The sequence below is a fragment of the Pseudorasbora parva genome, chromosome 6 (assembly GCF_024679245.1).
Source record: "Pseudorasbora parva isolate DD20220531a chromosome 6, ASM2467924v1, whole genome shotgun sequence".
NCBI lineage: Eukaryota > Metazoa > Chordata > Actinopteri > Cypriniformes > Gobionidae > Pseudorasbora > Pseudorasbora parva.
The window spans coordinates 17,082,400-17,226,578 of record NC_090177.1 but is presented as its reverse complement, the minus strand read 5'-3'; the positions used below and the strand labels follow the sequence as shown (position 1 = coordinate 17,226,578).

General features: G+C 36.7%; 7 protein-coding genes and 2 non-coding genes across 20 annotated transcripts in view; 4 read left to right on the top strand and 5 right to left on the bottom strand.

The window, feature by feature from the left end:
• Positions 1-19,198, bottom strand: part of phip (pleckstrin homology domain interacting protein) — a 58,787-nt gene extending 39,589 nt beyond the window's left edge. For all 3 annotated transcript variants that reach the window (XM_067445873.1, XM_067445875.1, XM_067445874.1), the window contains exons 1-11: positions 19,016-19,198; positions 18,846-18,904; positions 18,732-18,761; positions 18,521-18,580; positions 16,041-16,191; positions 15,122-15,220; positions 14,726-14,886; positions 5,842-6,063; positions 4,396-4,496; positions 3,992-4,062; positions 1,792-1,892 (exon numbers count right to left, since the gene is read on the bottom strand). In XM_067445873.1, the coding sequence (XP_067301974.1) occupies positions 1,792-1,892; positions 3,992-4,062; positions 4,396-4,496; positions 5,842-6,063; positions 14,726-14,886; positions 15,122-15,220; positions 16,041-16,191; positions 18,521-18,580; positions 18,732-18,761; positions 18,846-18,904; positions 19,016-19,055 (1,095 nt within the window). In that variant the 5' untranslated portion in view covers positions 19,056-19,198. The remainder of the gene's footprint in view (positions 1-1,791; positions 1,893-3,991; positions 4,063-4,395; positions 4,497-5,841; positions 6,064-14,725; positions 14,887-15,121; positions 15,221-16,040; positions 16,192-18,520; positions 18,581-18,731; positions 18,762-18,845; positions 18,905-19,015) is intronic.
• A 4,075-nt stretch (positions 19,199-23,273) lies between these two features.
• hmgn3 (high mobility group nucleosomal binding domain 3) lies at positions 23,274-33,012 on the bottom strand. Its single transcript, XM_067445872.1, has 6 exons — positions 32,854-33,012; positions 30,295-30,345; positions 30,087-30,116; positions 29,739-29,786; positions 29,348-29,455; positions 23,274-23,998 (listed from the first exon to the last, which is right to left on the bottom strand). Exons 1-6 carry the CDS (start codon positions 32,866-32,868, stop codon positions 23,957-23,959), a joined length of 294 nt encoding a protein of 97 aa, XP_067301973.1. The 5' UTR covers positions 32,869-33,012; the 3' UTR covers positions 23,274-23,956.
• Positions 33,013-33,745: 733 nt separating this feature from the next.
• lca5 (lebercilin LCA5) lies at positions 33,746-54,827 on the bottom strand. Its single transcript, XM_067445871.1, has 8 exons — positions 54,486-54,827; positions 52,385-52,732; positions 48,706-49,247; positions 48,196-48,333; positions 47,995-48,091; positions 47,561-47,694; positions 40,380-40,623; positions 33,746-37,113 (listed from the first exon to the last, which is right to left on the bottom strand). The coding sequence occupies exons 1-8, from the start codon at positions 54,514-54,516 to the stop codon at positions 36,329-36,331; spliced, it is 2,319 nt and encodes a 772-aa protein (XP_067301972.1). The 5' UTR covers positions 54,517-54,827; the 3' UTR covers positions 33,746-36,328.
• A 2,287-nt stretch (positions 54,828-57,114) lies between these two features.
• Positions 57,115-69,365, top strand: sh3bgrl2 (SH3 domain binding glutamate-rich protein like 2). Its single transcript, XM_067445870.1, has 4 exons — positions 57,115-57,342; positions 66,280-66,465; positions 67,590-67,661; positions 67,845-69,365. The coding sequence occupies exons 1-4, from the start codon at positions 57,298-57,300 to the stop codon at positions 67,857-67,859; spliced, it is 318 nt and encodes a 105-aa protein (XP_067301971.1). The 5' UTR covers positions 57,115-57,297; the 3' UTR covers positions 67,860-69,365.
• Positions 69,366-70,016: 651 nt separating this feature from the next.
• zgc:153284 (uncharacterized protein LOC751696 homolog) lies at positions 70,017-72,509 on the bottom strand. Its single transcript, XM_067445868.1, has 3 exons — positions 72,253-72,509; positions 71,679-71,846; positions 70,017-70,597 (listed from the first exon to the last, which is right to left on the bottom strand). Exons 1-3 carry the CDS (start codon positions 72,295-72,297, stop codon positions 70,535-70,537), a joined length of 276 nt encoding a protein of 91 aa, XP_067301969.1. The 5' UTR covers positions 72,298-72,509; the 3' UTR covers positions 70,017-70,534.
• Positions 72,510-72,954: 445 nt separating this feature from the next.
• Positions 72,955-75,953, top strand: rps12 (ribosomal protein S12). The gene is made up of 6 exons (XM_067445867.1): positions 72,955-73,033; positions 73,163-73,209; positions 74,103-74,219; positions 74,416-74,518; positions 75,367-75,468; positions 75,858-75,953. Exons 2-6 carry the CDS (start codon positions 73,196-73,198, stop codon positions 75,918-75,920), a joined length of 399 nt encoding a protein of 132 aa, XP_067301968.1. The 5' UTR covers positions 72,955-73,033; positions 73,163-73,195; the 3' UTR covers positions 75,921-75,953.
• LOC137080128 (small nucleolar RNA SNORD101) lies at positions 73,953-74,027 on the top strand. Its single transcript, XR_010906000.1, has one exon. It is a non-coding gene; the product is annotated as a small nucleolar RNA SNORD101 (small nucleolar RNA).
• LOC137080133 (small nucleolar RNA SNORD100) lies at positions 74,258-74,342 on the top strand. The gene has a single exon (XR_010906005.1). It is a non-coding gene; the product is annotated as a small nucleolar RNA SNORD100 (small nucleolar RNA).
• A 12,129-nt stretch (positions 75,954-88,082) lies between the features above and the next one.
• eya4 (EYA transcriptional coactivator and phosphatase 4) lies at positions 88,083-141,828 on the bottom strand. 10 transcript variants are annotated; one of them, XM_067445861.1, is made up of 21 exons: positions 137,744-141,828; positions 137,223-137,340; positions 123,433-123,504; positions 109,795-109,844; positions 108,104-108,213; positions 105,713-105,781; positions 105,410-105,487; positions 104,219-104,285; positions 103,894-104,036; positions 103,562-103,711; positions 100,507-100,580; positions 99,178-99,355; positions 98,295-98,431; positions 98,023-98,106; positions 94,885-94,974; positions 94,712-94,770; positions 94,358-94,518; positions 92,916-93,030; positions 92,701-92,822; positions 91,205-91,305; positions 88,083-88,875 (listed from the first exon to the last, which is right to left on the bottom strand). In XM_067445861.1, the coding sequence occupies exons 3-21, from the start codon at positions 123,463-123,465 to the stop codon at positions 88,795-88,797; spliced, it is 1,902 nt and encodes a 633-aa protein (XP_067301962.1). In that variant the 5' UTR covers positions 123,466-123,504; positions 137,223-137,340; positions 137,744-141,828; the 3' UTR covers positions 88,083-88,794. The 10 variants fall into 10 exon arrangements, with proteins under 10 accessions (XP_067301962.1, XP_067301956.1, XP_067301959.1 ...); XM_067445855.1 differs by having other exon boundaries at positions 99,178-99,358; positions 100,507-100,583; positions 105,698-105,781; positions 137,744-141,824; XM_067445858.1 differs by having other exon boundaries at positions 99,178-99,358; positions 103,562-103,705; positions 105,698-105,781; positions 137,744-141,823.
• Positions 141,829-144,179: the final 2,351 nt, after the last annotated feature.

Below are 144,179 nucleotides of genomic sequence, written 5' to 3'. Positions count from 1 at the left end.
CATAAAGGCCAGATTTGTGCAGTATACGACTAATTGTTGTCCTATGGACAGAGTCTCCCACCTCAGCTGTAGATCTCTGCAGTTCATCCAGAGTGATCATAGGCCTCTTGGCTGCATCTCTGATCAGTCTTCTCCTTGTATGAGCTGAAAGTTTAGAGGGACGGCCAGGTCTTGGTAGATTTGCAGTGGTCTGATACTCCTTCCATTTCAATATTATCGCTTGCACAGTGCTCCTTGGGATGTTTAAAGCTTGGGAAATCTTTTTGCATCCAAATCCGGCTTTAAACTTCTCCACAACAGTATCTTGGACCTGCTTGGTGTGTTCCTTGTTCTTCATGATGCTCTCTGCGCTTTAAACGGATCTCTGAGACCATCACAGTGCAGGTGCATTTATACGGAGACTTGATTACACACCGGTGGATTTTATTTATCATCATTAGTCCTTTAGGTAAACATTGGATCATTCAGACATCCTCACTGAACTTCTGAAAAGCGTTTGCTGCACTGAAAGTAAAGGGGCCGAATAATTTTGCACGCCCAATTTTTCAGTTTTTGATTTGTTAAAAAAAGTTTGAAATATCCAATACATTTCATTCGACTTTATGATTGTGTGCCACTTGTTGTTGATTCTTCACCAAAAATTACAGTTTTATGTACACACACCCATTTGGGGGTTGTAGAACTGTATTACATAACAGTTGTAACATGCTGAAATTAATTATCTTATATCAAATTTAAATATTATATTAGACCATTATGAAATATAATAGTATATAAGCAGTTTATTATGTGACCCTGAACGAAAAGAAAATTTGAAAATGAGAATTATTTTTAATTATCATCTCAAAGCTGAATGAATAAGCGTTACATTGATGTATGGTTTGTTAGGTGAATATTTTAACTATTTGAAAATATGAAATCTGAGGGTGTAAAAAATGTAAATATTACAAAAATCTGAAGTCCTTAGCCATGCATATTACTACTAATAATAATTTTGTATTTATATTTACGGTAGAAAATTTACAAAATATCATCATGGAACATGACCTTTACTTAATATCCTAATGATTTTTGGCATTAAAAAAAATCTATCACTTTGACCCATACAATGTATTGTTGGCTAGTGCCACAAATATACACGTGTGACTTGACAGGTTTGTGTGGTCCAGGGTCACATATACATATATTAGAATTATATAGTATATTACATTAGTATAATATTAATAATTTTGTGTTCACATTTTTGTCTCACTTGGTAGCAGAGACACTGAACAGTGTGCTAAAAAATGTCACAAACACAGATTCAAACTTGGGCCATTTGTAAATGGTAAATGGACTGCATTTATATAGCGCTTTTAACAGACACTATGGCCATCCAAAGCGCTTTACATTTTTTTGCCTCACATTCACCCATTCATACACCGACGGCGATGTCAGCCATGTAAGGCACCATCCAGCTCGTGGGGAGCAGCAGGGGTTAGGTATCTTGCTCATGGACACCTCGACACTTGGTCAGGTGGAACCAGGGATCGAACCACCAACCTTCCGGTTAATAGACAACCTACATGAACCACTGAGCCACTGCCGCCCCAAATTTGTGCACAAAATAATAATAATAATAATAATAATAATAATAATAAAAATAATAATAATAATAATAATAATAATAATAATAATAATAATAATAATTCAATATGCATGCTATACCATTAACTTTTTCAAAATCTAAATTACATTTTTGTTTATTAAGGTATAAATAGTCACAAAATGCAAATCAAACGCATTACATACAGTGTGAGACTCCAGCTCAGATATCTTCTCTGGTTGTCCACCTCCAAAGTAATAAACCCTAATGATGTGATCAGTGCTGCCTGTCGCAAGGAACATCCCACCTGAAATATCATCAAAAATCACTTAGCATTTCATAAATTACAATCAATAACACAGCATCAATGTGTATACAAATCATAACAAAAAACCCTCATTAACAAAAGCTTTGTCATCATTTTCATGCAGAGGGAATCTCATAAATATATGCAATAACCACAATATGGTGTTAATGAACAAGAACTCAGCCAGTTTTCAGACTGTGTAATACCAAAGAAATTTAGAGGAAAGAACTAGAATATGTGTATGCATGTCTCTCTTGGTGAATGCCAGTGGAGTGTTTCTTTTCTTCAGTAATGTGTGTTTGAAGAGCTCCTGCAGCGCTGAACACTCTCTTTTTAAAAAGTCTGTGATATCTGTCTGACAACAAGATATTTATAGCCTCACTTTGCAGAAAATGTTTAAGCCAAAACGATCCGCTGTCACTCCATAATCTGCTTATAAGCTTTCAGAACAATGAAAACATGGGAATAGTCACTTAATATTACATTTCTATGTAAGCACACACATTCATATAATCATAGGCATGAATCTTAAATATTATGGATGGCAAATGACAACAATTTGTAGTTGAATTACATGATTTGCAGGTGAAATAATCAAATTAACTGCAAATAATCATAAATATTTGGATAGAAAAGCCCACAAATTAAGGTAATAATGTCAAACAAAAGCACTGAAAAAAATCATCTTAGAAGATAATCTTGTTTGTTTTATTTCCATATTATTATTGAGCTTAATTCTATCACTTGCCAACTGTCCACAGCAATACATTTAATCAAATTTGTCAATCTGTCCAAAAAAAGATGTAGGGGCCATTCACACAGGAGTGTGCATTTCATTAACAGCCCTAATAAATATAGATTTTCTCAATTCATACACAAGTAGGGATGGGTATCGTTAAGGTTTTATCGGTATTACTACGCTCACCTGCACCCTGCTTATCGGTCCGGTACTTTAACGGTATTCTTCTAGTTATCAAATGTAAAACAACACTGCATAGTTTATAATAATTAGCCTAAATGAATGCTTATTAAAGCTGAAGTTATTCATTCAAGAGCTGTGAGTGATTTTCTCTTTGCATTTGGTTGTTTAATTCGCAGTAATTCGTCAGCATGTCTATTCACACTGCTGCCTCTTTAAGACAGATGTTCAGATCTATAGGCGACTGATAATAGGCAGATGCACTACATTTTGTCCCGACTACATCCATAATAACTACGTCCATTTTAGACACAAACTGTGTTGTGTTTACAGGCTCTCCAAGCCGGTCATTTTGACATAGATGTTTGTGTACATTTGATCGTTTAGACGCGAGTGTGAAACCGAAAGTGTAATTTGCTTGTCTCGTTGCGGGCTGTTTCAGAACGTGCGCGCCGACTTGGGAACAATCTCTTGTGCACATTTTTGTGCTTTTAATCGCTCTTTATTATTAAACACGTGCCACAATTTACCAACAGTAGCTAGACTGTATTTTACAACAATCACTGATCGTGCTGATTCTGTCATTACGTTTCAGTTTTATGGAGAAATGACAGCGTAGGCTACTGCTGCAAAGGGAATTAAGTTGCGCTAGACATACATATTATTATTATAATCTTTGGAAGCCAAAATCTAAAATAAAATCAGACTATCACAGATCTAAAGTGTAACCAGGCTATGTTTGAATGTTTAGTTCTGTCCTTGGCTGTCGTTTGCGCCGCTCTCTCGCGCTCTCTCTCTCTCTCTCTCACGTCACATTATTTTCAAAAGTACCGACAGCAGAACCGATAACGTCCGAGCTTATAGATACAATGGTCTTTCAAAATTCACCCCCGGGGCCCGTTTAATGCCCGTTTTCAGTACCCATCCCTATACACAAGTTTATTCTATTCTCTATCTTATACAAAAGATCACAACTGTATCATGTCATATGGTAAATCAGTTAAGCAAACAGGCAGATACCACAGATTAGTTCTCCCAAGTGTCCTATTTTGGAACACATCACATTTTACTGCAAGTTCAGTGTTGGGTTTCTGATGGGAGCGGCTGTGAATGGTAAAAGAAACCTAATAAAATGGGAGCAGGTAAAGGTGAGAAAAGAGCTTTGACACTTCTGGCCTACCTGCACTAAAAGAGGAACAGATCATCTGCACGCCTGGTCTGGGCCGCTCGATAAATTTGCTGGGTCGCTGCCTGCACACACACACACACAAAACACACAGAGGCATGATGAGTGCCAGAATATAGGCTCTTAGTGGTCTCTCATGATCATTATTAAAGGTGAAGGGTGTAATTTCTGTACCAAATAGATTTGCAAAAACAATGATTGAAAAATTAATAGTCTCAGCACATTAAGTTGGGCTACAATAAAGTTTTTAGCACAGAAAAATATGACATTCAGCTCTGTTCAAAAGAAAATGACATGTTTCTCATTTATATTAATTCAACTAAACAAAAAGAGCTTCAAAATAAAACACTCCAAATCTTCAAGCCCCACAGATGTGTGCAAGAATAAAGAAAACTCACCCAAATTTGAGTGTGCATGCATCCCACTGCCAGAAACAGATGGTTCCGTCAGCTCCAGTGGAGGACAGGAACCTCTTATTGCCACTGCACAGAGGAGAAAACTACACACACACACACACACGGTCTCTATGAGTGGCTGTTCAATTGTGCATAACTATACCATACACTGCGCATATATTTTATTCAGCATGGATGTATTCAATTCTATCTATTCTATCTATTAGTGATGTCACGGTGAGGAAATTTAACGCTGGTGATGGCGGGTTATCGCTATGAATGTGCACTCACATTTCACTTACACTACAGAGTTTGCGATCGAGTATAAGGCCTAAAACTCGCTGACATCATGGAGCCTCTATCTACATGCAGGTCATTGAAACCACTTTAACTTTACAAATTCACAATCATGAGTAGGCAACTATGTGTATAGGAAGCAGCAGTACAGACCGCGCATTTTAAAAGATGAGATATTTGTCAATGACGCATAGGATCTGTTGCGCATCTTGTCTTTGTCCTGTCAGTCATCTAATTTCTCCTTACTCTCGTTTCATCTGACTTCTGTATATGGAGCAGAGCAGATGCTTTCGATTTATACTTTGAGTGTCTGAAAGTGTACTTCAGTTATCTTTAGTCAGATGCATTTACATTGTGACTGTGGCACAAATGCAATCAACTATTTCTTTGTTTACAGAAGTGTGACCCAAAAGGCCCATATAATAAAGCCCCTTATGTCAGCATCTGGTCAATGTATCATGGGCTCTCCATGGGAGAGGTCCTATCAGGTCATCATCTGGTTACAGTGTCACTGGCTCTCAGTCTCCACGGCGTGTTATTGTATTGTTTGTGGCACATTTGTTACCAGACATAAGGTATGATCTCAAAGACATGTTTTAAGACTGTTTTTGAAGACAGGTTTTTAAGATTTGAAGGATGACATGCTAACATCGCTGCTGAAGAACTGCTAAATTACAACCTTCAATAAATTGCAGATTATGGGTCACTGAATACTAGCCTAATGGCTGCTGAAATGTATATGAATATTTCTTATTAATACTGCTTTTACTGATCAAATAAATGCACCCTTTGGGAGGCATAAGAAACTTCTTTCAAAAATATGTAAAAGTCTTACCGACCCAAAACTTTTGAACAGTAGTGTATATTTTTGGCTACTAGTTTCACAGTAATTTTGGCAGTAACAGTTCTGCAGTTTCCAGCCAAAGGGACTATGAATCACCATAATGACAATCACTGTCTGATAGAGTAATTTAGAGTATAACCCCAGAAAAGGACAGGAATTGATTACACAGTAAAAATCTAAATAGGCTATTTTATTGTAGAAGAAGAAAAAATGACAGGTACATCTTAAATATAATTCTTTAATGTGGCAAATTTCTCATGCATACCTCTGTGGGTCTGTTAAAACGTGAATTTAAATGTATTGCACACCTGTAGTGACGTGATGGAAGCAGCGTGGCCTTCCAGTACCGCCAGCGGGGCGCAGGTCTGCAGGCACCACACTCTGATCATTTTATCACAGCTCCCGGCTGCCAGCAGGGTGTTCTCATAATTCACAGCCATGTCTGAAATCTCTGCCGCATGACCTCTCAGTGTTGCCAGCAAACGCCCGTTATCCGTCGCCCAGATCTTCACCAAACAGTCGTCTGAACCCTGAGGAAACACACCACAAACGGTAACCCCTCTGGACCCTGTTAAACTCATACGTCAGAATGAGCTGCTTTTCAGAATGTGTCTTCTTTCCAAAGTTCTTATCACAAGGCATCTCTGTGCAGCCAAATAAAATCCACAAGAAATTAGTCAAGTGTTTTGCAAATTAATTAACTCATGCTGAGATTTCACCCAATTGTCTGAAGCTAAACAAATGCCTACAGGGTCTCTAAAGATGGACGTATCGAGTCAAATGCACTTAATACAATTAAATAGTCTCAGATTCAGATAACAAGCTTGGTCTGCACCAAGAGATAAGAGCGAGTAACAATAACCAAAAACAAAGTTGATGTCACCCTAAAGCAACCCATTGTTTTATGTATGTATCTAAAACCACTTTTGGAAACTTCCCTTGCTCATAAAGTCAACATAAAATCAAAATTACTATTACTAATTAATATATATTAATTGTACAGTGGAACATGTATTAAATTGCTATTCAAATGTAATTAAAGAAACTGATGCTTTTATTCTGAAAGACTACATTAGAAACGTCTTTTTTATATGTAGTAGTCGTATTAATGTTGTAATGTAATAGTAGTCCAGGGGCTGTGTGTTTTCCAGACATACCAAAAAGTACGCTGGTTTGCGCTTATATCGGCCGATCCTGCGGGCCATGTAATACAGAAATTAGGGCTGCACAATTGATCAAATTTCTAATCGCGATTACGATTATGGATTCTACGATTATGTAATCGTTCACAGATTTACTAAAAACGTTTTTTTAAATGTATTATTCTGCGTGCTTAGATATAGCATGTTACGTTGTGACAGCAGTATGCTGGCTGGTCGAATGCACGCAAAATAGCACAGAAGCCGTGCAATATGTTGTTTCGTTTAGCTTCTAAACACAAATGAAGATGTTCGTTATAAAACCTGCGATTTCTGTCCCTCCATTTAAGTCCATAAAATATTGACGCTTAATGTTAACATCAAGAAGGCCAGTGGCGGGACTGGGATTCCTCTCAAATTTTGGATAAAAAAGATCCAATAAATGTCATAAAAGCATTGTAAAAAAAAAAACTAATAGGTGAAATAACGAGTGTTTAATTCAGATCCAAGTCTTCTGAAGAGACACATTATTGGCTTTATCTGATGGCCAGATTTACCACAACTCGCATACTGTAGTAAACACGGACGTTGCGAGACACGTGAAAACAACATGAGAGTGAGTATCCAGAATTAAAAATGTTAGATGAGCTAAACATTTACAGTTTAGGAATAATCATTTTGACACGCTTTCTAGCGATTAGAACTGTGACGGATTGCATTGATCATCTAAAGCGCACGCGCTGCTGGAATGACACTCCTCAAAGTCTTTTTCTTCTTTTTCTTGTATTGTTTAATGGCGGTTAACAATCCAACTTATGGTGTATTAAATCCATAGACAGTAAAAGAAATGGACACAGCGACCCCATTGACGTCTACGGCGAAATAATGAAGTCAACCTAGGGGCACTCACTTCCTGATGGCTGAGCGAACTGCGCAGGCTCAGACTGAGCTTGACGACGTAGATGTGACGTGAGCCTCCTGTCTGACAGCTGTGAGTCTTCTAGTAGATGTGGAAAGCGAAAGCTGAATCACGTTGTTTAAATATTTTCTCCCGTTGCTTTTGGCTCACTATGGGCTTCTACCCATTCTTCCCCCTTGACTTTATCAGACTAGTCTCCAGGACATGTCTCCACGTCCCCCCGACTGTCTCATAGACAGTAAAAGATTGCCTGCGAGCGTCTCCTCAGGTCTATACGGTAATTTCTCAACTGTGCGACAGGGTTTCGACTGATTAACTAAGTGCCAATACAAAATCATGACATAGTAATGTACCTATAATGTAAATAATAAAGAAATAAAAAAAACAGCAATATACAGAACAGGAGCACAAAATAAATAGATTATATACAAGATATGCTTGTATATATCTTATATACTCATATAAGCACTTATAGCTTCAGTTATATACTACTAGTATATGAAACATGATTTGTACGACATTAAAGACTTTTTAAACACAATTTAAACAGCAAAAATCCAAACGCGATTTTGTAAAAATTTTAATCAGGCTCTGAACTGATTACCTATTAAAATTTCTTTCAGCCAATAGAATCACTCTAGGGGTCCTTGCGGACACAATTTCATAGACGGACAAGATTTGTCATGACACCGCCACCAACTCTCCTCAAAGTCAAAGTGCAAACATCATTTAAAGCGGCAGTGGCACTCCTTATAGTGAAAGCGCAAATATCATTTAAATCACCAGATCACATTTGGTTTTAGTAGTATGATTACGTAAAGCATTTTATATGGTTTCTTATATGTAAAGTGCATTAATAGCGGGAGAGGAGGGACCGGGAGAGAATGCTGCCTGCATTGAAAGCGTGACTAAGGCGTGAGGGGGAGTTTTCGGAGTTTCAGTGACATTACTACATTAAACCACTATATATAATGCTGAATATGATGCATAATGATGCAATGGGGAAATATTTATGGGTCCTAATAATAATTCAAAAATAATAATAATATTTTATTAATAATAATTAAAGAAAAGAAAGTTAAAAAAAATCTCTTTATTTTGTCTTAAAATATCAATAAGTTCATCGATAAGTTAAGTATAGTGATTTATATTGAATCGTGACAAGTGTATTGTTACACCCCTAGCATAAAGCTATTCAAAACATCATTCAATGTAAATTGTGATAATCGTATTTAATAATCACAATTACAATTTGAAGGGAATAATCGACAATTATGATTTTTGTCATAATCGTGCAGCCCTAACAGAAATAATATTCCAATCAATCGTGGGTGGATGAGAAATAAATCCTTGTGTTTGCTTTATAAAGACGTTTACTAGCCCTGTGGTCCAGAGAATCTTTGCAGTTGCCGCTTTCAAATAATCTCTCCCTCATATGAACTGACAGGGGCATAGATATGACACATAGACAGCGGAGCTGAAGTTCATTAAATATGCAAATCTTATCCAATCCTAGCTGTGGGCTTTTCCAAGTCTCCATTGCGGCACGCCCATCAAAACCCAGCGTTCAGAAGACAGCCTCAAAACCAGTGTGTAAAATAGCCTATTACTTATTAGTTATTATGTTTTTGAATGTAAAAACCACACAAACATCATTAGTTGACCTCAGACAACAGTATAAAAAAGAAAAAAACAAGTTCATGACACCTTTAAATAAATGCAGCCTTGGTGAGCATAAAAAGACTTATTTTAAAACCAATAAAAATCTTTCTGACCCAAAACGTTTGAATGGTAGTGTACATCACTCCAATGCTTCCTGCAGAAACATTATGAACATTATGTCTTCTTACGCACTATTCTTTACTAATAGTACATCTAGAGAGTCCAATGTGAGTTTATTTCAAGGTGAATCAAACATGCTTTGAACCTAAAAATGCAGCACTGTGGCATTGCATTTCCATGACAACAAGCAGAGGATCATAAAAAGCAAGTGCTACCTACAGCAGTCTTTCAAATCACAGCTTGATTGAAAAATGCTTTTTTTTTACTCAGATAATCAGCTTGCCACTTATCTCGTCATTTCATAAACTCAAATTTACCAACATTCAAATATCACTGTTGTTTCCAGAAACACTAGAATTAACTGCTGTAACACAACCGTTAATATGCAGGCCACACATGCACATCGAATTGAGCAGAGAAAAATGATCCCCAAGCCACACACAGAGACGAACATTCCCGAAATCTGTTAAACACAGACGGAATGCCAATGACACACTGCCTAATGGCTCAGGAATATGAAAAAGATGATTTTATTCATGGCTTGCAGCCAAATCCACAAAAGAAACACTTTTTTTCAAAATGCGTGCACAGACACACCCCCTTACGCCGGGAGAAAAAGACCTATAGAAGGAAAAAAGAAGAGGAAATACACAGAGATTGAAAGAGGAAAAGACAAAGAGAACAGGAGTAGGAGAGAGAGATTGAAGGAAACGGGTGGGAGAGGCAAAAAGAGGGGGAGTAAATCCTTGCTGTTCAGCCATTTTTGGAGCATTAAAACTTGCAGAGTAAAATGGAACCCAAGAGTGCACACTCAAAAACACACATCAGCGAAACACACAAGCACAATCCTACAGGCCGCTTAAAACCAGAGCACTAACAAACGTTAACAAAAGCTTACGCCACAAGCTGAGTGAGATGGGAATCAAAACACGTCCACACACACACACACACACACACACACACAGAACCTTTAACAAGTTTGTGGGCATGATGATGTCACAGAGCAACAGTATGCTTGCCCAGATGGAACATGACATGACCTTTGACCTCAACACTTATCCCAGAGTCAAAACATTATCTGTCTCTGTGAGCTCAAAAGGCTCACTGTCTAAAAATACCCTTTTAGTCACTAGGAAATTAAGACTGAGTTTCCAGTGAAGCACAACATTGGACAAAAGAAAAGAACTAAAATCCAACAAAAGGCCATAGAGCAGAGTACATGCACAGTTTTTTAAGGACATGCATGCACTGTTTAAAAGTTTAGGGTCAGTAAGATTTCTGTGTGTTTTTGAGAGAAGCCTTTATTCAGGCCGCATTTGTCTGTAATAAACAAAAGTTAAAAATAAATAAAAATGTTCTATTAAAGTAATAACTATTTATTGTTAATATTTTAAGCGTACGAAATGTTCACCAGTCATTGCTTCAGAAATCACTCTAAGGGTATGTTTACTTGACAGCGATGTACTAAAGATGCATAAATGTTGCATTTATCACGTACAGGCCACACCAAAAGTTCAGCAAAAACGAATAAAAACTGTACTATGCTGCCAGGCCAGCAGTTGGCAATGTCACTTAGTTAAAAAAAAACAACGATGTGCCTAAATAGACTGAACACATAACACATATGCGCATGACGTCACCATTCTCACAAATGTAGACAATAACACTATCATTTTCAAACACCTGAATCCAATTTTCAAAAGTTTGCATTTTTAGGGCCCCAAAATGAAAATGTTGTTGTGTAAAAAGCCCCATGATGATTTGGTGCTCAATAAATATTTATTATCAATGTTAAAAACTGTTTATGTTTATAATTTATTTTATTATAATAATTTATAATAGTACAACAACAACTATTTATTCTATGTAAATGTAGTCAATTAAGCAGTAAGAACATACAAATACTGACAAGTACAATGTTTAAACCACTTAGTGGTGAAGCATTTATGGCTTTAATTAGACTGTATGCCTCATTAAACTGTGCACATACAACTGTATGCCTACCCATTAAGGAATTTAAAGGGATGTTGCTAAACTTTTTAGGGTGCTGTTAAATTATCATAAAACAATTTAGGTCAAGAACTTCAACATTGCAAAATCCCCCAATGAACATGACATTCTCAGATGACCTATTGAATGGAGGGATCTGATCGCTGTTTGGTCCAGATGTCTGAGTGGGTTTGAGGTTCTGAAAGCAGCTGTGATTTTATGAGTTGAGCAGGGACTTGCCTTTAGGAGAGTTATATGTTCACACTGTATGTAGTTACAGTGCTTCAAAAGAAATGTTCTGTAGTTTATAATTGATAGGTTAAATTGTGTTTATTTTACAGGGCGAGATGTTGGATAAAAACATGAGTGAACACATGTAAATGTGGCTCGATATCGATTTATGGCCTTTTCTGATGTGTCTGAGTAAATCATCACGTCCAAAAAGTGTTTTCAATGTGTTTTGATTTAAAGGGGTATAAATATATCTTATTTATTTATTTTTATAAAATTTTAATGGAACATTTGTGTAAACCATGTAGTGCTGCAACGACGCGTCGACGTCATCGATGACGTCGACTACGGAAATACGTCGACGTTCGTGAAATGCGTCGACGCGTCGTGTCAGACGTTCATCTCGCGTAATGTTGGTTTCTGCTCCTGGTTCTATCACAAAAACCTAGACCGCGAATATCAAAAGTATGGGAATACTTTAAACAGAGGCCAAACAGTGTTTCCCACACATAGACTAATTTGTGGCGGACTGCCACATAATCAATAACGGCCGCCACATTCGTCATTCATTCATTTTTACGCTATTTAAAAGACGCACGCATATTCGTTTAGCTGCATTTCCTTAAGTTCTCTCTCCGTCCCTTTGCGCGTCTCTTATTCACTCACACACACACACGCGTTGCATTCGACCGTAAAACAAGTTTTATTGCATTTTGGCGCATTTAGTATGACATAGCTTTTAAAACCAGTGCAGTTGAATAACAGAGTTGCGACACGCCTTCATCACGCGGTCACGGCGCTCATATAATTCTAAACAAACCAGCGCGGTGTCAATCAATACAGACCAGTGTTTCCCAACCGGGATCGCGAGCAAAAGTTGCGGGGACGCACTTACACTTCGGTTCATCTCACATCTGATGACGCATCTTTAATATGGGTTGTAACTTGGAAATAATGCTGTATGTATGTTTCTGTCGATGGATACACGCGCTGACTCCTCAGGTATACACTACAACAACAGCGATAATAAAAGAAAAACGTGGGCAAAACGGTCTCTCTTTGTAAACTTTATAAAACGCATGCGAGTGCTGCTGTACGTCCGAATATGAGCAACCATTTTCACCGTCATCACCCCCGTGTAGCCAGGAGACTCGAATGAGAAGATCTGTGTTTGTACACTCGTCCCAAAGCGCGCAAACATTGAGTTATCTTTCAAATCCTGTGCTTAAACGGACAAACTCACAAAAAGTATGTCAAACTGTCATAGCCTACTCTATGCCTTAAGTGAACTTTATACAGAAAATACGACGACTATCCGTGGGTCTTAAAGGGGCAGTAGCATTCACTGCTGTCTGTTTAATGTCAAACAAAAGATAAAGACATCACTCACTGCGCCTGACTGAATAGCTTTTGTAAGTTTAATAAGGATTATTTTTTTATTTTAAACAGTTAAATGTGTGGTTATTTTACTTTTGATTACTTCATTCCATTTCTCTACCTAAAAACTAATGTTAGACCTACCTGAAAATCCTGAAAAGCATTGTTTATTTTGTTCTCATCTTTGCTCAATAGTATTTATTTGTGCTGCTGCTTCTATTTAAGTTATCTGTTCTTATTTTCTTTATTTTCATTTGACAGTAGTCCTTTTTCCCCTGAACATAGCAAATACCAAACTGTACTGAAACGTGAACCTAAAACTGTGATACAAAGCGAACTGAGAGCAGTCTGTACTGTTACACCTCTAGCGTAACTTATGCGAGGGGGTGCCACATATTTCAAAGGGTAAAAAAATAAATCGTTAGATTAGTCGACTAATCGAAAAAATAATCGTTAGATTAGTCGACAGAAAAAATAATCGTTAGTTGCAGCTCTAAAACCATGATGATTAGGTTCTCACTTGCATTATTTGAGGATGATCCAAAAAGTGTCGATGGAAGCAAAAATATCAATGTATGTCTGTACCAAGACTCGCATGATCAGTCACAATTTACTTTGATTAGTGACCTAAAAATAGTGAAGAATATTTCATGTTCATTTTACATCATAATGTATACATAATTTTTCTTACATTTTGAAATACTTTTTAATTGGCCTTTTATGTCTATATACGCTACCGTTCAAAATTTGTGTCAGTAAGATTTTTTTTAAGCAAGGATGCATTAATATGGTCAAAAGTGATAGTAAAGAAATTAATAAGGTTACAAAAGATTTTCTCTTTTGATCATTTTAATCAATCAAAGAACCCTGGGAAAAAAAATCATATTTTCCAAAAATACATAGATATTTCTGAATTTGTTTAAATATTATATATACTGAATATTAAATATGTTAAAAAGCAAAAGCATGGTCGTGGTTCTTATTACAAAGAGTGCAAACACAAATTTATAATATGGGCTATATGAAGTTTCCCTTCACCAAACACACTGTAAAGTAACCAAGATTCACGCACATTTTTATTTCTTTCCTAGTCATTTGTGATCACTGGATAAGGATTTTAAATATATATAGAGAGGTTATATATTTAATATAGACAGACTTCTAGTCAATTAGTTGAGCACAGCTTTTCCCCCCAGGTTTTCCAAGCCCTTGAGACCCTGATATAAAAACAACACTTCCAATTCAGTGTTTTCAAAAAAACTCAAAAGTTAGAAATCGTTTTCTGAATGTTTTAATTTTTTCCATTAATTTTCCAATTTCTTGAAATATTTTTTGATAAGCTGATATTGAAGTCAACTCTTAAATCCATCCAATTAACATTAACGGTAAATAGAACTCAACAATAAATCAATATAGCATCTTCTCCCTGTGGTCAAACCATTTGAATACATTCCCAGATACACACACAAGCACACACACATATACAGCCTGACAGCACAAGAACATAAACAAATTAAAATTCCATAACCTCATGTAATACACTCCAGAATACTGTACTCAAAAAGCAGCCAAGGGAGGGCACACAGCACGAATATTCATAAATATGTTTCAGAAACATACGGTGTTCAAAAAGCCTGCACAATTCAGTTCTACGATTCATTCATACATTTTAAAAAGAAAAAAAAACTCCTTCATTATATATCAAAAAAGGTAAGCACATTAAGAAAAAAATAGTCATAAAACCAGATGTCTTACTGTGAAGATGCGACGACCGGTGCGGTCGAAGGTGACACAGTACACAGATGACAGATGGCCCAAAATTCTCTTGTGCATCTTCATATGTTGGTAAACAGCTGTAGGGACCAGCTGACCCAACCGATATGAGCCATTCAGCCTCCGACTGTAAACCGTTTCCACTACAGCACACAAGGCACATCCAGTAAAACAACATGAGAGCATGATATATAATTTTTTATTTACAACAACAACAAAAATTAATGTGATTTTTTAAAACGCATATATAAGCTAAATGTACTTATTTCAACCATCAAATTAATACAAAACAGCTTTTATAAAGGTCTAAGGATTTGGATGAATGCTGTTTCTTCCACTGGAATACATGATCGTAGCAACCAATAAAAGGCAACTTACCAATATTGGGCGGGCTTCCATAGATGACTGGCGGCTCCGGTGGCCTGCCACAGTGCAGGGCTGCGAGGGCGGACCCCTTCCATACCACGTGCTTACAACCTGCCAAAAAACACGTTGGACTGTCATTAAATATAAAATGTAGAAGTGACTGAATCCCTAGGCACACATCCACAAACTGGTATTGCTGTAAAACTCAGAGATATAAACAAAACGCATTATACATGTTTGTGTTATTTCTTGAAAGGGCTCTAGAAATATTGTTGATAATGTTATAGAAAGTTTGGTAACACTTTACAATAAGGTTAATTTTTTAAACATTAGTTAATGCATTAAGTAACATGAACTAACCATGAGCAATACATTTGTTACTTTATTAGTTCATCTTTCTTAACATTAATTATTAAGTAGAGCAGTTCATTATTTGTTCATGTTAGTTCACAGTGCATTAACAAATTTTAACAAGATTTTAAATACAGTATTAGTAAATATTAAAAATTAACATTAACAAAGATGAATAAATGTTGTAGAAGCACAGTTCATGATTAGTTTATGTTAACTAATGTAGTTAACTAATGAACCTTAAAATGTTCCCGAAAGTTTTAATTGCCCTGTAACATATTTTATTTTGAAGGCAGCATTATGAAGGAAAATTCCACCATTATTTATCAATTAACATTTATTTCTTCTGCATACACATCGGATGCAATAGTGAGATGCCATTTGTAAAAAAAAAAATTTTTTTACCCATCTTCAACTTTTATATTAAAGAACAGTATCACTCAAAATACACATCTGATCTTACATTGCTTTACAGCAGGTAAAACATTTTTTTATTTTTTTAATAAATCAACTTGGCTGTTAACTGGTTAATTCATTTATTTTAAAAATGGATAATGAACATTCGAATAGAAACACTCACTCTTGTTTGTACGTAGCACTGACTGTCGTCCGGCTCCTAGCAGCGAGTTGACTCCAGGTACGCTGGCTGGCACTTCCCTCTCTAAAAGAGGGCTCACTCGCTCACACACCTGCAACAGGTGATCTGAAGAAATGTGCCTGTACAATTTGACCTATACACACAATCACAAACATGTATCAGGACAAATGGATCGGTTTAATACACCTATTACTGTTTCATATGATGTTCAATAACCTAAATTGTTGGGTTGCAATAGTGTATGCATAGAAACAAAAAGTAGAAAATAAAAAAGCACCAATATGCTTTTGTGTGAGCATAAATGTAATTTACAGTCTGAACATAAGTCAACATAAATACCCTTTTAAAATATAATTACAATTATTTAATTCAATTAATTTATAACACTTTCTACAACAACATTCCAGTTTAATCAAAGCATGCAATGTGTAATTAACTAAAATGATCAGCATCATCATGAAACAATTTCATATAATAAACGTGTAATATATATATATATATATATATATATATATATATATATATATATATATATATATACACACACACACACACACACACACACACACACACACACACACACACACACACACACACAGACATTTACCAGACATTTACAATGCAAACGCAATTTATATAATATCGCATGATTAAAACCTTTAGAGGATAATAGACGACACTTCGTTTCAAACCAATCCAGTTTTACTGCAGTGTTCTTCATCTTTCCATATTCTCCCAAGAGATGAATCTAATCTACAGTGTAAAATGTGCGTCCCCCTGCGCACCGCGTCAGTACGGGCATCTTTTATCAAGCCTGTTCAGCAGATCCAGCTTCCACTGCAGGCCAGTAATTAATGTGGCTTTAATTGCATTTAGCGTCACCCTATTGGTCGACACACACACACCATATCTGGCCACACATACATTCAAACACGCGCGCGCACACCGCTTAGCTAATGGTTTTATAAATAAGGCCAATCCGGGCATATGAATCAACAAACATTATCAAATTAAAATGATCAGTATCAAAATATAGCCTACAGTTTTGTTAATTAATTATTCCTAATTATTACGTTACATTTAAATTATATTGTATAAAAAAACGTAATTAAGAAAAATTCAATTATATTTCAATTAATTGAATAAATAATTTATTTAAAATACGTGTAGCATATTTATTTTAAAAACGTGAAATGTCACTTATAGTAATGCATTGTTGTTATTATCATCATTATTTAACTAATCGTATGAATAATGATAATTAATGCAGATTGCATTGCTCATTAACATATTGATCGAGGGACTCCAGACCTGACCACAAAAAAAAAAAAAAAAAAAAAAAAAGAATTGACAGCGCCAACATCAGGCGGTGATGTCTCTCGTGAGCGTTATTCCTACACACAATCTCCAGGCACGGGCTTTAACATCTTTACACACGCTCGTGAAATCATCCTCAAACGATCACACACACATACACACACACACATTCCCTCAATATAATACGGGGATCTAATGGCGTAGCGGCGCGCGAGATCATCCGCGAGACAATCGCGGATACAATATAACAGATTATCGCTACAATGTGTGTGAATTTCGCCGTGTACAAGAGACGACGGAGATACAACGGTAAAGGACGGTGATTAACACACTGTTGAGTCTATTAGTTACGCAACTGATATATATTGGGGGTGGCCATAACAGGGGCTGGATCAAAACACGCTAAGTTTTTTAAAATCAAGATATTTTGGTATCTCTCACTTCAAATGCGGAATCAAATCGTCTTCCCAATTGATATCCCGGCGTGGAATAGCGGGCTACTGAAAAATGTAAATAGTCCGATTAATAATTTATTTACCTCTCTAAATATCGTAATTAATAAATTAATCAATACGTACTCATTTCGATGTACCTCTCGTTTGTATTACCGACCTCAAGTTTCACAGCACTGTCTGTTTAAAAATAATTTCCTCCGAGAAAAAATATTGACAGGGCAACTTAAAAGTCCCATTACCCTCTTAAGATCCTCTAGGTCTCCGGCTCTGCTGTTTCCTGTTCCAAAAGCTTAGTTTAAGTGTAATAAAGTAAGGTAAAAGGAGTATTTTACCCTGACTATGGTTGTATTATGGAGCAGAGCGACTCCATCCCGCCCCGCTTTCAGTCTGTGCGCACTGGTCCCTCCTCCCTCCGCTCCCTTCCCCTTATAGCACCACATTCATGACGTCTCTTTATTTCTACATCAAATTTAACATCTATTTACACCTTGTGCACACACTGTGTCCAAACTCACATCCCTGGGGTCAGGCCAGGCTCTGGGTTCATCCGATGGCAGTTCTTTCTAACCCTAAGGTTGGTTTTCCCCCGTGTGCTCGGGTTAAGTTTTTTCCTGATTTAAAAATTGCGGGAAATTCAATTTCTTATTTTGCTCTCTAAAAAGTTTTCTCTCGGTTATAGGGATCCCTTACCAAATTTTCGTAACTCCCTGGGTGTTCTTTGCCAGTCCAGTCAATCCTTTTGGGTAAGAGCTGAAATGGGAAAATGGTGTTAAATAGGTTAGGGTAAATTCTAAGGGGTCATGTTTGTGTTTTTAAACCTTAAATGTGAAATCTGCGTTAAATTAGCAGCCTAAAGTACAGCGCATTGAGATGCGACGCGAGGAGGGCTCGCGCTGCTTACCTCCTTCTCCTGAACCTCCCGTATCAAGGTCTGAAAAAAGCACAAAAATAGCAAATTACCGTTCAATCTTCTCCAGAAATGTCGTTTACAGTCCTATTTAACAAAATCACCCACCTCTGCCGCGTCCTGACAAGGTCCAGCTTCTAAAAATCGGGCTATTAGGAAGTACAGTTCTGCGAGATGGGGGAGAATGAGCTACATTAGCTTTCAAGAAGGACGTGGTGGGAAAGGCATATGTATATAAAAATACTCCAGCGTCATCTTTCTCAATCCCTTTTACTCACCGGATTTCAACTGCGCGACGTGTTTACGCTCAGCAGCCATGTTTAGGGTTGTTTTGGGGGTGAAGGAGAAGGTGTGTGTGGCCGTTCTGGGAAGCGGGTATCGCTGGGCTGCCCTATAGTTGTCAGTGTTTGTTCACCAGGAAGAGCTGCGCCTCCATTCACCCAACACACACAGAAAGTAGATCCGGCACGTCGCTCGAGCCTTCCGCGTTCTCGCAAAATAGTCACATTTCAGGCACAACGTGCTATGCATCGACGCGGACAAAAATCCCGAGCTGTGGGGCGTTTGGGGTTTACAAGAAACGATGTTTCTAAAACATGTAGTTTAATGCGCCTTAAGGATGTTCGTTAATATTTTGGGTTTCAGTTTACGCTCCACACCCCCCACCTCCCTCTAAAAAGCACAACCCCTTTGCGCAGGAATACACGAGTAGAGTCGTACGCGCAGGACTGTGCTGTCAGGAGGCTGTGATGCTAACGCTGAAGGGGGAAAAGAAGGCAATGGTGGCTTGTTTTTATGCAAAAAACGTAACTATTTATTCGGGCTACGGTTTTTGTTTGTTAAATCCCGGTCCCTGAGCTTTAATGGCGCCTCTTGTTCCTCGGTCTGTCGACCTTGCAGGCAGCGAAGCTCGGATCTAACACCATGTTTCTTCCACAACAGCATATTGAAGCCTACTAACAAACACCCGCGTGTAAACACCGTATTTGTGTGGTTGCGATGTGAATAAAATAATTACATTTCAATCGTAAACCACACTTATTCCGAGGAACCCACCCCCTCTCTTGGTTGTGATTTGGATTGGGAAGTCCTCCATTTCTTTCCCAAAAGCGAGCGGGCAGTAAAATGGGGGAAGGGTAGTAAACAGGGAGAATGTAATGAATTAAACCTTGTGAGTTACAGGAATCCAGTGACTAATGGCAACCCCAGACAAAAAGGCCATCGGCGATTTTATTTATATGTCACACACCCTGTATTCTATTAAAGAAAAAAACATGAATATTGTGTGCCCATGCCTATTAAATATTATGTGGAAAAACATTTCCTGTCCATAACATAGTACTCGTTACATACAAGTATTGTACATATACTTTCATTTTTATCAGAATGGTAAGCTATTAGTAAGGAGTGGGGATGTTGATGAAGTCTCATCCTATGGCCTTAAATTAAACTGGTAACATTTTACAATAAGGTTTCGTTTGTTAACATAAGTTAATAAGTTAACTTATAATAGCATGAACTAACTGTGAGTAATACATTTGTTACTGTATTTTGTTCGCCTTTTTTAACGTTAATAAAATTGCAGCTGTTTAATGTTTGTTCGTTCACAGTGCATTAACAAATGTTAACAAGTACAACTTTTGCCCAACATTTTAATAAAGCATTAGTAGGCTACATGTTGAAAAAATTACCAAAGATTAATAAATTCTGTAGAAGTGCAGTTCATTATTAGTTCTTGTTAACTAATATAGTTAACAAATTAAACATTATTGTAAATTGTTAAACTGGTTTTGGAGGCAGTCATACAAAATAAAAATTGCCAAACCTATGACTAAGTTCTAACCTTCTGCAATGATATGTGCGGGAGTATACTGCTAGTTTACTTGTTGTTAGTTTACTTTATAGGCTGAACAATCTAAATACAAGATCCCTTAATTTGCTTATTTATTATAATCTATATATTTTATCCATAGTCTTATAAAGAAATATGCATGTGTTTTTGTGTTTCTGCGTATATTGACATTACTATTACAGGCCCAAAGATAAATGTAGGCTACTGCAGTATCTTGTTTTAAGGGGTGCATCAACCTGAGGCATCAAACAAGGGAAGTGTTTGAGGTTTGTCTTTTCTTTTTTCTCTGGGCTAAAAAGGTGACTTTGATACAATCTGTGACTTTTGTTTATAAGGATGAGGCAAATTGTTATGTGCCCTTGCTAGGAAAATCCCCAGTTCAACAGCAAGTCTTAACTGCATTTGGTGATGTAACACTTGCTAAACTACTGACACTAAGAGTAAACGTGGAGGAGAAAAGCAGTCAGATACTTGAGAACTACATGAATATAGCAGCTTTGACTTCGAGGTTACTTAAGCAAAACTGATGCAACTTATCCCACTTTTGAGAAACGGTGGTGATCTGGTGAAGTGGCTGAGTAGGCACAAAACTTCATAACTTGGTTCAGACAAAGGCAAAAACCCACTTTAAAAAAATACTCTTTTTGATTCAGAATACCAACAATAAAAATATTAAACCCCAGTTCAAAATATATTGGATTAAAGATAATAAATTGGAAGAACATTGTTATTTTGTGATGAGTGGAGTGCAGTTTTTCTTCTTGCCACTGGAGGTCAGGACTAACATTTCAGATGATGAGTTATGGGGCCAAACATGGGTCAAAGGTTATAAGGGTAATAAATACAGTTTTTCCCTTAGATTTAGATCTTTCTAGATTCATCTGAACCTTTCAGATTGTTATGCCATAATTTAAAAAGATTTCTAAAAGAGTAACCTCTAATAATAATCAATAAAAATAATAAAAAAATAATAATCAAAAAAAGGTTACAACTACTGATTTATTTGGAAAATAAATACATGTTTTGTCCAGTTTGATATAGAATTTGTGACAATTTGAACTCAAATGTTTGAGTTCTCATGGTATTTATTTAAGCTTATGCATGGATAATTATAATGTAATAATCATATTATAACAATACATTTTCTGTCTCATTTTATTTAGACCTTATTTGCACTAAAATTCAATGCTAAATAACTTTTAATATATATTTGTGTTATTATAATATATATATAGTTATACTTGCTTTCTAAAGACATCCTTATCATAAATAAGCAACACTAAATCTATAAAATGCCCAACATGGGGGGGGGGGATCTATCTGTTTGAGAGAAAGAAGCATTTTAATTTCGACATTTCAGAATTATGTTGCTTGTGTGTGACCGTTAAACCGTTTTATTACTATATGGAGCTTTTAATCTATTGGTTGGGCCTGCAGAAAGACAGCAGGCCAGACCAACGAGGGTTGTCAGTCCCTTCATTTCCTCTTCTCTGTTCCTGCCTCCCCACGGCATTGCTGACCTTTCATTTTCTGACATCAGCAGTTGTATTTAGTGTGTGTGTGTGTGTTTAGGGTCACATGTGTCTGTGTATAAAGAACTACACTGAAAGGCTTTTGTGCCTAAACACCCTGGACCCTCAAGAGTTTTCCACAAAGTTAACGCTTTATGGTACAGTGGTGTAATTCTTTTTATTCAGTAATCAGAAAACTACAAATTGGATTGTTGGAATTAAAAGTACAGTCTTTAAAGAAACAATAACATTCTGTTTTAAGTCACGAGACAAAAAATTCTTAAGTGCTTCTTTTACATCTGGATTTTTAAAGCATTGAGAAGCTACTCTGTTTTTGTTCACAGATGTTTATCAAACGTAATTTTGCAATATTTCTGCAGTTTTTTATAGTGGCATCATTTGTTACTGAAATTATTTTATTTGCAAATGTGCTTAGAAATTTAATTGTGTTTATGCATAACACAATCATGATTTATATTTCATGTAAAGATAAATAAATAAAGATTGATATTATATGGAAAAGCCAACTAAGGATTAGCTATGGCTTTATATTAAAGGATAAATAATGTTTCATTACATTCTAATTTTAAATGTATATATCAGTTTATGAAAGACACACTGGTACTAGTTTTAGACCATTTTGCATTGCTGTATTGTATTTAATTATATATTTAAAATATATGTATATTCTTCCCCCATAAGTTTAATTTGAGCTATTTCGTCAAATAAGAAAAAAAAAAAAAAAATTGCATTATTATTACAGTGCCATAGAGGGTTAAAATGTATACCAACACTAAAGGCCTGTTCACACACCAAGAGCGATAACTATAAAAAGTTCTAAATATAAAAGACTAGGAGAGTCGACATCACAACTATAACGATAACCTCTGTTATATTACGAAACAATATCACTGGAATCACTTTCAGAACGATTTTTTCCCAGTGGATTAATGATAAAATCATTGACAGAATCCATCAAACTTTAAAGAGCTCTAGCATTTAAAATGCTAACTGCAGTGCACGCTTAGAATAAACAGAATAATATTGACCATACCGTTTTAGTTCTCTGTGTTAACATGGCTTAAGGCTGCTTTAAACTTTTGTGAGAATAAAGACGACCTGGTACTTAAGCAGCATTAAAGAAACCACTAGTAACAAACACACCAGAGTCTATTGACCGTTTATTCATCTTTTATTTGAAAACATTTTACAGAGAGTATCTCAAACCAGTTTGTGGACTTTTACATTTGTCTGAGATTCAGTTCTTGTAGAGTTTTCCTAACCTTCTAGCACAAAGCACCACTTGTTTATTGCTATGGATATCTGCCACCGTTAAGGGTCGTGTTTAATTCAGCAATTTTAAAAGAACACACTTAAATCTTAAAATGCTACAAAGGAGATTAAAAAAAGGCGAAGGGTTACAACTCAAATCTCTCGTCCCCAATTGCTTCCTCTCTCTCTTTTTTTAAGATATTCAACCAATTAAATAACAAGACTCAAAGACAATACACACCTATACCTTAGTAACCAAATACATGGAGCTAAGGCTATGCACTCTGGTGGCAAAAGATGAACCGGTTGCTTTTACAGCATAGGATGTGACATGTTCCAAGTGGCTGCATTTGGCAGGCGAGCTGCTGGTGAAATATTCAAGAATAATTGTTGCTTTTCCTTGAAATGAATCTATCCTTCTGCCGGATGAAAGAGAAGGAGACAGGTACGGTGCTTCAGTGGGGAGTGTGAGTTGACTTTTAGCTAAGGAAATCTAGTACGGTAAGTCTAAAAAAAGTTTGCATTTTACAAAATACTCAATAGGAATAAAAAATGTTTTTTGTTATTCCAGAAAACAACTTCAATCACTCTTTCGCCTCAGCCTCGGTATCAGCCGTCTCAGTTTCCTACACAGAGAAAGAAAAAAAAAGCACAAAAGGAATATGTATAAGACTAATGTAGAGGACAAGATATGATTTATTTAGCTTTTCTAAATCGTTAGATTTTGTTATGGAAGCCAGACAGACACATCCAAAACCACTCGGTTAGTACAAGCCCACATACAAATGATAACCACGATTTACCTCAAATTGGAAATCATGATGACTTGTTAAGCTTAAAGGGTTAGTTCACTCAAAAATGATTCCATAATTTATTCACCCTCAAGCCAGCCGAGGTGTATATGATTTTTCAGAGTTTTATTTTTAAAAAATATCCTTCTCTTCCAAGCTTTATAATGGGAGCGAATACCTAAGTATTAGTAGTACCTGTACATGAGATTTTAAAGCCCAAAAAGTGCACCCATCCATCATCAAAGTAATACATACGGCTCCAGAGGGTTAATAAAGGCCTTCTGAGGTGAAGCAACGTGTTTTTGGAAGAAAAATATCCATATTTATAACTTTATAAACTGTAATCACTAGCTTCCGGTACACTGTAAAAAAAGAAAAAAGTTGTATAACAACAACAACAAAAATCTTAGTACCAATTTCCCCTAGCTTTTTTTGTTTTGTTAACTCAGCTTTTGTAAATGACAGTTATACAAACTGAAAATAAGTTGTCTGTGACATCAAATGTTTTTAGTTGTGTCAACTTGACATTATTTGTTTTCTAGAGATATCCAACAATTCTGTAGCAAATCTTTTGTAGTTGAGCCATTTCAAAAAATGTTGTCCATTGGAAACAGAAGTTCTTAAGAATTAACAGGTTTAGATGTTGGTTTTTAAATCAAAAATCATTTGGTCACCACCATTTTTGTGATGAGCATTTCCTTTGGTTGGGCAGTTCGCCTCATTGTGAGTTTGTGGCCTTTGTAACAGTGTTTAGCAAAAAAAAAAAACATAATTTTTGCTAAGAAAGACACCAAGATGATAAAGTTTTCAGCCTCATAAACTCTAATAAATCAATAACATTATTTCTGACCAATATTTTACCAGCAAAACTTAGTTGAAGCAGATCTATTAAAATGAATGTCTTTAAAATTCTGAATGACTGATCTACTGCATAAAACTTTTGTTGGTAAATAAAACATACCATTAATAAATAATCACTTTGATGATGAATAAAGTAGTAAACTACTCCCCTTTTTAATGCTGTTATCTAGATCAACCCAATTATTGGTTATAGCATTCTTTCCAACAAATTACATGTTTTGTTAAACACTATTACAAACTCACACAATACACTAAGAGCCAAAATGGTGACCAAACATTTTCAATAAAAACATCTAAACCTGTTTATTCTTAATAAGAACTTCTGTTTCCAATAGACACAAAATGTTGAAATGACTCAACAACAAAATATTTGTTACAGAATAGTTGCATCTCTCCAGAAAACAAATAATGTCAAGTTGACACTAAACAACTTATTTACAAAAGTTGAGTCACAACAAGAAAAGCTTGGGGAAATTAGTACTAAGATTTTTTTTTTTTTTGTACGAGATTTTTAAAGTGTGGATTTTTGCTGAAACAACAAAAGAACTCTTCTCAACTTTTAGCACAAATTAAATGTTTTTTTACAGTGTGGGAATTTTTCCTGAACCAACACAAAAAAATAAAAATAATCAGTCATTTACATTTTTACAAGATGTGCTTTTTACAGTGTAAAAATGCATGTTCATGAGATAAAGCTTAGGTGAGAGTAGACCTAAGAGTAGACGCCTCTCGCTGTTCAAACAAACTCAAGCTCCTCCAAGGTTTATTAAAAAACTAAATTCTAATTTTAGACTTTTGAATTAATTTTAATTAGTAAACAGTGTTTTTGTTTTTTTTGCCCTATCCTCTGTGCCTCCGCATTCACCATGTGTCGGGTCAGAGGTCACTCTTCGGCCAGAACTAGACTTGTGCATGGCTGTTACCAGAAGATAGATTATAAAGTTTGAATCGCTTTGCTTCAGAAAGTCTTTATTAACCCCTTGGATCTGTATGGATTACTTTTATGATTGATGGATGTACTTTTTTTGGGTTTCAAAAATCTACGTTACTAATTACTCCCATTATAAAGCTTGGAATAACCAAGATATGTAATATAACTCCAATTGTGTTTGGCTGAAAGAAAGTCATATACACCTAGGATGGCTTGAGGCTGAATAAATGTAGATCATTTTTGTACAAAAAAGATGGCAGAGCGCATTTATATCCTTTGAATTAATTAAATTCAAGGAAAGTGTGTATTTAAAAAAATGCTCTCTTCTATCCCAACCTAACGTAGATAGACTGATCAATGATGTTTATCTGACTTAAGAATATTCGGGAAACCTGTTTGAAAACTGATTATTTTTGCACATGGGTGCAAAAATGTTTTTGTACTGTTTACTAAAGATAGTGACTCTGAAATAACACTTCAAAATCTTTTAGATGCAATTCATAATAATCAAAATTGTCATATGCACTGAGCATTCTGCTAACCTTAGTTACCAATCATTCACTATGTAATTAAAACAATTTTAATTTTTTGTATAGTCTAACAAAAAGAGACAGCCGAACAGATCTCGACTGTACAGTGATGAGCAAAAGACAAACACACACTGCACTCTTCAAACTCTCGTACCCTTTACTCTAACACTCTCGCTCTGCCCTCGGATGGACAGGAAGGAGGGGGCAGAACTTCTCCATGATGACACACTGACAGATGAGCGTGAGACACAGATCTGTGTGTGTGTGTGTGTGTGTGTGTGTGGGCACATGCAGGTGTTTGAGAAGCCATGGGAAGGGATACAGGAAAAGATCATTAGATATTGGCCAGCATAATGTAATCCATGTTAGTACAGAGCGCTGGACCATAATGTTTTTTTTTTTTTTTAGATTGTCTTAATTATTTTGTCACGATGATTAGAAAAGCAAGTTGGATAAAAAGGAAAAATTATATTAAGATCAGAGGGAGATAGACTAATCTTGACTATCCAACAAAATCGGCCATTATCTAAAGGAGTTGGAATTAAGATTACATTAAGATTATATATAAAAATAACAAAGAATATTATCTTTAAGTTGTATTGTTTTTTACAGCAATATTATACCCATTGTCACCATTAGTCCTTCTAAACTTTACATAAACGCCACCAATTCACAGCCAGTCATTTTAGTACAAACTGTCCAGAATTCACCACAACATGCTTGTAACTAGGTCATTCTTTCCCACCTCACATGTCTGCTCTTTCATTCTTGTTCACACAGCAAATGTTCTAAAAAAAACATTTTCATGTCCTGGAGGATAATTTGAGTAATCTCAGAGCATTTAGAGGAAAGGGAGACAGTTCTATTGACAAAATGGATGCAAAATATACCCTTTACACGTCCTGAGATCGGTTTAGCAACTTGCTGTGCATTATAGAGTACTAAAATGACCAATGCTGGACTTAAATAATAATGAGAATTAATTTGTTACATTTATATAGCGCTTTTCAAGGCACTCAAAGCGCTTTACATATAGAAGAGAGGAATCTCCTCAACCAGCACCAATGTGCAGCACCACCTGGATGATGCGACGGCAGCCATATTGCGCCAGAACGCCCACCACACACCAGCTGATGCTGAAAATTCAGCTTTACATCACAGGAATAAATCACGCTTTGCAATATAATAGAAAAAATATTTTAAATTGTAATATTTCACAATATTGTTTGATCAAATAAATGCAGCCTTGGTGAGCATAAGAGACTTTCAAAAACTTTAAAAAAATCTTACCAACCACAAACTTTTAAACGTTAAGTATATATATTAGGGCTGTCAACCGATTAAAATATTTAATCGCGATTAATCGCATATTGTCATAAGTTAACTTGTGAATAATCGCAATTTAATCACACATTTTTAACAGTTCTAAATGTACCTCAAATTAGTATTAAAAACATCAAAATGTTTTTAATACTCTAATCAACATGGGTATAGACAAATATGCAAATGTACGTTTATTATAAACCATACTCAGAGCATGAAGACTACACATGTATCAAAAGTCAGATGTTTTTTTAAAGTTTATGTCTCTTAAGCCTAAGCTTAAAATTTCAGAATAAGCTGTGATTTCTCTCATTTTAAGAATACAAATAAAGGGAGTTTCTACCCTGGCAGTTTAATTCAGAACAGGGCACAGTTTGTATGAAAAATTGGTAATGTGAAAGCTGTCATGTGGACCTGGGAGCGCATCAGAACCACAAAATACCCAGAGGAGGTCCATATTCCACGAGCAGGAATATAGTATGGCCCCTTTAAGAGATCCACGTTCCCTATTGAACTGCAGGTACTTTAGGTGTGTGCCGAACTGTGCTGCAATTCACATGGACAGTGTAAAGAACACGGATTCAGGAACGCTCTTGTTCAGAAAAGTAACCTACGTATTCGTTTTAGCCGATTGTAATGCATTTAGTTCAATAAAACGCATGTACTGTAAGTGGTGATGATGTTAATGATTTACCTGAGCGAGAGTGAGCTTCAGTGCTCAGGCTGCAGAGAATGTGCTCAGTGAAAAAACGCACTTTTCTTTCGACCTGGAGTCTAATAAAAGTTAAGCAGAAAATATGGTGGCTTACGTAGGCTATAACTGCACTTGTTTCAGAGTAATGTTATTGAGTAATGTTACCCTTTTCCCTATTAATGTTTGGTGCTGCATCCTTTACGTCTATGGCTGATCTCAATTTCTCCAACTACGGGCTACGCCACGGATCAAACTGAAAATGCGCACTGTGTTAATCGCGCAATAATAAAAGTAGTGCCGATAAAATTAATTTGCGTTAAGGCGTTATTAACAGGTTAAATGATGACACGCGTTAACGCGTTATTAACTGATAATTATGACAGCCCTAATATATATAGGTTTTCAGGGGTAAAGTATTATTATGATCATACTTAATTTCTGCAATTAGCCACTTCTCATTTTTGCCTCTATTAAAGTTATAGTTCACCCAAAATTAAAAATTCTGTCATCATTTACTCAGCCTCAAGTTGTTCCAAAGCTGTATGAGTTTCTTTCTTCTGCTATATTTGTAACCAAGCAGAGAGAGCAACCATTGACTACCATAGTATTTTTTCCCCACTATGGTAGTCAATGGTTGCTCTCTCTGCTTGGTTACAAACATTCTTCCAAATATCTTTTTAGTGTATAGCAGAAGAAAGAAACTCATACAGGTTTGCAACAACATGAGGGTGATTAAATGATGACAGAATTTTCATTTTTGGGTGAAGTATCCCTTTTAGATGACGTAGATAAGTACTAAAAAAATGCTAGGCAATGATACTAGCAACCAAAAAAAGTTAACGCACCTCCTCCGGCTTGGTCTCTCCATTCGCAGTAAGCGCAGATTCTTTCTCCTCTTTCTTTCCTTTGGCTCCGCCCTTCTTCTCCTTTACTGCTTTGTCATTGGATGGCTTCTGTGCATAGAACACAAATGTAACAATGAGATAAAATAATTCTGTACTAAACCAATTTAATTGCTCCAAAACAAACCGGCCAGCACCAGCTCTTTCTGCTGCAAAACTGCTACTAAAATCGGCTTTAAAAAAAGTAAATACTGTCCATACAATACACAAACTCCACCAAATGTGCAAAATGCTTTACTATATGGAGGAAAGAAATTACCTAAAATGCAAAGCACATGCAAAAACATTCTAAAAATGTCACAAAGATAGATCATAAGAAAGAGATCGCTGTTACCTTGGCAGCTGGTTTTTTGGCCTTTGGTTCAGGTTTAGGAGCTGGTTTCTGAGGGTTTAAAGAAGACAACAGGATGAAGCAAAAGCCACAATGAGTCATAAATTATTTTCTGACACAATAATTTAAGAACAATTTCAATTACACTATACATCTAAACTATATAAGTTAGAATACATAGACTAACTCTATCAATGGGTTTGTAGTTCAGTATACCCAGAGGGCATATGATAACAGCACTATACGTTTATGTCAAACCTGTTCCTAAGACTGGTTTCTAACGCTCACTAACCCTTCTAAAGAATATGCAAATGACATCAGGACATATGGAAAGAGGGCAGAGACACTTACTGAGGAAAGACGCTCTGACCTCCGAGTGGGCTATAAGAAGGAAAAAGTGGGAGGAAAGTTACTCAAAAGTGCTATAGCTAAACCATGTAAATAAACATTTAAATTATTTTACTGGTGTTATTAGGACTGTCAATCAAAAAAAAAGTACATAACATGATTTTTACAACTGTGCTGTTGTACATTTCAATAAAAAATGAATTTGAATTACCTCATGCTTAGTAACTTTGGTGGAGTCTTTGGCCTCCGCTCCCTCAGGTGACTGCACAGACACAACAAACATGCAACATTTGTACATACGAACATTTCTTCACACAAACCCATTTTTCTATTTTATATGTGACAGTGCCAGATTGAATGCAATTGAAAAAATACTTCTAACACAAAGTACTTTAAGGACATGCCACCCTTTAGGTTATCATTTACTGATAAAGTGACACTTGCAAAGATCAGCTAATTCATCTCAGTTCACACACAATGCTCATTATAAGTAGCTTTGACTTGTCAGACTTCATTATAATCAGATACACTGTGTTGGCCATAGGCCTATGGTTAGTGCTGAGTAGATTACTTACAAATTGTAGTCAGTTACTGATTTCAAATTGCATGACAAAATTATAGTTAGTAACGTAATCTAGATTAATCATTTTAGGTAATGTATTCTACCTACTCTTTGATCACTTTTATGATTACTTTTGACCTAACTCGTTTAACACATTGATTTGAATAGGATAATACTGTACCATAAGGAAATATACTTCCATTCTTTATCCACATGACATCAGGGTTTAAATAAAAACAATCAAAACAATGCATTTCACTTAAAAATATATTTTTTAATTGTTTACCTGCAATGAATTTTGAATAATTTACTGCCATTGAGAGAATAACATGTAATCATGCAAGCAATAGAAAAGTAACTGTAGTCTGATTACGACTATTTTAAAATGTAATATAATCTAATTACAAGTACCTAATTTTTCTAATCTGAATAGTTACTGCCCATCATAAATGATATGCTAATTTAGCTCTGGTAGTTTGACTTCTTGTATAATTTTTCTATTGGCACAATGTAATATGCCACATTTACACACTCTAATAATCTAAATGCCAATTTAAATCTGTGTAAAATGCATTTTATAGTATACTCAATGTATGCAAATGTGAAACCCTGAAAATTATTTTGAATAAAAAATAATAATAATTTTATGTCTAGCACTTTCCACAAATTGATATTTTATTTAATTCTTTAAAAATAGATACACACCTTTAATTTGGTATTGTTGTGAGATATGATATAACCCTTATTTAACAAAATAGCTTGAATTTCAAGGCCTAGAGCTTCTCTAAATCCAATAATTACAACCATACAACAATGACAAAACCTGTTGATATGCAATTCATTGTAGTAAAATGTTTTTATGAGCGTATTATAACGACCGTTACATTCTATTTATTTATGTTCCACATTTTAGCTGCAAAACTGCTACACACAATCTTGCAAAAACTGACTAAAATATTTATAGCATGGCAGAAAAATTAGTTGCATTTGTCAAGTTCAGTCATTAATCAATCAGTGTAAATTACCAAAATTAATTTAAAATAATAATAAGTTTATCAACAACTAAAAACCAATATTCAGTCCCAAACTAGATAACCAATAATAAGGGGCAAATTAATAATTGTAATACATTTTGACTTAATTTTTTTTAACTAATACTATAAAAATAGCAGGTACCTCATTTCACTGGTACGGAGCATTTGTTGAAAAAACGTAATTTATTATTTATTAATTTATTGTATTATTCCTTTTTTTCTTTGACAAGTTTTGTACCCTATTCTTGGAAAGTGTCCATTGTTTGTTTAGCCTCACTAATTGAGAAAACCCCTAGTCTAGAGAAACTCACGCTTCAGCGCCTCTATCATCATGAACACACCTGGTGGATAGAGCAGGATGTTAATTTGAATGATTTTTTGAATTTCTGCTCACCACAAACTTGAAAAAAAGAAAAAGGCTTAAACCCCCACATTGTTCGGCAATAGTCGACGCCCCCCACTGATGTTGGATAGTGGAGCTCGGCGGACTTTGTTTCATTATCGATAAAGCATCATTTGAAACGCAAACGTGCTGTTATATTAGTACTGTTTTTCATAAGTCGTTTTCCCCTAAGAAATCCACAGTTTAGCAGTGTTTTGCAATGTCTACCGTAACATATACGCGAGAAAGAGTTGATTGTGACTGACAGAGCGCTTTGTTACATACGGGTCTGCCGCTCCGCAATGGGGGTGGAGGAAGAGGCTAGCCTGTCGGTTCAAACATGGCTATACAAAAATAATGGGAACCTCTATCGATCGACGAAAGTGAGCTAATAAAAAAAGAACATCTTAAAATGGAGGTTAGCGAGTATGAGACGCGCTCGGTTTTGAGTCTAACCGAGGGCGACTGTAGCATCACCGCAAAGTGACATTCAGCACAAGTGCGCACAGAGTGGCAAATTCACTGCGAAAGAGACATCGGGTTATTAAACCGCCAACTATCATGGAGGAAATCAGCAAGTGACGATCCTCGAACGCAAAGAAGATCGAGCGTTCCATTGCTTTTGCAGGATTCCATAATCCAACCGGCGGATTAGGATAGAACGCTTTAAAAACTTGATCCTCGTTTTACCTGCTCGACGTTCTCATCGTTGAAACGCGAGCCGCTATTTCTTAAAAAAAAATGGGGGAAAATCGAGGATTTGAGAGGAAATTAAAATATAAACTGACTTACCTTCCTCTTGGGCATTTTTACAAATTTTCCTGTCACTTGGTTATTAAATTAGAAAAGCAGGTATGGACCTGTGAGATGGGGGAATGAGTTTAACTACCACCGAATACAGGATCAATATCTAAAACACCTCTGGTAATAACATGTTAATATTATGCAGACCTCAGACGCTACCCTCGCCTTTGTCCATTGGTCAGTTCTGTCCACACTTAAACGCCATTCCTCAACGCGATTGGTCTGCGAGGCAAATATGTTAATATGACGCGTTCAGACATTGGTTCAAATCGAGGAAAGCTCTTCAGCATGTCCCCTTCATTGGTTACGCGCTCTCTGTATGCAAATTAGAGCGCTTTGTATTGGATGGGTTTAAAGGTCCGCGTGAGAGGGGGATAAAGTGACGACAAACCAATCCACGCTTGACACCACACGCTCGGCTGTATGGGAAACGTATGCTCGGCCTCAAAAGAAATGTAAGCCTACGCGAAAAAGAAAAATGGTGTCCATTTTCAACATGAATAAAACACGTTTCTAATTCTAACTCCTTTAGAATAACCTTTACTTACTTCACTTAATACCTCTACTACTACAGTGTGGATGGATAAGACATGCGAACCTTGAACATTACAAGCTTAAGAACAGTATGAGGTACAATACATCTCACAGCAAAGTCTAGGTCACATTTCACCCCAAAATAAAAAGAGAAATGACCTTAAACTGCTGTAAAAACTACTGTTTATTTAAACCATCATACATTATTAGTAATAAAATACTACAAAATTTAATAAATATAATTTACACCACAAAAACAAAACAAAAAAAAAACGTTCTGTTCATGATACTAAAATTGGTTTCATTATGGGTGAAATGTGACCTAGTCCTAGACTTTTCCATTGCCTTGCCAGGTTTCATCAGATGCATGCTATAACCTCTAACAGATTTATTATTGATATAACTGACTCACATGTGACAGTCATGTGATTTCAAGGTTAAACACATAGAAACATTCATACACAAGCTCACAATAGCATCCCTCCACAATGACCACACAAAGGCCACCATCTCTGCCGCGACCTTACAATAGATGACATTCTATAGTAAGTTCACAATAGTTAACATTCTACCATGCTTCACAACACACATGTACCTCTGGAAGCTTGCTGCACTCAAGAGAAGACAATCATGATAATGACAGAGGATGTTCATGTGGCAAAGCATACATTTCTAGGCCACACATGTCTATGATTCTGGAGATCACTCCATACACAATGACATGTGCTGACTAATGTTCTTGCGTATTCCAGTGTATGATGTTTCTGAAATTGCTCTTTCAAAAGCACGTGGAAAGATGTAACAAAGACATTTAAACCATAAAAAACTGTATTTGAATGATCATTGAGGATCACTATTTCAAATTCAACCATACAATACAAAGTCTGATTACAGAGACAGACAAATAAAACTGAATAAAGCCACAAAACCCAAGCTGTTGTAATATCGTAAAATAATGGACATTTTACAATGAACTATTTTAGTGCTTCAGTAAGATGTTGCAGTGCTTTGGAAAAGATAAAAATGACTATCATAGAAAGCAGTAAGAATTATGGGACACCAAAAGCCACAACCCACATACATTTTAAAATGCAAAGTGAGAAGATCATTTAAATTTTATTGATATGATCAAGTGAGTGCCAGATTTTATTTTTTATTTTAAATTAAGTGTGGCCCTGAAGTGAAAACATCTTAAAAATTTGATTTGCGTTTATGTGTCCACTTGTAAGCCATCCCTTATTAAAATGTCACAATAAGCAACAATATCAAGCACATTTTTTTAGTATTTCACAACAGATGTATCAGATTGACATAACTCAAATTGAAATGAACCCTGAAAATATTTATAAATAAAGACCAAATCACTACATTTTGTATAGACATAGTAAAACCTTTTTTTAACATAACCACAAAATTGCACAGTTATTGATTCATGAGTAGTTTTACATTCATGAGCTTGGGCTTTACGGAACATACAAAATGGCCAAGTATACATTATCTACGTATTCATATACAAAAAATATTTAAAAAATCTCATTATGTGTAAGCAGGCAAATAAAGACACTGTATTAACTGCAAATTTAAGTGGAATTCAAATGTTGTCAGTTTTCTAGTTACTTAATGGTTAAAGTAACAAGGATCATACTGTACACAATATATTGTGGTATTGTCTACAATAATATTTTGTTGTCATTTAAACTTCTTTTTCTAAAATGTTTTCTTAAATTGTACTTGTTCATAATTGGGACCAGTTAGTTATATCGGAGAAAATGCCACTTAGCTAGACAATTTGTTATCAAATGCAATGAAATTCAGATATTTTTAATTGTCTGTAGTTTTGGGATGCCCTGTATAGAGATAATTTGTGTATTTGGCTTATAGTTTAATCTATAAACTTGACTATATCTAATAAATCAGATTTGCTCTTTTGTCAAATAATAGACATTAACTTTTATCTAAAGTGGCGTGAAGGGGGAGAGACTAAAAAGTGCTGTGTGGGAGGACTGGTTCAGAGAAGACACAGCCCAGACCTGAGTCAGCTAAGCCACAGCGCGGCTCACTGAGATGGCAAAGCTTTGTTACAGTCATATCAGTAATGAAAGTGCAGAGCCTTTTCCTTTCAGACAAACACATAAACTGACACATGCACAAGACTATCAGCTAATGCACACCACCCTCAATCTCTATTTATCACAGCCTTATAAATTAGTAAGAAAATCTGAATACAACATTAACTATAGCTACTTTCCATGTGGTATGCACGGGAGTTTCTCAGCAATAATAACAACACACAGAGGCAGAATCCAAAAATGACCTAGTCTCCCATATGTAAAAATGGTGCATTGTGAAGATTTATTTTCCATAAATATTACCTTTCTGATATGAAACTTATGTTTATTAAAACAAATACCTGAAATATTTTGTCACATTGTGACGTTGCTGATCATGTTTGTTTTGGTGGGTTAAAATTAGATAAATTCCACATAAGTAGTAGAAAAAAAATCCTAAATGCCTAAAAACCTTTAGAAGATGTGCATATCACAACAGATGTATTCCCTACTAGACAGGTCGTATGCTCTTGATTTAAATCACTCGCACTGTTTACATAATTCTAACAGTTTGACTTTAACCATCTATTAACCTGTGGTTCCTATAAAGAGTTTCCGCCCAACAGGTGAGGTTTTTTTGTTCCACTTTTGGTGCATAGCGAGTGTTAATTTTGGTCCCTTCATATACCTATCCTTAAAAATAGTTTAACTGAGAAAGTCTTTCTCTTTGATTTTGTCAGAAATGTTAATAAAAGAAGCATGTTAACAAACTAAGCATTGTTTAATCAGATTACTTCATAAGGGAGCACAAAACCCACGTTTTGGACTCCTTCTGTTATCAAGAAACTGATTCCTTCATATTGACTATAAAGGTGCCCTATTCAGAGTGTGACTTCCTCTATGTCATCATCAAATGATGTAATGGCCCTGACCGTGGGTCGGCTCTCAGAGACTTGTAGAGTGCTTCTATTGTTGGGAAGAGAACTGATGTTTAGTCCATTTGGTGAGTCTGAGTCCCGCCTCCGTCCACTCACTGGTCCGGAGGGGAACTGGGTTGTAAGAGGGGAGTTTAGAATCTCCATCTTGCTGGATGGATCAGAAGAAGCTAAAGCTGGAGTGGCCCCAAATAGCTGCTGCATGAGGTTGGACTTCTTCTCTTTGACCAGGCCACTCAGATCCAGCCCTTCATCCGGTTCTCGGGGTGAATGATTTGTGTTTCGTGTGCCCAACCCTGTACGGGGAGCAGATTTACCAAAAGAAGGGGCGTAGCTGCCAAAAGCAAGATCAAGATCCTCACTAGGTGCTTGAGCTCTGTGACCACCTCCTCTTCTCCCACTCCCAAATGTGTTTTCTTCTGCCTCTGTAAATTTAAAAATACCATTGTGGTTACGTTTCTCGGATAACCGTGGAGGAGAGCGGACACTTCCTGTGTCATCAGAGAAGAAGTCTGAGTCCTGCCCCTGAGTCTGCATGTCGATCTCCTGCATCTTAAGCAATAGCTGCTCTTTGCGCTGGCGTTCCTCTTCTGCACACTCTTGATTGGCCTTGATGTCCAGATTTCTCGCTTTATGTTGTAATTCTTCCAGTTCACGCTGCTTCCTGCTCTCTTCCTCCTTTTGAGATATAGAAAGGCCATTCCTCCAATCTTCTTTCTCTCTGTCCAGGCCTATTTTATAAGAAAATTAAAGATTAATCGCTGCAGTTGCAAACAAGCAGTTCAACGATTAAAATATAATTTTTTTAAAATAAAATTCATATTCTTATTCAACAAAGATGCATTAAATTGCTGTTCATTTGAGTTTTCTATATGTCAAAGAATCCTGAAAATGTATCATGGTTTCCACAATAATTAATAGTAAATAAAGCAGCACTCTTTAACTGTTTTTAACACTGATAAAAATTAAGAAATCTTTCCTGAACAGAGCACTAAATCATGCCATCACAAGAACACATTACATGTTAAAATATAATAAAATAGTAAAAAGTAATTACTAACAGTATTACTATTTTTACAGTATTTTTAATCATATAAACACAGCGTTGTTGAGCATTACAGACTTCTTTCAAAAACCTTCCAAACTTTTGAAGTGTAGTGTACTTAAGGGTTAGTTCCAAAAACTCTGTCATCATTTACTCACCCTCATGTCGTTCCAAATCTGCAAGACTTCGTTCATCTTCAGAAAACAAATTAAGATATTTTGGATTAAATCTGAGAGCTTTCTGACTCCACACAGACAGCAATGTTATTACCACTTTCAAGGCCCAGAAAGGTAGTAACCACATCCCAAAGATGCTCTATTGGGTTGAGATCTGGTGAATGCGGGGGCCATTTTAGTACAGTGAACTCATTAGCTGTGTCTCATTTCGTTAAATTTCGAAGGCTGCGTCCTCCGGAGGACACATCCTGTGTAGGATGCAGTATATGGAGTGTCCTCAATCAGAATTAAACGAGACATCCTTCGTAGGACACACAGGCAGGAAGTATAACGTTGCTATGCCAACACGTTCAACCTCATTGCACTCTCACGCCAGTTATATGAATCAAAATTATTTATAACTTGAAAATTACAATGAAATGTTTCTTTTCTTGACAGCAATGTACTGTTCGAAACATTTAAAAAGCACTAAACCTGTTTACCACAACTATCTGTTTGAGGTAATAGAGCTTAAAAAACAAGCTTAAACATACACTTACATACACTACATACATTTAAACACCAAACCTTCGCTTGCATGTATATCTGGCGGTGGTGCCGTTTTTTTCATATAATATAAAAAATATATATATAACGGTTGTTATCGACAACACAAAGAATTGTGGGTTATCTCCAGCCGTGAAGGATACACCTCATGCACACTCCGATTCCTGTGAAAGAAGGGCGCATTTGAAGGTCGCATTTGGAGTGTCCTACTCACTTTTTTGAAATGAGATGGCCTTATGACGTAAGCAGCCTTCGAATGCGACCTCCGGAGGACGCAGCCTTCCAAAATGAGACACAGCTATTGTCATGTTCAAGAAACCAATTTGAAATTATTCGAGCTTTGTGACATAGTGCATTATGCTGCTGGAAGTAGCCATTAGAGGATGGGTACATGGTGGTCATAAAGGGATGGACATAGTCAGAAACAATGCTCAGGTAGTCCGTGGCATTTAAACGATGCCCAATTGGTACCTAAAGGTACCAATTGGGGCCTAAAGTTTAAGGGGCCTAAAGTGTGCCAAGAAAACAACCCCCACACCATTACACCACCACCACCAGCCTGCACAGTGGTAACAAGGCATGATGGATCCATGTTCTCATTCTGGTTATGCCAAATTCTGACTCTACCATCTGAATGTCTCAACAGAAATCGAGACTCATCAGACCAGGCACCATTTTTCCAGTCTTCAACTGTCCAATTTTGGTGAACTCGCACAAATTGTAGCCTCTTTTTCCTATTTGTAGTTGAGATGAGTGGTACCCAGTGGGGACTTCTGCTGTTGTAGCCTATCTGCCTCAAGGTTGTGTGTGTTGTGGCTTCAGTCAAATCAGTTAAAGTTGCTCTTCTATTAGCTTGAATCAGTCGACCCATTCTTCTCTGACCTCTAGCATCAACAAGGCATTTTCGCCCACAGGACTGCCGCAAACTGAATGTTTTCCCTTTTCACACCATTCTTTGTCAATCCTAGAAATGGTTGTGTGTGAAAATCCCAGTAACTGAGCAGATTGTGAAATACTCAGACCGGCCCAACTGGCACCAACAACCATGCCACACTCAAATTTGCTTAAATTGCTTAAATCACCTTTCTTTTCCATTCTGACATTCAGCTTGGAGTTCAGGAGATTGTCTTGGCCAGGACCACTCCCCTAAATGTATTGAAGCAACTGCCATGTGATTGGTTGATTAGATAATTGCATTAATGAGAAATTGAACAGGTGTGCCTAATAATTCTTTAGTATATATATATATATATATATATGATCACGACAGGTTTTTGACCTTCTTCGGTGGAAGTAATGGCGTTGGAAATATTAGATGAGATTCGTCTGCTATGAGGTAAAAAAAAAACATAAATACTTTTCGCTTTCTTGCAGAACCGAACGTTTCGTGTTTTAAGACATCAATGTATCGCCACGAGCCGCAGGGTTTAATATGGATTCGTATGTATATATGGGTTTTTTACTCTTATAGTGACACTCATAGAAAAAAAACCACTGACATGCATTATACAAACAACGGTTGGAGTTAAAAATCTTCATTTGTGTTCTACTGAAAAAATAAACACACCTACATCTTGGATGCACTATCCCTTTAATGTTATGAAGCAATGAGAATACTTCTTGTGCGTAAAAAACAAAACAAAACTAACAACATTATTCAAAAATGTATCTTCTCTGTCAGTCTTCTATGCAGTCAACGTTGTAAACAGTGCAGTGCTTGCATTCTACGTCAGAACGCTGGCTCACCATTGGCCAGCTCCTGCGTCAGCATCAAACACATGCGTCATTCTGCTCACATGAATATCGTTGGTCAATGGTGAACAGCCGTTCTGATGTAGAACCTGAAATCACTGAACTGTGTTTTAACGGTGTCTTTACTACCTTTCTGGGCCGTAAAAGTGCATTCTATGTGGGGTTAGAAAGAGCTTCGATTTCATAAAAAAAATTTGTGTTCCGAAGATGAACCGAAGTCTTACGGGTTTGTAATGACATGAGGGTGAGTAATTAATGACAGAATTTTTATTTTCAACTAACCCTTTAAAATATTTGACAAATATCTATTCTATACATCTGTACATGATTGAAAGCTTCTTGTTTTAGCTATAGTATCAGTAATTAATTTAATCAAGGGGTTGTCACTGTAATGCTAGAAATATAATTTAATTTTTGTATGTCTGTATGTCCTTAACTGAGACAACAAAATGGCATCTATGACTGGTTAAATTCCTACCTCTATTTCCCTTTAAGATCTTCTCATTTGAGCTGGGCTGTTGACCTAGACTTTGCTTCTCCTTGATTTTCAGCAGCTCTGTTTCTCTTTCTCTGTCATGCAGCATTTCTTTTTCTCTCTCCTTCTCCTTTGTCTGTTCCATGACAGATTCCGTGACTCTTTCATTCTCCCTTTCTTTCCAAAACTGTTGGATCTTCCATTCCTTTGCTTCTCTCAGGCTTTGCTCTCTGCCTTGTTGATCATGCTGATGTATTGTAGAAAAAGAAAATGGATGACAAACAAAAAGAGTAAAAACAAAGTTCAGAATTTCTGTAAGGCTTGCACACTGAAATATTATGTACTATGCGTTTAAATGGATATTCTGCACAAATGAATATTCAGCATTCAGTCAGCATTTTCACACCCTCATAATGTTGCATTTTTCAATCAGTTAAAAGACACAAGAACCAATTACATTGGGCATCACTGACGTCAAACCTGATATTAAAACAAATATTTGAATATACATTAATAGCAGCTATTGTGGCGAATTGTATCTATTTTTAAGATGCTTTATGGTGTTATTTATTTATTTCATTTTTAGAGTTTTACCGCTTCTGATCACCATTGAATTTACTATTATGGGAGAAGTTCCACTAAAGAAAAATGCATTTTAAAATTACACGAGGATGAGTAAATGATGGCAGAGTTTTCCTTTATGTAACTAAACCTTCAAACTTGTATAAAACATGTCAACCATAGACAAAATAATAAATATTATCTCAGAGTTGCTCTTAAAACCTGACCTGGGATCATTCTTAATTCACAAAGATCTTTAAGACTTATGGACACTCAAGCTGTAAAACTAATCAGCCAGGTTACTAGTGTTCTTCTGTTTAAGACTATTTGGCAGAGCAATGAGCAATGCAATGCTGAATTAAAGGTGTGAAGATTTGCTTTGGGAGCCAGCATGAACTACTATTCTATTGCATGCTGGTATACAGTAAGGCTGCTCCGATTGATCGGGTGATGGGCACCAATTGTCATCGGCGGCTGATAATAGCTTTATAATGTTGTAATAGGGATCAGTTGTCTCTAAAAAGGCCGATCAGAAGAGCCGATCAGATGATGCAAAACTTGTGAGACAATTTCTCTATGCACAGCTAAAAGTGCTTCCCTACATTCACCAGCCTGGCAGTTCTACCAGGTGTCTATGCAGACATTGCAATGACAGCAATCCTACAGCAATGACAGCAAGAAACTAGGGCTTGTGTGATTTGAGTGCAATTCTATCTATCATAATTTTGTTCCTCGCTAAAAACTCAAAATTAACGTCCAAATCAGCTAGATCAGTGATTGTTGTAAAATACAGTCTACTGTTGCTAAACTGCAGTATGTGCTCGATAATAAAAAGAGGTTTAGGTTTAGAAATATGTCAAAATGCCTGGTCTGGTGAGTATTTGCTTAAATACATCAGTGATGTGAACATAAACAGTTGGGAAATAAGTTGCAAGTTTAACATTATATTGGATCCGTAGATTTGGCCTTAAAGGTGGGGTAAGTCTTATTTCAAAACCGTTTTAGAAAAAGGACACGGGCCGAGTGGAATAACAAACTTTTAGCCAATCAGCAGGTAAGGGGCGTGTCTACTATTGATGGTGAGGTCTACTATTGATGCGCTCGCTCTCGCTCTCTGCACGTCATTATTCAAAACACACGAGTCACACATGACAGACATTAGCCGAGAACTAGCCTAATATATGCTGCTTGACTATGCTCGTGTGTCCTGTTCGCTTGTTAGTCCATTTGCGATCGTAATGTGGCTCACTTCAGCGATAATAAAGACCCGTTAATTGCCACACCGTATGGAGCATCTAAATCTCATCACTGTGTGCTTTAAGCATCAGCTCACACAATGTGTCCGACAAGTAAGATACTATACTCCTAATATATGTTTGTTTACTCTTTTCATGATCAATAAACCCTTATCCAGTCATAACTGTAATATGTCGTTAGCTGGACTGTCGTGCTTGTGTTCTATAGAGTTGTTCATGAGAACAGTATGATCGCTATCTCTAATCTTGTCATAACTGTAATATGTCGTTAGTTGGACTGTCGGCTCGTGCTATAGAGTTATTCATGAGAACAGTTTGATCGCTATCTCTAATCTTGTCATAACTGTAATATGTCGTTAGTTGGACTGTCGGCTCGTGCTATAGAGTTGTTCATGAGAACAGTGTGTGATTTTGTGATCGCTATGACTCTAATATGTCGTTACACTGTAAAAAATTATTTAGAAAAAAAGTTACCTGGTTGCCTTAAAATTTTGAGTTCACTGGAATTAAAATTTTGAGTTAATACAATGACAATTTTTTGAGATTCGACAACCTTCATTAAAATATTATTAAAATATTTTGTAAGTATTTTGGGTAATTGTGTGTGCTTTATTTCTGATGATGCAGTGAAACATGCCAAAAAGTGATTGATTTATCAAATTTTTTATGTGGTTCAGATACAAAAAAATATTTTGAGTTTCTATTTATTAAACAAATTTCCTTCATCGTATCAACTTAAATTTTTAATTTCAATAAACTCAAAATTTTAAGGCAACCAGGTTACTTACCTTTTTAAGTTAAACCAACAAAAAACAACCAATTTTTTTTACAGTGTAGCTGGACTGTGTGCTTGTGTACTATCGAGTTGTTCATGAGAACGGTTTGTGTGTTTTTGTGTTTTCTGTAACTCTAATCTTGTCATAATTGTAATATGTTCGTTAGTTGGACTGTCTTGCTCGTGTACTATCGAGTTGTTCACAAGAACGGTTTGTGTTTTTGTGATAGAAGGGATGACTTTTTAATTGAATATTCGACCTGGATTAGATACACAGAGATTCTGCCATAGCCTTTGATGCCTCTGCTCTGGGTTTACGTATGTGTGGGCGGCGCTATCAAATTAGAGGCGAGACCCTTTTGGGGGTAGGGGTGTGTTTGTTTTGGTGATTTGAAATACCAACAAGATAGCACTTACCCCACCTTTAAAGTAACAGCAGCCTAATATTCCAGCTGCTGTCTGTCTCATTAATGTTAATAAAACAACAAAAGACAAAAAAAAACACTTACTGCTCTATAGTATATTCAGTAGTATTAATCAATATTTAATCTATACAGTGAAGACTATGCCATATTGTTTTATGTTTGATTACTTTTCTGTTTATTTTTATTTGTTATTTCACCTGAATGTTATTTGTTAAGCTCTAAGTTGTTCATAATAACCTCTCATGGGCGTAGATTACGCGGGGGACGTGTCCCTCACTTTTAATAAAATGTATTTTCGTCCCCCGCACTTTTACTGGGTCTCACCGATCCTAGTCGACCCGCTCCGAGCGGGATTCGAACCGACGTTACCCTGTGCGGCGGCGGGCAAGTTAACAGCGACGCTAAAGACAGCTTTCTCTAATCTCGGTTGATAGCGCACTTCTTGAGGTCACGGTCAAATGTATTTACATAGAAATGTGAATACATCAAGATTAAAATTCAGAGACAAAAAATTATCTATGCATAACCTGTCATTTTATTCGCATCTAAATATGAGGGCGCTCTCACAGAAAGTCCAAAAGCGGATTCGTAGAGGTAATACGCTGGCACGGTGGAGCTGCAGCTGAAGGAAAACAACAGTTATGAGTGATGAAACATGACGACGACAATCAGACCATTGCGACAATATATGCTTTATGTGTGTTTTTCAAACCTTCTCAATATAGGCTATTTATTGACATGCATCTTTTTTAATGTTTAGTATCTTTTGCTCACCAAGGCTGCATTTATTTAATCAAAAATAGTTAAAACAGTAATATTGTTAAATATTATTACAAATTAAAACAGCCTTTTTCTTATGTGAATATATTCCTGTGATCAAAGCTGAATTTATCATTAGTGAAGTCTTCAGCATCACATGATCCTTCACTGATCACTCTCATATGATGATTTAAATTCAAGAAACATTTATGATTATTATCTGTGTTGAAAACAGTTGTGCTGCTTAAAAATGTTGTGGAAACCATGATACATTTTATTTTTCAGGATTCTTTTATGAATAGAAAGTTCCAAATCACTTGTGATCAATTAAATGCATGTCTGATCAATAAAAGTATTCATTTCTCTCTTTTTTAATTTTACCACAAATGTTTAGATGGTTTCCACAAAATTGAAGCATCACCATGAGCAGCACAACTGATAATAATCATAAATGTTTGTTGATCATCTAATCCTCATGAGAATGATTAGTGAAGGATCATGTGACATTGAAGACTGGAGTAATGATGATAAATTCAGCTTTGATCACAGGAATAAATTACACTTAACTATATATTCACATAGAGAACAGCTGGTTTACATCAGAATAACTTTTTTTTTTTTTTTTTATTTTTTTTTTTTTTTTTACATTGCATAAAATCTATGGAGACTTAATGCACAAGTGTTTGTAGTATATAAACCAATCATAAAATTGGCATAAAATATAGGAGAAAAATATTATAAATATTAGAGGTTATTGTTCAGCAGTGTATTTGACATCTTACCAAATTAAAAGCAAGAGATACGATAAATGATATCGGTCCAAAAAAAAAATATTTGGTATTACGACATTTCTGTCCCCCTCACATCTGAAAAGATGGCTACTCCCCTGTAACCTCTAATGGTGATGATACACAGGGCAACTTTTTGAGCAATGTTGCTGCCAACTGGCAACCAGGTGAGACACAGGGCCTACGACCGATCTAAAGCATCTAGATAGAATTTGTTGGCCATTCTTAATGGGAAAGTAAAAAAGCTAGCTCAGCAAAATTGCCTTGCAACATTGCTCAAAAAGCCATGTGTATCATTGCTTTGGGAATAGAATACTGTGTGTTGCTCCTGTTGCTTGCCAATGAATAACTAGTTGTTGATTCATTATACTTTTTCATCTCTTAATTTTTTTTAATCTAAAATATATTGTTGTTAAAAATATAGTGTCTCTATTATTTATTTCAGTGATCAGTATCAGTACTGGTATCGGCCAATTCTGCTTCCAGTGATTGGTAATCGGCACTAAATTGGTTGGATTGATCAGTGATCAGAGCACTCTTAGTATCAGACTTTCAAGGCCAACCTTTTTTACTCTGTGGTTCACAGCAGGCTTTTGAACCTGCAAGTCAATAATTAAAAAATTACTCAGAGATTAATTAACATGGAAGTTCAGGGGGGTGTAAGCTAACTAAAAGATCAATGAAACAAAAAATAAGAAAGAGCAACAGGGAAGATGTAAATGTAAGCATGAGCTAAATCAAATATCATCAAAAGAATAACTACTAACATAACAGAGTATCAAATTTTACTATTAAAAAATCCAAGATGGCAGACATGTGTCAATAATTAACATTAAAGGGGGGGTGAAATGCTGTTTCATCCATACTGAGCTTTTTACACTGTTAAAGACTTGGATTCCCATCCTAAACATAGACAAAGTTTCAAAAAAGAATGTTGGACGTTTGATGGAGTATTTCTGTGTTAAAAATACTCCTTCCGGTTTCTCACAAGTTTCTGAGAGTTTTTTTCGAGTATGGGTCCACTTGACGTTAATAAAACGGAAGGTCCTTGTATGGGCCGTACGGGCTCTTCTCCCGGTAGGGTGCGCGCGCGCGTCACTAGAGTGAGAGAGAGGAAATGCACGCCGTAAACACTGCTCTCGCGCCGCGCTCCACTTTATTCCTATGGGTGACGTCGAGCGACTTCAACGCTTCAGCACAGCATTCCGGGAAGGCAGCGCTACATTTGAACCGATTTGAACGCAGAAATTACGGGAAGCTTCAAAGCATCGCTTCAGTCGCGTCTCAAAGTGGATTTTCACGGTCACTGCTGTCACAGGACTTCAACAAATCATACCAAAGAAGTGTGTTTTTGACGGAGCGGTCCCAGCGATAAAGGTTCGGTCCTGCTTTGGAAGCAGCCGGTGAGTAGCCTAAATCAACTTCAAATGTCTGTGCTACTGGCTCGTCGCGTGAGTTAACATCAGTAGACGACACGATCGCGTGCTTCGTCATTCAAATGCGCTAACGGTTACTCCATTGTTGTTCTGTATAACGTTACACTAGTCTGACTCTGACGTGCAAAACCGTTTTGCTTGCTACTTCTAAGGTCTAGTTGCATACAATAGTCCATAAACTGAATCATGTCCTCATAAACTGCTTGTAAAGACACAGAAATGTTGACAGGCCCCTAAATACAGTAACGTTACATACCACAGAGACGAACGTCCTGATGTTGCCGTTTCTCCTGTTCAATTTATTTCTGCCTCAGATTTGATTCTGGATCATTATCTGTATTAGCTGAGATAGCCATGGGTTTCTCCACGCTTGAAGACGTCACCGCTTCGTTTGCAATCGTCATTCTTTAGCTCCACCCACACGATACGCCTCCAGGCGCTCGGCTTTTTCCGGAAAGACTCGGTACAGCCTATATTTCTTTTATAAATATGATAAAACTAAAGACTTTTTGGAGATATGAAGGATACAATACTACTCTTATAGGTACTCAAGATTGACATGAGATTGACTGAAACTGAGTGTTTCACCCCCCCTTTAAATAAAATAATTATTATTTATATGATATTGGTTTATTATTTAGCAATCATTCAATAATTAAAAAAAACTATAAAAATAGCTCATTAGTAATAATAATTGCACATTTATTATTTTACTCAGCATCTCTGTGTGATGTATTTTCATGCTTATTTGAGTGTTGCACTATTTCTTTAGTAACATATTAAAGGGATAGTTCACCCAAAAAAATTCTGTCATCATTTACTCTTCCTTAAGTTGTTCCAAACCTGTATTTTCGTTCTTTTTGTTGAACACAAAAGTAGATATTTTTTGAAGAATGTCGGTAACCAAACAGTTGTTGGGCCCCACTGACTATCATAGTATTCTTTTTCATACTATGGGTCAGTAGGCCCAACACAGTCGGGTTTGGATAGCCACATTCTTTAAAAAACAACAACTTACTTTTGCATTCAACAGAAGAACGAAATTCATACAGGTTTGGAACAACTTGAGGGTTTTTGGCAAACTATCCATTTCATTTCAAAATCTGAATGGGGCTATGTTTGTGAGTTGCTTCCTACAACTAGAAAAAGACATGTCACTTCTTTATTAAGCAGGCTGAACGTGCCTTCAGAGAGAGGTAGTCATCGGCCTGGTCGTCAGGTGGGAGTCCATTGGTAAGAGCTGGAGGTGGCGAAGGGAAGTCAAATGAGGCCGATCTGTCTTCTGTCTGTACAGCTTTACTGCTGGTTGTATTGAAGCCTTCAACATATATACAAACATGTATGTTACACAATACATAGATTACTGGAACAAATACACATTCCTTATAAATAATACTGTTCCCTTCAATGCCCTTCAGTCCTTTCAACATCTCTTCAAATACTCTTAAATATAAGGCAAAACAAAGCTGAAGCCCTTGGGAATATACAGTAATCATCACCATAGGAATATGTTTGTTATGGAGTCATTACTTGTCTGCTAGTAGTAGTTAGTGTCCTGGGAGGAAGGTGAATAATACATCTACACCTTAGATGAGTCTATTAACAAACGCTGATCTACCTTTCCGTTTGCTGCCATTCTCTACTTCTTTTCTGGAAGAAGCTTTAAGCATTCTGTTAGCATAGATGTTCCGAGAATCCAGCTCCTTTTCTTTCTCCTGAAATTAGATGCAAATATGAACATAGCTTGATCGGTTTGCGAATTAATTAATATACGTGTAACATTGCATACTTTGAGTGTTCTAAGTACAGTATTTGGTACCTTCAGTTTAGTGCAAAGTCTCTCCACTTCCTCCTGTAGTGTTTTAACTTCCTGTTGTGCTTCATGAGATCTCCTCCTCTCATTAGCTAGCTGCCTTTGAAAGCTCCCGCTACTCAGCTCCATGTTCTTCTCCAATTCCTGATGACACATTACACACACAGACTGTGTATCCAACATATATCCAACAATATAAGTATGGAATAAGTAAAAAATGAGGAAGATGCGTGTGAAACTAGGACAACATTCAATCTGGATTATTATTCATTGTAATTTTTAATCTAATTTTATTGTTAGCCAGTAGATCATTTGACCTAGCTGAGATGACAAAAAGTTGACAAGTAGAAGTGTTGTTCACAAATAAATGTTTAAGTTTGCAAGGCATACAAATGCATTTACATGATCAAAACATGTAAGATATAGCACTAGTCCAACAAGTGACCATTTGCCCCGGGAAAACTGGCCATCTGTATTGTTGAGCCTTGCACTGCTGCTTGTTTATAATTTTTTTACCTTTACTCTGCGTTCACTTTCTTGCAATTTGCCTTGAGCGTATGTCAGTTTTCGCGACAGTTCCTCCCTCTCTCCAAGATTCTGGTCATCTGCAAGTTGCTGCAGTTTCTGCAGCTGACTGCGGCAACGCTGAAGCTGGACGTCCGTTTCCCTGAGGCTGCGTTCTGCGGTGCGCTGGTTCTCCTGACTGCGTCGCAGCCTCTCGCGCAGCACGTGAGTCTCATTGTTGTGACGGGACAGCAGCTGCGAGATCTCGCTCTCTGTGTCGTCGTAGCGATGCAGAGCTTTCTCTTGCCGCAGCTGTAGCTGTCGCAGTAAACGGTTCTCGCGCTGCAGCTCGTCTGCATGCAGCCTCAGCTCAGACAATGCGTTCTTCAACTCGTTGATCTTTAGCAGACGTGCCGATAGCATGCGCTTGGTGACAGGGTCCACATCTTTGGATGGAGCATCTTTACTCAAACTTTGGGATCGGATGCCTCCTGATCGCTGCTGAGGATGACGGGAGTGGGGTGGGAGACGGCGTGACACACCTTTTTGCACACCTGAAAAGAACAAATATACGTACACATAAGTATGTAGGCCAAAAAAGACCACCCCCCAACAACAAAACCCCCACAAATATGTGCCTTACATCTGAATACATACATACATATAAACATATTAAAATATCAAAATAAAATATATTTTAGGGATGCACAATATCCGATATACCAATATTATTCAACTAATTTTGGCCGATAGCCGACATACATTTATTTTTTTACCTTTGTTTGGAAACAAAATTGAGCAAAAACTATTTGAGCAAAAATAATTGTTCATTCTGGTTTCAGAGTTCTGATGTCTCTTTACCAAAAGGATACTTGTTTAAGAAAAACAAATGTTAATAATAATTTCTTATTATAATGTTGAAAATGTTTTCTGCTACCTAATTTTTTTGTGGAAAGCATGGTCAATTTTTTCAGGATTCTTTGATAACTAAAAAGTTCAAAAGAACAGTGTTTATTTTAACAAAGTAAAAGTCTTTATTATGTTATTATTCAACCTTTTCGGTCGTTTTAATGTAACCTTACTAAATAAAAGTATTAATATATTTTTTAAAAAAACTTACTGTTCCTACAACCTTTGAATGGTAGTGTAAAACTCAACATTTCTATTAATATATTGACATTGATCGTGGTAAAACAAATGAAGTAATATTGCATTCAAATGCTGCTTGATGCTAAATATCTCTTGTGCAGTCTGCTGGTCATTATTGGTACTACAGGAAGCAACAGTTAACATAAAAGATGCTTAAAATTTCTAAATATGCTTATATCCAGATTATATTCCAGATTATAAGTATTAATGGAGGGGGGGGCAGTATTTTGAACATAAACTATATCAAACCATATAAGGCAGTTTTAATTATATTAACCTTAGCTATATATGATGATTTTGTTAAATATAAGGGGAATTCTAGTTATGTTCTGTAGTAAACACATTTTTGTTTGATAAACTTTGATACTTTTCTTAATAGAACTAGTGTTCGTTGTCTATAGCTTTGAACAAATTCTCAGAAAGTTTTGTTTTAACTCAAAGTGGGACAGCTGCAGATAACAATAACTAAGGAGTTTGTTACTTTGTTTTGTGTTATTGGCCCTCACCCATTAAAATGAAAGTATAATAGAACGAGTGAGGGGCTTTGTTTTTTGTCATTCCTGACAGAAGACAATTTGTATGTCCGAAATTACCTGCTTGGCAAGAATAAAAACTTTTAAAGATATTTAGCTTGTGTTTTTCAATTCCAGCTTCACCATGATAATTACCATGATAATTATTAAGTTAAATTATTAAATTATTAATTTTTTTCCACAGGAAGGCCATTTAGGATATTTTGCATTATTACAATTAAGCACATGTGGATATTTAATTTAGACATTGTTTGTGATTATCATTATTCTCATTGATTCTCATTACTGTAGTACAGTACATTTATGCATTTGGCAGACGCTTTTTATCCAAAGCGACTTACATTGCATTCAAGGTACACATTTTGACATTATTATCAGTTCTTGCTTTCCCTGGGAATCGAACCCATGACCTTGGTGTTAGTAGCACCACGCTTTACTGGTTGTGCTACAGGAAAGCCAGACATTAACTGTATTAACAGAAAAAAAATACTTTAATGAAAAAACAATTATGGTGTATAAATATTAACCATTAAGATTATTTTGTTTTATTTGTACATCTGTTATTTTCCAAAATTTAAAATGCATTTAAATGTCATGAAAATAATGGCAATGCAAAAATCATAGTCTTCAAAATAGTCTTCATATTAAACTAAAACTATAAAATAGAATTCTTATTTCTTTTTGTTTATAGAGTGGCCTGGCCATGTCCTTTACAGGTTTCGTGATTAATTTATAAGACTGTATGAACATCACATTGCCACCCATCATTCAGATCAGGATGATTCACAGCAATCAGAGTGTCTCAAGAAAATTGACTGGAGAAAAAAAAACGGCCATGCACAATCACCACAAGATTTAGATGCTGATGGCCTTGATCATCATGTTAATTACGTTACAACTGTAACTGGTGGATAAGAGAAGTCTGACTAATTCCATGTTCTTCAGAAGGTGTAGGCAAATGATTTGACCATCTGGATTGATGATGAATTTGCTCCATTATAGTTGCTGGCTTGTAATAAAGTGAGTGGCAAAGGAAAGGTAAACAAGGTTTTGCATAAACAGTATTTGAGTTAAATGAACACAAGTGCAAAATCTGATGATCATGTTATTCAACATGATTTGGGAACAATTTAATGAGCATCTTGTGCTTCAATGAAACATGTGACCTATAAAGTACATTATTTTATTATTATTATGCAAATTAACTTATTTGATCAGTGACTTAGAAATAGTTCAGACTCTTAAAGTTCACCCTTAAATTAAAATAAAGTCATCTTTTACTAACCCAGCGGTTGTATCAGTGCCTTATGTCCTTCTATCTTTTTCAGACCTTAAAGGGAGAAATTTTAAAACACATCCTCCTTCCTATAATGGCAGTAAATGGTGACCAGGCTAAAACTTTACAAAAAGGATACAAAAGTATCACACAATAATACAGTGAGACACATATATGGAAAGTGTTCACAAGCTGCTCACAAGCACTCCCAGGAACACGCGCACAGATTAATGGCCGAGCTCAGTATTTTGACTGAATAATAAGGTTTCTTTCTCACAAAACCTTAAAGTATGCCTCCTGAACACTTTCCAGATATGGCATGCATCTAACTGCATCATTGTGTGATACTTTTGTATCCTTTTTGTAAAGTTTTAGCCTGGTCACTATTCACTGTCATTATATGGAGGAGCGCGTGCAGGCCATGTTTTAATATTTCTCCTTTTAAGGTCTGAAAAAGATAGAAGGACATAAGGCCATGAACAACAGCCGGTGAGTAAAAGATGAGAAAAACTATTCTTTAAAATATTTCTTCTTTATTTTACATCATAATGCTTTTTTTCTTTTTTGTGGTTTGATTGTTTTGTTTTTTTCAAAATCCAAAAGCTTTCTATTTATTTCTGGGTTTAAATTATACATTTTCATTGGACTGTATGTGTTTGCCTATTACGTTTGTGTGTGTGTGTGTGTGTGTGTGTGTGTGTGTGTGTGTGTGTGTGTGTGTGTGTGTGTGTACCTGCTCGGTGTAAGGGGCTGCTGGAAACTCTCCTAGATCTCCCTTTTCTGTATGGAGATGGAGAGGCTGGCGAGAGAGACCGATCCGAGTGTGAGGCGTTTTCATAATCATCCGAGTAGAAAGAGGCACTGCTGCGATCTCCATCCGAACACCTATCGCGGTCTGGGTCTCCAGTCGGCTCTTGTGTTTTGTTTTGCGCATGATCCCCAGCCGAGTTCTCAATGTCTTTCCGGTATTTCCCCTGTTTATCAGAACCTAAAGGAGATTCTGAGATCTTCACATCACTACGGTGAGACAATCGGCTTTCCCCTGATTCCTGGTTTTCTGCATGCAAGTCCATGTTTTCCCCTGCAAGACAGTTCACAAAGATCAAGACAGCATCAGACTGAGACTATGCGCTTCACTCACAATTAATAAACAGCATGCATACCTCGAAACACACAAATCAAAAAAGCCACGGTATGTATGCAAATCAAGCTGTGAGTATGTGTGTGAGCCTTGAGCAAATCGTGACATAAATCCAGACACCAAACACTTAAGCTGTCTGAGATGCTCATTCACAGCAGTAACGTTTTATTAATTCTCAACTAGTACTATGATTAGAGTACTATGTCCAGCCAGGCGAGCCTAGACACTAAAATATATGATGTATTCAGGGATAAAATGATGGACATTACTATTAATTAGCATGACAGAGCAAATCTCAACATTAAGGCATTTAGATGTTTGGCTTTGTTAAGAATGCGTTCTTGCAAAACACTTTCTTACCAAATCACTGCATAAATTCTGATGTGTAAATAATAGCTGATGAAGATCTTAGATTGGGTACAAATCAGAAATCACCAAGTGTCACTAACAACAAAGAGTTAATAGAGCTGGATACAAGACGAAATTAGCTACAGCAGATCTGTTGCGTATTGTCATAAAATAAGCAAGATTTATGACCCTTTTGTAAGGCTTCTGACAAGTCCTTCTCTTTCTGTCCCTGAACCTGCAGAATCCTGATATCCTCTCTGGTCTCGGTCACCATGGAGATTGAGTCTGGCCTTTGTAAGCGGCCAATAATATCATTCACTCCTTAATGGCATGCTAAACACATTCAATTACTGCCTCACCTTTCACCTCCCTCTGTTTTGGTAAAATGTTTCTATGGCATCCATTAAGAGTTGTCAAAAATCTGAATTTTGGCAACAACAAAAAAATCTTAAATTGTAAATATAAATAGTTAATATTTAAAGTTAATCTAAAAAAGGATTCAAAGGAATAAGCATCAAAGGAAATCTTAAGTTTTATAAGGGCTTCAACAAACAAATATCAGACATATTTGTACTACTCAGTAAATTACAGTCCTGTTTACCCCCCAAAAAGTCCTAATAAATTAGTTTAGAATTAATGTGTAATTGAAGTCAAGTTTGTCATATTCCTCCACAGACCTGTTGACTATGGGTAAGGAATGGTATGCAAATACAAAGCAAATAAAATAGCACACAAGCAGAAAGTGTTGTACACACAACTGCACATGAAAGGTCAGTTTGTCAACAACATATGTCAACCAGTTTTGTTGACATTCTTATAAAATTGACTCTTGAGTAAATAAGTACCTAAAGTTATATAAAAAATATAGGCTATAATTCAGAAATATATATCATACAATTGCCATGAACTTAAAATGATGGCGTATATGTTGTCATATGTGTATTGTTGCCAAAAATAACAACAAAAGTGACTGACAAAAATGTCAAATGTGTACCTTAAATGCAATGTAAGCCGCTTTGGATAAAAGCGTATGACAAAAGCATTAAATGTATATGTAGATAATACATGTGTTTCAAAGGGGCTTCATGAATAACTCAGGTTAGTCCAACTAACAGGTGTTCGTAAACAACATGAAGTCGGCCAACATGTTTTCAATCAAAACAAAACAATGTCTTGACTGCATCATAATACGTGTATATATAATTGTATCATGGAAAAGGCTGCTTGTGTTCCTTATTTACTACTTGGTTTATGGTATTATTTAGTTGTTGTTGTTGTTGTTGTTTTCGAGTGACAAAAAGAATAGAAACGCTGAACGCACGGAAACAACGTTAAAAGTACTTACCAGTTTCTTGTTCTTCAGTCAGTTTCTTCATAACATGGCTCGATTAACGGCTAGCCAGCCACATGACAAGCTAGCTGGATTATATCGTGCAACTAGGACAACACACAACACTCTCAACCGTAGAGTCGACGCCAAACGATTAGCGAAACGTTATCCGACACGGTTGAGAGAGAGCGAATGCGGATGTTTGGTCGTCTATCCTTTAATCAAGCGACATCTGAGGTCGATTATGGCGGAGATTGTGGGTTTTGAAGAGGAATATGTGCTTTACTGAAGGAGTTGGTGAAATCTCTGAATCCACGCCTCGCCTTCTGCTACTGGACTGGTGTCATAGTGACGCTTCTCCATGGCAACGTGCGCGCGCCCCTGTCAGTCCGTTCTTACTTGTTGAGCACGGCTGATATTACATTGCCAGGCAGGCTTCAGAGCAAAACTCTTGAGAAAGACATACAAAAAAAACCAAGTCATGAGTTATATTGGCATTAATTACTCAAATAAGACAGTAAAAACTTGACCTGTTAGCACTTAGTGATGATAGCACTTACATGCATGAGAGATACATTTTATTATAATAATAATTTTTGTAATACTATTTTAGTTAAATATTTTTATTTTTAAAATATAAATTTTCATATTGATGGAAATTTCACACGCTCAATATATATATATAAATATTTTATATATAAACATAATAAATGCACGTCATAAATACATAAACAAATAAATAAATAAATAAAATAAAAACAACAACAGACACTATGCCACTGCTGGTAGATTCATATGCTTTATATATATATATATATATATATATATATATATATATATATATATATATATATATATATATATATATATATATATATATATATATATATATATATATATATATATATATATATATATATATATATATATTCCAAACAGGAACAATGTTATAATGCTAAATAAATAAAAAAAGCATATGAATCTACCAGCAGTGGCATGGTGTCTGTTGTTGTTTTTATTTTATTTATTTATTTATTTTTTGGTTGTTTTTTTTCTAAATGCATAGTGTCTGGGTATGACGTGCATTTATTATGTTTATATATAAAATATTAATATTTATATATAATATACACTACAGTAGGCCCATATACATACAATATTTCTTAAATATACAACTATACACTTTAAAAAAGTAAGTAACCTGGTTGTGTTAAAATTGTGAGTTTACTGAAATTAAAAAGTTTAGTTGATACAATGAAGGAAATTGGTTTAATAAATAGAAACTCAAAATATTATTATATCTGAACCATATAAAAATGTGATAAATCATGAAAATAGCAACATTTGGCATGTTTCACTGCATCATAACAAATAAAACACACAGAATTACCCAATATGCTTCTTTTAAAAAATGTAATATTTGAATAATATTTGAATAAAGGTTGTCAATTCTCAATTAAAGTTTTTTGTATTAACTAAAAAAATGTATTTCCATGAACTAAAGATTTTAAGGCAAAGGGACCAACACAATATTAGGAAGGGTTATATAATACTATCTCATAATGTTATAACATTTATATGTCATACACACACACACACACACACACACACACACACATACACACACCATTACACCACCACCACCAGCCTGCACTGTTGTAACACGGCATGATGGATCCATGTTCTCATTCTGTTTACGCCAAATTCTGCTGCTGTTGAAGCCCATCTGTCTCAAGGTTGTGTGTGTTGTGGCTTCACAAATTCTTTGCTGCATACCTCGGTTGTAACGAGTGTTATTTCTGAATTCAGTCAAAAGTTGCTCTTCTATCAGCTTGAATCAGTCAGCCCTTTCTCCTCTGACCTCTAGCATTAACAAGGCATTGTCGACCACAGGACTGCCGCAAACTGGATGTTTTTCCCTTTTCACACCATTCTTTTTAAACCCTAGAAATGGTTGTGCGTGAAAATCCCAGTAACTGAGCAGATTGTGAAATCAGCCGTCCTGCCTGGCACCAACAACCATGCCACGCTCAAAATTGCTTAAATCACCTTTCTTTCCCATTCTGACTTTCAGTTTAGAGTTCAGGAGATTGTCTTGACCAGGACCATGCCCCTAAATGCATTGAAGCAACTGCATGTGATATATTTTACCTTAATTCAAAGTTTTCTGTTTAGTCTGTAACGTCAATAATTTTACACACTGATGGTCTGGTCCTGTGCCATTCTTGATAATATTTAGTGTGTTAAAACCATTTAAGGGTTTTAATGGCATTTTTGTTTACTTTTAGCATTTAGGTCAGCATTTAATGTCTAAGCATTGAGATGTACACAACACTTCCTAAGCAGGTGTGCATTACAAACACATGGTGGCAACATTATGCTATAACAATGTTTCCCTATAGGCCTATTTCCTTAGGCTACTGCATTTTGTCATATAATGAAATGATTGACTTGGCAGCCTAACTATGACAATAATATTTATGTCTGAGGGAGGATTTACACAGCTTTTCATGTTCTTGACATGATAATACCCCCACGACGGATTAAATGATAGCATTCGTTTTTGTAGGAGATTGAAACTACATTTCCCATGATTCCCTTCTTGAGCAGGAGCTAAGCGCGGTGAGTGTCTCGCGCTCCCGACGGGGGAGTGAAGTGCACTGATGGAGCGCGAGCGGCTTTATTGTAGCATACTGGGCGCGCGCACTCACTTTAATTTCAAAGGGTGAAGTTGACGTCACCGCAGTTCCAAAGAAGTCTATAGAAAGGGAGTGCGCAACATTTCCCAGCCTTCATTCTTTTTTCGAAAGAGCAAGTGAGGATTAGGATGGTCATCAGAGTGTACATCGCCTCCTCGTCTGGGTCTGTCGCGGTGAGTAACATGTTTACATCGAGCCTCTAAGAGTTGCGTGATGAAAAACTGGAGACAGCTAGGAATAATATCAAACAACAGTTCATTTTTATTCTGTGGTCTGTGATGTTTTTCTAATATATTCTATGTAATAATTATTTAAATATCACGTTAAACAGATAATTTAAGGGTATATTACATAGCTTTATAACATAAGCTAACTTTGCCGCTTATCACTCATTAAGGTTTGTGTGCAGATATGAGTTATATGCCTGTCGACAACAACAATAATATACTTTGGGGTTTATTTTCAAATAAGCCCCTCTCACTTAATGAATTTAGCCCACCCTGGCAAACCCTCCCTTTTTCTGCAGGTGACAACAGGGTGGTTACGTCAAATGACATTACATGGTAATTAAACCATGGAAGTTAATTTTTCATGTGCCGTAACATGGTTATCGAAAAACATGGTGTTACTGTGGCACATTTTATTATTGTCAAGTGCACACCCCATAAAGAACTCTTGTCCATAACTTAAAACTGAAGGTAGGCTATGAGCCTGTTTTCAAGCCGCACAGTGCAGAACATTCTGGATAGGTAGGCCTATAGACATTATTAATCTAAAATGGATTTCATATAATCGATGTCAAGCTCAATCTGATCTATAGCCTATGTTTAACAGCAGCAAAAAAAAATATGCTAAAATGTGGTTGATGCTTTATTTGAAATAATCCAAAACTGTTGTCCATCTTAGCAAACTGAAACCAGTCATAAAGCTTAGAGGTTGGACAAAGTGCGTGTTTACAGTACAAACCAACCTACTGCCACAATCCCTGGCAGCAGATCAGCTCGGTTTTAATCGCTCTGTTATGCAGCCTGCAGGGAAAGCACAAAAAATATCCTGATTCATTCAGAGCAAGGATTATATTTCAGCCTTTTAGCTGGTTGCTCCAGTGACATTGACTTTTAGTTCTTTAAATAAGGAGATCCACAGTGTCTGAACATGGATTGGTTGGAAGCTGGGGCAATTTTTGTTCATTTTTCCCTGTATTTAATGTAATTCATTTGGTGTTTATTGGTTATCTAATTATGTTTGTATAGTGACTCACTGTGTAATTGACAGCCCTGATATTGAGATGAAGTTTGTTTTTGGATAGAGAGGCAAGAACTTTCAGCATTGTAACCTAATAGTGCCTGAATGAGGTAATAGTCTAAAAGTTATCCATTAATTTCCGCTGTCTCCTTATTTCTACAAGACCTGGGTTGTTTTTTTTTTACCCCAAAAACAGCTATTTTTAAGTCTCCATGTTCTCAGCACACACTGTTCTCATATATAGGCAAACATTTCTTTCATGCTCCCCCCTTCTGTGGAATACTAACAAGATGATCATTAGAAAAGAAAAATTAAATGTGTCAGTTGCTGTATTTAATGACTAGTGTGCGTGTGTGTGTTCACTCAGATTACAGATGTGTTTGTTACATAACATGTTTTGTGTCCAAAGGATGTTTGTGTGAAGTGAGTGATGTTTGATGATACCAATCTGTTGCTAAAGAGGATCTCCGGTCTGTGCGGAACATTATTTAAATGAAAGCAAATTTTAGGATGAAACGAGTGTGCGTTGCTTTTTTCACGTTCAGCTACGCAAATTCACATTAGCTCTCATAAGCTTGGGTCAAATGGGGATTATAAAGGTCACACCCCTGACTAGCCTTTTTCACTCATCCACATTAAACCATTGCACTTTATACATGCATGCGAAGGACTGAGAGCACTCACTGAGTGATACTGAGTGATTTTCAGTCAGCTAAGCTTAGTGGTGAGATGGGTTCGACAGTGATACAGGCTCAGTAAGTCTGTTAAGAATGTCTGAGTGGAAAGAGTGCATTCATTCCTGAGAACAGAATGATACACTCAACCTAATGGGATGTGTCTTTGTTTAAAAGTGCACTTAGTCATTGTACCCTCATTAAAAAGTTTTGCACTTAAAAAAATTATCAATTGAAAAATATAATGATGATGTGGAATCCTGTCATATCAATATCATAATAAAAGTTCAATTGAATGGAGCAGGTCTCCTCATGATCACATGAATTGTGCATTTCTATGGCAACACGATCAACTTTTAATGGGATAGTTTACCCAAAAATGAAAATTTGATGTTTATCTGCTTACCCCCAGTGCATCCAACATGTAGATGTCTTTGTTTCTTCATTAGAACACAAATGAAGATTTTTACCTCAACCGTTGCTGTGTGTAGGTCATATAATCATGTAGGTCATGGATATACAGCTAGAACGTGGACCGGAAGTGAAGCGTGTCCCAGGCTGTTGGATATAGTGTTGTCTATGAGGTAAAAAACTATATAAATACGGCTTGATTTCTCACACAAACTGATCGTTTTGTGCCTTAAGATATCAATGTGTCGTCTTGAGCCACAGGGCTCTTTGTGCATGTTGTCTAAGCATGTTTTTTTTTTTTGCTCTCATGGAATGTTACCCATTTACATGATTATATGACCCACACACACCAACGGTTGGAATAAAAAATCTTCATTTGCGTTCTACTGAAGAAACAAACACACCTACATGTTGGATGCACTGGGGGTAAGCAGATAAACATCACATTTTCATTTTTGGTTGAACTATCCCTTTAACTAAATCTGCAAGCGGTCAAGTTGTAGGCCTAATTACGAGATTAAGAGGACTGTAACGCTTAAAAAAAACTTTCTTAAAATAACATTAATAATGTTGCTGTAGTGTCTGAACCAATCAGACATACAATTTATTAATTGAATTTAATGAATAAACCAGCAAACTCACTCTCCCAACAAAGGTATGTGAACCATCCCCCAAAACTACAACTAACATCCCAAATGCAGTTAACACATGGCCTCTGGTTACAGGACACATGGAGACTGATAAGTTTTATGACCAGAAGGAATTTACAGAGAGCTGTGACTCTCAATTATTTATTTATTTTAAAGGACGAATAAACCATCTAAAATCTTTATAGGGTTTGGTCTATGTCTTATTTAAATCTCTTTTGAAATAATGTTTTAGAATTGCTTACTACTAAAATCATGCTTGTGTATGGCGTGTTTGGTCTCTACGAACTCCAAATGTTGTTCTCCATTTGTTAATTTACATGACATTTTGCTAACTCTGTCCCACATTAGTATTATAAGAATGTTAAATGTCCGTCTCTTAAACACCCAATCAAATTACATATTCAAATGCCCCGCTAGAGGACAAAGGACCGTAAAATTTCCCTCCAAGGGAACCACTGCTTATTGGCTCTCACACATCCAGAGGGTGTGACATATTCACACTTTAAAAGATCACTGATCAGCTTGAGAGTTCCCTACTCTGAGAAATCCTGATGTGAAGATGATGGCAGATGACTCAAATCAGAGGTATGACCACAAAAATCTGACTGAGGCCCACAACCTCACTGGTTTGAAACAGGAGGTAAACAACCTCAAACTCCAGATCACAGAGACCAACAAGGAGCTGACACATGCTAAAAGCTACATAGGCCAGCTAGAGATGGAGCCTCAGGACAAGCACAAGTACCCTGGCAGAATGGAGTCACAGGAGAAAATCCACAGACTTGAAAATGCTCTGAGAGCTGCTGAACAACGAGAGCAGCTGGAAAAGGCAGCCAGAGAGGACCTGGAAAAGAAACTTTTTCACAAAGAGTTACTGTTAAAAGCAGCAAATTCTGAACTCTTGGACAAAAATGCAAAAATCAGGGCCTGTGAAGGTCACCTGAATGTGTTTAAAGCAGGGATTAAAGCTCTGAACCAACAGCTGGAAAACACCAAAGATGAACTTGACATGGTCCAAAGAGAGCTGAGATACTCTTATTTGCTGCAAAAAGAACCGCTGCAGGAGAGACATCTCACTGCAGTCCGCAGAGCAAGCTCCCCCAGCCAAGCACAGAGATACAAAGAGGGGAGCCAAAGCCTTCTGCATAACACTTCATCAGCCCTGAAAGCCTTTGCAGTCACAGAAGAGGAAGGATTAATTCAGACAAACTTTGAAACGGCACGTGTAGAGACACTCAAAGACCTCAACCGAATGGCCAGAAACATCTCTACCTTCGCACCAGATCTCACAGGAGACCACGACGTCCACGCTTACCTGAGAGACATTGACTTTTACCTGCAGTCTTTGACGAGTGTGAACCACCAAGATAGACTCTATCTGCTCTGGATCACATCCAGCCCAGAGTTGCGACGCTTTCTGGCTCGGCAGCCGGAAAACATCCAATCAGACTACCAACAGCTGAAACAAGCCCTCATAAAAGAATACTCTGACCCAGAGTCTGAAAGTGGACTGATTGCTGCCCTGGACATCAAACAAGGTCGGAAAGAAACTCCCCATGCTTACTACCACAGACTCAGAAGAGCTTACTTTGGAGCTCGCAATGAACCTGGGATGGAGGAGGACACCAGCTTCAAGAGCCTTTTCCTCCGAAACCTCCATCCTATTGTAAGTTACCATTTAGGCATTACGGCCTGCCCCCACACAATGCCTGTTCAACAGCTGCGTGACCTGACACAGAAGGCCTTTAACAAACACAAGGCCTCCTCAAAAAGGGTTTGTAAGACCCCAGTGATTCTGAACTGCAAAATCCAGAATCCAAAGCTGGCACCAGGAGGCACCCAACATTTCCACAATGTAAGAGCCTTCTACCAAAAGCCCCTAGCCAGCAGAGGGCAGAACCATCACCGTGGCAACATAACTCACCTGAGGAATACTGGGAAGAACAAATGTCTGAATCCTGCCCAACACAACTCAGGCAAGCTCAAGTCAGCACCACTGCCGGAGAAGAGGGACACTTCAGACTTAAGATGCCTGGATGCCAAAGGATCATAACATTTCCCTACAAAGGAACAACTTATTGGCTCACACGCCACCAGAGGGTGTGAGATCTTCACACTTTAAAAGTTCACACTTTTCTCACCTTGTCTGAGAAATACTAGTGTGAAGATAATACTGAACTAGAAGTCTTCTATAAGGACCCCTAAGTTTGTGCCAGGCTGCGGCCTTGTCTTTCCATTCACCAAAAATCATCTGACTCAACTGGTTCCCTCTCATCAAGACAAAATCAGCAAAGATCAGCTGGAGCCTCAACAAAATGCATCAGGACAGTTTAATTCAAATGGTCAAGACATGCAAGTATCAAACTTAGTCTCATTGATACATTAAGTATACATACCTCTTTTAAATAAGGGCGTGTAAAAACTAAACTGATGGTTTGCTCAAGGCTGTTAATCTGCTGCATTTCAAATAACTTGGTTTCCTGTATTCTGCTTCAGCTCTCTTTCCCTTGGTAAACTCTATGCATGCATGTGTTTTTGTCTAGTTAATAAAGTCTTGTTTATGTCACTTAAAGTTGTCCATGTTTCATTCTTATATACTGGAGTTCCTAATCATGCAGATTTTGATTCTATGCTCTGAGTAGTACTGTACAATAAGAAAGATGTTTCTCATACCCCGGTAATGAACTTTTCTTGGAATTAATAAACCATTAACAGTGTTCACTGGACAAACTGATTGTAATATTCATTTTACAACAATAAGTTCATTCTATTAAATATTTATAATACATTTTAACTAGTTAATTATTCATATTTCCTTTGAGCTAATTTGCTACATTGCCTTCCAACTAATAATAAATAAGTGTAAGATGAAGTGCTAAATGACTAAAGCTATTAAAGCTAAATGAAAATCTGATAAATAGCACACAACAAAATTAGCCTACAAATGAAATGTATTATTCAGAACATCAATAAAAAAAAATGTAAACATAAAATACACTTTTTTATGTGCATAAAAAATCAACATCATACAAGCAAAAGTTACCTTTTGAAAAAAAAAAAGGTTCAAGGCTGGGTTGAAAACAACCCAAGTTGGGTTGAAAATGGACAAACCCAGCAATTGGGTTGTTTTAACCCAGCGATCCAAGTTTGCCCGACCCACTGGGAAGTTTTATTAAATCCAACTATTGTTTAAAAAATTACTCTGTAGCTTGCTTGGAATAAACCCAAAATATGTTGGAAATTAACATTTATTAATATCTTTAATAAATTAATATTATTAATATGTTTAATGAATAATATTTAAACAATAAACACACTCTAAAATTGCTGGGTTAAAAACAACCCAAGTTCAATTCAGTTCAATTCAGTTCAATTCAATTCAATTCAATTCAATTCAATTCAATTCAATTCAATTCAATTCAATTCAATTCAATTGAACTTTGTCTTAGACTCCGGTGCCCACATAACACTGATCAAAAACATAATACAAAAATACAAACAAACAATACACACACACACACACAAAAAAAAACTACTTATTTAAAAGTCTAATTGACGTTGGTACGATTTCTTAAAACGATTATATTTGCACATAGGCATCCTGTATCTTTTGCCAGAAGGAAGCAACTCATATTCTGCACTTAAAATATGCGAAGAATTTCATACAATCTTGGTAGCTACACCGATGACTCATGAATACTCCAATAATTGGTATTCCCTTGGGTTGGGTTGGGTTGTAAATGGACAAACCCAGAAATTACGTAGTCTGAATGGTTATTCACTGGGTTCAAACAACCCAATTTCTGGGTTTGTCCATTTCCAAGCCAACTTGGGTTGTTTTTAACCCAGCATTAGAGTGTATTTATAAAATTGCTTTTTAATAAATAATAATAATAACCTTTGAATTATTATTGTTGCCTCTACCCTCTAATTATGACAGATTTTTAATTTCCAATGAATTTTGGGTTCGTTATAAGCCAGCCAGAGTAATTTATTTAACAAGAGTTGGGATAAATAAAACTGGCCAGCATGTTGGGCAAACATTTAACCCAACCGCTAGGTTTGTCCATTTTCAACCCTACTTATTTTAGAGTATTTCTGAATGACTATCAGAATGATTTTGAATTGGCAGTAAACAAGAGAAGCAGCAAGATATTAGGAAACGGCACAATTAGGTGATATTGTTTATATACAAAAATTCAATATAACAGAAATGAATCTTGAGTAGCCTAGCAACTTACATTCTAGATGCAGTTTTATCTGTTACTTTGTCTGTTTTTTATCCATAAAAGTTCCGAGCAAAACAGCGGCAGAATCAATGTGCGTCTAGTAAAACACAGTATAGTTTCCTGAATGAATCCATGCTTCTGGATTAAACGGCTGATTCAAAGAATCCCTCATAAAAACAGATGACTTCAAATCAGCCTTTTTAAACTAATTGGTTGAATAAATAAATGTCTCACTCATAAATTAGTCTGTCACTTGCTGGCTACTACTAGTGTAAAGATGTAACTTGCAGAAAAAGTCAGAAGAAAGGTCTTGATGATATAGACAGCATTTACAAAAAACACAATTTGTGATTAACAGGTTGTGGCAGAAAGAGAAGTGGAGTTATTAAAATTAATCATTCTCTTCAGTCTTTTGTTTTGTGGATAAAACAATAGCTACATTGTGAGCCTGTGCTGGGTTGACACAAGGCAATTGTCCTGCTCTCTGTTTATCAGTGCAGGAGTTTTATTGAGCTTTTAAAAAGCAGACAGGGCTTAATAAAGAGCTTCTCTACCTTTCCTTACTTTTTTCTTTATGTGTATGATATTTGATTTGCTCATCAATGCATCACAGAGTATGAATCTTAATGCACTTGTGCTTTCTATGTGCATAGGTGTGTGTGTTTAGTTGCAAAATGTCTCTGAACAGCTCTGCATGTGGTGCCCAGCAACACAATCTGCAAAGTCAGCAGAGAGAGAGAGAGAGAGAGAGAGAGAGAGAGAGAGAGAGAGAGAGAGAGAGAGAGAAGAAAGGCAAGGCGAGGCGAGGTAAGGCAGGGGACTTTTTGTTCTCCATCTGTCCTCCTCCACAAATATGCAATGTCCAAAAACACTCTCTGGACAGCACACTTTGATACAGCCAAACTGGAGTGTAGGTGTGTGTTTTTGTAAGTCACTCCCTCTCATACAGCTGTTAGGCCTCATAGAGTTAGGTGCTCAGATTGAAAATGTGTCAGTCCTTAGTGAGCGCTGAAAATTGGCGAAAAACAGACAACATCTAAATTAAAAAGGTTTATTCCAGTCAAAATTATTATTCAAAATTGCTGATTCACCCTACATTCATTTTTATCAACAAAATATTTTTTATGGTTTAAATCTAGTGGTACTGGAACACAACTTTAAGCAGGTTACCAGTTTTTACAGGGAGGGATAATGTGTGTATAAAGAATTACAGCTAATCCATTACCGTAAAGGTAGGTTGCAATTTCAGAGGCTAGCAATAGCAAGTTAGCTTTAAAAGCATAAGATCCCACCCACCCTTTCACTACAAAAAACTTTCAAAAAGAGAGAGAGAGAGAGATTTTTAATTTGTGAATATAAAGCAAATAGTGAGACTAGTTGTGACTAGCTGTGTTAATAATACCAAAGCGAATACAAAAAACGAAATTAAACCACATAACATAATAATAACTCGATTTTTAAATTTGTAGACAAACTTTACATTGCCTTGAGAAAGACAGAAAGTTTGAAGTTGTTTTAAAAGCTTGAAGGGTTTCTATTTGAAATAGTTTAAGTTTTAGTTTTATAGTTTTAAAAACCAGATTGACAGATTGAGCGCTAAGTTTCCGCAGTATGTTTTCCATTTACTTTTAAAGAAATCCCTCTTTGTCGATCAACACTCTCGTCCTACATATTACTTTTATATGGTTATATTCAGAGTTTCCTTAAGATTACACCACCTCCACTTCCCAATTTTTAATGAATAGTTCATAATAAATATCCATGCAAATGCGCAAACACCTATAAATGCTCATACTCAAGTTCTAATTTGAGAGTAGCCTTAAGAACCTTAATAACACAGATCATTCAAGAACTATCACAGATTATCATTGACCAAAGAACTTCACTGTGTGATTCCTCAGGTGAAGAAACACCAGCAGGCCGTCGTGGGCTTTTTGGAGGCCAACCGGATCAGCTTTGAGGAGGTTGACATCACTATGGTGGAGGATCAGAGGTTCTGGATGTACCGGAACATTCCTGAGGAGAAACGACCTGAAAAGGGCAATCCTCTCCCCCCTCAGATCTTCAATGGAGATGACTACTGCGGCGTGAGTCCGCCTCAAATGTGCCATAAATTCTTTTAACTAAAAAAATTCCATATGCCTGATATGTCAAACACTGTTTGGGTGATGTACTCTTTCTCCCATTAAAACACCATTAACTTGTTCAAAGATTAACCAATAATCTTCTATCAGAAGCAATTGTATTGTTGGATAGATATTCGCACACTGGTAATATCTTCGTCAATATACTACAAACCTCAATTCATACAGTATTAATTAGACAGTAAAATGTGTCAGGGATTTGGAGGGGTCTGCTGAAATAATACTCTGTTTCTCTCAGACAGTTAAATCAATGATACGCTAAAAGCTCTCTGTCTGGCCAATGAGTCCACATTGGGTTGGTTTGAGAGGATGTTTATTAAAAATCAATACATTAAAACAAAGATCCATGGTGTAAGCTGTGCGACATTGTTGCCTTTTCTTGTAAAAAGGGTAAGGCATTTTCATGCCTGATTCTTCCAAACACAAAGCTCAAAGTTTCAAGATTTTGCTGACTAAACACATTAATATTAACCCTCACCACACATACTCAATTTATTAATTAGAGCTGTAGTGTGATATGTCAATGTGACTCTTACCATGAATCTTATTTTAGAAATGATTAATCACCTAGCACCCAAGTTGTGGTAAGGTTTGTATATTTTGTGAATGACTCATGGCAGTAATGGCTGGATGTTGCTGAGTGCCCAATTGATCTAATCTCACAGTAATCCTTAATTCTCTTAGACCCCACCCCCAGCGCCTCTTTTAGCCAATCAGTAGAGCAGTTTCCTTCACAACATGTCACAGTGGTCAACTGTTTGACATTAATAGAGGGCAAGCCACAATTGACAAGTCTAATAGGTTTTACATTTACAGCTATTGTTATGCATTTTAAAAAGAAATATATTTAGAAAACTATATAAGAAAATAAAATTTTGTTTCTGGTTTATCATGTTAATGGATGTTTAATGCCATAATGTATATAATCTAAATCAGTAGGTTCACTTGTTTAGTTTGATATTTCACAGATAAAGGTGCCAATATTATATGCAATTTTAAAGACAAAAGTACAACAAACAGAGTTGCTAAAAACTCTCCTCAGTCATTATTATTCGATCCTTTTGCAGGATTACGAAGATTTCTTCCAGTCTAAAGAGACGAATACAGTGTTCTCATTCCTCCGTTTGCCCTCTGTAAAGGTACAAACACACTCCCACCTGTCTTTGAAGTAATTCACTGTCCAGTAAAAAAATTTATTAATTTTTTTGCAGGACAAAATACTGATTATTATGATAATTTATGTTTTGTGATGTAGTTTGTGTGTATACTGGCTATACTCAATTAGATCAACATCTTAATTAATTACATTTTGTTCTCTGCAGGACTCTGAATCCTAAACCGTGTCATTGACATTTCCATAGACTGAAACACTGTGGTTTTGCCTCTTTCTCCTGTGATGTAACTCTTGTCCCCTGGTCTGAAGCCCTCACTGCCAGAAATGAATTCTGCCAAAACACATGCTGCCCTCCGGCCCAGCTATTCCTAAGAAACTTCTGTCTGTTTAAACACATACACCGGGTGGTTACAGATGTTTTTTATGGCCTAATTCATTATTTATATGTTTTGTTTCATTTGTTGTATGTGTAAAATGAAAATCCTATTCTTTTTAAATTGGCTATAGGGATGGAAGGTAACTTATACCTGTATGTTTGTGTGTCTGTGTGCTTGTAAGACTTATGCTGTTGTAATCAGCACAAAAAGAATCATAAGTATGCAAGGCTGCATGTACGAGTCTCTTGTAAGTCATTCTTTGTTAAGGAGCTCAGACAGATTGTCAAAAGGAAATGTAGGGATACAGCATAAGAATCTGGTATGTGTTCTTTTCCATAGGCTTTGATCCGTTCGTAAAAAAATAAGTTCAGACCAGAAGCCAAAACAGGAAATAGAATCCTGACCTGCATTAAGATCTCAGTGTAACAGCACTGATCGGAGCTCAGTGTTTCCATGCGCCGTAATGACTTTTCAGAGTGTAAAACTGGTCCTGAATCAGTATTTGAACACTTTATGGTTTATTAACAGAATTTCAGATCTCATTCCTACCGCCTTTTGTTCCTTCTGGTGGGAATCAAAGAACTCATGTCTTTGAGGTTATCTCAGTCTTTCCTCTTTAATTGTCTGTTAATGTGTGTTTTTCTTCTCAGGGGTATGTTAGCATGTAGCATGTAGCACACTGAGATGCCTAAACTTCCAGCTCACCCGTTTTTTTTGTGTAGCTTATATATTCACTCACTTATTATACAATGTGATGAAAATACTGGTTTACTCACAAAGTTGGTTTTGTGGAATTGTCTTGTGCAAACTACTGCCATTCTCCTCCGAAAGCCCCCCGAACAAAACACAGACATTCTCCCATACATACTTCCTCTGTATTTTCATTTACTATTCATTACGATGTTCACTTCTTGCTCTGCTTCTCCCACCGTTTCATTAAATGTTTCCGCATGAATGAGCACTGCATTTATGTTTACGCGCACATACACACACTATTCTCAGGATACAATTATGTTTTATGCCCATTTTGTCTCTCTCACACACACATTGTGTTTTCATGTTTTATGGGGACTTTTCCACAGACATAATGATTTTTATACTCTACAAACTGTATATTCTATCCCCTACCCCTAAACCTACCCATCACAGAAAACTGTCAGCATTTTTACATTTTCAAAATGTTCATATATTGCCATCTTTGTGTGGACGTATGGTGTATCGGGACGCACACACACTCTAAACATATTCTGTAAAGTGTAGTCATTCCTTTCTATATACAAGTTACTGTTGTTTACTTTCATAATGTAAGTGAATAAATGAATCTAATTTGTAATAAAGTATATTCAAACGCTGATTGTTTCTTGTGTTTCTCAGTGGTTCCAAAATGCATTTTGACACTTAAATAACAAAACATCAAAGCATGTGTCATTCTATAATTAAAACAAATTATTTTCTTTTTTAAATTTAAGTTTTATTTTTAAATCATCAATTATTTTGCATAATATGAGTGTTGTGCTATCTGGATTAATAGTCCAAATACTTTTATGAGCTAATGTCATGGCATAATGTGGGTGGACTACATAACTTTTAAAAAAAGACTAGTGGAACACTCCAGATATCCCAGCATGCCTTTGAATGTGGCAAATTTACTTTAGCTGTATAAGCGGTTGACATTGAGAGCGTGAGAAAATATTGTTCCTCTATAAATAGATACAGATGTTTGCTACTCATGAATTGAATACTATTAAAAATGGATACAGTGCGCAAACATACAACAGTCTTCAATAAAGTTTGCCAAATATTGCTTGATCTCAAAATTTAAATATTCATAAAGAATTATATATAAAGTTAATAAAAAATTAGGAAGATAAAGTTCACTCTTTCCTCCGAGAATAAACTGTATTAAATAAAATAATATGTCCAATCTGTGTCGCCATGTTTTACTACATATATAATTAAGAGGAAAAACTCATGGACACTGAATTGAGTGATACTATTTGATAGATTTAACATTGTTTATTGCATTATGCAGAATGTCAGCCAGAATTAAAATTGCAGTAGGTGGATTAAATGCATCAATAATAATGAGGTGGATTTGCAAAGAGAGTATCAATATTTTAAGTATTTAAAGGGGATAGTTCGCCCAAAAATGAAAATTTGATGTTTATCTGCTGGTATCCTAGATGTATGTGTGTTAGTTTCTTCAGTAGAACACAAATTAAGATTTTTAACTCCAACCGTTGCTTGAATAATTCATGTCAGTGGGGTCAATTTTTTTCTATATTTGGGTGAACTATCCCTTTAAACATTACTGCATCCTAGTGGACAAACAGGGAAGTTGCTCAATTTTACCCCCCAAAATGATGAGATATTCTTGTTGATGCAAAATGTAGCAGAGATACACTTGATAGAAAATATATATTTTTTAATTATCATTTAATGATGCAAAATATGTATTTCCTTAACATTTAAAGTCTTCTCTCTTAAAAATGAGAGGACTTAGTGCAGTGTGCCTAGTAGCTCAGAGTTTGAAGAATGCCTCTGGTTTCCCATCCTCCACTGCATCAAAAAACTTTTGATAGTCCTATGAACACAAACACAGAGAATACTGAGATACTTATACTTTTTTATGGTTTTCACAAATAAAAATGTGTCTTTGAAAGAATAAGACATGAACACTTTAAGAGATCATTTTTAAAGCTTTTGCTCAGGCATTAGTGGTAAAGTACATCCAGACACACCGCATGTCTGGAATCTGAGCTGTTTGATTATTTGCTTATTTGTGAGCAGCATGTGCTGTTCTGAGCATCATAAGAGAATCTCAAGATGTTCCCCAGAGCGGCAGATGATCTCTAAAAACCACTGGCGCATTTCAATCATTGGAAACATCTATAATCGATGGGAGTGTTTTAAAGGGTGTGTTTTTCTTTAGAAAAAGTGAACAAGCCTGACAGGTCTTATGTGCCTATATGCAAAGCCTTATGTTTTAAGTGTTGTTTGCACAACAAAATTAATACCATTTACATACACTACAAAAATGTACGCCCTGTTACTGACTCGAGTGCTGTTACTGAGTGGTTCAATATGCTTGTTACAAAACCCACACACTGACTGCACTGACAAGTAGTTGTTTAGAAGATTTCATGTTCTTTTATGCTTTATTACAGAACATGGTCTGATATTGGCGTGCTTTTCTTAACTGTAGAAATGTCATTCTCAGGAAATGTTTTATTTGTTTTCCCATGATGACTTACAACTGATATAATTAACATGCAAGCTTAGCTCATGGATACTGAACTTAAATCACATTAGTTACTAGATTTAACTGTTTAATGTGTAATGCAACCCCCCCCCCCAATTAAAATATTGCCTTCTTAAACATTCATATGATTGATATTAAAATGTAAATTCTAATGCCAATATTTATCATGACATCAATTGTCATTTTTAAAGACAAGCCCTATTAATGAAGGTCTAATATAACACGTAAAAGTGCAGCAGATGGGGGCAGAAGTGTGATGAGTGACTGTCTAAAGCTCGTCATAAAATTAAAACAGTTGATAAGTTTTCCTCAAGGTTGGTTTGATGCAGATGAAATAGTGTGTTATTTCTCTCCCTTAATCCACAGGCCAGTATCAAACACAAGATAGCAAAATGAGACTCACCCCACAGTATTTGTCTCCATTAAAGATCTGAGGGGGCATCGCTGCGGGGTTTCCCACTTTCTTCCTCATCTCCTCCTTCACGGCAGTGCTTGATGTGATGTCCAAAGTAAAGTACTTGATCTTCTTGGAATCCAGGAATTGGAAAATCTCAGACTGATGTTGCTTTACCTGTAGAAAAAGATGGAAAACAAAGAACCATTGACAACACACTTGGAAAATGGTTTCACTTCCTTTTTAAAGACATGTGACAAAAAATTAACTAACTTTTGTGTACTTCAAATCTTAGTGTCTTGAAATAAGAACGTTCTTCTGCACCTAGGACATGTTTTATCCTTTAATAGACGCACAGGCATGCAAAGACTTCAGCCAGAGGGCATATCTGATTTACCGTAGAGATAACTTCACCAATGTAATTTGACATGAGACGACTGTCTAGCAGGTTAAATAATAAGAAACACAAAGTGAGTACATATTTTTTTAAAAATCAAGTTTATATCATTAAGGAAGTTCAGTTTCAAACAGCGAGTATCATCTGCTAAACAGCCAGAAGTAATAATTAAAAAAAAATACACACCTCCCTAGATCCACTCACACTGCTGAAATACACCGTGATAGACATCTTCTAAAAGTGATGCGTTCAAAAAGGTTTGTTGGGAATGATAGTGGCTGCTAAAGTAGACTGCTATTTCAGTAAGCTCTGTGTACGTATAAAACAGTAACTCAGCCAACTCGGACCAGGAAAGCAAGTTTTGACAGTTCACCTGACGGCCCCACCCACCGCAAACACTTCCACACACACCATAAAAAATAGCAGTGTGGCATGCCTTAACTTGCTATTCTTTCTTTGTACCACCGATATCGCACAGTGCATTGATTATAGTGCGCCCAACCATTACGGTGTCACTTTATTAAAATGACCCAGAGACACTAATTTAGTTGGTTGGAATCAGTTGCAAAAATGGATCAAAGGTCTAGCAAATGTATACATTTTAAGTGTGATCTAAGTGAATAAATTTACTGATATAAACGTATACATGTAGAAATATAAATATTGAGGCGAGTTTTATATGCCGTGTGCACATAACGCTCCCTAGTGGTTGATTAGGGTGTCTACCGTTTTCGATTAAACGGACATTTAAGAAATATTAAAATGGCTTTCAATAAAATGTTTTCTAAAGGAATAAAAAAAACACAACAATTATGAACCAGAAAAAGCAAACTTTATAATGAAAACCCCAAAATAGATTTGTGTGGTTATCCAATCAGGCAGTGAGATGGACACCGTTGGGGCCTTTTGCGCTTAAAACAATGTTGTCGCCGTTTTGACGTTCTCTTTACCCGCAGTCAGAGGAAAGGTATGGCGAGCTTCTGTAATCTCTGACAGAATCGGTCTGAAATATCCGACATCCTGTCTTTAAAGTAATCAAAGATGTATCGGAAGGATTTTATATTAATATATCGATCGTATCATGCCTTTATTTCAGGAATTTAATCCTCTCATCCATCGCTAATCTACAATGGCCGAGGAAGGGTGAGTGATCTCGCTATTCTACTTACTGTCGGTGCAGGCACACTGCAACTTCAAAGTATGCAATAGATGCACTAACTTAATTGTTAAAGATAAAATTTATTAAATACCCACGACTATTTAGCTTACCCGCCCTCATGTTTCAAAACCATGAGACCTTTAGTGCGTAGTGTATTGAGCTGCGTAATACAACAAAAGCAAACGATGACCAGAAGCTGTTTAACTCCAGAAGGACTCATATGCAACTTCATAGTAGTCTACGTGACTATTTTTTTCAATGCATTTTATCATTATGATTTGATTTGCATTGTATGAGGATTGGCTTAATATAATTGTTCATATAAGAGTCAAATTCACTTCCATTGAACAGTAAATATCGGCCTTATTATATCTATATACGTCCTTTTTTGAGCTTCAAAGTCATACAGATCGTATGTATGTGTATATAGATAGAGAGAGAGAGCAAGCGTTTTCCTGTAAACTTTGAAATCAACTACATGTCAGTCCCTGTATTACATGGTGTAGTGCAGGGGTTTCCAACCCTGCTCCTGGAGAGCTACCGTCCTGCAGATTTCAGTTCCAACACTGCTCTAACACACCTGTCTGTATTTATCTAGCATCCTGAACACCATGATTAACTGGTTCAGGTGTGTTTGATTCAGGTTGGAGCTAAAATCTGCAAGACGGTAGCTCTCCAGGACCAGGGTTGGACACCCCTGGTGTAGTGACTTCTTAGGGTGACCTCGGCTATGATGAACTTTAATTCTTTAGTCGGATACCCCTTCACTCTAATTATGAGTGAGACATCCATTCTGAGAAGCCGCAGGTCATTAAACATGTAAACATGCCGCCCTCTTTTTACACTGTAATAACAATCTTTTGTATGAATTTCACAGCATCAGTGCCGGAGGTGTGATGGATGTCAACACCGCTCTGCCTGAAGTGCTGAAGACCGCACTCATCCATGACGGTCTGGCCCGCGGTATCCGTGAAGCTGCTAAGGCCCTCGACAAGTAAGAAGTAACCCCTTTAAATTTGCAAGATGCTGCTTTGTATCCATGATGATAATTTGGCTCCCTCTTCTGAAGTCTCTGAGGAAAAATGCCATTCGTTACCCAATTTCTGTCTGAGATACTTTCAGTCTGTCAGTCATTCCTGTTGGAGAAGATTTAAGGCTCATGTCATGGTCATTCTTTGTTCATTTCACAGGCGCCAGGCTCATCTTTGCGTCCTGGCAGCAAACTGTGACGAGCCCATGTATGTCAAGCTGGTGGAGGCTCTCTGTGCTGAGCATCAGATCAACCTCATCAAGGTGGGAGAGTTGAGAATGATATTAATGCGTTACTGTACTGCTTTCACATGCTATCGGAATTATCATAAATGTAAGGTTCCTAGTTAAATTGGACATGAACACATTTGAATAAGAAACCATATAAAATCTTAACTCGGAACTCCACAAAGCAAATGCAAATCAGCTCCTTTTGACATTGATACTGCTTGCAATCATAATGCAATGGACTGGTTTATGAGAAATTGAACCTTTAAATAAAAGGATCACTGAGCCATATATAGTAGAATTGGTAATATGCAATAAGAGCCTGCACAGTGACAGGAAGTTAAAAAGGGGGACTTAAAAGTATCTTCTGCAAACTGCAATGATCATATGTCACTTGTTTTTAAAACAATTCAATATCTACATTATTTTTTTAAATAGTCCACTTTGTTTTTAGTTCAAAGTGCTAAAAATGAATAAATGGAAATGAGCAAATTAGCGTTGCATTTGTAATCCCGTGAAAGCAAGGGAGTGCTACAGCATCACCCCTACCCCCTGCACCCCTCCCTGCTGGTCCATAAAATTGGCAAAGAAACCTCATACGCTTGCATTGATGGTGGGAACTGAGCACTGGCATTGGGCTCTTTTGAATTGGACCACCCAGAACATCCTAATAACTTGCATTTAAAGCCTATTCTTGTGGCAGGCATCACTTGTTTTCCTCTGATCTAGGGAATTCTATTTCTCATTAAAAACAATGCAAGGTATTTTTCTCTTTGATATTGCCAGGAACTTCTCATTTGGACCCATAAGCCTGAGTTGAATTAATTTCTTGATTGCTGCTTAAATGGGAATCGCAACTCACCATCACTCGTGTCCTTCTGTAGGTTGATGACAATAAGAAGCTTGGTGAGTGGGTTGGTCTATGCAAAATCGACAGAGAGGGCAAACCCCGCAAGGTTGTGGGCTGCAGCTGTGTAGTCATCAAGGTTCGTATCCATAGTCTGTTTTTAATTTACTTGACGGTTCCTTCGTCTAAAACGATGTTCTGTAATGAGGGAGAAGCAAATGCATTGGATTTTTAAAATTTGGGGCTTTAAATTTAGGGGTTTTGAGCCAGGTCGAGTCCAGATGCTGGCTCTCTGTGCCCTGTGTCTGTTGTTTTGATGTCTTGGCTAGATTGAGTGCCTGAACACGAGCCTCATGGTCCTGTTTTGACTCTTTGAGGTCCCTAGAAGGGCAACAAGTGCTGCATTTACTGGATAACTCCTGATAATTTACTGTAGTTATTGGAAGGATCGAGGTGTTTTAAAGCTGATTTTATGTGGGTGTTTTTTTTAAAATAATGCATCTAATGTGTTCACATCTCCATCTGCAGGACTACGGCAAAGAGTCTCAGGCCAAGGACGTCATTGAGGAGTACTTCAAATCCAAAAAATAAGGCGCAAAATAAAAGATCTTTTGGAAACGAGAAGTTGCTTGTTGTGTTCTTTAAATGACAAGGAAATTGAAACCGATCATGCAAGTTAACTAAATTTTAAAAAAAAAATTAGTAACACTTCTCTTGCAGAGCTTGATCTTTCTCATTTGGATTGCGTTAAAGGTGGGAAAGGCAATGTTTTTTCATAAACTCTTTACTATAGGACGTAAAGAGTTTGACTCAGTATAGCAAATGATAGTGATTTTTTTTTTTTTTTTTTCTTTTTTTACATGGTCTCAGGACCATGACATTTGTCCAATCATTGCACTTGGCCTGAATAGTGTACATTCTTTATGTGCTGTGAGACATTTAAAAATGGATTGACTTAAAGCAGCACTAGGTAACTTTTCAACCTTCATAATATATTTTCAAGACTCTTGTGATAATATATATACTTACAATAGCAGGGTATCTGCAGGTTTCCCCAAGTCAAATTTAAGACTTTTTAAGACCTTTTTAAGACCATTATGAATAAAATTTAAGACATATATCACGCAATAAAAAAATGCATAGGAAATGCAGAATCACTCAATTAGGCTACTTAAAATTATATTATTTAATTTATTTAAATTGAACAAAGTATTAGTAAACGTATTATTCATAGCTCAGTCCCACTAGGATTAGCGCATATATATATATATATATATATATATCTCAATTGACCAAAATTAGTTTTTATTTTGTGGTGGTCACTTCCATAGATTTGCAAACATTTTTTTTTTTTTTTTTTTTATAATTAGGATGCAACATTAAACATATTATTATGTTAGATGCACAATAGTCACACATTGCAATAAAACTGACAAAATGCATGAATCTTGTTTTGTTATTATCAAAAAAGGCTGGTTCAGTTGTGTGCGATCTATCTTTAATAACATGATCGCTTAGGGTGGGAACCAACATCTTAAAAGTAAACCACAGCAATAATTGCTTAATATAAGTAAAACGTTAGTGATTAGTGATTACGTAATCAAGTAATCGGTCATTAATAAAATTTATTATAAACAAATGACAATAGGACAAATAAATACAATATAAAGATGCATATCTACAAAGAGGAACACTCCACCGTTTTTAGAAATAGGGTTTATTCAACTTCTTTAGACATTTAGATATGTGGGCAAATGCATTTGTCTCAGCGCATGCATTGTTTTAGTTCGGCAGGGTCGCCGCTAGCTTAGCTTAAAATGCATTTCCCCACATATCTAAATGTAGCAAAGTACCAAAGTTGAATAAGCCCTATTTCTAAAACAGTTGGTGTTCCTTTAAGTGTAAGTGCTGTTTCCCCCGTTTGTGTTGTTGTTAAGCTATATTAGTTTGCTTTCACTTTGAGAACATACTAATGCGCAGATCCAGCGCTTACTTACACGTCCCAAACTTTTTAGCTCAAATCAGGATATAGACATATGGATAATGTGTATATTTGATCGTTCAAGAGAACCTTAGGGTAATGAGCCAAGAAATAACACATTCAATACACTCGCGCGAGCGCTGACAGGCAGCAAACACACGCAGCCTGACATCGGAGTTCGGAGTTTACATCACTGTTATTAACTATTTTAGTGAAATCGGGTATATTATACTTTTATTTGGTCATTAAGCAAGATGGTGAGAAAGATTCGCCTTCGCGTTCACGATCGCGGAACTGCAAGAACCGTCAGACTCAGCTGAAGAATAAAATCCATTTTATGCGTCTGTGGGGTACGATCAGAAAGAGGCTCGTGCCAATAACACGAAAGCTGATTGGCTGCAATACACGTGGCATGCTTGTCTAATTTGTAGTTGTACTAGAGCGAACAATAGTTGGTCTAGCGAAAGAAAGAACTACAAACACCACAGAACAAACACACACACACACACACACACGTGCGCGCGTGCTGCGGGAGGCGAGAGCATTTCAATGAGGTAGCGTACATGAACGTAGGAAAATTAAGACCTGTTAAACATTATTTAAGACCTAGAACGCAGTGCTTCCGCGAATTTAAGACTTTTTAAGGCCTTATATTTTGATTTTGAAATTTAATACTTTTAAGACTTTTTAAGACTCCGCGGGGACCCTGAATAGGTTGAATGACACGTCTGCCATAGCCAGAGCCAAACAGCCCTATACGCTCACTACGCAAGCTGCGCCCGCAATTTACTCAAGGCCCCGCCTCTGTCTTGTGTCAAAGCGCGTCAATCAATGTTAAACACTGATGATAAAATTAAGTGGAATTATCCTTCTGGCCATGAAAAGAGGGAAAAACCACCATGAGAGTGAATTGCAGGAACAGCAATCAGGTAAACTTGTTCTTCAAGTTTGATGTCAGCAAATAACAGTAGGCCTACCCTAAGGTTAAGTTGATGTGCATCTCTTATGTTGTCTTGCTAAGATGGACAGGCAAGCTATGCATCTCTTGGTCTGTCTAGCTAGCTAATGCCAGCCGCTTTCAGGGCTGTGTTCTGTCTTTGTGCCTGAAAATTAAGTTTTTTGTTGTTGTTGATAAACGGCACCAGTGTTTGTTTACTGCAGCTCGGACAAGATCCGCGTCGTGCTTGAACATGCGTTTATATGCGCGTGCACGAAACGAAACGTGTATTTTCCAGCAGAAATATCTGTGGATACCAGACCGACAGAACAATATATGGGCATGATGGTCCTCCTCATCATAAGTGCACATAGGCTACATAATTTTAAAACAAGACAATGATTATAGTCTTAGTCAATGTTTAGCTAAAACTAAACTAGCCTACTGCATGAATTATGCAAGATGGAAAGCAATGTATTGACAATTTGACCTTGATTGACTATTGATTAATAGGCTATATTGAATTTAAAATGTTGATATTAATTAGCTAGACATACTGGTCAATATGGATGCACATCTCAGTAAATAATTACAATAAATCAAATATTGCTTTAACATGCATAATATAAAACACAGTAGCATCCTGTGGCAAGCCATTTTAGCTTTTATTTATTGACAATTTAGGCATTTTTAATGTCAATAAATGTTCACTGTTTAATAGTGAATTCTTGGTATGGAATTTTTTACTAGTAACAATGTCTTTTTGATGTCAGGGATTACATGTTCACTTGTACAAAAGTGAATTCTTGATATCAACAATGTCCTCACTCACAGAGATTCTTGATATATGAATTACTAGTTTGTTAAACATTACAAGAGCCAAGCCATACAATAAATAGTATTTTATATTTGAAAATGTATAAAAGAAAATCTGGGGGAGCCAGTTTGAATGGTTCTGATGCTGCTTATAAATTGTTTTATCTATAATTTGCAGGTGCTATGCTTAAGTTTGTATGTAGAGGAGATGCTGGATCATCTGCCAGTACTAGCACAGACCCAGATGATCCACATCCAGCCTCAGCCAGTACTAGCACAGACCCAGATGATCCACATCCAGCCTCAGCCAGTACTAGCACAGACCCAGATGATCCACATCCAGCCTCAGCCAGTACTAGCACAGACCCAGATGATCCACATCCAGCCTCAGCCAGTACTAGCACAGACCCAGATGATCCACATCCAGCCTCAGCCAGTACTAGCACAGACCCAGATGATCCACATCCAGCCTCAGACAGTCCTAGCACAGACCCAGATGATCCACATCCAGCCTCAGACAGTCCTAGCACAGACCCAGATGATCCACATCCAGCCTCAGCCAGTACTAGCACAGACCCAGTACAGCCTGATTCACCAACAGTAAAGCCGTCTTCTTCAGCAAGTACTATTTTAAGATCATATAGAAAATACTCTTTAATAAATATTGTTTGTTTGAACCTCATTCTTTGACTGTTTTGTTCAAAGGAGGAAGGATTGTATTGGGAGCACTAAGGTGTCAGGTGTAACTGCATGGCACTGGCAAATGGTTTAAATAGCTTACGGGTCAGGTAGGAGGGCCCCTTAGCAGAATTTTGCTTAGGGCCCCAGGGAGTTCAGGATCGGCTCTGGCCCTAGCTTGATGGGGTCTGTATCGTTTTTAATCGTACTTTTAAACTTCGGGTTTCGGGTAGTAACCCAAGAAAAAAAAAGAACTACAAAATTAGACTGCTTTAGGGCATATACGTCACTTCCACCAACACCCACACTTCCTTAAATTCAGACGTGCGAGCCCAACTTTTTCGTCGGATAATATAGTCATGTCCGAAGCAGCACAGACAAATAAGAAAGAAAAGGTTTTGTTGGAGGAAAGCAATAAGAGGACACGAAAAAGTGATGGGATTAAAGGCAGGACGAGGATCAACATTGGGCCAGTGTTTGCTCGTCGGCGTGAGCTGAAGGAGGCGTGCCCGACCGATGCTGTCATGCTTGTTATGGTGATTACCTACCACTCAAACATTGAACTGAAGTTTCATATAGATTCTGTAAAACGGTAACCAATAGACTACTATAATAACGCTGGCTTGTAAACTTGAGCATCGTGATTATTTGGCGTTTGGAAAAAAATAAAACCCATGAAATTATATTCATATGACATGCTGAAACATATGCCACTGACTGTACCTGGGATGAAGACATTTCACACGCAACGCCAGAAGAACACCTGCATGTGAACTCCTGCAGTGTTCAGGGTAAGTTAACTGTTAGTGCTGCACCAACCCGCGGGGTCGCTTTTATGAAGTTATTTGGCCCGCACCACTCAGGCATGTGATTGGCTAAGGACAAAAAAGCAGGAAAATATACCATATTTTATAATATAGACCAACCCCACCCCCGCCGCGCCGCGCCGAACAAACTGGTGGCGGATCAATACGGACAGTAAAGCAGGACCCATAACAACTTATTTGAACAAAAAAATACATTTTATTGTAATACCTTTTTTGTACAGTATGAAAAATAACTAATTATTTGGTGGATGCATTTTTACCCAATTTTAATAGCTAAATGTGCAACATGCACATTTTCATGTCAAAAGAAGGCCTCAATTTTTCTATGACTCTTTAGCCTTTGTAGAAAGCTTTTTTAGAGCCTCTACACGTTTCTTTTGGAATTTGCGCCTGGCATGATAAATTAATCTATAATGACGAAATGGGGGTGCAATTCACATTTATTCCACAAGGTGGCGATGTCTGATACACAATGATGATGTGACGTTTCACTCATAGTTACCTCTGACAGAAAACGAAACAATAATTATAATCTGCAAAACTTGAAATGACTCAGTGATTTACTGCAGAGAGCAAGTACTAAACACAATCATATGTTAGTGTCACTGTCTCTTGATGATGGATGTGGTCAAGAAGCTGTCAGTGTGCAAAATATTGATTTTGAAGACGTTGAAAATGAGTTGGCGAATATGCGTAAGATCGCGAATATGAGGCAAATGCTGAATATACTGGTAAACCAGCTCTGACGAGGAAATATGATGATGGTATTAAACATCGGCTCAAACTGAACCCTTCCAAGCTCCAAAAGGTAACGAAATACGTTTTATTTTATTCTTCTGTAGCTGTTACTCTAACATCAGGAGTTGTATATATTATCGCGACAGGTAGAGCGGTCTAACGTTATCCATGTTAAATATAGAACCGGGTCCCCAATATGTAAGAATGTTTGGCGAAACAGTCATGCATTTAAGGGTTAAGCTATGGAATGGCTTCAGATGACTTTGTCACCCAAACTGACGTGAAAAAAGCGGGGGGCGCCGAAAAGCGCGCTGTTTGCATATAGCTAGTGCTAGCAAATACAAGTAATGTTAGCTGTCAAGTTAATGTTAAATGCAGCTTAAACATCCTGCCATAGTGGAAAATCAATCAAAATCGATCATCTAATCAATCGACAACAAAGTCAAATTAGTAACTTATAGGTTATATATAGACACAAGCAATAGTATACCCAGATCATCCGATCCGGTGATGTTCTTGTCACGATACAGTCCTTGTTGCCCATCCCGCGATCGTGGTTTCGACCCGGCTTACCATGGTGACGGCTGTGAGATGACGGTCAACCCACCAATCCCCCCCCCCCCCCCCCGCCCCCGCCCTTTTTTTTTTTTTTTTTACAGATCTGCATGATTTACGTAGGTCACATTTTCAGGTCATAAAATCCGGAATTCCGGATTAATCCGGAAAAATCACATCCCTGACCACTGTATATATTTTTACAACCCGCCCCGCGACCATTAAATAGACATACGGGGTCCGCGGGTTATGAGACGACCCGCGCATTACTAGTTCAGGGCTATTAGGGTTGTCATGTCAACAAATGCACGCGCGATGGCATCCCCTGTTGTAGGATTACAGAGCTTACGACAGTAGTTGAGGACATTATTTTTTCCCAACTGTAGGGGGACCGAGAGCAAAAGTTGCCAAGTGCTGCTTTAAGAAACAATTGAGAATTGAATGCATATTCGTCACTACAGTGCTAAAACGGTGGTGTAGATGTAGTTGCACATTAATCATTACAGTGGACTGACAAGTGGCAAGCTTTTGTATGTGGGACTTGACCATAGACTGTAAAAAAATATGGATGTAGTGTCCGTGACGTCACCCATAGGATTCCGATAAGCCGTTCTGAATCTTAAAGTAGGGTCGAGCTGGGCGTTGCCATCTTGTGAGCGAGTCATCGCGTGTCACTCCCGGATAACAGAAAATGGGCAAAAAGGCGGGATGTGCGCGGAGCTGAGGTGACGCAATAACTATAGACGGCAGATAAATGGCTATCCACTTGTAACCACGCCCTTAATTATGCAGAACTTTAAGACTTTATGTAACGTAAACAATTGAGTTATAAAAAAAAATCATCCCCCTCACAGTTGTCATGGAGATCAAAATTAGCCTTATAAGCCAAAACCACAATTTGTACCAGGCTGTAAACATGTTTTTTTTTCTGCTGTAAAGTTGAGAATTTAAAGGGTTACTTCAGCGATTAGCATATGGCTTTGTATCAGTAGAAACCCTGGAGAATATTCAAATGATTGTGCTTTCCCCTCTCATATCTCCCTGAGACGAGAGATTTATGCATTTTATTTCTGGAAAAATTCCTCCTATGATGCAAAATGACGATTTTTGCATCATAGGAGGAATGTTTGCCCAGAGGCTAAAGACTACAGCCAGCAGAGGGAGCCATTTCCGCATGTTTTGAATCCGGCATTGGGGGATGGGAGATTACACTCAGCTTGCAGGGAGAGCTCAGCTTGCAGACAGGATCATTTAAACGGAGCTATGGTGAGCAATGTAAGTCTTTTAACTTCTCAAATTCATTTCTATGAAAGTTAAGCTTGCAAAGGCATGAACTAAAACGCGCCAGACTGAACTCGTGTTGTGAGTGTATGCCGCGAGTGTAGTCGCGATTACCTCAGCATCACTCCTGCAGTTAGTGCTCAGTGCTGTGAGAATCGCTCGGTCACTCACTCATTATATTGAACAGACACGTTCAGTTTTTAATTGTAGTGTCTCTAACTCAGTCACAGTAATGAAGTTGGTTGCGTTGGGAATGGCCTCACAGGGCAGCGAAGCATTCTGGGAATTGTAGTCTTTCATCCCCATGGGACAAAAATAAATTTTCTGTCTTTTCTCAGTCTAGAAGGCACAAAATTCAAAAATAATTTCACATTTCTACTGCATTGATGGCCCAGTTTAAATACAGATTCATCTTCCCAGTGCTGAAGTACCCCTTTAAACATTGGGCTCAATGAGATTCTGCTCCCTTCTAGAGCCTGTCCCTAGTGGCCAGTTAAGGAATTACAGTTTACATTCCTTCCGTATTGGCTTCAAGAGAGATGTTCCCACTGGAGGTTGGAGGTTGCCGCTTGGACTTGACTTTTTTTCTTTCTCTTCCAACCAAGATCAGAAATGCCAAGATGCTGTGGGATTTTTAGGCTGTTAATGTGTGTGTTCTTAGATTATAACCTGGACCTGTATGTATCAAGCCTCTGAGAATTACTTGCAAGAACACTGCTAAGAATTGACTAGTAAAACAACTATTTGCTCTAGACATGTGCCGATTTTCGATAATGCGATTTATCACGATAATGAATATGCACAATATTGTTATCGTGGGCACTTTAAAATATCGTAAATAATAATTTATTAACAATTTATAATTTTTTTATAATGCACTCAAGAATACTTTGCCCATCAACCGTATAAATGCTCAACACCGCTGTATTCTGCGTCAAAGGGACACGCGCTCAGATATAAACAAGCCCAACGTGCGTTTGCACATGACTGAACCGGTGAAGGAGACTCGCTGCTGAAGTGCCGCTCAGTGACAGCAGGGGGCGCTGATGAACTGCAGAATGCGGCTGTTACCCCGGGAACCAGCAAACAAACATAAACGCGTGTAGTTTTTAAAACAGCCATTCGTTTTTGTAATCTCAATGTTGTTCATCACAGCACTAAATACTTAATACTTAAAGACTTAATAGGCTATTTATTTTCAAATTTAAACATTTTTATGTTTTAATCTGGATTACAACATGCCCTAATAATTAAAACTGTTCTAATTATTTGTTATTGTTCAGTATAACTTTGAGATACGACTTCATTAGTTAACATGTTAATTCATTATTACCAAACTGACAATGAAAAATACTTATAAAGAAATAATCATTCTATGTTAATTTCTTAGTTACTTTTTAATAACATTAAAATCAAAATCAAAATAACTTTTAATGGACCTATGATAAAACTAACAATGATCAGTATTTCTTAACTAACATTACCAAAAACATTATACTTTCTGTACCAAATGTAGCTATTGCTCAGTCTTAGTTAATGCATTAAATAATGAACCCTTATTGTAATTTGTAAGCCTACCTGTTGTTCTTTATAGCCTAATTCTTTTGCACTTTAACCTGTTTGAAAATTTTACTTTTACAGCTCTGAAAAAAATCAAGAGACCACATAACATTGATTTCTCAATGAGGGGTCTCTTAATTTTTTTCCAGAGCTGTATATATTTTTGGTGCATTATTGTATTTAAACATTCAGTTATTTTTGTTCTTACAAAAATAGTTCTTAAAGCTGTTATGCTATGGCAACACTTTTTTTTGCAACTTATTTAAATATCGTGATAATATCGTATATCGTGATAAAACGTCATCAATTAATCGCAGCATGAAAAATTGATATCGGCACATGCCTAATTTGCTCAAAGCTACGCTTACGGTGGTTATTAAGCATCTCTGTCATACTTTAAGTGAAGTGTTGTACTAAATCTTCAGTGTCAGTTTTAAAGATGATTTATGACAGTTTGCTGAGCCACAAACAGGATTTTGGATGATATAATAAGAATGGACCAATCACTTCCCTTTCAGAGTCCCTGTAATCAGATCTGCTGAAGATGCTGTTTATTTGTTAGACCAGGACATTTTACAACAAAATAGGCTACAGTTAGGGTGATCTGAATTAACCCGTGATATAAGATTTTGGCCATATGCATATCCAAGTCCTTCATCACAGACAGTATCAACATCAGTAGACTATACTTATTGTATTTTGGGCACACCACAAGGTGTCACTCTGGCCTCAACGCTTCGCTCTCGCCTACTCTGAGCTCGATTGTTATATTTTGAGGTAAACCCATCCTCATTTCCCTACGCACAAATAAACATAGGAAGTAATAAATGTGGAAATAAATAAAATAAATACATAAATATGGAAATACATGTATAAATAATTATTCATTTTTATTTTTTTGCTTTTCTATGTATATTTATGTATACATTTATTTATATATTCATTCATTTTTGCTTTTATAAATTTCTTTGTATATTTATTTATGTATTTATTTATTTTTAATATTGGCAACTTTGACATTCCATACTCGTGTAAAGAAGCAGCTGGAAGTGGGGTGGGGAGTAGTAGCTCCTTTTCATTTAAAGGGACACACACAAAAACATTGCGTTTTTGCTTACACCCAAAATGCAAATTTCACAAGCTATAATCAGTGTTGTAGTCGAGACCAGCTCATTCGAGTCGAGACCGAGTTCACAAAGGGTCGTGAGAGAGCTGGTGCAATCATAGTTATATTTACACTTCCTCCAGACTCTGGCACCTTGATTTCTGAATGACATGCAAAATTAGCTTTCATCCGAAAAAAGTACTTTGGACCACTGAGCAACAGTCTTGTGCTGCTTCTCTGTAGCCCAAAAGTGGCTTGACCTGGGGAATGCGGCACCTGTAGCCCATTTCCTGCACACGCCTGTGCACGGTGGCTCTGGATGTTTCTACTCCAGACTCAGTCCACTGCTTCCGCAGGTCCCCCAAGGTCTGGAATCGGTCCTTCTCCACAATCTTCCTCAGGGTCCGGTCACCTCTTCTCGTTGTGCAGCATTTTTTGCCACACTTTTTCCTTCCCACAGACTTCCCACTGAGCTGCCTTGATACAGTACTCTGGGAACAGTCTATTCGTTCAGAAATTTCTTTCTGTGTCTTACCCTCTCGCTTGAGGGTGTCAATGATGGCCTTCTGGACAGGATCGGGTCGGCAGTCTTACCCATTATTGCAGTTTTAAGTAATGAACCAGGCTGGGAGTTTTTAAAAGCCTCAGGAATCTTTTGCAGGTGTTTAGAGTTAATTAGTTGATTCAGATGATTAGGTTAATAGCGCGTTTAGAGAACCTTTTCATGATATGCTCATTTTTTGAGATATGAATTTAAAGGGTTTTCATGAGCTGTATGCCAAAATCATCAGTATTAAAACAATAGAAGACCTGAAATATTTCAGTTGGTGTGCAATGAATCTAAAATATATGAAAGTTTAATTTTGTCATTACATTATGGAAAATGAGAAGGACCTGTATGAACTCTTTGACTCTTATATGCAAACTGAATAACAGATGTAACAGACATTTGGTCTTTTTTTTTAGCAGACGTGTGTGTGTATTGTTATTGGATCATTTCTATCTATCTATACAAAGCAGCTGTTTTTCTTTACCTGATCACCTGCTCCTCCTCCCCCTCTGCTGATTTTTCTAGCCTGCTGGTATATTTACCTCGAATCTGTAATAAAAACATGTCAAAAGATCTTACACCTCATAACGCTATGAAATTTGTGTATAATCATTCAAAAAATTCTAACATAGTAGAGATTATAAAAAGAAAGAAATTAAGTATTGAAACCGCCAGTAGACGGCAGCGAATCACTGTTTAAATGAGTGAACCACTCATCGTTCATTCATCCAATTCGTTTAAAAGTCAAATTAATTTAGGAAGAAAACAAACACCGATATGAATACTTTTGTCGTTGATAATTACAAACACTACTGAAAAATGAACTAGCAAAACAGACGGCTGCTTTGGTAACTTGTTTTACTGATAGTTATAGCTAACGTTAAATACATTGCAATGGATTAGCTAGCTAAGTGGTGTGCACTTAGCTATTACACAATATTTGCATACCTCATTCTCAGTAACGGAGATGCTTAATTTATTTTTTGCATCCCTCTCTGACCAGCAGTTAAATATAGTCCGCTGTGCAGCACTTCTCTTCATTTTTGGCGCTAACGTTTGCTCTCCCATTCGATTGATTCAAACACCACTCGCGTTGTTTTGGTGAAAGTGCGACTCATTGGTTGGGCGTTACCAATCGCTTCAATGGAGGGGGAGTATTTTTTGTCCGATTTATTATGAAAAACTCATATTTGATTAGTAACAAAATTATTGTTTCAAAACAAATGAATTCTACATATTTTTATTTTGATCTACTGTGATTTTCATGTTGAAATATGGGGGGGGGGGGGGGTTGTAACTGAGGGATTTGAATATTAGGGGGGTTATCCGTTACATCCCCCCATAAACTACGCCCCCGAGTCACATCATTGGAAGTGTCAAACATCAATTATTAACTAGAAATATTAACATAGAGTAATAATCATGAATATTTTGAATTGGACTTGAGTGGACTCGGAAATAATCTGGGGGATATTTTGAGCTGAAACATCACAGGCACATTCTGGGGACACCAGCGGTTGTGAAAAGGGGCATAATATATCCCCTTTAATAGTAAATACCACAACAAATTAATTGCCAATCCCATTAAAGCGTTAACAGTTTTTTTTCTGATGCTTGACTTTTATTTAGCATTTCTTTCCATCTGTCATGACTTGAATCAAAATACAAATGAGCGTTTCCTCAAAAAAAAAAAAAAAAAAAAAAAAAAAAAAAAAGATTCTTTGGATTGTAAATGTCCTTTCTTCAGAGGCACCAGTATTGACAGCAGATTAAGCAGGGGTTTTTACATTTAGAAAATAGTGAACTCAAGAAAATCTCAATGTTTACATTTTTTGTTTATCTACATACATTCTCAAAATAAAAACTGACACACAAAACATCTTATAAGGCACAACAAATTATACACAGACTCTTTTTTTTTGCCAAAAACTTACAAAAAAACAGACACAAACAAAACGATACCATGTGAAAACACAGCGTCCTTTAGTGTTTAATCTAGTTCCTGTAAAATAATTTACATGAGTTGTGTGTCTATTCTAAATGCTCCTTGTTAGAATACAGCGCTTGGGTTGTTTAAGTGGAGATGAAGTCTACAGAACAGACAGAGATAAAGTTCCTGTAGATGAGTGTGGATATATGTGCTTTCAAGGGTTCATCTTAACCCCTGAAGAACTCACCACATTCAGACATGAAATGCAGTGTGTGTGACGTAAGACCTTAGTAAGCTCTGTACAAGCCTGGTTTGACCATTATAACCCCATTTTCCCTCATACTAGTCTGTCCTAGTCTTCTTAAGACAGTGCAGAATTATCTTAAAAGCCAGAGTTTTCTTAAAAATAATTGAAAAGACAACAACAACAACATAAAAAGAGATTGCAGTGTACTCTTGTTCTTAAATAGTTGTACAAAAAAAGGCCTATGATACAGGTGTCGAGTGTTACAGGTACTCGAACTCCAGTGCTTGATGGAGGGCAAGCAGGTCAGAGTGGCTGGATATCCGCCAGAAGGGCATGTTGTGCTGTGGGGAAAAACACAATGTGAGGTTGCGTTTGAAAAGAGTCATGCATACGGAATATCTTTCCTTAACATTTTCTACCAATTAATTCATTGAGTCAGCCGCTTAGATTTGGTTATAGCTCACAACAGTTCTCTTTAATCCTAAAAAAGGAGGTGAGAGATCCAACAACCAGACCCCAAAAGATGAATAATAACAAGTCTCTGACACATTATTTAGTCCAGAGGGTTTATAAAGAGTTTAGTAAAGCATTTGCAAACACATTTTTTATTAGATAGCTTAACATAAGTGACACTTGTAGCAACTCAATGTAATAATGCCACATAATGCAATATGCATTACATTATTATTGTAAAAAAAAAAAGTTATAATGTAACAATTTTCTCAAGATGTAATAAAATCTTGAGCTCATAAATTTTCGCATTATGAGAAATTTATTACATTATAAACTCACCAAAACATGTCATTTTCATTATTGTAATAGCTTTTAAAACATAAAAAAGCTTGTATTCCCTTACAGTACATTTTTAAACATCTAAATCCAGTCTTAAACTACCCGCAACTTAACTGAACGCAGCCAATTTAAATATCCATGCCATTATTATTATTATTATTATTATTATTATTATTATTATTATTATTATTATTATTATTATTAATAAACAAAGCATTGGTATTCCTTTACAGTACATTTAACAAATCTAAATCTAGTCTTAACCTGCCTACAAAATCCACCAGATTACTGATAGTATGTTGAAGTTTAAAGGTGCAAAATTGTATTAATTTATGTGGATTTAGATTTTGAGAATGTACTGTAAAGGAATACAAATGCTTTATGTTTAATAAACATATAATAATAATAATAATTGCATGAATATTTAAATGTTGCATTTTACAGGTAGTTTAAGGCTACGTTCTGATAATATTTATGTATCTGATTTGATTAGATGTTTTAAATTGTACTGTAAGGGAATAATTACAATAATGTAATTATTAACAATAAATAATTAATTTTACAATAAATTTCAATTACAATAATGAAAATATGACATGTTTTTGGTGAGTTTATAATGTAATCATTTTCTCATAATGTACAAATTGTTATTGCATTATGAGCTCAAGATTTTATAACATTCTGAGATACATTAATGTTTACATTATAAACATTTTATTATAATAATAATGTAATGTGTATTACATTATGTGGCGTTTTTACATTGAGCTGCTACCACACTTTACACAAAGATTAATTTTGTTAATATTAATGTATATGATTTTTAAATTAATAATATTTTACATTATTTATTAATATAGTTAAATGTTCATTTTAATTATACTAATAATTTATTAGTTACAAATTGAACCTTATTGTAAAGTGCTTTCAGTACAATCTAAATATTATTGAAATTAGTTTTATATTATTGATTAAAACATTTTTTAACATCATTTTGAAAAAACCCTTTACAAATCCTTCACCGTAGCAAGTTAAAGACTTGCGAAATAGAAACTCTTTTTCGCAAAATATCCTCTTTTTTTTTTGCCATACACTACCGTTCAAAAGTTTGGGGTCGGAAAGATTTTGTAATGTTTTTGAAAGAAGTCTCTTACGCTCAAACAGACTATTTATTGGATCAAAAATACAGTAAAAACTAATATTGTAAAATATTTTTACAATTTAAAATAACTGTTTTCTACTTTAATATTTATTAAAATATAATTTATTCCTGTGATGCAAAGCTGAATTTTCATCATCATTACTCCAGTGCTCAATGCCACGTGATCCTTCAGAAGTCATTCTCATATGCTGATTTGCTGCTCAAGAGACATTTATCATTAATATCAATGTTGTGGAAAGCAATATACCTTTTTTATCTTTTGGACTCCAAATTTTTTGAACGGTATAGTGTTCATAAAAACTAACACCATTGCACAAACTTTGTTTAGAAATGCTGCATAGTAGTTTCCTAGAACAAAAGTATTCAACTGGGTCTTTAGGTTCAGCATCTCAGCAGATCATCTACACACTCTCAATCTAATCTCAGACAGAGTTAGTACTGGTGTCATTTGGGATGCGATTAGATGCTTGAGAACTTAGAGAACCCTCGGTTGAATAGCTCCGTTCTAGATCGCTTGGGATCTGAGAAAGAAAAGCTAGTCTCAGATGATCAGAGGAAAAAAGCAACCGCTACGTCCACATTTAAACTACAGACGAGGAAATAAATGAAGCACACAAGCTGCCGATCAGTTTCATCTAAAGCTCTACAGCACACACAGGCAGGAAGTCCAATCTGAGAAGTCACACACTGCTTCTGGTTCACCTGGGGGTCGTTACCTTGGCAGCGGCCTGCTCCTCTTCTACACCATCCCCAATAACAACATACACTACCTTCCTGCCAAACCTCTGCATTACGCGCTCAAAGCAACTCTCTTTGCCTGCAACATAAACAAGGTGAGAGGTCAGAGGCTTGGGGTCAGAGGTGAGATTTTACCTGGCTGGCTGCATGCTCCTCATCGCGCCCATCGCCAATCACAACATACGTTATGTTAGTGCCAAACCTGGATACTATACGTTCAAAACAGCTCTCTTTACCTGCGGAAACAAGGCATAGACTTAACACACACTAACAAGCACAAACTCAGAACTGAACAAGCCGCATCAACCGATTATTTGAGAGCAGAAAGGAAAAGAGATGCTTTTTTCCCCCATTTGAAGAAAAATAAAATGGCATGAATTCAAACCGACAGTCACCTCCCAAACATTTTGTGCATGAGCATGAGATTTGTAATCGTGAGAAATAAAATCAGGCTTTGGTTCAACAAGACAACTAAGCATTTTTATGGAGTAGTCACACACAATTATGAATTCGATTTGAAACGTAAGCTCCTTCAATAATGTTTTTGTAATAAATTTGTGTGAGGGCAACATAAAAAAGCATACAATTTTACAAATAACATTTGTATTTTATTTCATGGATATTTTAATTAAATATCAAATAAAAAGTATCAATATAATTTAGATTAAATTGTGTAGCGCCAACATAAAAAGAAATCATACAATTTTACAAATAACATTTGGATTTTATATATTTAAATAATAAAATAACAAAATAAAAAGGTACAGATAACATTTATATATTAAATTGTATAGTTTAGTATCAACATAAAAAGCATAACAATTTACAAATAACATTTAGATTTTATTTTATGTATATATTTTTTAAATAAAATACAAAGTTTCATTCGGATTTTATTTTAAATGAAAAGAAAATGGACATTTTAAATAAAAAATAAATAATATTTACAAATTTAAATTGAATATCACTGATAGTGCTTTCTTTATTCAAATAAAATGTTTTATATATTTTCACTTTTAGTAATTATAGTCATAGAATGACTTGAGGAACCAAATGCACATTTCTAGAGTTGAGATTTAATATAAGACAGGAAAAGTAGTTCTGTATTTACACAGAAATCACAATCACCAGAATCAACACATCAGCTCAAATAGGCTGTTTCAGAACAGAGCGGAACAAACCCACTGTGAATGAAAACGGCTGTTTATATAGGAGCGGAACGAAAGAAGAACTTAATGTTGGAAGATGATGATAGATCAGACAATCAGAATCAATTCCACATGATCAGACAGAGAGAGAATGGAAAAGCTATGATCAGATCATCCTGATCGGTTCTGATTTATGATTTAATGCTATATTGTGAGCCAAAGCATGTTCCACACGCACACGCACACGCACGCACACACACACACACCTGTTCCCCTTGTTTTATTTTAAATACCCTTTTTCTGCATGGACCTGTAACAGAACTCACCTATTTTGGTTGCACTGTAAATGTTTTCAATGGGAAACACGGAGCCCAGGCTATACAACAACACCTTAGCGAGCGCAGGTATTAACTGTGTCGTTGTCACCAAGACGTTAACACAGTTACTCCTGAGAAAGAGAAAAGATCTTTTATTTCTTTCTTTCTTTCTTTTCTTTCTATAGTCCTCAATGACAGAGGCTGATGATGCTGAAGAGACAGACCTGGAGCTGATGATTGACAAGGACTTGAGCGCAGTGGTCAGCCATGAGTCCGTGAGAGCCTCAACCTCTGCCCTCAGCTGGAGCCACGCCTCCCGCTTAGCCGGCCCCAGCAACCCTGAAAAAGATCATAAAAAAACACACATTCATTCCTTGTGTGTATTTCATGGCATGAATACCGTATTGTACTGAATATAAGACAATTATAATATATCTTGAATATAAGATATAAGACGATTTTATGTAGTGACAGATGATGGCACACAGGTGTTTAATCGGCATTACCTATCTGATCCAGGGGATATGACAGTTTTTTCCTTAGGCACATAGCGATGAAAAGACAGCGTTTTCTTCCTGAAGTCAGAGCGCTTAACCATTACACCGGATCAAAACAGACACTTTAGGATTTTGACAGGCAAGGGTGTAAATAAATAAATCATTGGCCTCGCTGGTGGGTAAGTTCAGCTCTTTGGCGATATCTAGTACCTTCAGCTGGATGATGGCTCTGGTTATGGGTAGCCCCTTATTTCTTTTTTGGCTACATACTGACACACTTGCCTTCAGTTTATTCGAAGCAGCCACTTTTAGGTCTGTGGTAAACTTCTCTTTGACAGTTTTTTTGGCTTGCCATCTTCTAACATTACACTCTGACACAGTATTTTTTTGGCTGCTTAATGAAAGTTGTTTAATGACTCCACTGTGTTTATCAGTCCTGGGCGGAACACTTGTTTTACTCTCATTTGGCGCTACCTATTGTTGGGGGTGTATTTATTGACATGTAAAAGTTTAGACCCCAAATATAAGACGACTCAATTTTTTCAAATGTATTTCCAAGAAAACAAACATTGTCTTATATTTGGAAAAATACGGATTATGGCAGAAACGAACAGATAGTTGTAGTTATATGAATTAACCATTATGCTTAAGATCTGAATGTTTTACAATTAAATTATCAAAACGTCACTTTAAATTTTAATAGCTTTTTGTTAATAGTGTCAGAACATACCATATTTAGAATCTGACTGTGAAATCAGAGAAGGTTTAGTCATTTTCTGTCACAACTTTAAAAATAATGATAATAATAATAATAAATAATCAGATGACGTTGCATTCCGGGATTCCACAATGGTGGAAAAGCCTTTACTAAATGAATTATTATTTATAATGCTGAATAATTTAAATTGAACAATCCACTGGGTATTTTTAAAAATTATTTTCATTAATTGAAAGCTTTAATAAAATATAAACATTAGATCAAAAACTTAACATTTTAATATTTTCTTAAAAGAATGACAATGACAATAGGACAACAAAATGAAAATGAAAATATAAAAATAAAATACTATAATATTATATAAATAATACTAAAATAACAATGTTATGGAAATGTAAAATGAATCCTGTAAAACTACTTTAAGATATTTCTACTTGTAATTCAATCTCACCTCCCACATTGTTTTTGTAGGTGCAGTACAACTCCTTGACTCTTCTGTATCGGAAGGCTAGCTTCCTCATCCAGTCGACTCCACCCCTAACACCTGTTGCTAGGCAGAGACTTGCGCTTGTTGCAGCTGCATGGAAGCCATCAGTGGCAAAACTGTAAGTACTGTTGATAATAACAATAACAATCTTGTTTTACGTACAAGTTAAATACATATTCAGTCATATTTAGGGCTGACGGTTTTCTGTTACAGCTGCATTGAATAAGAAATGGGTGTCTTTAAATGTAAGAATATTTGGAAATCAATGTCAGATAAAATACTGTTAAATCAATCCAATTATACAGCTGATAAACTCACCTGAGGTCCTGTCCGTTATCATCTGAAGAGGCGTCATCAATGTGCACCTGGTCACACTCCTATTCAAACACATAGTGGGGTTACTACAGTTAACCAGCAGGGGGCCACAGTGTTACAAACACTCTGACTGGAAGAAATATAAAAAATAGTCAAAGGGAAAGGCGTTTGCTTACCTCTAAATCGTTAAAAAATAGATGCGTATCAGCAAGATTGAAGATCATCTCCTCCATCCTTAAACCAAGCGTCACTGCCAGAGGAGGGTCCTGAGAATTTAAATAGTAATTATTAGGACATTTTCTACTTGATAACCATCCTCGTTTTGCTGTTGTCGGAACACTCAGTTTGTGTTTTGTTTTCTGGCAACATTTTAAGGCATCACACTGTTCCAAAAGGAAGGCAAATTTATTATGATGCCCCCTAAAATACTTTTTCGCTTATAAGGCAGCTTTGAATGTATTGCAGAGAAAGCTATACCAGAATGCACTGACATTCACAGCTCAGAAACCTTTCTTCAAAATGGCAAATGGAGTCATTATCAGTGTAAAGGCAGCTATAACTGTAAAGGATCTTAAGTTGAACTTAATATGCAAATAGATTTAAGTCAGAGGACCAATCGAAATTCACTATACAAAATTAAAAATGACGTAATTGCTGCCAATTCCATTTTGAACACTTAAAAATCTCTCTGTGTAAGTCAATAAGAGAAGAATTATTAATATAAGAACTCAATTTTAACCCTCATAATGCATTCACATTTTAGGAGAAAAAACATGGCAAATCAAAATAAACATCATAAAAAAAAAAAAAAAAAGATATATAACCATTTTTTTTAAATGTATTTCTGCAATATATATATATATATATATATATATATATATATATATATATATATATATATATATATAAAATATTAACAAAAATTATTGAAAAACAGAACAAATGCCAACCAGATTTTTGTAATTGAGGAATACCAATAAAATGAGTGATTAAGAGTGCAGGTTATACAGCCACTAATTCTACAGTTTTGGCTCAATATTAACAATTTAAATGTACATTTTGCTTGTTGAATATAATGTTCCCTGATCCATCTCCATCATATGATGACAGATTCTACACTTGTCTCAGAACATCAGACGCTCTCACCCTTCAAACTACACACACAGTGAAAGAACGAGAGAGGGGGAGGGCACCCAGCTGTAGAAATCATCATATGTGATGGAGTATGTTGGCTCAGAGGTGATTGGCTGAGACAGTGAACGAGAATAGAAAAGCACACACACAAAGTTAATGGCGAAACTGACAGAGATTGGAAATGATGATTCAACTGTTTGAAAATGTTTAAACTTAATCTAAGCATACGTTTAAAAATAATTGAGGTAATTTTTTTTTTTCAAGCAAAATAAACAATTCAGTGAAATACTGGCGTAGAGCTGCTTTTCCCACTTTTGAACTCTGAGGTTTGGTAATTTCACAATCACCGCAGTGATTAATTTATAGATCGGTGTGTGCTTGTGTGCTGGCGCTTGAGCGTGACAGCATGTGCAATGTGTCTGACGGGAGTGCCTAAGAACGGAGGGTTTTCATCGTCACAGAGCCAGCAGAAATAGCCCCAGAGCCGTGAATAGCCGCAGCTGTCTCTATGTCTCTCACAAACTGAACGACAAGAAGTAAGGGAAGGTGTCAGAAGAAGTCTGACGCTTCACACTCCTTGAGTCCGGCCGTCACAGGGCTGAATCTAATTACTCTGTGTTCTTCTGCACTCTGCTTATGATAGAAGCGCACAGTTGAGGGAGTCATAATAAACAGAGCATCCAGAAAGTATTCACAGCGTTTCACTTTTTCCACGTTAGGTTATGTTACAGCCTTATTGCAAAACGGGTTAAAATCATTATTTTCCTCAAAATTCTACAAACATTACCCCATAATGACAGTGTGCAAGTAGAACATCTTTGCAAATGTATTAAAAAAAAAAAAATTCACATGTAGATAAGTATTCACAGCCTTTATTCAATACTTTGTTGAAGCACCTTTGGCACCAATTACAGCCTCAAGTATTTTTGAGTATGAAGCTACAAGCTTGGCCCATCTATTTTTAGGCATTTTCTCTCATTCTTCTTTGCAGGACCTCTCAAGCTCCATCAGGTTGGATGGGGAGCGTCGGTGCAGAGATGCATCTCTCCAGAGATGTTCAATCGGGTTCAAGTCTAGGCTCTGGCCGGACCACTCAATTCACAGAGTTGTCCCATAGCCACTCCTTTGTTATTTTGGCTGTGTGCTTAGGGTCGTTGTCCTGTTAAAAGATTAACCTTCGCCCCAGATTGTCATCAAAGATGTCTCTGTACATTGCTGCATTCATCTTTCCCTCGATCCTGACTAGTCTCCGTTCCTGCCTTTGAAAGCATCCCCACAGCCTGATGCTGCCACCATCATGCTTCACTGTAGGGATGGCATTGGCCAGGTGATAAGCAGTGTCTGGTTTCCTCCAGACATGACATCATACCAGAGAATTTGGTTCTCATGATCTGAGAGTCCGTCAGATGCCTTTTGGCAAACACCAGGCAGGCTGTCATGTGCCGCCTGGCCACTCTGCCATACATGCCTGATTGGTGGAGTGCTGCATAGATGATTGTGAGCTCAATATTGAGTGTCATGGCAAAGGATATGAATACTTCTGTACATGTGATTGTTTGTAGAAATTTGAGGAAAATAATTTTTTTATCCATTTTGGAATAAGGCTGTAACATAACTTGTGGAAAAAGTGAAGCACTGTGAATACTTTCCGGATGCACTGTAAGGTCAAGATTAACATTTTTCCATTGCATTCTGAAGATATACACTGTAAAAAAATATATAAATAAATAAATAAACTATTAAAAATTATATAATATATAAAAACTATAAAAAATTATTTATTAATGTTTTACAAGAAAATGCTTTAGTTTTTGTACTTTGAAATTCATGTTTAATTCAATGTATTGGTTGCCATTTCATAGTAATTATTTGTGAAATTTACTAGCGAATGCTGAGTAAAATATATATATTTTTAATTAAATCCTAAATTTTAAATGCATACGGTAGCTTTATAGACCAAGGGAAAAGCAAAGTAGGGAAGCCACCAGATTGTCAGCAAGAAAGAAATCAGGGTAACGGGCAAAATTCTATGTGCTGATCGGTTTTGCTTAAACCATTTATGGCAGTTATCATATCACTGACACAACCTTACATATTGTCGGTTTACGAAGACTAAATCAGGAATTTGCAGGAGGATGCTTACTGTTTAATGTGTTTATAGTATGTGTATTTGCTCTCACCTTGCCGTATTTCTGTGCATAGGAGCCTGTGAGGAGTGAGTGAAACACAATAATGGTCTCATCCAGATCCCAAACAAACACCCTCTGTAAAAACATGCAGACACATGGTTGATCTCAGTAAACAAACAGTGATTACACAACGATTAAGTAGTGAGAGCATATTTACATAGATGATTTAAGTATCTGCTACAACCTTGTGTGCATTTGTGGAGCTTGCATTTGTGATCTATCTATCTGTCTGTCCGTCCGTCTATCTATATATCTGAACATACCTCAAGATCGCTGTCAGGTGGTGGGGAGGGGTTGTTCTTTCTGCCCCGCCCTCTTGCTTTAGGCCCACCCCCTCGACACGCCCGGTCCTCCATCTCCTTGATAGGCGTGGACGGGCTCTGCCCTGCCTCAAACTCATCTGAATATGGGTAACCAAGAAACATTTATGAGACACATCAACGCTTTGAAAAAGATTGCTCCTTGGCTTAAATATGCATGTTTGTGCCTTGGCAAAAAAACAGCCGAATACTTTATAATCAGAAAATTCTGAAATAAAGATAATGATTTGCTTTCACAGTATTTCATTGTATAATGGAATTGTATCAGTAGATCTAAAATGACAATGCTTGTGTACATACATTTTCAAGTCATGTACACATTTTACATGAAAGTCATGAAAGTAGGAAACTGGCACGTCTGATAGAATGTAGTGTGTGTAAGTATGCGTGTGAGCAAGTTTACAGTAATGAGCTCTGCTGAACTGCAGCCAAGCTAAATCACTGAGAAATGCAGCTCTAGGACCCCACTGAATTTTAGGCCTGCTGGACAAAATCCCCAATCACCATTGCTCTATCTAACGTAATCAACAACTACAGTACACAACACCTTCGTGCCAAAAGCCCTGTAACAGAACATTCCAACATCTATTCTACCTTTCAACTGCGTCATTTGCTGCGCTATTGGAATGATTAACTCTAACTGCAATGGCAAGTTTCCCATGTTTGACAGATAACAGACAAGAGTAGAGATGTTTAGGATGTCAAATTTTCACTTTCTGCAGAAAACTGCCTGTGCAAAAATCGCTGCCATGATGCTAAGTTTGGTGCCAGGCCAATGATAAAAGGTTGCTAGGGTGTCGTTTGCAGCTGTGAAAGAGAAAACTACCTGGATTCAGGTCAGCCGCTTGCCCTGTGATGATGGGGGTGGAGTCTTGCAGCTGATAGGTGGAGACTGAACCTGTGCCATCCAATGAGCTGTTAGATGTCATGTAGGAACCGTAGGAGGAGGTGGAGTAATACTGAGCATACTGATTCTGCCCAAAAGTTGTATAGGAGGGATATTCCTGCTACAAATAAACAAAATATTTGTATTATATTATTATAAATATATTCATATAAATACATTGAATGCCTAAAACTAGTTCATTTAAAATTTAAACACAATAAATATAATAATAATTTCTCTTTTCATTAATTGCAAATTCAAACCAAACCAAAAACTGACTGGAAAGTGGACAGGGTATTTTTAATTCAATTAGGTGCAAGTTGTCATGTATTAAATGTAAACAAATGTGTAGGATTTAATAATTGAATCATTTGTGGCTACTCTAAAATAAAAGGTTTAATGTTACATGTTAAGTTTTTGCTAGTTCATGAGTTGTTTTATAATTGTATTACCTTGAATAGGCTGTTTAATGACAACTTACACCGTAATAGTGTGCTTGAAGTTTGAAGCCCACTATTGGAGTATTTTGTCACAAAAAGGTCAAAGTATAAACTCTCTTTTTTCTCTAAGCAATAACTTTTTTGTAGCCAATGTACATTCAGTCTAAATAAATGAACACTGGAGTGTGATGACTAGCCCCGCTCGCCCCTATAATTAAGCGAAATGTGGAAAGAATATAGGTTGTATATTCTACTTAAATGAATGAACAATAAAGAGAGAGGGAGTTTATCAGGGGAATAATAAAGAGGGAAACAGATAAAGTTATAGAACTGGAACTCACAGATTTCTGGCCCATCCACAAAGAGCTTTTTATCACTTCTCTTGTATCTTTGAAAGAGTTTTACGTGCACAGACACAGACGGATCTCTTACTGGAGATGACTCTAAAACTGTCACTGACTCACTCGCTCAAAAACATGAACGCTGTAGTAAAACGCTCTCAGCGAAACTCCACTACTGCTTTCACTCTCTCATTTCATCCTAATTCCGCTTGCTCCTTCATTTCAACTATCGCCAGAACCTCACTTTGTTTACACAGCTAAATTCATCAGTGGGAGTCTGAGTGTAGTTGGGTCCTTTTCTTTGGCAGCACTTTTAATCATAAAAGTTTAGGGAAACATTAAGTCCTAAAAGCATAAATTCTCTCAGATGAAGGATGGCGACCTGTTTTCAGAGGTCTGGGCTGTTTTAAAAAGACTGTCGGTCCTTTGCTGAACTCTGACGTTATTGGTGTGTATGTATGCGTTTGTCAGTGTGCGTGTGGCTGTACCTGTTGTGTGGTGAAGTTGCCTGGATTGGAGTTGTTGGAAGTGTAGAGACCAGGAGAGGTTGTGAAACCTGACCCTGCTGAGAGAGAGAAAATCCAGTGGAATCAATGTCAAAATTAATGTGACTCCAGATGTTGACTAACAGATATCACCCAAAAGTGAAACACCCAAACAGTAAGATAATAAGAGAAAATACTGTCCTTAAAGGGTTAGTTCACCCAAAAATGAACATTTTGTCATTAATTACTTACCATCGTGTCGTTCGACACCCATAAGACCTCTGTTCTAGCCTGGATGCCAGCCGAACCTAGCCCCGCCCACAACATTTTTAGGTCGGGCAGTTCGGTCTGGCATCGCTCGATAGAGGAGTAATTATCTTCGAACAGAAACTGTTCGGACCAATGAAATCATCAGGGCGGGCTTTAGACGAAGACGGACAGATGATCAACAGTAACGTAATCATGCACGTCATCAAAGGGGCTTGGATTATATTTACTCGAATCCTAAACGGAGAGCTTGTTTGTATATGCATTCACCTTCCTAATTTCTCTCAAAGATGATGATCATGTTGGGTAAGTACGCTGTGTATCAATAAATTCTTTTATTTTTTACAACACCTGCTAAGATCGTTTATTCCAGCCATCTATGATTCCAACGCGTGTTGCAGACAGGGTTGCCAAGTTTTTACAACAAAATCCGCCAACTACTAGCCCTAAACAATAGCTTCTCGGGGGGATCTCTGGGGGAAAAAGGGTGTTTGGGGGGTAAAATGTGTGTTATTTTGGCAAGATTGCCTGCTAAAATTCACACTCATGGGTCTATTTATCACATAATAGTCGCTTCAACCCTTGGACATATAAAACAACCATGGAAAAAAACGCGGACTTGGCAACACAGTGCAGTTGAGCTCTGTCTGTTGACATTTGACAATGTGTCGCTTCGTTGCTCTGATTGGTTGTAGGTCTATCCAATTGAGGTCTTTCCGTTTCCTTAAATCTGCTCTAAGTTTGCGTTTGTGATAGGTGACACAAACGCAAACTTAGAGCAGATTTAAATGCATCCAGACAGAGCGAGCTAGCGTTTTGCATGAAATAAGGACATATATCACAAATGCAGACTCTTTTAAGACCCAGAAAATTGTAAAGATGTGTTCTTATCTCATGCAGCAGAAGTAGAAGAGGTTCAGTCAAAACGCTGCATCTGTAACTGATGAGGGATAATATGAGCCGTAAATCTACGGCGGACACGGTGCACGCTTTATTTAACATCACAACTTGACGTTACATTTGAAAAACTCAGAGTCAGATACAAACATTATTATTTTTTACGTCACTACAAGGAAATAACCCGGTTTATTAATAAACTAATGTAAATGCGGTTTACTTGCGTTGTCAGTTTACTGGTTTGCATGTAAACCGGAAAAACTGATAATTTCAATAAGCTGATTTTTTTAAATTTATCAACTTACTGGTGTGCATGTAAACACACCCCCCAATGTCATTTCCTTTCTCAAGACCCACAAAAGGCACTAAAGACGTCATTAAAAGCCCATCTCACTACAGTGGCTCTACAATAATTTTATGAAGCAATGAGAATAGTTTTTGTGAGCCAAAAAACAAAATGAAATAACATATAGTGATGGGCAGATTTCAAAACAAAGATTTGAACTGTTATGAATCAGTGTATCGATTCATGATTCTAATTGCCAGTGTCACGTGATTTCAGCAGTTTGGCGGTTTGGGACGCGATCTGAATCATGATTCGATAAGCTGATTCATAACGGTTCGAAGCTTTGTTTTGAAATTGAAGTCGTTATTTCATTTTTTTTTCACTTCATAAAATGATTGTAGAGGCACTGTAGTGAGATGGGCTTTGTAACGACATCTTTAGTGCCTTTTATGGGTCTTGAGAGAGGAAATGAAATTGGTGTCAATGAAGGCCTGTCTGAGCCATCGGATTTCAACACTAATACCTTAATTTGTGTTCCAGAGATGAACGGAGGTTTTACGGGTGTTGAATGACATTAGTGTAAGTGATTAATGACAGCCTTTTCATTTTTGGGTGAACTAACCCTTTTATTACTATCATGTTGTTCCAAAACCGTATTCTTTTATTTTTTTTCTGGATTACACAAAAGTACTGTTTTTTTGAAGGATCGATACTGCTCTAGCCATGCAACCACAGTTTATAGGGACCAACAGCTGTCAGGCATCAGAAAGGACTGAAAAGGCATCATAAAAGTTGTCCATAAGACTATTCCAAGTCTTTGAAAACGGATAATAGTTTTGTGTGAGAAACAAGCTGAAATGTAATACATTTCTCACAGATTATCACCAGCATTATTTTAGTATTTATTCATATACTATTATAGTTATGAATATTTTAAAATAACTTTTATATTTTTAGTTTTTATTTGAATTAGAATGTATTAGTTAAAGAGCTGCATAAAGATCCTCCAACAATGTCTACTTGGATGTGCCTTGATTAAATACTAAATATATAATGTAAATAATTACATTTTTTACATTAGCTATATTAAATATGTCATTTTGATGTGTGCACAGTACACAAAGCGAATCATTAGATGATCTTATACCTGATCATTACTTTTTACATAAATGGACTGCATTTATAAATGGACTGCATTTATATAGCGCTTTTATCCAAAGCGCTTTACATTTTTGCCTCACATTCACCCATTCATACACCGACGGCGATGTCAGCCATGTAAGGCGCCATCCAGCTCGTCGGGAGCAGCTGGGGTTAGGTGTCTTGCTCATGGACACTTCGACACTTGGTCAGGTGGAACCGGGGATTGAACCACCAACCTTCTGGTTTGTAGACAACCTACATGAACCACTGAGCCACTGCCGCCACATAACAACTATATCTTCTAGCACAAGGATAGCACTCAATGAATTTGCTTAATACAATTATTTAAATTACATTTTTGTCCTTAGTTTTTCTTTATTTACCATCTTCGAGGTTGTGCAATATAATTAATAAAGTTATAGTCTCTTGTAATTTGTTGCATAAACATGTAATATGCTTACTCACCTGGCATCTGATATGGTGAGTAGGCTGTCTGTCCAGGCTGAGGGGTTGTAAAGCCAGGGCTGTAGCTGAGCCCTGATTGGAGGGTTGATTGGGTCTGTGACAACCCTCCTTCTGTCTTTATGCCTGGTAACATCACCCCCAAATCTGTAGCTCAAGATCAAGAGAGTGATCCTGTCAATCAAACTGGATTGATACTAAAGGTCTTTCACATTGCCTTTTTGCAGATTCTATAATAAATCCTAGACTATTTCATAATCGCCACACAACCACAAGCCGAATAAACAACACATATATGTCATCCATCAGCATTTAAACAATAGTAAAGGATTTACCATAGGTAGAGAGGCTGTAGGGTGGAGTAGTTTGAGAGTAGGGCGTGTAAACTGTCGACTGCTGCATGCTACTGAACTGCGATTGGCCCGTGTAGGCTGACATGGGAGGAGCCACGGGAGTAGACAGGATATGGGGGTATGGTCTGCCAATCAAACACAAAATCAAAACATTCAGCTTTCATTTGATTAGATCAAGGGTCAGCAGCCTTTTTGACATCAAGTGCCATTGTTAATTTGTCTAGTGAATAACTGCGCTGACCCAGAGAAGATGGTTAGATGTTTTTGTGCCTATACATATGTAAGTTAAAATGTAAAGGTGTCTTACTTTGAGGGGTAGAGAGGAGGTGAATACTGGTGAGCCGGTCGAGGGCTGAATCCACTGCTGCTTATAACTACACAAATACAAAATGCTATTGTGTTAAGAAATCTGGTAGAGAGACAATGGTTTTAACATGAAAAATAGCATACACCTACAGTAGTTCACTGAGCTGTATCCACAGTCAGTACTGTATGTCAGTTGTCATTGGACTGAATGTGTAATTTATTACATATCACAACCATAAAATGAAGCGTGTGTTGGACTTCTTCCATTTAAAGAGAATTTGCCAAGAGCCTTCAGTTCAAATCCAAATACACACGCACACACAGCTCACATGTTTGATTGACAGCTCACAGTCTCTCTCACCAGCTGGATTCAATTGAACAAATAGCAGAAGAAAAAAAACCCAGGAACTATTCTCTCAAAAAATGTTCTTTCTACATCAAAGAATATCCTCGTTTCCTCTTCCTGCCGTCCCTCTCTTCCTCTTCTACTCGAGATGCAAAATCAAAAACAATTTTTGCCGTTTGCTTGACATAATTCCCTTCCTGAGCTGAAGCATTTCCCAATCCCACTTGTTTTTTAAAATCAATATTTTTGTCTTATAGTTCAGCAAAATGTCTAAAAGAACTGAATACACTGAAGGCTATATTCTCTTCATATATAATTTCTATATAGCTATACTCTCTATACTCTCTCAAAAGGCTTTTTACAATATTATTATTAATATTTTCTCAAACAAAACTTAGGTTTGTGCTTAAAACAAGAAAAAAATGACCTAATATTTGGTCTTAAAACTGGTCTTACTTGCTCTTGCTTATCTAGTTAATCTTGTCTGAAATATAATTTGATACTTTTACTGGAAAATAAGACAAAGATGTGACACAAATATAAATGAACGTGCAGTTGTGTTCTCTATAGAGACATCACACTTCACTGTCAGCTCAAGCAAGGGCCTCAACCTTCTCTGCAGGGGAGCGCATGGACAGAGGGCTTCTCAGTCTCTGAGTGTGTATGTGTGTGTGTTTGTGTGTGAGCACATTGAGCTAAATAAAGAGTTTGTGTCTCTGATGACGTTAGCTCAAGGGCAATACAAAGATTGAGGGCTCAGAGCTTTCAGCAACTTCCCAAGCGGGATTACAGCAGGCATTCTGAATGCAGCGCATGTGTGTGTGTGTGTGTGTGTGGATGTCTTACCTGACCCAGTGTAAGTGTCCAGCCCAGTGTCACCGGCCGAGTTCACAGCCTCGCTGCTGTTCAGAGGCTCGGACTTAACTTTAAGAGAGGGAGACCAAGAAAGATATAATAAATCCTGTCAGCTGTCAAACTCCATTAAAACCTCTCAAAATCGAATTAACGACTAAGTAGTAAAGCAACACTTTCTTTTTGATTTTAAAAATATCAAGAGCCTCCAAAGCACTGCACCCAAACACTCACACACGTGCTATCATATATATGTACACTCCACAAACACATGCAGTATACCATCGTTCTTCATACTTGGGGCAGTGGGCGGGGTACTGCAGCCCAGCAGCCAATCAGCCGTGTTTAGAATTGTCATGTTCTCTCCTGGGGGCGGAGTCAGATGTATAGTGGACCGTGTTACCCAGTTATTGTTTAGTATTATTAATACAGCTACCCAAATAACTCTTTGGACACTTAAGTCACACTTAAAACATAAAGGCCTGGTTTCACAGACAGGGTTTAGATTAAGTCAGGATTAGGCCTAAGTTTAATTAGGATATTTAAATAGCTTTTGTAAACACGTCTTAGAAAAAAACAACATTACTTGTGAAGATTTTGAGACAAAAACATGGCAGTGACATATTTTAAGATAAATCATCGCAAGTGGCTTTCAGGTAAAACAGCCCAAACATGCAGTTTAGTCTGAGACTAGGCTTAAGTCTTGTCTTTGAAATTGGGAATAATGTCATTAAACTACATTTATTTAAATAATAATAAAAAAATGTAAATAATATTAATATTAACTATAATATTAATATATAATAATAAACATAAAATAGATAATATTATATAAATGATATAATTTGTATTAATATTTAATACATGATATTACAGTACAAAAAAAATAGAATTTTGATTAAAGCTTTTTAAATATTTTCAAGAAAAAAGATAAGGCATTTGTTTAGATTTTAAATGATAAAATTAAAGTCAAAAGTGTTCAAAATGAATACAAAAAATATTTGGATAATTTTGGTTGTAATAATGTTCATAGTTAATGTGATAAACTACACCCGTTGTTTCACCCGTTGTTAGGACACCATTGTGAACTGACATTAACTAAAAATTACTTTGCTGGTTAAATAAAACTAATTGCAAAAATGTTTCAGGGGAAAACATTTTTAAAAGCAGCATAATTTGTTTGCGAATGACTTAAGTGTCCAAACCATTTTTTGTAGACACTGTATAATTTAAAAATGTGTCATATTATATTTAATGAATAGGATTGTGTTGAATAGGAACTGATAACATTTTGTAAATAGTAAATAATGCAATCATTAATAAAAAGTGAAAAGTTTATCAATTCCCATTAAATTCCATTATAACGAAATGCACATCCTTCAAAAAATTTAACATTTGATAAGATAGAGTTCACATGAACTCAGTGTGATTTTGGAAACCTTATGATATATGACAGTTCTGTCAAAGTCGCACTTGAAGAAAAAACCCATTTTGAATCTGTGTGTGTGTGTTTGCAAGGCAGACAGCAAAGTCCTCTAAAGTAAGATGAATGAGGCTTCATTGGCAGTGGGATTCATGTTGGGATGTATGTGTGTGTGAGTGGGTGGTTGTGTGGGCGGTTTGCACGCGCGCGTGTGTGTGTGTGTGTGTGTGTGTGTGTGTGTGTGTGTGTGTGTGTGTGTGTGTGTGTGTGTGTGTGCATGGAGGGATTCAGTCTAGGCTGTGAGCTGATGAGGTATACAGAGGAGAATGTTGAATATGTCGTTGTTTTGGCAGAAGCACAATCCCAGAGTGTGTGTGAATGTGTGTGTGTATCAAGCTGTTAAAATCATTAGCTGAGCTCTAATCTAAATGATTTACTGAGTTCTGCTCCTTTTACTCTCTCTGTGTTTTGCTATTGTTTTATTCCGGCTACATGTCAAAAACAGATGAGCTCACACACACACACACACACACGCGCACACACGCGCACACACACACACGCACACACACTCTCTCTCTTCTCTCTCTCACTCAGCTTTACTACCTCTCTTGTGTATCGCACAGTCATAGCCATACATCAAACGTTCACTTGCTAGGGTGTTGAGAGTCTATTTAGCCTTGTATATGTTTGCCTAACGTCCTCTCTTAAAACGTTTGTTCAGCGTTTTCCTCAAGGAGAGTAAAGCGAGGGAGCGCGTGTTGACATCAGAGAGAAAATGAGAGTTTAAACGCAGGAAATAGTTTTCTGTGCACCAGGCTCTTGCTGAAACACGCACAGAGAAGTGCTGGGAAAGGTTTCAGCACAAAGACGCTCATACAAACCCACACTTTCTTTTATTTTTATTAGGCCTGTATGCAGCTTTTGACCTTTGAGGTTACTGTGAGCTTAGAGCATCTCGACGCACGACATCGCCACTAATCCACAAACCCGCTCTGGACGGCACCAAAACCACCAGAACAAAAAACACTTTATCCCTGCAATCGGGACATCACACACCAGGACGGAACCCTGCTTTCAATTATAGCAAGAAACTCCACCACGATGAACACGGAGTGTACGGCAGTAAAGCTGATTTCCTGGACTCAAAGCAATGCTTTGGTTGAAAGACTCTATTTATCAGCTAATATGTCACTCGCTCACTCACATACGTTAATAATTTCTTGCTTTCTTTCTTTATTTTTCTTTGATTTGTCGTTCTTTCATACCTCCGGTTCCATTGGTCGTGATGTTGTTACTGAGGATGTTCTTGTCCAGTTTGGACGTGCTGTCACTGCCACCGTGCTGTGGGTCTGTTAGTTCCTGCATCTCCAAGGTCCTTTGACAGACAAACATAACTCTTAAATTCATATACACTACCATTAAAAAATTGAGGTTGGTAAGATTTTGTAAGGTTTTTTATTATACTCACCAAAGCTGCATTTATTTCACCATTATAATAAAAAATAAACCATAATGTGGTGATAGAAAACTATTTTTAAATGGTATTTATTCCTATGATGGCAAAGCTGATTTTTTTACTCCAGTTTTCAGTGTCAAATGAGCCTTCAGAAATCATTCTAATATGCAGAATATTTCTTATCATCAATATTGAAAACAGCTGCTGCTTATTTTTGTGGGGGCCGTGAAGCATTTTTCTCAGGATTATTTGATGAACAAAGTTCAAAAGAACAGCATTTGAAAAAATAAATATTTTGTAACATTATAAATGGGTTACTATCACTTTTGACCAATTTAATGCATCCTTAATAAATAAAGTACTCATTTCTTTTTTTTTCTTCCTTTTTTTTAAATCGTTGAAAAACACCGACAAAGCAGAAAATGTGAGCAAAAACTGGCTTTGGCTCTGTAAGAATGATAATATGACACTCGCTCATAAACCATCTGCTAAAGAAAATATCTGTCCCAACTTGTGCATCTTCTATGAGGTTTTACCTCAGAAACCTGGAAAGCAGTTTATCTAGGTCATGTTTGTCTAAAATCTTATCCCACAGAATTCCATGTAGCGACACAAATATGGAATATTCGTCACATTAAGCAACCCACATAAATATGAGGAAGAACATTGCAATGTACCTTTAAGTTGTTACAGGTGCAAAGTAACACAACACAATGTCATGAGGATTAAAATACATTTTTTTAATAAAAACTTAGCAAAATATAATTTTATGACCAATAAGAAATATTTTGGGCAGTTCATGCCAGAGATATTTTTAATATGCAAAATTGTCATATGAAGTACATATATTGTGTTTCAATGTAATTTATAATAAGGATGGTTGACAAATAAAGTTAATATCCAGCAAGACTTTAGATTAAAATGGATATAATACATGGCCAACATATGTTTAAGTGTGTATGTATATATATACCATTTGATTAATATATATTTTTTTAGCAATTTACTTAAACAGTCCCTGTAATGTGAGACTTTTTTTATACAAATATTCCATGTATCCATCAATCCAAACCTTAATATAAGGTCTAAATTATATAACAAAAAAAGAAAAACTAACAGTTTTGCATTGGAGCATTTATCTGACAATTTAATCCAAAGGACATATGTACAAAAATAGCTCTTATAATAAATGTAATGGCAATCAGAGATAAAAACAGAGCTGCTCCTTTTTCTACGCTTATAGCTTAAACATCTGCATTCAATTTCTGAATACATCCCAAAGTACACACACAGTAAGACATTCGTGTTTTACCCAGGTGAAGCTGTCTGCTTTACACCCACTCACACACAATGACTTTAACATCCCTCTCTCTTTATCTCTCCCTCTGTCTTTATGTGTGCAAAACGACTCGCTCCCACAATCCTCTGTCATTGGTACTCATAAATAATCCTAAATGGATTTCAGTGGAGAATATGTGTGTGAAAGTGTGTTCACCTTACCTGTTGTCTACTGGCTCTGGAGCATGGGAATCAGTGGTTGATTTCTTCACCTGTGGAAAGACCAGAGGAGACCGTTGATGTTGATGATAGTTTCGCATTCAGTGCATGAGGACGACATTGTTTTCCCAGTCTGGAGTGATTTTTCAGCTATGATTTTTGAAGATACTGTTGCCATTTGAGCACGATTATTTGCTTCATTGCAGAGGCTGTCCACTGAATGAGGTGAATATTAATAATAAAAACCAAGATCACAATATACACTACTATAGGAAAGTTTGGGGTCAGTAAGATTTCGTTTTTTAATTAATGTTACAGTAAATGTATATTTAAAATACGTTTGTTTGAATTGTCTAATTATTACATAATCCTGAAAATTAGTTATCAGTTTCCACCAAAAAAAAAAAATTAAGCAGAACAACTCATTCCATTGATAATACATTTAAAAAAAAAAAAAGGATCTAGAGAGTAATGATGCTGAAAATTCAGCTTTGACATCACAGTAATAAATGACATTTTAAAATATATTTAAACAGAAAACATTTATTTTAAATTGTGTTTACAGTTTTTACTGTATTATTGATCAAATAAAGAATAGAAGACCCTTTTTAATAACATAACCCTAACCTTTTTAATGGTAGTGTACAAATGGGATTTGTTCATGCATGGATATTGAACATTAATGTTAGGGCTATCAACAGAGTGTTTGGGTGGAGGAGGAAATACCACAGACAGAACACATCTGAGAGGATAATGACAATCACTCTTGTTAATAAATACAGTTGTCTAAAACACCATGTGAATGTACCATATTTGACACGGTTTCATTCAATATTACAAGCTTTCAGCATGCTCTAACTCTTCAGTAATATACATAGCAAAAAAACACTCTGCCTTTCTCTCTCCTACACACACATTAAACACATTCTTTCCCATTCTGGCAGTTTATCTTGGTTCTTACTCTGTCTTGCTCAATTTTACTCAATCCTGAGTTAATAAAACCAAGACTGGAACTTCACTCTTTGAATTTGTCCTTGTGACCAACTCTATCCATATCTACTCGTTTTGTTTCTTTCTTTACTGCCAAGATCACCAACCAAAACAGTGCATTATTATTAGCATCTTGATACAGAAACTTAATTTCATGCATTTTTTAAAAACATTTATTTCACACTTGAATATGTATATGAATATGTAAACAGTGTACTGTAAAACAAAAGGAAGGATCAAAGAGTGCCACAAGTCTATAAACTTCTCACAATCAATTTACACTGTTCACCCCTCCCAAAACTGCTCGTAGTCATCTGGGTCTTAATTGAAAACACACATGTAGACCTGTGAGCACACATGCACGTATGCATGTCAGATGTAGCGTATGGTTGTGGGGAGAATGTTTGGCGTGTGGAACCAGCAACTCGTGTTCACACATAAACTACTATTGTAAATGCTTGAGGTCGATGTGATTTTTTTTTTAATGGAAAGAAGTCTCTTATGCTCATGAAGGCTGCATTTATTTGATCAAAAAATGCAGTAAAAACGGTTACAATTTCAAATAACTGTTTTCTACTTCAATGTATTTTATATGAAATTTTGTCCTGTGATGGCAAAACTGAATTTTCTGCATCATTACTCCAGTCTTCAGTCACATGATCCTTCAGAAATCATTCTAATATGCTGATTTAGTGTTTATGAAGAAGAACAACTGTTTTCAACATTAATAATAATAAGAAATGTTTCTTGTTTTTGTGGAAACTGATACATTTTTCAGGATTCCTTAAAAGGTTAGTTCCCCGAAAAAGGACATTTCTGTCATTAACTACTCACCCTCATGTTGCTCCAAACCATAAGACTTTAGTTTATCTTTGGAACACAAATGACCATCTTGTTAATAAAGATCTTTGAGAGCTTTCTGTCACTCCATTGATAGTCTATGCAACTACCACTTTCAATTCCCAGAAAGGCAGAGAAATCATAAAAATAATCCATGTAACCACAATTTTTATGAAGCAAGTACACTCAAAAAATGATTGATGCTGTTCACTTTAAGCAATTCATCTCAATTTAACACCATTATATCAGGTTTCACCATTATATCAGCCAATAAGATTTTGCAGAGGATTTTCTTGTTAGATAACATCTATAATTTTGTAATTAAACTTGATTACTTGCTAGGGTTTTTGTTTGATATTCATTTTAGCATAATTAAATTGAATAGGTTTGGACAAAATTAAGAATGTTAAGCTGATTCAACTAAATAGCATTGAATTAACCTTATGTTTACTGAAATAAACAATGTTAATTAAATTAAACATAAACCAGTTACATGGAACTTGTTGACTTTTTTTTTTTTTTTTGTAAATCCAACATACCGGTATATATTTTTTTGAGTGTACCTTGTTTGTGCAAAAAAATTATTTACCACTTTATTTACAAAATATTAATCTTCAACAAGCGTTCCCGAAAGCAACATGACACATGCGTGTTGGGTTGACACAAGAGCAGATATTGCACGAACACACGTTGGAGATAAATATTTTATAAATAAAGTGGTAAAGGATGTATAATGTGCAAAAAATAAAATAAAAGCACTTGTGTTGCTTCATAAAATTTAGGTTAGACCAATGGAACCACATGGATTACTTTAATGATGTTTTTACCAACTATCTGGGGTTTAAAAGTGGTAGTTTCATAGGCTGTCAATGAAGGGACAGAAAGCTCTCAGATTTCATTAAAAAATATCTTAATTTGTGTTTTGAAAATGAAGAATGAATGACTCATGGACTTGGAAGAACATGAGATTGAATAATTAATGACCGAATTTTAATTTTTGGATGAACCAACCCTTGAATGAATATATAAAGTTAAAAAGTACAGCATTTTTTTAATAACTTTTGTTACGTTATAAATGTCTTTTCTATCACTTTGGATCAAGTAAATGTCTCGTCTCTGATTAATCTTACTGACCTCAAACCTTTGAACTCTTTTGTATATGCTATACATGTGCTATTGGACAGATGACCATGGAGCATTAAGGATCCAATGCCTAGGGTTTAGGCTCATCTCTCTGGTTCTGGGTTCTTACTTGTGCTGAATATGGACACACCCAATATGGTCTCCTCAAATTAGCCTGACACATTCAGGGACAGCAGGTGATCGGTCGATCGTACAGAGCTTTAAGCCCACTGTAAAGCTCTCTCTGACTGTAACTACTTCCTTGTCCAGCAGCATCTGTGCTTTTAGAGCAGTTAATAGAGCGTTTGAGAGCAGCTCAGCAGGATCCAGCTCTGAGGAGGCCTGCTGGTGAACAATGATCTAACACGGTTTAACTGTACACCATTTATAGATTTATAAAGTGAAATTTGTAAATCTTTGGCAGGCGACTAGAAAATGCAACTAGAAAATGTCACTCTGATGAAAAAAAAAAATGCTCTTCAGTCAGCCTAAGCTGGCTTGCTATTTCAAGATGTCCTTACAGTATTTAGGTTATGTAGAATTCAGAAACCTTTGTTATTAGCGACACCGGTGTCCGTTAAGTGAACTGCTAGTTTCAGCCCGACGCAGTTATAATTTTCATGTTCAGTGCCAAGATGTTTAAATAGCAATTGCACTCACGCCCATCTGTTTGCCCATGGGCGTGCTGGTCTGAAAGCGAGGTGTTGGTGCATTGCTATTGTGAGGCAACTGAAAACGACTGTGCGACTGACCAACAAAAACCTGGTCTAAACTCAATAGTGCAGTATTTTTGTGTTATTTAAAGAGTGCATTAATATGTGCATATATGCGGGTGCACAACACGCGTACACTCTGCTTATTGCACACAGAGGCGTGGCACAAACATTTTTAAATATTAAAAGGATACCTGTCTAGAGAAGTGATCAGTCTTTCTACTAGCAAATTCCGCCATGTAAATAGCAAGCGCAAACGGCTTTTAAAGGGAATGGGAAATGAGACTGATTGGTTTACACGTTACACCCAAAACACACCCATGACTCATGACCCGTGATTAAAGGGTAAGTTCACCCAAAAATGAAAATACTATCCATAATTACTTACCCTAATGTCGTTCAACACCTGTAAGAACTCTGTTCATCTTTGGAAAACAAATGAAGATATTTTTGTTGAAATCCGATGGTTCAGACAGGTCTTCATTAACACCAATGTCATTTCGTCTCTCAAGACCCATAAAAGGCACTAAAGACATCGTTACAAAGCCCGTTTCACTACAGTGGCTCTACAATCATTTATGAAGCAACGAGAATAGTTTTTGTGCACAAAAAAAACCTAAATAACGACTTATGTGATGGGGCAGAATTTTTATTTTTGGGTGAACTAACCCTTTAAGAGACTAGGGAAAACCCTTTTGGACCATGAGTCAGGCACACTGGCCATTTTTTCCATCCTTAAACTAGCCAAAGTGGATTCGAAGACACGCTGAGTGCACCTCCAAAATAGGGCCGTGATGTACAAGAGACTGAACATGATTCAAGGTCCCCATTTAGTCACGGCAAAGTTATTGTCCGTTCTTTGCTTAAAAGGAAAGTTTGGAAATGCCTTTGCAGGAATATACTGTTGACGAACACCCCGACACGGTCCACACTGCTGAGAGTGACATTTAGATCAATGTGTAAATATTTGCTGCACGCACACAACAAAAATGATGCAGCTGTTAAAAAAGCATCTGATCACAGCCAGCTCTGCAATTTACCAGTATCATATCAAACAATAAAGTAATTAAAACTGAATTCTTATGATACTCTTATGACATTAGACTATATAGATCTTGCTATATGAGACTATGAATTAATCCATTTTCTTTTCATGACTCATTGACACTTTTGACATTATCATGACTATGTATAAGCATTCATTCATTGAACGAAAGAGATGCTTTTGATATTCCTAAAAAAAAACTTAAAGCCTTCACATAAAAATGTGTATATGCTTTAATAGAGAGCTTAGGGATTAATAAATGCAAACTCTTTTATGCAAGATACATTTTTAATAGCCCTACCACAAAATCATTGTTTTTTTGTTTTGTTTTTAGCAATGCATTTTTATGTTTGCAAGTATACTTGAGTTTTTTCATTAAAATGTTGTTGTTGTTTTTTACAAAAATATTTTTTTTAATCTGGAAATTTAACAGCTATAATGTAACTCTATATATTTATAAAAACATTTTTGCCAGATGGTGCAAAACATTACCATGTTGAGCTAGTTGAAGATGGTCTTCGAGCCTGATCCGGTGAAATGTGGCCAAGATCCCTCTAAAATCAGCCAGCAGACTATCAGGCTCGAATACCAGCTAACACACAGAAAACCAGTTGTTTTTTGGCAGGCGAAACAGTTCACATACAAGCAAAGTTCTGAATTTGTATTTTTAAAAGTACCGGACACTGACTGCATTATCTACACTGTTTTCTGCTGAATGACGTTAAGAATATGTTAAATGGAACTAAGAGTTGTAGACAATAGCGAAGAGCCTAATAAATGTAGCCAAAAGATTTAATAAACAAACATGCAATGGCTGTTTTTGCTGTGTTCTATATGCAGATTCTAGGCCTGCTTGCGGGTACAGAGGCTTCACACACACACACCACACAAAAAACATTCCCCCTTTTCTTGTTCTTTTTTGTGCCTTCTGTATTATGGTTATCAGCACTGTAACTTTATACTCTTCCTTTCATGTAAAATACATTGTTACCTGTGCCCCCCACCCCTCTGCCCACCAGCACACACACATTTCAGCATATGCCCCTGGGAGGTGTAAGATTATCTGATGTGTCCCCTCCCCGAAACACTCTTCTCTAAAGGTAGGGGAAGGCAATAGAGAGAGGAAGAGAGAGGAAGAAAAAGGAAATAGAATAGAACAGAGAGTGTGTGACAGGGCAAAGGGCTGTAGGTAATGCGCACACACACAACGTGTGTTTCTCATTCCGATCAGGTGACATTGGCTTATTTTGTTATATTTTTTGAGAACATTCAAACTCCCTGAGGACACTGAAAATTAGAAATAGAAACTAAAATTAGAATGAGAGCACACAAAACCTGTTCCTCTGAACCAGTCCATCCAACGTTCTTGATTTTGAACTGACAAAATCATGCCAACAAGATCAATCTGATAAAACCTATGTAAATACTGTCAAAATTTAACAAGGTGCATGCAATAAAATACACAAATATTATAAAATAGCAGTTAAAGAAATAAGTTATTCTATGCACGTGCAAAAAAAAAGATTTTGCAGCTAAAAAAATGCTTTACCCTACACAAATTGGTGAATCTCCTACACATTATTTTAGTAATTAAAGTTACACTATGAAACTTTTTTGTTTCAAAATGATCTAAATCAATACATGACCTGAAGCAAAAGAAAAAAAACACAAACTAAACATACATCACTCACCTATGTGTGTCTAATCATATCCATAAATAGAGAAAAGTTGCTCTGCCTACTTTGATGCATGTATGTGGAAGTGACATAGGTACAATGAGTGAGAAAAGGTTGACATGAAGTACGATAAATCTCGAACCTCCGGGAATCTCTTTTTTTTCTACTTTTTTCATGTTCAAAGAGAACATGACAGAGCTCGTAATAAAACAAGAATCAACATTTACTTGGCTTTTTGGAGAGGACGAGAGCTGTATTTGAAATGTTGTAAAAGTGATTCAGAGATGTGTTTTTATTACTCAACAGGTGAGTTAGGTATTTTATTGAACAGATAAATTGTCATATGTAGCTCTCTAACAGAGTTCATTATAAAGCATTATATATTGTGAAGGGCTATTACTTCATGGTTGCTGTAGCACTGTGCTGGAATTTATTTTAAAGGAAGTACTGTGTCTATTAATGGGTATGGCTACTTAAGATCTTTCCATCCAAACTGGTTACATCTCTTAAGCCTAGTAGTGAATGTTTTATGAGCAGTAGTATAATCTCTCTCTTTTTTTAGCAATGACAAAAGAACCATATTAATCCGCACAGTCACGCACAACCAAAACATTCTTCTTCCTGCAAAATACATCCTGGTTTGTTTTTAACTGCTAGAGAGTCAAGTTACATTGTGTACTTTTAATATACTAATTTAAACCAGATTTTTTTCTCTATTTTTTTTTTAACATACAGAAGTATGTTTAAATGCAGACTAACATAAAAGTATCCAAACCTACTAAAAGCAGTTTTATTGCGCATGAAGCAGGTGGAATCTCCTGTAAATGAACATTTTCAGGTTGCAGAAATAAATAATAATGTCTAAATACAAAAACAGTGCAAAAACAAATTTTAGCATGATGCTACATTGCCGTTGTTAAATATCAGTATAAGTCACACAAGCAATCACAATATACACTTTAAACTCAAACAAGTTGGCAAAACTCAGAAAATGAATTAAAAAATTTGATTTAACCTGATTACCTACATTTTCTTTTTAAGTTAAGAAATCCAAAGGTAAGCGGAACTTGCAGATTTTTTATTTTGTACTCAAACATTTTAATTGCTCTTAACTAGAAATATTTGAGCAAACTCATTCATAACTTAAAATTATCATATCATCTCAACTTTTAGTATAGTGGGAACTGGGCGAGATTAAATACTAAATTTGCTAAAACAAAGCTTTGATAGCATCAGCATAGCATAGTAATTGCTGAATGAGTATGGCAATTAAAATATTTAAAATAGATCTGTTCTCAAACTAAGGTCATGCTCTTCTTATCACCATGATGGTAAAAACTAGCCTAGAAATAGACGCACCCTAGCGGCAGCAAATCTAATCTGCCCGAGAGTGTCGTCTAGCAACTCTCAATACCTTTCTGAGCTGTATTCCCCTAACTCTTGCCGGGCCAATCACATCGTGTATAGAGTCGGTGGGCGGGGCCATAATGACGACGGCCGAGTTGTGTTTGCGTGCTTCTAGTAAACACAGAAACTGGCGAACGGCGGTCTTTCGAATCAGCTCTGACCGTGACTCTGGAAGACTTGGAGTTAATCTTTTCTCTGAGAAAAGGTCAAAGAACGGCACTGAAGTCATTCTTAAAAAGGGAAGATGTGTTCGGAGTTTTGCCGACCGGATACGGCGAATGTTTAATCAATCAATGAGCTCCGTTTCATCTTCGTTGCTCTGGTTGGTTGTAGCGCTATCTAATTGCGTGCAGAGGTAGTTTGAAAGACAACCGTTTATCCCGCTCCTCGGATTGAGATTGTCAATGGTGAGTTTCCAGACCAAACATCTTGATGTGGGTCTGGCTTGTCAGGCTAGGTAAAAACCTCACATAACAGAAACTCTTCTAAATTAGCATAACAAAACATTACTAAATCCTCAAAAACTGACCAAGTTTTTCTTTTCTTTTCTTTAACAAACAACAACATAGCACCTAATTTTAGCATTTACTCTCCCGTATGAGTGTCAGGACAAAGCATGCTGGGAAATAGAAATCCCAGCTTAGTTTCACTTAAATTTTAGTTTGTCTAAATGAAAAGAAACAAGTTCATAAAACTAAATTCAGATTACTTAAAATGTGTCAGTTTTGTGAACAAAAAACAAAAAAAAGTTTGATTTAATAATATGTTTAATTTAAGTTGGCTCTAGTCAAACCACTAAATTATTTTTAGCGTTAGGGTTTACAGTTTAACTGAAAACTGAATGCACCTTTAAAATAACGTGTTAAAACAATAACCATGAAAAATGTTTGATTAATTATGATAAAATATTATATTGATTAAAAGCCTTAATAAATAAATAAATAAATAAATAAATAAATAAATAAATAAATAAAAGTGGTTGTCACAGTCTTAACCATAATCATAGGGCTGCAATTTTTTTTAAAAATATTTTATTATTTATTTATTTAGCCATAGTTAGTCATGCAGCAGTGTTTCGGAACTAATATTGATCAGTTTTTGATCAGTCAGATCCACTAAATGACCAGTTACAGCACCAGCCCATTTGTTGGACTGCTCCGTTACCATGTCAACCTAGTGCATTAAGTTTGAATGGTATATTCTGCCAGGGGAAAAGGGTCAGAGGGAAACTGGACACCAGGCCAAGCCCTATAGACAGACACACCTTCGCAGCTTTGAATGAATGTGTGTGTGCGTATGTGTATGATCTTGTGTGCAACTACGTGAGCAACGCTGTCTCTCTTCACTGGCTCAATGATTCACGTATCTTTGTACAGCAACTAGAGTGTTTACACACACGCACACACAAGTCTCCATACATGAGCACTGTAGTGTGTGTATCATCTTAAGAAATGAGTTGAAACTTTATATAAAAAAGCACTCTACCATTAAAGTGCTCCCTTCCCCTCTGATTGCAGCAGAAAAAATGCTGCTTAATTATTCATGAGTTCTTGTGCTTGTGTCAGCTCTTCGTTAATTATTTAAATTAATCTCATTAACGAAAGGCCAGGTTTCAGGAGCATTTAATTAAATGATGAATTGCTTCCCAGATGTCGACGTGCTTGTTAAATAATGTGCTCAGGCTGGACCCAAAGCTGTCAGCTAGACTCAATTCAAAACTGCACACACGAACCATCATAGTGCACATTAGTGCCATTATACTCCACAAATTAATTAACTTCAAGATCAAGAGGAGGATTGTCATCAATGATTCTATTTGACTATAAAAACAATCTATAACCATTACTGGTATGCACGGCTTTAGGAACGTGATACAGTCTGCTCAAACTCGCAGCTTGTTTTGATAGCTTGTGCAGATTCAAACGAGATTGGATACAATTTAGGGTGCTTTCACACTTGGTTCGATTGCTCCCCCCTCCCCCTGCCCCCGCTGGACTGTGTTCATATTATATTATTTGGTTCTACAGCTGCTGCTTTTTACCCGGTTGCTTAGAATCGACATCAAGTGTGAAGGGGACGAAATGCATAGCATTGCTCCCGTCACTTTTTATATTTTTGATTCTGAACTGTTGGTTTTGTTACCAAAGCTTCTGTACGTAATGACACTTGCGTCTATCTGCCGCGAATGAGCTGCAAATGCTCGAAAGAACGGCTCTCTTCTAGCAGTATGTCAGTGACACTCGTCAGTTAAATGAGTGAAACACACAAAAAAACACACATTTTTATCAACTTATATGTCATTAATAGTAGTTCACTTCCGCGATTAAGTACGATTGCATCAGCAGCGAACCGTACCGGAGTTCACATGAAACGAACCCTCTTTAACGGACTTTGGAAGACCACGTTCACATCACATCAACCAAGCGAACCGAACTCTGACGTCAATCTTGAACTAAACTTGAACACTTAGCATTTATATTAAAACACAAGATCTGAAAGGATCATTAATAAAAACATTACATAGATAACTGCCCTATATTTCCATTTTATGTTAATTTCTATCAATTAATTATTTTTATTCCTCAAACTAAAGGGATAAGTGTTAATAAAAAATTAAAAGAGTCCATAATATATTTAATAATTATTAAAAATGATATGCTCAGCAAATTTGATTAATTGATAATTACAATTTAAAATTGTAAAATAATGTATTACTCTATGTAAATCTGAATTCTCAGCATCATAACTTCAGTCTTCAGTGTCACGTGATCCTTCAAAAAAAAATTCTAATGATGATTTGCTGCTCAAAAAAACATTTCCTATTATTACCATCAATGTAGAAAGCAGATACAACATCCTACCTGCCTGTCAACTTGATATGTATTTCCAGACCTCCGTGACAAATCACAGAGTGCAGCAAACAAACAGCAGCCGCCTTTTACATTTCCTCCTGAACCCAAACAATGTGCTTATGCTGCGCTTACGCCATGACCGTAATTACAAGATGGCAACCCGTGACTTTCTACCTGGAGCCGTTCATGCCCTCAGACTCGTAAGTCAACACTATGAACACCGAAATTAATTTGCAGCAATCAGGTGGTACAAGTAAGAGCTCTGCAAGTTGTTCATACTTATTATTATTATTGTAATGTTATGTGTGTTGAGACATGAGGAAAAGTAACACTATCTTTGTGACGCTTTGCAGACTCTGCTGTGAGCATTCATGTGTGCCGTTGGAGAGAGAGCTTTGAAGTGAGGGTGGGATCTTTTGCTTTCAAAGCTAGCTTGCTATTGCGAGCCTCTCCAGAATTGCCTACTCTACCTTTAACTTTGCTAAAATAGTTTACAAAGCCGTAAAATTTAGTAATCTTGAAGTACATTATCTTAACTAACTGATGTGTATATCTTCTGCATATGGAATTAAGACATTATATTTTAAGTGAGATGTGAGTTGATTTACAGTGTAAGAGACAAGCAACAGGTGTGAACAACAGACAACCATCAGAAGAGAGGAAGAGGGACTTTTTTAATTTTATAAAGAGAAATGACAAACAAACTTCACTTTCTCACCAAACTTGTCATATGAGTTGCTACTCGTTTGTTTAGACATTAAAGACAGTTTTGCTATAAAGCAAGTCCACAACTTCTTTCCACAGCCTAGAAGATGTATAAATATTACTGTGTCAGCTCTGCAGCTTGCAACACGCTCACAACTTGTACTCTCTATTATTTGTGGTTATTTGCGGATTATACTTTTAACTGGGAGGTGTAAATATGTGAATGTGAAGCCTTGCTTTCTGTTCTCCTCTCTCTGCCTTGTCCCCTCTTCCTCCCTCTCTGTAGGTGTGTGTGTGTGAGTGAGTGAGTGTGTGTAACCCGAAGCCTCTCTCTCTGTCTGTGGTCTCTGCTCTGGGGCTCTGGGGCACAGACTGCACCAGAGGAAAAGGCTGCAGCTACACCCCCCTTTTCATTTTACTCCTCTGCTATTTTCCTCCAGAACCAAAAGCATTGATCCCTTGAGTCACAAAATACCCCCCTCCACCCACACCTCAATCTCCCTCTTCCTCTCCTTCCATTACCCCAAACACCCCCAGATCAGTATCTGTCCTCATCTGGATTATGGACGCCTGTCTGTCTTTTCCAGAGCACTTATACGCATATAATAAGCCAAAGCCCAAAAATGTTGCGAAACAAACGCAGGACTGTTTTAATCATTAATTGAATGTTATCGAAATGTAAAAACATTGTTTGCAATCTTTTTCCAACAAAAAGCAGAACAGAATTATTCGACTACAAAAACACAAACACACTGAGAGAGACAGAAATCATTTCAGCAGCGTGTGTGTGTGTGTGTTTTACTGTCACTATGCGTGCATATGTGACACTGCTCAGACTTGTGGTGGCCATATGGCTACTGTGCTCGACACTTTAGCTCACATCTGTTGTGTATTAAAGACCTAACGCTGCTCGGTACACACCTGGGTGGCCTTTCCGCACACACACTCATTCATGCACACAAACACGCTCGCACTTCAAACCGCACAATCAAACTTTTCAATTATCACATAGTATAGACCAGAGTTTCCAGCCTTTTTGCCTTAGATATACCCCCACAGCAACACCAAACCAGAACTGAGTTCCTTAAATGATTCTATACTGGAAATCATTCAGCATTATCATTAATTTTACATAAAAAGTGACCATTATTCATTCTTTTTGGAGAAACAAAAGCAAGTAGTTGAATACCTAACATCTGTATTTAAACAAAGGATCTGGAAGAAGACATTGTTGATTTCTGCTAATGCAATTTTTGTTTCTACGTCAAACTGATGGACAAGTAGCAATTACGCAAGCGTTCCAAAGTTTGGCGTCAGTAAGATTTTTAATTAAAAGTCTCAGCAAGGCTGCATTTATTCGAACAAAATACAGCAAAACCATTAATATTATTTCAATTTAAAATGACTGCTTTCTGTTTAAATACATTTAAAAATATGTATTCCTGTGATGGCAAAGCTGAGTCTTTAGTGTCACCTGATCCTTCAGAAGTCATTCTAATAAGCTGATTTGATGCTCAAGAAAAAAAATTCCTATTATTATCTATGTTGAAAGCAGCTGTGCTGCTTAATATTTTTGTGAAAAAATATATATTTTTAAAAAAAATCAGGATTCTTTGAAGAATAGAAAGTTCCAAGAGTGCTGATATACAGTAAAATATAACAAAAAATTATATATAAAAATGTTTTATCAATCTTATTTTTCAACGCGTAAGTACCGCACGCTATTTCCTGTGAATGTACAAGACTTCCGAATCATTAGCCGCTATGGTAAATAACTAGGTACTAGAAAAATTGCAATAAAGGTAAAACCAATTGCGCAATTAGCTAATGCGATTGTTTATGATAATTAATTAAAATAAACAAATTCTAGTTTGCAACATCAAGCAGCATAACAGACAGCTAAAATAACTGGAAGTGGCAGACACCGGAAGCCTTGCTCGCACATTCAAATTACAACATTTTTCATTTAAAAGTAAGTTGGATTGGTTTAACAAAACAAAAATCAATATTTTCAGGGATTCTGTGTCCTTGGATATGCACACCCCTGGTTGACAATCAGAGTTATATAAATATAGTCAGTAGATTCATTTTGATGGGGTTATCCACACATATCCAAACAAACAACTCTTTAAATGATACTGCACCAACACTGAAGAAATCTGAATTTTCTAAATTTGTGAAGTGTTAAATTCAGTACACATGCACTAAAAAAGACAAGGTATTCAGATAATCTTCTGACAGATAAAGTAAAAGCCATAATATTGTAAAGCACATCTAAGTAGTTTACTTACGCTCTGTTCATTCAGCTCCTGTGTATTCTCCATCAGTGGAACGTCCACTCCCCTCAACTACAGTCCAGACACCTGCAAATGAAGGATGCTTTTAAAATCACCATAAACACAATTCAAGGCACAGGCATCCCTCTCTCGTTTCTGTCTCTCTCTCTCTCTCTCCCTTTGTGTCTGTGGGTATATGTGTGTAGGAGGGGAAGGAAGAAGTCTGGTAACTTCACTGTATCATAGCTAGCCAGGCTGAAGTAAATATAATTTACAGAAGTAAACATTAAACAATGGGTAGAGAGAAATGTAATCAATGTAACACACACACAAATGCACTCATACACATAAAACACCAAGCTGTCCAGGTCATGGTGATGCCAGCATGGCAGTAGTCACTAAAAACATCTAACCATGTCTCCTGATTCCCCCAGTAAGCCCTTTCCACCGTATGCTACCCTCCATCTTTCTCTTTCTCTTTTCCCATCCTTCTCTGTCATTTAAAAGCCTGAAACTTCTGCAAATTGCTTTGAAACCTCCCGAGGCCTCAGTAATGAAAAGCACTCTTATTCAAAAACTCTTTGAAAGGCACTGAAAGCCTCGGGATCAGGAGAATAGGTTTATTTTCTATCCCGCCGCAGGTACCAGACCAGTGGTTTACAAGCCTGCCTGCCATGCGCTGTATTTTTAACATTCATTTTGTGTTTCGGTGTGAGAAGGTGAGTTTTGCTAACTTTAAAGAGATTACATTTTGTCTAAATGTCTCCAGAACAACAACAAAATACTCATGTAACTTTAAAAATGCTTCATAAGGTAACATGGAAATAAACGTGTTATATTAATTCAAATATTTTATTTTATTATGAAATACTAAATGAGCCAGGACAACGAGTCGCTGGACAAAGTGGAAACATGATTACATTTAATTTAAAGTATAAATGATCAGAGCAACTCAATCAAACTGCACTTACAAACATATGTGAATTGGTGATTTCTGTCAAAGCATTTTAGACAAACACCTGTCTCTAACAATAATTTTCATTGTAACAAATTTTGACTTTGCTTAAAAAACCTGAGAGGTCAGCTTGAAAGGTTATGATTTTTTTGTTAGGAATATATATAGTATAGATTACAGTTGCCTATAAGATCGATGGATGCAAATGGGAAATCTCCACAAGCTTCTGTATACATGGCTTGTGTGTGTGTGTGTGTTTGTGTTTGTGTGTGTGTGTGTGTGTGTGTGTGTGTGTGTGTGTGTGTGTGTGTGTGTGTGTGTAAAAGAGAGAAAAAGAGTTGAAGGACAGTTTGAAGAGCAGATCATTTGAATTTTTCATTTGCTTGGTGAAGCTGTGTTCTGAAATTCTAGCCTTTAATGCTCAGGCGGGGGGAATGAGCTGAGCAGCATTGATTTTTACTGTTATCACTCAATGCCCTCTGAGCCTACTGTCCTCACACACACACACACACACACACACACACACACACACACACACACACACACACACACACACACACACAATGAACAGACGGACAGCCAAACACATTGCTCTAACCATGTAATGGTGAGGAGCTGAAATTTATTTCCCTTCTGTCAACACACATTTTCAAATTAAAAGTTACTGTATGCAACAACTGTCCCAGATCCAAACATTTGAGTCAAATAAGAAAAAGTAAACATAAAGACAAAACGGTCCAATAGAGCAGATCACTCCGTCTCAAAATAACAAAGAGCGCCAGCGCGCTTTACTGTTATTGCCATGAAAGCACGCGGAGCGTTTAGTGGAGCGGCATTCTGCGCGCGGCTCGACACAACCGCGGCACGAGCGCAACGCGCAGGAAAGCCAAATACTCCAAAGCTTTCGTTTTCCTCCCTTTAAATCATCAGAGCTCACTCCACTGACAAAACACACCGCCTATTAATAAATCAACACGCTTGACCAAGAACAAAGGGTTTTAATTTAAGCAAAGCATGTGTAGCCTATTCATTAGACCAATTTGTTATTACCTGATTTCATTAGGCTACTCAATACAGACAGGCCCCATAGGTTTAACGACATTTCCTAAATGGATTTCTTATCTGATTTTACTAGTCACCGGCAGTTTAATCCCAACTGTTGTGAAATATAAAATGGCATCCAAATGGATATATTAAAAGGCCATTTTTAACCATTCAGGGTGTGATATTACATCCAAACCTCTATAGGCGATTACCTTTGACCCTTACCCATAATATGACTACCTCTTATAGCCTATATGTCACTTGTGTTTTAATATTAATGACAATATAATATCCTGAAAGGGATGCACCAAGTTCATTTACATATTGACAGAAATTATTAACTTATTTATTTTTTAACTTTTTTAGTTTTATAATTATGGTTTAACTTAAAACTACGTGTGCTCAAATCAAAGACTGCTTTTAGATAGGCTACATTTAGAGCCCCTGTAATTTAACTTAAAAAAGGGATTTAAAATGTTGTCCCATTTTATTCAAAACTGTGCATTGTAAATCCGTCAACCAAATTAAGTGCCTTACAGTCTTTAGGAATATTTTACATTTTGAAATTCTTACAAGTCTTAAGTTTTCCCCCAATGTTTGAGGCCTGGAGATGGCCAAAGAGGAGGTCACTGGTGTTGTCTTATGTAATTGTTGGCTAGTACACTCCATCTTATTACCAGCCACCACCAGAGCGACCTGTGTGTTGTGAATTATTTCGTGTTAAATGTAATATAATCCGGACTCCTTCTCCGGTATCGGCTCGAGCTGCTATCGACAGCGCGAGAAGGCGACCAATGGCCAACACGCAATGAAGCTGCTTCAGTGTCGGGATGATGCCTATTCCCGTTTCCTCCGTATCAAATACAAACACAAACTCCACGTGCATGGGAAAACGGACATGGCACGCGCCATCCAAACGGACACGGTAATCACCCAACAAACTATAGCACTCTTTAATGAAAAGTTACCCAATAAATAAATTAGTCAACTAAATAACTGTTCAGAAGACATTCATATGGGCTAATGCACTTCATGGATGAAGCAGGCTAGTTTTTTTTTACGATGCGATTGTTGTCCAAATTACTCCAAAACCGAATAATCTAATCCGTGTAATCGTGTTTAGTGAACAAAATCATCATTGTCCTAACATATTTTTGCCATCTAGGCTATTTAACGCGTCACAATTGGTAATTTCTGGTCGAGTTTTCCAAGGCGCAAATCGATTTTCTTTCTTTGTAAAAATAAATAAATGAATACAAATATGAGGTCCAAAAAGTGCAATGAAAAGTTGTAACTTTAACTTTACTTTTAAGGCTGCAGTTAAACGTTCCATTTCTGAGCGTAGAAAGTTTTAACAGTGATCATTTGTATACTTATTTTATATAATTCTTCTAATGTGGAAAGCAGAAATAACTCCAAACTGTAACATTCTATAAGAGCACTAATTTTCTCAGACATTTAATTGTCAGGCGCGCAGGCGCGAGCAGGTGCTCCAACAAATTGCTTTTATGTATTGTATGTATAGCCACATAAATATCTAGCAAAACTTTTTAAGTTTCTGAACAGCGAGCTATTTAATGGCATTTCAAAATGGTTATTACTTACTCTTATGAGTTGTGCGTTACTACGATATCCAAACTCTCCAGAAGGTCCGTCTGCATTCACTCTGTTGACATGCTCATCCAAAAATATTCAAGTGGTCGAGCTGCGTGAAGCGCGAGGAACAGCTCGCGCCAGTCAGTGCACGCGCTGTCAGTGAAGCTCGCGGGGAAGTCCTCCCTAAGTTCATGAGAGCTGCACTGGCCGCACCGGAGCGGAACGCTCCAACCGACAGATCACCGCTATAACCCAAACTCCGAGGAGCGCTGTCTTGGACTAGCCGTGTTTTCCCCTTTAAATTTACTCTCCCAACGTTAACGTGAGCACACGCGCACTCCGTGGTCTACTTCATTATTAAAGTTCTCTTGCAGCGGCGGGGCAAGAGCGCTCATTGATGCGCATGCGCGCAGCTGCCATGCGGGGTCCTGCTGTTGGCTCGCACCCAAGCCAGTAAAGGGGCACAGCACAAGGGCCAGGATGGGGCTCTTATTAATAGTTTCGTCCGAGTGATCAACTTTTATTTACCACAGCACACAACAACAACCAAGTCAAACCCTTATTTTGGGATCAGATTCACTCACACTTATGCAATCTTGCACTTGGACTTCCACTTGCACCATAATGGACCAAGCGAGCAAAAAAAAAAAAAGCAAAAAAAAAGGGAGCTCCTCTAATTAACATTTATCAACACGTAGACCAGCCAAACCACTAAAATAGCTCAGGTTTATTTAGGTTTATAAAACACGTCCTAACATGATGGCAGAAAAGGTCAGCTGAAGATCAGAAAAAAATGACCACAGACAAACAAACAAAAGGGTGAAAATATAAAAAGTTGAATGTAAGTAGTTGGGTAAGGTTACTTGTAATGGTATACAATATTGCATTATTGCCTAAAAAATTGGGTTAGGGTTAGGTTGCTTTTTGTGCATTACATTACTTTTCCTCACTCTGGATGGGTTTGCTGGAATGTTTTCTAATTAAATAATAAAATAAAAACAATTAAAAAAAACTTGTAATAACAAACTTGTGCTATTTCTGCCAATATATAACGGTAGTATGATGAATAGTATACAAGTATGCGGTTCCAAATTCAGCTTCAGTTTGAAGAAAATGCAAATTCATGCCTATATATATATATATATATATATATATATATATATATATATATATATATATATATATATATATATATGTGTGTGTGTGTGTGTGTGTGTGTGTGTGTGTGAACCTGTTTATGTGGTTTATGAGGACACAAATTTGTATAACTACATGGGTATTACACTGGTATTACACTATAAATGTGGTTTATGAGGACATATCAAATGTCCTCATAATTCAAATGGCCTTAAAAACATACTAAATGATGTTTTTTTGAGAAAGTAAAAATGCAGAATGTTTCCTGTGATGGGTAGGTTTAGGGGCAGGGGCAGTGTAAGGGGATAGAAAGTACGGTTTGTACGGTATAAAAACCATTACGCCTATGGAGAGTCCCTGTAAACCACATAGACCAACGTGTGTGTGTGTGTGTGTGTGTGTGTGTGTATTTCGTTTATTTCAGGGTTGGGCTAGTAGTTGGCGATGTCACTTTGTAAAGAAACTATACGCTCCTATAGACTGAACACGTAGTACGCAAACAGGACATCACTGTTTTCACAAACAATTTACACGGAGATGATAACGCTATCGTTTTCAAAAACATGCACTTTGAATCCCGTTTACAGGCCCCCAAAACTCTGTTGTCATGTACATAAAAAAGAGGGGTCTGTCTGTGTCCTGCAGCATTACAAACCACACCCCTGCAAATTACACCTAACATTACTCCAAGTTAAGCCTCCTGCAAAGAAACAAGTGTGGATGTCATTGACTAAATCTTTCAAAGTCAATTATTTAATGTTTTATGTATGAAATGTTTTTAAGTAAGTTATATTGCTTTTTAAAAAATGAAGTATGAAATAACAGCTATTGGTAAAACAAAATAAATTGCTTACAGACTTGACTGACAAATTGATTAATTTTAACTAAAAACCTACCTCCCAACTCTAAACCTTACCCTAAACAAACCCATTCCATGAAATAAAATTTTTCTGTAGTGTCATATACGTACTTAAAAACTGAGGAAAACAAACAGGATGACTCATGGCATCTAGTAATCTATGTTATACAATCTGTATGCCTTATTACAAGGTGGCAATAGTGAAGCTTAAAATGCGAGGAAAGGGAAGTAGAAGAAGAGCAGTACTAGTGACGACATTAGCGGCTGAGTTCGAAATCGCCCCCCATACCCTTAAATAGGGTATATTTGAAGGGACAGCCAATTGTAGTGGTATCCGTGACCATAGTTTCAATGTTATCATGTGCACTCATTCTTTCTCACACTGCACCGGAATAACATGATTACAGCCATATAATCAACGGCTGTCCAATTCACTCGTTTCATTCATTCAAGTGAACTGTATTAGTGGCCTAATGTAGGGAATAGTGATTTAGGAGTTAGGGGGACGATTTCGCATTCAGCCAGCAATTCCAGAGGGAGGGGCTCTGATGACATCCCGAATAGAGTGGTGCAGGTCTGACGTCACTTTGTAGGCCAACCGGCATTTAGCAACACACTGGTTCCCTCGATAAAACCCAATAGGACTCCCCATAGGATTTTGCGGGATCCCAAAAAACAAGCTGTGATCAACAAAAGTTTATAATACTCACATGTTTTGTCCATCAAGATAATTATCACAGATTAACTTTTATTCATTTTGAAGCCTAAATGCAGTAAAAGTAAAAAGCCAAAGGTAAGCTATAAACTACACCAGTCACATGACTTCAACGCCACCATGACTACACTTCCGACAACTCTTTCAGTTTTTATCTAAAAACATTTTCCCAGAACGTTTGAGTTAAACGTTTATAAGAGCACAATTATGAGCCTATAAAAGTGGACTGAGTTTACCTGCTCAGCACGATGACGTTTAATCTCCTCGACAGCCTCTGTAGTCCCATTTAGCCACTTGTTAGTAATTGTCTTTTTCAAGACAAGTAACAGCTTTAAAATCTCACAAGTGGGGTAATACTGATGTATTTTACGTCATAAAATAAAAAGTGGAAATGTGAACACCTTATTTTCGCCAATTAAACAAAATCTCATTAAAAAAACCATTGACTTCGGGACGATGGAACCGGAAGTGCTAAAATGCTAACTTGCTTCCGGTTTTGGCCTACAAAGGGATATTATACCTGCTCCACTCAATGGCTGTTTCATTTTAGGGGTCGTAACTTGAGGTCAGAGACGCGTTTTGTAGTACTGCGGGATACATACTAAACACTTGAAATGAACTGGGCAAAATGCATATAACGTTTTCAGTTTTTAGTTGAAAACAGTGAAGTGTAAACCGCCCCTTAATCTATAACTACAATAACCACGGCCTCTGCACCGATTTCTTAACATGGGGACAGTTCCCAATAAATGGGAAAACAAAGTAACGTGCGTTTCTTGTTTGAAAAAAATAGCTCAGATATTTAGTTGTAAATTTAAAAGTAATGTGCTACTTTACTCATTACTTGAAAAACGTAATCTGATTACATCAAAATTGCAGAGTATGCCCACTCAAATGCTGCGTTCCAGGTAGGCTTTTGAGCCTGTAAATTACAACATCAAACAACAACTCACGACTTTGTAGTGTTCCAGGTAAAGCCACCCCAAACTGTCTGAGCACAAGAAATTGCAGTAGCTAGATGTAAACAAACCATGGTGGACCGTACGGGGCTTATCATTTACAATCATTTCTATCGCCAAAGGTGCTTACTCCTTGCTTGTTTGAGGTAAACAGAGGAGAAAAAACGGCACACAAGACAAGAGAAGCTATTAAAATAAATTTTATTTTACATTATTTGTATATCTGTGGGGCTTTCATTGTTGTTTCGCGGGATATGTGACGTCAGAGCGCGTAACTGGGAGTACATCGATCTAGTACCAGCTACTGGGTGGGAAGTGACAGGTTTGACTGCTGTTTCAATGCACTTTTCAAGTTTGGAAAAACGCGGGTTACGTGTTGCCTGGAACGCAGCATCAGCCACAAATCTGTCAGGTAGTAAAAATGGCATAAGTTTCTGCAAATGTACCAACAACAAAAAAACAACAACCCTGAACTGAACTCACTGTGGGCCAGTAACATTTCTTTACCTTTCACCCCAAAAACCTATTGTATGCATATGAGCACATGCAATGAGAAAGAAAGATTAAAAGAGAGCAACATAAAGCAATAAAACACTATGAAGTAAGTCGCCGCTTAAATGTGCTCAGCGATTACTGATATGTTAGCCAGACTCCTCCTCAAGCACTGAAAAATGATGCTCCTGAGGGCCACATTGGGCTGTGTTTGACTGACACACTGTTACAGAAAGAAAACAAGAATTTCATGCTGTTGAGTGGAATGTAACTAGCAGGGGGCTGCTGTTGATCTGCAAGCTTAACTCCACATGCTGCATGAGAATTTGGCTCCATAAACATCAGGAAAGAAACAACATTTCCCCACTCTCTCAAAACACAAGGGAGATGAACACACGCCTCAGCTCATGTAATTTTTTAACTGCTTTATATTTAAGCGCAACTTAGTGAAATCGGAAGTCGACTATTAAAAGCTACCAATTACAAGAAAAAAATGAAATCAGTACTAAGGTCTTTAAGAGCAAGTGCAGGCAGGTCATACTTTTGGGCTAACATGCGCTCAGCGGGGTCTTATTTATAGATCTGTGCAAAACTTTTGGCTGCACACTGCACTGTGCTGACACGGTAGAACCAGAAGATGCCTGTCAAACAAAGAATAAAAATACACCAAGAGGGGCGCGAATGGGGTTGCATCTGGCATGCTGGCGTGAAGACGCACGGTTTATGCCCCCCTCCCCCACAGCACGCACATAGGCCTATGTTGCCCAGATATTGTGCAATAAGTGCATGAAAAACAATAAGCACTGCATGTAATCTTCATTTAGGTCTCAGATATGTACTTTTTATAGCGATAGGAATTTCGGTTAAAGCAATAGTGCACACAGAAATTAAAATTCTGTCATCATTTACTCAGCCTCTTATGACTTTCTCTCTTCTGCGGTTTAAAAATAGGATATTTTAATAAATCTTGAAATAATCTTTTCAGCTATTTACAAGGTAACATGAAATTAATCCATACAACTCAATTGATAAATTCTAAGTCTAAAACATCATCCCGTTGTATGATAACCAGATCGAAATGTAATCCTTTATTCACTTTCAAATCAAATCAAAGCAAATGAAAAAATATTAATGGCTAAATTAAATGGCTAAAAGTTAAATTAAAAGGCTCCACTTCTTGCAAAGCGAGTAACAAGTGAACATTTCTTAAAGGTGCCCTAGAATGATTTGAAAAAATATGTTAAATTGTTCTCTGATATCTAAATAGAGGGTATGTGGCTTATTTAAGGTCAAAAATTGTCCAGATGCAGTTTTACAGGTCCATTTACAACACTAGAAATTGTCTCTAGGATGTAATGCTCTGTTTTTGCCTTATTTGGGTCGTGAATATCAATGCAGAGTTCTGCTCTGATTTCACTGCACTGCTAAATGACAGCTAACACATCTATACCATCCGTCATGGCAATGATTTGACAATGATAGCTTCTTAACTTTGAATCACGAAGTTATGTGTTGATGATGAAATTTAGGCTAATTTAGATTTCAATGCGTCAAAAGGGATTGACATACGTATCTACTGTTGTATTTTATGACAAAACTGGTAGGAAATAATATTAACCTTTGTCATTTGACAAACTGTTATGTGTGCTACTTGGAGTTGTTACTGTAATAGCATCTTGTGTTGGATCTAGACAGCACAGGGGATATTATCGTCAATGTTGTCTTATTAAGAAACTTTCAATTTAATCAGAAATGGGTTTGCCAGTCAAGAAGGGGATAAAATCACTCCTTACTGTTTGCAGGAATATGGTTCGAATCAGCCCTTTCTTCAGTTTTAGATGCTGAGCGAACTTTGATATTGCCCCAGGCTAGAAAAACTGCCCGTAGTGAAATGGGCAGAGCAAACAAACAACTTTGAATTAAATTGTTGCAGTATCCGATCGTAAATAAACATCACCTATGCCTGTTGACATTTTTTATCTGTGGGAAGGCTATGAAAAGTTCTCACATCCCCTGCACAGCCTGGATCATAACATTTACAGTCTTGTTCAAAATAATAGCAGTACAATGTGACTAACCAGAATAATCAAGGTTTTTAGTATATTTTTTATTGCTACGTGGCAAACAAGTTACCAGTAGGTTCAGCAGATTCTCAGAAAACAAATGAGACCCAGCATTCATGATATGCACGCTCTTAAGGCTGTGCAATTGGGCAATTAGTTGAATTAGTTGAAAGGGGTGTGTTCAAAAAAATAGCAGTGTGGCATTCAATCACTGAGGTCATCAATTTTGTGAAGAAACAGGTGTGAATCAGGTGGCCCCTATTTAAGGATGAAGCCAACACTTGTTGAACATGCATTTGAAAGCTGAGGAAAATGGGTCGTTCAAGACATTGTTCAGAAGAACAGCGTACTTTGATTAAAAAGTTGATTAGAGAGGGGAAAACCTATAAAGAGGTGCAAAAAATGATAGGCTGTTCAGCTAAAATGATCTCCAATGCCTTAAAATGGAGAGCAAAACCAGAGAGACGTGGAAGAAAACGGAAGACAACCATCAAAATGGATAGAAGAATAACCAGAATGGCAAAGGCTCAGCCAATGATCACCTCCAGGATGATCAAAGACAGTCTGGAGTTACCTGTAAGTACTGTGACAGTTAGAAGACGTCTGTGTGAAGCTAATCTATTTTCAAGAATCCCCCGCAAAGTCCCTCTGTTAAAAAAAAGGCATGTGCAGAAGAGGTTACAATTTGCCAAAGAACACATCAACTGGCCTAAAGAGAAATGGAGGAACATTTTGTGGACTGATGAGAGTAAAATTGTTCTTTTTGGGTCCAAGGGCCACAGGCAGTTTGTGAGACGACCCCCAAACTCTGAATTCAAGCCACAGTACACAGTGAAGACAGTGAAGCATGGAGGTGCAAGCATCATGATATGGGCATGTTTCTCCTACTATGGTGTTGGGCCTATTTATCGCATACCAGGGATCATGGATCAGTTTGCATATGTTAAAATACTTGAAGAGGTCATGTTGCCCTATGCTGAAGAGGACATGCCCTTGAAATGGTTGTTTCAACAAGACAATGACCCAAAACACACTAGTAAACGGGCAAAGTCTTGGTTCCAAACCAACAAAATTAATGTTATGGAGTGGCCAGCCCAATCTCCAGACCTTAATCCAATTGAGAACTTGTGGGGTGATATCAAAAATGCTGTTTCTGAAGCAAAACCAAGAAATGTGAATGAATTGTGGAATGTTGTTAAAGAATCATGGAGTGGAATAACAGCTGAGAGGTGCCACAAGTTGGTTGACTCCATGCCACACAGATGTCAAGCAGTTTTAAAAAACTGTGGTCATACAACTAAATATTAGTTTAGTGATTCACAGGATTGCTAAATCCCAGAAAAAAAAAATGTTTGTACAAATAGTTTTGAGTTTGTACAGTCAAAGGTAGACACTGCTATTTTTTTGAACACACCCCTTTCAACTAATTGCCCAATTGCACAGCCTTAAGAGCGTGCATATCATGAATGCTGGGTCTTGTTTGTTTTCTGACAATCTACTGAACCTACTGGTAACTTGTTTGCCACGTAGCAATAAAAAATATACTAAAAACCTTGATTATTCTGGTTAGTCACATTGTACTGCTATTATTTTGAACAAGACTGTATTTCCATGATCTGCCGTTATCGCTATCCTCGTGTGACGCTTGTTTACCTGAACTCCCGATGATTTGGCTGTGCAGTTCCACCTGACAATGAACATTGGCTGGCATGCAAATGTTGGGGGCGTACATATTAATGATCCCAGCGATTGTGTCACAGTTGGCTTTATATTGAGAATCGCTTGTTTTTGGTGTTTTTCACAAACAAGATTTTCATATGAAGGGGGAGGCAATGGTGTTAGAGACTCACTGTATGTGATGTCCATTTACCTTAACACTTTTTATTTAACTATGGGAGTGGCAAGGATAATTCAATTTTTCATTCTAGGACACCTTTAAAGGCTTCATAGTGATTAACTAATTAAATATGACTGTTCATCATCTCTAAAGGCGTATTGGTGTTCTGTAAACATGTCGCCCGAGTCTCATTTGTAAAGCGGCTTGTGTCTGTTATTCAAGTGTAACTGATGTACTGTGGCTTGACCGTAAAGTATAATGTGCACTAGTTCTCCTCTGCGTTTTCAACAGTGATTCATTTGTCAATGGCGGACTGTAATGAAAAGACATAATTTAATAGATTTCATTAGTAGTTCAAGTGCTGTAACCAAACTCCTGATAAGTGCAGAAGGGAGACAGGGGAGGACTGTGGTCACTGAGCCCCAGAGACAGGCTCCTTAAGCAGGCTAATGAACTCGGCCCTGCAGTGTGGGCTCTGATTGTTCCAGCAGCTGCCTGCTCGGCGAACAAAGGAAATATTTAACACCTCATAAATTCTGCTAATACTTGAAGAAAGGAGCCCAGAAAATACGCTTATGATCCAAAGCACTTACAGGATGAATTCTGAGAGTCAGAAACAATCAACAGAGACAGAGAGCGAAGAGGAGTGTTTGACAGAAATACTTTTGACATGTTTGTTATTTTAGAATTGTCGCTGATGTAGACGTCTTGGTATTGGGTTCCATGTGTCTTTGCATGTAAGGGCGAGAGTGAAGTTTCCCGTCTGGAAATTGTTTGCGACATTTCCTCATACAATAGAATGCATATGCTTCTGTTTGACTCAGAACATTTATTTCTAACTGAATGTCGGTTTAAAAATAAGCCATCATATCTAGGTACACGTGGGAGTGTGTGTATTTATGTGTTTGTCTACACTCTTGACTTCTGTTTTTTGCATTGAGACTGGATACTCTGGGTCAAATCATAAATATTTGGAACTAACAGAGTAGAGTTTCATTTGTCAGGTTTTTTAACTCCCATTAATCCCATTTAATCTCATTAAAAAATAACACAGAGACAATATTTTTTTTTTAAATAACATCTATATGCAGTTTGGTAACAACGAATAAGAGGGCTTAGGTCAAATCACTTACAAAATTTCACTGTCCTCCTCAAGCTAACAGAAGTGTGAAAATAAAATCTGTGCCAGCGATTAGACTAATTTTATATGTGAGGGGAGTATGTGAGGTCTGGAGGTCACAACAGCGATGCATGATCTACAGTTGCACATAAGAGTTTAGAGGGCACATCATATCCGAATAGCGAGACAGAGAGAGAGACAGGGGAAGGACAGCGACAGAGAGGAATTGTGTCTGTGTCTGTGTGCGTGTGTGTCCTGTCCAGCACCATTGTTATTTCATTAGGGTGTAGGATTACTTCCATTAACTCAGCATGTCGGCTGGACCTAAAGAACCTCTCTCTCTCTCATGGACACATGGACTTTCCATTAAAGTATCACAAGGCATGCTTAGTGCTAAATGAATAAAGGGCTTGACATGCACCTTAAAGATGCATCAGGGCTCTAGATGAAAAAAAAAAATGACTAGGGAATCATTGACTGCATTAAGTTGATTGTTCAGAATATGTACAACGTTTAGAAAATACTATATATTACATGTTTTGGAAAGGGTACTGGTAATTTTCTGCTAGGACATTATCAGGTAAGTTCATGGTCTTTCCTTCAACCCTAAAACAACATAATACAATGCATACGCAAGTTTTATTGAGGGAGTCAGTTACTAAACTGAGCGAGTTGTAAGCGGTTTTGTTAATCATTTGGACTAAAGCATTAAAAATAACCGATTCATATGAATCATTGGACACCATGGCTGGCGCTGTTAATTGCAGCGTGCATAAAACATTGATGTGTGCACTCTAACGAGATATATGACGAAACCATATATGGACACACACAAATTTTGCCTGACTGACTAGACTTTAAATGGTCACAAATGTTTATTTTTTGTTGCATTTGGGATCATTTTGGTTGCATTCTGGAGCCAATGTGGTCTTTTCAGCAGGGAAATTTTGTTGAATGCTTTTGAGTCAGACTGTGACTCAACGAGTAGTCAATAATGTACTGTATAATAAGGTGAATTAGTAACATACCTCCATGGCTCAGCTGCACTCCAGATCATTACTTCATGCCAGACTGGATCCTGACTTGTCATCTACGATTCGAAGAAACCCTCAGCCCACAGGAATTACACTGGCAATTTATGTGTCTCTGGAAAGGTAGCAGAAAGGTTATATACCAAAGCTTGATGTCTTCATTATGAATTGGTATGTTTGTGTAGGTGGAGAAGAAATTATCTGACATAACCAACATCTGTACTGCCATTTTAATAACTGTTAGAATATGAACGCATTCCACTGTATTAGTCTGGTCAATTGAACAAAACCACATCTTTGTCTGCCAATAGAGCCCCATTAGTTTGTGTCTGACTACTGAGCTGTTTTTTGGTGACTGAAGTCAGCGTGTGCGTGTCCTCAGAGTATATACAAATTACTGGGCTACCACAATTTAAAGTTTATGAGCAGTCATGGTGAAAAGCTAAAAAACAACTGAAAGTGAATTAGATGATTTGTTAACCAATGAGTCATGATCAGACACCGTGAACCCATCTTACCCACAAGCCCCAAAATTACGTGGATACAGTGGAATGTACGTAACTCCCAGAATGCTTTGAGACTGCAGCCCTGGCTTCGACGTCCTGGCAACAATGGCCATCTCCAAGGATAATACACGAATGGCCGGTCTCAAACTCCGCCTCTCTCTGCAATCCCTGATAGAACTCACACACAAATACAATGTTCTTCTGTCAGTAAAAACGTGTGCAATGTTTGTATTGCTAATGAGCGCAAGAGGGGAAATAAACACTAAGGGTTATATTAGCAAGGAAATTATCAGAAAATAACTGCATGAAAGAGTGGGAAAATTGGGTGGTTCACGTTTCTATTTTCCATTAGAGGCGCATTCCTTCAACATGCCTTAATAATCCAACTAATTAGCCTTCCTAGCTTTAATTATAAACTTCCAGCACGAATATCAACAGAAATGTTTTCATTTTGATTCTAGGTGTGGTATATCTCCGCTGCTAATGACCTCATGTTTGAAAGGTCCCCAATTACTCCCAACTTCAGAGTTCAGCGCTGGCAGTGACAGAGAACAGGTCTGCCCGACCAGCTCAGGAAAAAAAAAAAAACACATTTCATACCAATGACCTGCACCTGCAAATATGACTGTAAAAAATTTGTGAAATGTCACTGTGAAATTAAATTGACAATTACAGGCCCTGTGAGAGTCTTGAGACACCACATTAAGACAAAGCCAGAGGCCTCAATAAATCAGTCTGACTAAAATGTACAAGCACACTGATTGCACACGTTTTGGATTCAGCTTTATATCATGATCAGCTTTTGTATGTTTTACTGCCTTTTTTGCTGTACAAAGTGGGAAACTGTGAATTATGATTATATATAACAATAAGTATAATCAGCATAAAATAGTGCTCTTATTAAACAAGATTTTTTTAGTTCATTAAACCTTTAAAAACACCAGATGTTTCATGTTCACTCGCTCTCTTGACAAAGGGTTAATGCAAACTCACCTTTCCTTTTTTATAATTCTTTTTACAAGGCAGTCAAACTTGTTCAAAATGAAAGTAACTTGGCTTTTCTTCAGAATTACTCTGACATGTTTCCCTATGGAACGTCACATTCATAAGTCAGAACAGCCATTGTGCAATTTTTTGGGGTGGGCAGGGGTTGCATTTGTCAGTATTTATTCAGCAAGACAGCAAAGAGGTGATAAATGGATTGATACACAAAATGAGCCAGAATCAAACTCGTGACTCCCCCTCCAAGAAAACGGCTTTAACTTTGGGGAGATCTTTGAAGCACTTTAAACCATATCAGATTATGCACATTTATCGAGCATGCATTGAAAATGCCTCTCGAATGTCGCTTTCTAATTATACCTCTCTTCTCCTGTTTAATACAGTTGCTGCTGTAATGCCCCCAAATAATGTGTAATTCTTTGAGCTAAAAATGTTTAACTTGCATAGGAACATCATTGAAAGTGCATTTACCTTCTAATTGCCCATTTTATATTTCTGATTGCTCTTCAATGCAAAAACATCAACCATTAGATCTTAAGTGTACACATCCACAGACGGTTCTGATATCCTTCCCATTTTATTACACCTAAACTACACATTCTTCTTCATTCTTACAAGTCTCTCGTAAAAGGAACTGATGTGCAAGAATCACATCAAAACAGAATGAATTTGTTCAGAGATATGAAGTATCCCTGCACATGAGCACACAACAGTGTTGTCGGACACTGTAATTTGGATCATTGGTTATGTGTCTTTGATGATGGCTCTGTTAGACAGTACTCATTATTAAGCAAAGATCTGTAACTCTCTTTGACTGAGCCAGTGTTTAACTAGTCACCGTCTACCAACCAACCCTGCTGCACTTTGACACCTGAATTCATTTCCTGAGAAAGAGCTGCATGTGTGTGGGTGTGTTTGTGTGTATGGAAGAGTAAAAGAAACAAAGATCAAGAGACAAAAAAACAAAAAACAGACTGTAAAACATGACATCAACCCTTTAATTTATGATTACATTACAATTTAAACAAAGGGAAGGTTTTTTTGGGAGGATTGGATTCGGCTAATTTACCATTACAAATATAAAATCCCATACTGCCCTCTCCCTGCCTTACACACATATATCTAAACATGCATACAAACACAAAACCAATCCCCCCAGCAATGGCGCCAGTATTGACACACAGACCAGGGACGGAGTCAGTCTGTCATCAGACAATGCAGACCGCTGGACAAACACTTTTGTTCCACTGATTTGATTGATAACATTATATAAACTATTTCATTTGATACAGCTCTTTTTTAATGATTCAGTTCAACTAATTTGAAAAGTGTTGTCACTCGAGAAACCCTTTAAATAAATAATTTTAGGATGGAACCCTTATTAACACTGACAAAATAAGTATTTAACTGAAATGTGTTTTACTACCAAAAAGCCATGAAATGCAGCATGCCAATCCCCAAAAACATACAATGTACCCATATTTTCCTTAAGAATTCCTCTGTTTATACAGTTATTGTTACTCAAAATGGGGTAACTTGGTCATTATAAAAATAAATAAAATGACAAAAAAAATATCTGAAAGCTTTTGAAGGAGAACATTATTACTATTATTATGATTTTATAGTAGAAGCAAAACTGTAGTAAATTCATTCAGATTCATTCTTGTATTACGCAGCACGTTTGAGCTTCCGCAAGAAACAATGAGGTTCAATCTCATGTTACGTAGCCTGTTTAAGCTTCTGCGAGAACCAATGAGGTTCATTACTGTGTAACGCAGCACTATTGAGCTTCCGCAAGAACCAATGAGGTTCAATCTCATGTTACGTAGCATGTTTGAGCTTCCCCAAGAACCAATGAGTTTCATTACTGTATGTATGCAGCACATTTGAGCTTCTGCAAGAACCAATGAGGTTCATTACTGTATGTACGCAGCACATTTGAGCTTCTGCAAGAACCAATGAGGTTCAATCTCATGTTACGTAGCATGTTTGAGCTTCCCCAAGAACCAGTGAAGTTCAATCTCATGTTACGTAGCATGTTTGAGCTTCCGCAAGAACCAATGAGGTTCATTATTGTGTTACGCAGCACTATTGAGTTTCCGCAAGAACCAATGAGGTTCATTCACGTTATGCAGCATGACTGAGCTTTCACGAGAAACAATGAGGTGCATTCTCAAAGTGGTAGTTGCATAGACTGTCAAAGTCAATGGAGGGACAGATTCTCTCAGATTTAATCAATCAATCAATCAATCAACTTTATTTATATAGCGCTTTTACAATCACGATTGTGTCAAAGCAGCTTCACAGTGTCAAACAAGGATAATATTGCAACAAAATTAGATTTGGCTGTACAGTCGTACTGGCGAAAAAAGTGATGTTATCAGCTTATTTTAATTTATCATATAGCGACAATGTTGGCAGATCAGTATTATAGTTTATAGAATTAAGTAAAACCTAATTCATAAATTTTGTTTGTATAATTAGTTGAATAACTTTAATCATAATTTTAGTGTCCCCAGATTTAAATTTGTGTTCTAAACATGAACCAAGTTTTACCAGTTTGGAACGAAATTAAGGTGAGTAAATGATTTTTCCTTTTTGCTTGAACTAACCCTTTAAGTTCGAAATAAATAAAAAAAGTAAATTTGCATCTTGAAAAATTCCAATTGTGATCCAAAGTCCACTGTGATGGTCAAGTGGGCTAATAATGACAGAGTTGGCTGTTTTAACCCCAGTAAGACAGTCGATGCAGAGGCTCATATTTCAAGTAATGCCCTCACTTCTTTAACTAGGCTGCAACTGAACAAGTGTGACCTGAACCTGGCTGACAAGGACCAATCCATATCCTTGATTCAGGGGGTCACAGCTAATGCTATCATGGGAGTGCTAATGATTTTTTCATTAGCTAATAGAAGCTCCGGTTTCTTTTATGATTGTGTCTGTGAGTGAGTAAAAAAACTGAGTAAGTTTTATTATTATTACATTTTTTTAAATATTATTACACTTAAATGATAAGTGTCATGCAGCAAGTGGAATGAAAATTCTGTCATCATTTACTTACTTCCATGTCCAAACCTGAATGACTTTCTTCCGCAGAATACAAAATAAATAAATATATATATATAATCTTTTGTGTTCAACAGAAGGCAGAAAGTCATACACATTTGGAACGACATGAGTAAATGATAAGAGAATTTTAATTTTTGAGTGAATTATCCTTTCAATACAATAACAATTCTGATTAACCTGCATTTGTACATGCAAACAAAAAGTGCTATTTACACAACGAGCTGAAATGGATTCTGTTTAGAATATATAAAAACTGTTCTTTTGGTCACAAAGTTCCAGGTTGACAAAGATTAGTTTTACCCATTAGATTACGTATTACTTATTTTACTGTCTAATAAATCTTAATTCATAGTGTTGTTTATATCACACATACTCACACTGTGCACATTTAAAACTGAAGCTATGATGTTTGTGCAGCCTCTTATTATGTGCTCTGCAAACTGCACAGAATCCACCTACAGTAATGTTACACCTGATGCACTGTCCTCCAACACACCCACAACAACAAAAAAACATGGGATCCCATGCACAAATGATGCACATGCATACACACTCTGTCCCCCTCTCTCACTCTCTCACACACACACACACACACACACACACACACACACACACACACACACACACACACACACACACACACACACACACACACACATTGTGTACTCATTCATACAACAGTTCAAAATGATTAACTTGTTTTACCTCTTTTTGCCCTCTTGGAATTACCTCTCTCTCTCTTTCTCTCTCTCTCAGTCTCTGTTAATGCATTCTTTTATGTCATCTCGAGTTTCCTGGATTCTGCCATCGCCGTGGTAACCCCTCCCTCCTCTGGTCCCTCAGGTCCAGCCGGATGGGATGCTTTTGTGTAGCTGCCACATTTTTGGGGTAAAATGATCCCATCCCCTTCACCCACACACACATACACGCTCACACAGTCTAAGTATTTGTACAAACTTGGCATCACTTCCAAATTTAGGATTTAAGAAAGCATATAGAGAGCGAGAGAGAGAGATAACCTCTCGGTCACAAATACTTCAGGCATCTGACCACAAATTCATTCCTTTAAATATAATAAATCATTACTTATATTCATGCAACCATGCTTGCACCATCTGTGGTGCAGGTTGCCCCAGCCCTGACTACCTCAACAGCTGCTAAGCACACTCACAGGTAAGGACAGGGACACCAGGTGTGTGAGACATAATATGTATGCGTTTGTAAAAGATGTGTGTCTGTTTCTTTTTCTCCTCTTCAAATTATATCGCTATAATCTCAAAAACCTCATTGTTATAAATATTGTATTTCAGGACATTTATTTCTGATAATTATTTTTTGTGTGCCTCTTTAAGAATGTAGGTGTGTGCTTGTGTGCACATTTGTGCATGTCTCTGGGGGGTCATACCGTAATCCTCCAGTGTTTCTGCCGAATGAAGGTCCCTGAACGTCTCTAGTTTCTCTTAGTAAATGATCTGATTAAAAAAAAGGTCTTTTCAGCCTGGAACGTCCCAAAAACAGACAGCTTGAAAAGAACGGAAACAAAGGGAAAGAGTGAGTGAAATGAAGACATGGAAATGGGACAGAAAAAGTTATACCAACGCCTGAAGCTAGAAACCACCAGACAATGGAAACATGGCTGAAAATAACATGTACCCACATTAATGTTTTACTTTAGGTAAACAGGTAGTTAACATTTCATTATATACACATATATATATATATATATATATATATATATATATATATATATATATATATATATATATATATATATATATATATATATATATATATATATATGGATGGGGTTACATTTTATTATTTGAATACTCACATTTACTGTTCTGTAGTCACTTCCATTACCATTCAAACCATATTCAGACTAGATACTGTGGATTATACACCCAAGTCGTTGTATATATATTCGTATATGTAATATATATTAGAATATATATTCGTTGAAGATATTTTCAAAATATAAAACCTATTTCTCATTACATTTGATTTTGGTGATATATTTTAGTTCCAAACTAAAATGCAACTGATATGGCACTTAATTACAGTTCCTGGCCAAGCTGCAGTATTGATTTGTAACAGGAGACTTGCCTGAGTTGTGACCTTTTTCTCCTCAGGCATCATGGGAAATGGAGTTTAACTGATGAGAAGGTGACATCACTTTAAATTTAAAGCTACAATATGTAATTATTTGCCACTAGAGGTTGTTTATTCATTAAACAAAGCATAGCTTGACGACACCTTGATTTCATGGAAGTTTTATTATGCCGCGGATGACCACTTTATATCGTATGTGGGATCACCCAGCACTGTTTTATCATATTAGATACTGTGGTGTGGCAGGCAGCGGGGCGAGGGACCG

Coding starts and splice junctions, on each gene's coding strand:
- lca5 (XM_067445871.1), bottom strand. CDS start 54,516: ATGAAGAAACTGACTGAAGAACAAGAAACTG. Junction 48,334..48,705: donor AAAGTGAACGCAGAGTAAAG/GTAAAAAAATTA, acceptor ATGTGTCATCAG/GAATTGGAGAAGAACATGGA. Junction 48,092..48,195: donor GACTTTGCACTAAACTGAAG/GTACCAAATACT, acceptor ATCTAATTTCAG/GAGAAAGAAAAGGAGCTGGA.
- rps12 (XM_067445867.1), top strand. Junction 74,220..74,415: donor GCTGCTAAGGCCCTCGACAA/GTAAGAAGTAAC, acceptor TTCATTTCACAG/GCGCCAGGCTCATCTTTGCG. Junction 74,519..75,366: donor ATCAGATCAACCTCATCAAG/GTGGGAGAGTTG, acceptor GTCCTTCTGTAG/GTTGATGACAATAAGAAGCT.
- hmgn3 (XM_067445872.1), bottom strand. Junction 30,117..30,294: donor CCAAAGTTACTAAGCATGAG/GTAATTCAAATT, acceptor TCCTTCTTATAG/CCCACTCGGAGGTCAGAGCG. Junction 29,787..30,086: donor GGTCAGAGCGTCTTTCCTCA/GTAAGTGTCTCT, acceptor TTAAACCCTCAG/AAACCAGCTCCTAAACCTGA.
- eya4 (XM_067445855.1), bottom strand. CDS start 123,465: ATGGAGAATACACAGGAGCTGAATGAACAGAGC. Junction 109,845..123,432: donor AGGAGCTGAATGAACAGAGC/GTAAGTAAACTA, acceptor GTCTTTCCACAG/GTGAAGAAATCAACCACTGA. Junction 108,214..109,794: donor CCAGAGCCAGTAGACAACAG/GTAAGGTGAACA, acceptor TGTCTGTCAAAG/GACCTTGGAGATGCAGGAAC.
- zgc:153284 (XM_067445868.1), bottom strand. CDS start 72,297: ATGTCTATCACGGTGTATTTCAGCAGTGTGAGTGGATCTAGGGAG. Junction 71,847..72,252: donor GTGTGAGTGGATCTAGGGAG/GTGTGTATTTTT, acceptor CTTTTTCTACAG/GTAAAGCAACATCAGTCTGA. Junction 70,598..71,678: donor ATGGAGACAAATACTGTGGG/GTGAGTCTCATT, acceptor TTGTGTTCATAG/GACTATCAAAAGTTTTTTGA.
- sh3bgrl2 (XM_067445870.1), top strand. CDS start 57,298: ATGGTCATCAGAGTGTACATCGCCTCCTCGTCTGGGTCTGTCGCG. Junction 57,343..66,279: donor CCTCGTCTGGGTCTGTCGCG/GTGAGTAACATG, acceptor GTGATTCCTCAG/GTGAAGAAACACCAGCAGGC. Junction 66,466..67,589: donor ATGGAGATGACTACTGCGGC/GTGAGTCCGCCT, acceptor ATCCTTTTGCAG/GATTACGAAGATTTCTTCCA.